Below are 111,673 nucleotides of genomic sequence, written 5' to 3'. Positions count from 1 at the left end.
AGTCTTACGGGTTTTGGGTATGACATAATTCCTGCTCTAGGAAAACCTCGTATGGACATTTTGCCGAGACATCTCCTTATTGTTTGACCAGAAGAGTGTAAGTGCTTCTTTTAGGTACAGTTGTCTCATATCCAGCACCGTCTTGTATTGGAACAGCTGTTGGAGGGCGCCGGAACATTATTATCAATTATAATTTCTGTGAAATTATGAGCGGCTTGAAAATGGATGCCGCACAACTCCCCAACCAGCTATTCCATAGGTTGCCGTGGATTGAAACAGAGCAAAGTACACACGTCTGAGAGTGTCAATATCCAGAATGCCTCTAAGAGAGCAGAATAGATGGCACAGCTTTCTCAACCTAGAGTTTAGTGACTGGACCTGAGCCTCCCATCGCAAATTCGTATCAATGATAACACCAAGGTATTTTATGGAATCTACCCGTTGTAGAAGTTGGTGTGTTTTATCACAGTAAATTCCAAGATTAAGCGTATTGCTTGGTAGTGAACTATTATTTATACGAAATGCCAGATATTTAGTTTTATCGATATTTAGTGTAAGAAGATTATCATCGAACCATTGTTTGACAGTGTTTATACCAAAGTTTGCTTCCTGAAGACAGAGTTCCAGTCACTAGCCTCAAACAACAAAATAATTTCTCAGCATTAAAATTACTTTAATTTTATTGTTGACAACATGCTAAGAAGGTAAATTTTATATGATGTATTCTACTAACAAAATGCTTTTGATTGATAAAAAAGATACCTACTAAGTACATAATTGATAAAACCTTTTTATTTTTCATCAATTTAGGTTAGGTTAGCAAAAGCAATAAACTTAATTCGACTAATGTTTGATTAAGTTGATAAAATTATAATAATTGAATCACCATCTCACTATCTGATTAATTAAATTCCGATTAGATTACCATATTGCTATTCTGTTACATCGGTTAAAAAATTGTAAGCTTTGTAAATATAATATTTTTTACTAAATTAAAAATGTATTATTTTATATCCTCGTTGAAAAAAAAAATTAATTTAGAAAACTTGGAAATCTTAAAAATTATAAAAGCGATTGAAAATAAGAGAAAAATAATAAATAACCAAAAAACAATATTTCCTTTAGCCCACACCTGTTTATTTTTAAAAATCGCATCCAACTTACATTACGCTTTTTATCCTTACAAGACAAAAATACTTGATTTGTTAGCTCCGTATGTAGTATTTTAGTAAACATGGATAAAATAAAATAGGATAGGATTCATTAGTTAGGTATACCTTGATAAAGAAGCTTGTATAGTTTTGAAACCGGTCGGTAGAAAGAAAAGTGGTTTTAAAGGGTACAGAAAACAGTTTATATTTATGTTTAAAGCATTAACTTTGTCGTCAAACATTTTCACAAACCCTCACGAACAAAAAGGAAGAAAAACATATTGTGGATATGTAAAACTCAAAAAATATTCTGACCTTATCTCTGTCTTTAAAAAAATATCAAGTTACACGTTTTAATTCTTCATTATAATACGATTGCTTTCTTATAGAGCCTTATTTCAAATTATTTTTGAATGAATACGATTTTTCGGCACAATTTTCTGTACGTCTAAATTTTTATAGACAAAAGCTGAATCCATTCTTCCCAAGCGAGCTATTAATCTCAACATTTACAGTGTACACCGCAAGACAAAAAAAATTACGAGTTTACCTGCTACCGCGCCCCTTGACTTTACTGAACCCTTTTTCTAAGAAATCCTTTATCGATACCTCTTTCTTTTGTTTAATAAATTAAGGACACTATGTGTCACCTTTCTACAATATTTACATTTTAAAATGTCTCAACAGTCTTGTTTTACCCGCGTTTGAGTGAACATAACACAACAATCATGGAAAGTGCAAAGCAAATGTCGATTGCGATAAAATCCAAAATAATCACATTGTCGCAAGAAAACATATCTAATTGTGAAATATCTCGTCGAGTTGGGTATTCAGAAGGTGCAGTGAGGTTTTTATTAAAAAAAATCCAAGAAACTGGATCCATAGAACGGAAAAAAGGAAGCGGACGGGGCGCGTGACATCTGCCCGAGATGATAGCTTAATAAAAAAAATTGTTATGCGCGATCGATTTTTAACGGCACCTGAAATACACGCAGAGGTGCAGTCTACCAGCACATCAACATTTTCAGTAAAAACAGTGTCCAGGCGGCTGTTGGAGCATGGTTTCCAAGCACGGAGTCCCGCAAAGAAACCATTACTCACGGACAAAATGAAGAAGGCTAGACTGGATTGGGCGAAAGAGCACCAGAATTGGACCTTGGAGGATTGGCAAAATGTTGTTTTCTCTGATGAATCAAAATTCAACCTTTTTGGTCCAGACGGCAGAAAGATAGTTCGACGAAAACGTGGGGAAAGATATCATCCGTCGTGCGTCACTCGAACCGTTAAACATTCACCCTACGTGATGATTTGGGGGTGCATGACAGCATACGGTTTAGGACCTCTAAATTTTGTACAGGGTACGATGAATGCCATTCAGTACAAAAAAGTGTTAAAAAAACATATTATTCCAACAATCGAGGACATTACGCAGTATACCGCGGACCCAATTTTTCAGGACGATTCTGCGCCGTGCCATAGAGCCCGCACTGTGAGTACAAATATATATATTTTTAAATGCATTTTGTGACCACATGATAAATAATTTATTGTTTTTTTATAGATCAATGAATTCAAGGAGAAAATTGGCTTAAAATCGTTGACGTGGCCCGGGAATAGCCCTGATTTGAACCCGATAGAAAATTTATGGGCGATTATGAAAAAAAAAGTCGGGAAAAAAAAATCAAAAAACATTGAGGAATTAAAAAAAAACTTAATTCAAGTTTGGGAAGAAGAAATAACATCAGAAATTTTAGATTCGCTTTACGCTTCTCTAAATAATAGAATTTTACATGTTATAAAAAATAAAGGTGAATTCACTAAGTACTAAATATTTTTAAATGTTATAAATATGTTTAAATGTAAAATACTTTAATTTAAAATAAAGCGATAAGAACCTACTTCTTAAATATGAATTAAAAAATAACATGTCTTTTATTATTCCATCACAAACACTCGACCATAAATGAACCGTTATGGGTCTCTAAGGTTCGGGTAATCTGATACCTGATATATAATGGCAATTTCTAAGTACAATTCATGAGTAAGATTTTTTATTTTAACCTTGAAATAACGAGTAGTCATCACATATGTCAAACAATATAAAAAAAACTAATTAAATATCAAGAATAATTCATTATATGTCAATTTTAGTTTTTTTTGAGAACTCGTAAATTTATTTGTCTTGCGGTGTATATTACCTGTCATGGGTGGTTTAAAGGATCACTTCACATTTCTGCCCACGTTTGAATATCCATATCTCTCGAATTCTTTTATATGTTGCCTTTTGTGAAGTAAAAGAGCTGAAACCTTTAAGTTTGATTCGTCTGGCTGAATTATTGAGCCCAAAGTTTATTCAATGTTATTCGTTGAATCGCACAGATGATATAAAATATTAAAAAAAATATAACACATTCAAGAGAATACAACATCTGAATATAAAATTTATAACTTCTTTCGTAAATAACTCCTTAACTAAAGAAAAATATAAGCAGTAGTATTTTTAACGTTAATGTGTTTAAATTTTAAAAGGATGTTATATCTTTTACTTGATCGAAGACAGTGTTGTTAAAAACTGAATTAAAATGTATTTTGTTTTGATTTTGTTTGTTATTTTATTTGCCGACAGGTAAAACATTATTATATATAATAAATTTTATACCATCTTTGTACTATGTTTTATGTTTTTTTTTATCTTAAGCATTTTAAATATTAAAAATAAACTAAGATAAGTGTTGCTTTTTCGCTTTCTGTGATCAGCTTGACAAAAAATGAGAAGAAATGACATCGAAAGAATAAAATGACAAGTAATAAGGAAATATCATATGCTACGAATACCGATAAAAATATATTAAATGGATTTAGAATAACTAATTGTAATTTTAAAATCTATATGGATATTGTGGAAAAATGTTTTTATACATAAATGTAAAAAAGAAATTCACTATAAATACGTTCGTAGAAAAACGCGACGTGTTTGGCCTTGGTTATTATGACGTCAAGATTCGTGGTAATGTTCTAAACAAAATTTAATGGCCAATAACAAATAAACATGAATCGTAACGTATTAGGAGCGTGGCCAAAGGAATGGCCGTTTTCGCGGGAATTCAAAATTACAAATTAAAAAATATCTTTAATGCAACTAATAATTAGCAAAATTGTTTTTTTTTACAGGACAGTATTTCATAGACCTTTATTACTTTAAAAATGTCTAAAAAAAGATAAATTTCCCCATTATTTCATTCGCATTTAAATAAAATTTCCCCCCTATTAAATAATTTAAATATAGTGTATTAAAAAATAATAATACGACGTTTTACAAAGGATTTTTGCAGTTATTAAAATAATTAAAATTACGATTAACAAACTACAACAGGTAGAGAGAAAATTTAAAAGAAGATAATATGGAAGTCTGGGCATATACAGGGCTTCTGACCTGTTATTGGCTGGTTTAAGTGGCCACTTTACAAACTCAGAAAAAAACTTAATTTTTTGTCTATGTTAGTGTATAATTTTTTTCTTCAATTCTTTGAACATGAGTGGACACTGTTAATATTATGAAAAAGGATTGTATTTATTTCTAAATTAGAACTTGATGAGGCCCAGAAACTGGTAGGATAAAAAACAGATAAGTGATTAAAAACAAAGTGTTGTAATATTATTTTTAACTATAAATAATAATCCATAAGTTTCTGCACTGGCATTTCTTGTTGGAGATGCATTTTAAATATAATAATCTATCATAGAAATTAATCTGTTTTTCTTTTTCGCTTTATTTCGTTTCAGTGTTAAAGCTGACACAAACGCAACATTGAGGAAATTTCCCGATGGTTTTCTATTTGGAGCTGCTACGGCCTCTTATCAAACTGAAGGTGGCTGGGATGCTGATGGTAATAAAAAACAAAAGACAATGACTTTTTAAAAAATGGAAACTCAAAGGAGTAAACTTATGGGTTTTTGGGCTGGCGACAAACTTTAGTACTCTGAGAAATTAGATTTATCTACTAAAGATGATTGATATGTTCCACCCTTGCTTCGAGTTTACCAGTCGAGCTGATGTTAATGTTGCCTAATATGCTAACGTGTAAAGTACCAAGCGACTAGTGAAAACGTCAAAAACATGAAACCTGCTACGGTTTAGTTACAACAGGCCGCTGACCACTGCAAATCGCGGCAAAACGTTAGAGATAAAATGGCGACACGAGTAGAAGTAAACACAAGATGAGAATGACTGAAGTGAGGTAATTCTTGTTTGCGTCAACTCCGGTTGCTCCTTACCGCTCTCGTTTACCCCAGATCTAGCCACAGAGAGTAAAAGAGAGACAGCAATGTTAATTACCTGATCCACTGCTATTTCTAGGTAAAAAGGATTAACAAACAACCCAATGTCCGAAAAAAATCCGCAGAAAACATTCATGATTATACTTAAAATATCCATATCTTAGCTTTCTTACATTTTTTTGTTACTTAACACTCTTTCTATCATAATTATCCTTAGGAATGATAAAAAATGCAATAATTTATTTTTAATCAAATGACTATCTTAGGAATTTTCCATCTCAGTATCTTTAAAGGTTGATTTCAGCGAATAATAACCTGTTAGGTTATACTTTTTTGTATTAATATAAAAGCTGAGAGTCTAGAGCAGTTGTCAAAGTTATTTTAAAACAAAGAAATTGCCTTTTTAGATTTTTAATTTAAAGTTGAAAATTCAAGTCTGACTCGCTTGAACGTAAATTGTAATTTTAGGTCAAAATTTTTGTAGGCTCTATTAATGTTACGAAGCTGATTGTTTTATGCGTAAAATCATAATTTAAATTAAATAAGATGAACCTTTCACAAATCAAAAAAATAATAATTATAACCGATCCGGTCTTAAATTTTCAAAAACCAATTTAAAAAATCATAACTCGAAAACTATGCAATATCGCGGAACATACATGGGGGTGATTCGAATACCCCTCAACACGAGGCACCTACATTTTTCCTTTGGGCGTCACTTCTCCGGTCACCCTGCATAAGTCCAGGGAGAATACGGCGAAAAATAACGTACAAAAAGAAATTCTCGTCCACTTCCAAATAGGCCAGGGTTGGAGGACATCAACCAACCCTCGTATAAGTATGTTTATATTTGTATACGTAAATAGTTTAAAAAAAAATAGTTACATATATTGATTTCTACATGTTTTACGCATTCTTCAGATAAAACAGGCTCTCGACAATATTCTTGGCGTTAAACATTGAGTTCAATATTAAAATCCAATTATTTCAGATAAAGGGGAGAACATTTGGGATTACTTGACTCACAACCAACCACACCTAATAAGAGATGAAAGTTCAGGAGATGAAGCCTGTGATTCATATCATCTTTACAAAAGAGACGTAGAAATGTTGAAAGAACTTGGAGTAGACTTTTATAGATTTTCTATCTCCTGGTCTAGAATTCTACCCACAGGATTCACTGATAAAATCAGCAAAGATGGAATAAAATTTTACAACAATCTGATAAATGAGTTAATACAAAATGGTATATTACCATATGCCACAATTTACCACTGGGACCTTCCACAAAAACTGCAAGAACTTGGTGGTTGGGCTAATCCGCAAATAATAGATGCATACGTGAATTATGCAGAAGTGCTATTCAAAGCTTTTGGAGATAGGGTGAAGCTGTGGCTAACATTCAATGAACACAAAGAGATCTGCGTAGGAGGCTATGATGGTAGTTTTGCGCCTGCCTTGAACAACTCAGGAATAGGAGACTATTTGTGTAATCATAATGTCATAAAATCTCATGCCAAAGCATACCACTTGTATGATGAGAAATACAGAACTCTGCAAAATGGTAAATACAGTTGTGATAATATTTTTAGTTGATTGCAATGTTTTTAGAATCCTGAGGTGAAATTGGTATGTTTTTATTTAGGAAGAATATCCATGACTCTAAGCACAAGCTGGAATGAACCTGCAACCAATAAAACAGAAGACGTAGAAGCAGCCGAAAGAGCTCGTCTGTTTGAGGTATTTAATTAAATTCTATGAAATAATTAACAAAAGGGCAAATTGTCTTTATTTAGAAAAAAACGATACAATGAAAGTCACAAGCCACAACTCTTGAGTATGAGGTAGGCATATTCAGTCACATTTATGCATTGAGTTTTCCACTGACACCGAAAAAAAATACTGCAAAATATGATTTATTAATTTTTACGTCAATTTTAAAAATTCCGTTTCCCAAGGTTAGTAGTGATAACGAGTCAATTTATATTAAAAACATAACCAAAATTAAAAACGAAAAAAGATAAAATTTCAATGTATTTGTCTTTCAGACAGCACTGTTCGGTGATCCAATTTTTGCGCCTTCTGGTGACTATCCCAAGGAAATCAAAGAACGAATTTCACAACGTAGTAAAGAGCAAGGATACGCCAGCTCGAGATTACCATCATTTACTCCTGATGAGGTTGAGTACATTAAAGGCACATACGATTTTATAGGTTTAAATCACTACACGACACACTTGATCAAAAAAGCTGAAGCCATAATGTTCTCAGTGCCATCGTATCTGGATGACAGAAATGTTAATAGATATCAAGATGCATCGTGGGAGTCTGGGATTTCTTCGTGGCTAAAGGTTTGGCATATTTTCAGGTTTTACTTTTTTTTTTCAGGAATATTATTTACCAATCGTGTTTTAATCCCCTTTTTACTATCGTCTTTTTGATGACTTTTTGAGCCACTCATGTATATCGTCAGGTTCACGCAAAAGTTAAGAATTTGTCATTTAGAAAAAAAACATTTGAATACTTATGTCGTGTTCGTATTTATTTACCAATATTAACTGTATAAACCTTCTTTTTCTAAAGGCTGATAAAATGTTGATGTATTCATTGACTTATAAAACATATAGCAGGTTATAAACACAGTTAAATATTTATACGAACTCCATGATTTTGATATAAATCCTTCAGAAATCTTAAACTCTTGAACCGTTTATTATTTATTTTTTTATGTTACAAGTTTGTTTTCCTTCTAAGGTTGTTCCTTGGGGAATAAGAAAGGTGTTAAATTGGCTCAAGGATCGTTACAATAATCCGGATATTATCATCTTTGAGAACGGCTTCTCAGATTCTGGAAGACTGAATGATTCCGATAGAGTTCAGTATTACAGAAGTTACTTGGAAGCAGTCCAGGAGGCCATATTTGATGATGACTGTAACGTGACGGGATACACGGCCTGGAGTCTCATGGATAACTTTGAATGGTTTCAGGGATACACGTAAGTCATATAGATGAAAATATATTTTAAGTAATCTATAAATATAATCAAAAGGACCATCATTCCATTTTTGCTCCTTAGTTCGAGCATATTTTGGTGTCCGCAAAGAGCCTTCAGACGACATGAACTGCTGATGAACAGTTAGCAGCAAACGTCCAGGACGTTGAGAACCTGTTACCTTGTAAAGTTAACAAGCATGGTTAACGCTCTCAGGAGGCACCCGTAGTATATGGCCCAGCCAACCATGTCGCCTCCGCTTGATGACAGCTGTCACTAGGGTGTGCTGCGTCCTTTCTTCGATTCCTTCATTTCCCACACAGTCAAACCACCGCACATCCAAGATTCCTTTAAGACGCCTAAACTCAGTATTTTACTGTTTTGGGAACCAGTAAAGTAGGTACCACGGCTCGTATTCGTAGAGGAGAAAAAGTGTTATGCGGGCGTCATATTAGGGGTGTTTGATTTTTACTGAGTAAATATCATATCTCCAGACAGTCTTCATACTTTTGAATGCAACGCCTGCTATTTGTAGCCGCACTTCCAGTTCTATTTGAAAGCTGACATTTTCCGTGACATACTTCGACAGTCAGAGGATTTTGGGTATCAAGGCACGGAAAGTCACACAGTACATGGGTTTTAGAAATACCGATTTTTGATCAACAATGACTTTAAGAACCCCAATCTTTAATTATTATAACTGCATCATCGGTAGCAGAGTTTTTGATAGAAGGAGATCGATATTCCTCGATCTCGCAGAGTTGACTTCCTTGGGATAAAGCCCATAAGGATTATAATAATAATTTTAAAAGATCACTTCAAGAATAATAATATAACTGACTTATACAACATAACAACAACATAACAGCATAAATAACAAAAACAGAAAAAGTTAGCGCTTATCCACTTTCCAACAACAAACTGAAAATATTGGTAGGTACCTTCCTGAGAAAATCAAAACAAACATTTTTTTCTGTACACAAGAAACTAAACAAACTTTAGAAAAAAAGACTCTTTACATTGATTAGTCTAGGTGTTTCAAAGAATCATTTGTGAAAAGTGGTTGCCCTTATACCACAAAAACTCAACCACGCGTCAGATACGTTTGGAGCATTTCAGAAAAAGATTCCACCAACAAGGTTAAATGGATTTGACTCCCCAATGTATGGTTTCTTCAAGGCAAAGAAAATGTCATCCACATATTATTCAACGACTACCTGAACATGATATTTTTCCTTTTTCCTCTCATAATTTACTATCCAAACAATTTCCTCTTTCTACTTACGTCTTATGTGCAAATCCTTCTTATTTCTCCTAAAACTCATAATCACAAATTTCTCTCGAAGTTTTAAATCAAATACCTACACTCAAAATACATCGTTTCTCAAAATATCCTTCACTTATCTGTGATGTACATCAAACCATAACATGCTGTTAGAAAAACAATAAAATAATGTTCCGACACTCACTTAAAAAATGATCATTGCCTACAAATTTAAGTTCAGTAACATAAGGAAATTTAGTACAGAATGCTTTTATTTATCTTTTCCAAAAATAAAATAAATACTGGCTTTCTTGTGATTTCCCCGAATATTAAAATTTTATAGGGCCATTTTCAACGAGTTGTAAATAACTCACCATAAGAAAATGGCAACCAAGTTGAGGTAGAGTAGGATTCGAACCTTGGACCTCTGATTTTTTAATCCGCAACACTTGTCACTGAACCACAAGCCGATTAATTTTTTCAAATATTTTGTTTTGTTTACGAAGTAGCGAATAAATAAAAATCAATAATAATTGAGTGTGATTTAAGCATATTTATTTTTTAATAAAAAGTTATTTGTTTCAGTGAACATTTTGGAATATATCACGTCGACTTTAAAAGCGCCAATAAAACAAGGACTCCTAAAGGATCTGCAGTTATGTATAAAGAACTCTTAAGGACTAAGGTCATAGATTGGAGCTTTGATCCTGGAGTTGAAGATGGCTCAGGCGCATTATTATCATCAATGATTGTAATGTCTTTGGAAGTAATTATTTTGTTCATTATGAGTTAAAAAAACCTATTTAAAATTGTTTTTGAAAAGGTTTTCGGGACCTCTGATCCAGACACAACTCCGGGACTACAATATAACCCACCCGGCTGATGTATTAGAATTGTTTTGTTTTATTTAAAAGGGGTAGGTACTTTATTTAATTGATTTTAAAAAAATCTTCGAGACTCCCACAGATAAAATCTTTTGTGATAATTTAATGGCTTCTTTCTATATTATTTTAGCGTATTATTTATCTTGACACAACATCATGGAGTCGGGACTTGTGTCAATAAATAAGAATAAAATAAATAGCGTCACGACACCTTTCGATAAAACGGGTAAACACTTAATCTATATTTCCGTACGCGAGTACATTATACAATTACTTTGTTTACTAATTCATCCAAAGAGGGCGTTACTATTAAATTATTGATTTTTTTTAATCACATTCATATTTTATTTTTTTTACACCAATTGATGTATAAGGCACTAAAATAGTTATAAAAAGTTAGCGCAAATAAAAAAAATCGGACTTTTTAATACAAGTTTCGAGGCAGGGCCCACAACAGATATTATGCGTATATAATAATAATCTTTACTAAATGTTATTAAATATTTGTAAATAAATACTTACCATCAGATGTAACCGATCGCCTTCTTACTAAAATGCAAAATAATAATAATTGTTATTATTTTTATTATCATTATTTTTATACATAAATATATACTATTTACATTAGTAATAATTTTAAATAATAGTGCATTTAATTTTTTAAATATCTTTATCGTTTAGTGTAATTTAAAATTATTTTCTTAGTTTTTTTTTATCTGTTTCATAGTATTTCTAATACCAGATTATCATTTTTTATCAATAATTCTAAAACTGGTAATATTTTTTAAAAAAAAGTTTATCTTTTTTAGACTTTCTTAATTTTTTATTTATAATATTGTTGTATATGCTCTGTATTACTTATAATTATACTTACATGTATGTTTATTTAACTGTATTTGTAACTAAAATGTAAAAGGCACTAAGTGCCGTTTATTTCAATAAAATAAAATAAGTCCCTGATTTTGATGTACCTACATGGAAATCAAGAAATGGAAAAACAGGACCGCTTTGTCTTATTTCCTATTTCGTTATGTAAATTCGTTCGTTTCTCATACATCCATATCACCATAACATACTCAAAATCGCATTTCCCTCTCACTCCCGCTCAAATAATACGAATGAACTTACTAAACGAAGTAGTTATAGAAAAAGGGCTCTGGGACGCGATTACAATCGGAAGTTAAGGACGTCATACCTTCACCATGACGGTATAGTTGAAGATAAATTCCCCCGAGCGATCACGAAGATACACTACTGATCCTCTATCTATAAGTTTTGGGTAGGTACATCGATATGTACCAAGTAGCAGCGTACGCCACGGTACACGTATCAACGTACTATAGTAACATACCTTCATTATGACGTCATAGTTGAAGATAAATTTTCCTAAACGATCATAAAGATACACTTCCGACCCTTTATCTTAAAATTTTGAGGTAGATACATCGGAATGTACCGAGGGCTCAAGCACCCCATAGTACACATATCTACGCATTAAACGTGACAAAATATACATTTTACCGAGCAATTTGTACTTTAACTACGATTTATTTAAATTTCTAAATGTTCTGAGGTGGCAACTTTTTTTCTTACAAGCTTATTTTGAATACGAAGGAGAAATAAGTAAATTATGAAGGCAAAATCAATTCTGACATAGCTGTCAATTTTTAAGTCGAGCGGCTAGATGCTGCTATTTTTAACATACAGTAACATCTAGTCGTTCAGTTTGACCATGACCATTGAGATTTGGTAAAATATTTTGCCATTATGAATAATAATTACAATAACTATTTTTTTTCCTATCTTCTTTAAGGCACGTCTCGACATATCGATAAAGCCGGCTTTGTAAGATGCATAAACGGAAAGTTAACCATAACGTCTTAAAAATTGATAAATGTTGTACAAATATCATAATTTTTTAATGGGTTTTTGAAGTGCATGTTTTTTTATCACAAAAGCCTATTTAAAATACGAAAGTAAAATACTTTTATTTCAATGCGTTTAACGCGAAGTAAAGTTTCGTCAGCACTCATTGGTTGATTTTTAACATATGACGTCTGAGAAAACGTAATGAAATCACGTATAGACCGGTCGGAAGAGCATACCAAGGTGATAGAGATAGTAGGAATGTTAAGTATACCGTCTCGGTATGTACCGATGAAGATTGCTTTACAATGGGAAGTTAACAGAGTTATCTTATATTATTTATGTTTAAAGTATTAACTTTGTGGTCAAACATTTTAACAAATGTTGGTAAATATTAGTATATAACCACTTACTGACTTTTTCAGTCTAACGATTTCGAGACGTACCCGTCTCTTCGTCAGGACACTCACTACACCAACATGCAAATATTAAAATACACCTCCACCTTCACTATCACCGTAGCATGTATTTACAAAAATTCCAAAAAAACAGTCGCCATTGTAATTGTTTTTTAATTTTTACTTTTTTGTATCAGATACTGCTTATTATTTTGCAAATGCTATATATTGTATTATTTTGTATAGTAAACGCTGATTTTTCACCAATGAACTGTATTTATTTACGAGGAAAACAAAAAACAAACCGACTCGAGCGTTGACTTAGAGATTACACACGCGTTGACTTATGACTGCGATAACTTAAGCATGTTCATTATTGTTGATTATGATCGCTCAAATGCTTGGCATGTTTTTAAGCACGTCGATAGTTATTTGTGATTGAGCTATTGGAGGCTTTAGCATGTCATGCCTTTATTTAGTTTTGTTCGTATCCCAAAAGACTCTCAGTCGTATGCTATAAAAGTAGTATTTTGTTCTTATTTTCACCATATAAAAACACTGTATCTTGTGCTAATTAATCCGAGGCAGTTTTTATGTTTTAACGCTGCGATTTCTTTAACTAGAAAACTACTTTGACGATTAATTAAGTGGGTATGTTAAATACACCCTCTAACATTCCTATAAAACACACCTTTCCTGCAATTTATATTCAATTAACTTTGTAAATAAATAAAACTGTATTACTATTGTCATAAATTATTTCTGTCTGTGTGAACATTTATTTCCCAATAGGACATTACACTCTACCGGAAGTACGGGCGTAGCGCCTTATTGAGATGTTATTTTGATGCAAACACAACCTTTGTGTGCAGTTGTCCTTGTCGGAGGTTATAGAAACGTTCTACAACCTTCATTTTCATCTAACACTGATATAATACCTACTGTGCTTACAGCATGTAATCAATATTTAAATTAATGTTATTCAACTTCCCCGCTCAAAAAAGTTTTGCATCTCTGTTGTAATACGTTTAATAAGGTAATTTATATTGCCAGCTGTAATATTTACTAAGACTCGGATATACTCAAAATTTATTGCTTGAACAACCTGGTTAAATTAAAAAATACGTTATATGTATTTTGAGGCGTTCCTTAGTCGAGTAGAACCTATTTTCTGAGGAACACGGTGGTATATTGCAATACTAAAATTCCTCCCTTACATTTAAATTTATTGCAACAGAGAGGAAAAACATTTTTAAGAAGGGAATATGATAGTCTTCGCATTTACAGGGCCTATGACCGATCAATTGCTGGCTTGAGTGGTCACATTACACACTCTGAAATTTACTTTATTGCCTCTGTCTTTCCAATCAATGTTAAGCAAACGTTAGTCCAGAGCTTACTTCTACCACTCCTTGATTATGCAGATGAATGTTACCTAGATGCTAATTCTGAACTGCTTGATAAGTTGGAATGTTTTTTTTTTTTTTAAATCTTTAAATGGGAGTTGCTTTATTATTTATTAGTTATAATATACAAGGTTTTTATTTTAAAAGTAAATTTTTCTGCAATTAAATTTCTTTAAATTTATATAAACTGTTGGGAGCAGGAGTAATATTCTACTGTAGGCTAATCAGGAACTTCTCACCATGACCCGTAATCATCTGTTCTCTTGAAATCATAGGCATGGAAAATGGCAGGGAAAACCATTTTGGTTATACTTTCGGTAGTCTCACTCAAATAAAGATCGTTCCAGAGTTGAAGGGTCCTGATTTTTATTTTCCTTTTGGCAAAGCTGAATGGGAAATTGGCAAAATCAAGAGCTGTCTTCTGAATTGGAATGAATTAAAAAATGAAAAAATATACGGGAATTGCATTATTTTTACCTTGTTTATGATACAAAAGGTTTATATTTCAAAAAGAGGATTTTTCTGCTATTATATTACATTATTTTAGCTAAACTGTTGGAATCAGGAAGGATATTCTAATGTGGGCCAATAAAGTACTTCTCAGCATTTGCTTATGTGGAGAGGAAATCACTTAAAACTCTTCAGGAGAAGCCGGCCTGTTGACAGTTGTCAACCGGCCTTACGTTCCACTAGAAGAGTGTTCGGCATTTTGTTCCCTACTTGAAGTGGAATGATTGGAGAATGTTCGTATTTGTTATATCTTTAATCTTTGCAAATTTGGCCTCATAGTCGAATGCCGCATAGAACTACTTTGGCTCAGTATCTTGTATACAAGAAACATTTACATTCTATCACTTCTTCGTAATATTTTGAATATTCACACTTAAGCTAGGGTTTCCTAGAAGAGCGGTGACCGTATTTTAACGGCCGTAGTGAACGGTGATGCAGTGGACAGCCGTCGTAACGTCGACTATAGAGTGGTTTCCTAGGGAAACGGTGTTAAATGGTGTTGATAACACCGTTTTTCAAAACGAAGAGGAAAAGGAAACCACTCTATAGTCGACGTTACGACGGCTGTCCACTGCATCACCGTTCACTACGGCCGTTAAAATACGGGCACCGCTGTCCTAGGAAACCCTAGCTTTAGCCTGTTTATTTGAGAGCTAAACGCACCATCAGGTTCCATTAGTGGCCTTCGGACCATCAGGCGCGGATAAAAGTTTGATGATGATAATTTATTAACATATTACAACAGAGACGAAGAACAATTAAGATAAGGTAATATAGAAGTCCAGGCATCTACAGGGCTTATGACCTGTCAATGGCTGGTTTAAGTGGCCACTTTACACACTGTGTAACATTCTGCTTATATTTGAACATCTATATTCTTTCAATTCTTTCATCTGTTGATGTTTGTGAAGTTAAAGAGCTGAAACCTTTATTTATGCGGGTGAGATTCATCATATTGAATTATTTTACCTACATACTAGGCAACGCCTGAAAATATTATTTTTTCAATTTCTATACTTCTTCATGGACCAGGTAATTTATCAACAATATTTTGAGTTTGTCCAAATTTTTGTAGACAAGAACTGGATTCAACTCCCTGGGGAACTGTTTATATTAACATATTACAACAGAGATGAAGAGCATTTAAGAGAAGGTAATATACATCTCTGTTGTAATATGTTAATATAAACAGCTCCCCAGGGAGTTGGATCCAGTCCTTGTCTACAAAAATTTGGACAAACTCAAAATATTGTTGATGATAATTCACTTAACTCTTCCATCTGTAAACTTTCATATTCTCTTCTTAATTTTTTTTTCTCACTCCGATGCAATATATTTTTAGATTTACCCAAATATTCATGGAAATACAACAAAACTTATGGTTTTTAGCCGAGAGAATCATCTAAATGTAAATCTCCAACTTAAAGGTATCAATATTGAGAAAGTGAAACAGTTTAGGTACTTAGGCAGTATCATCACAGAAAAACTAGACCCCGACATTGAGATAAAATGCAGAATAGAAGCAGCCCAATCAGGATTTAACAAAACGAAAAATCTTCTTTGTGACGATAATATAAACCTTAAGCTGAGACAACGAAAGGTCAAATGTTATATATGGTCTGTCTTACTGTACGGTGTAGAGGTGTGGACTCTAAAAGTTAATATTATTAACCGCCTTGAAGCATTTGAAATGTGGATCCACCGTAGAATGTTAAAAATATCTTGGACTGACATGATAACCATTAATGAAGTATTACGTAGAGCCAATACTAATAGAGAACTATTCACCACTGTTAAGCTTCGTAAGATTTCATATTTTGGCCATGTGTTGAGAGGTGATAAATATGCCATACTTCAGCTTGTCATGAAGGGAAAAATCGAGGAACGTAGAGGGGTCAGAAGAAAACAGCTATCCTGGCTTTAAAACATCCGAGCATGGACCAGGATTAGCACTGCGAAGGAGCTGTTTCGCACTGCTCAGGATAGGAAAGCTTTCTCCCAAGTGATCGTCAACGTCGGGGGGACCCGACATGACACGTGAAAAAGAGGAAGTATTATATTTTGGGCGTAATTAAAATATTAACTCACTATTGGAAAAACGGAATTTAGTCGAGGTAGAGTAGGGTTCGAACCTTGGCCCTTTGATTCGCGAATCCTCGCCATTATTTTATATTATAAAAGTCGGTAATGTGAAGGATTCCCGGGGTATTCAACTTTACCGACTGTATGTTTATATTATATATTTAGAAATAGTTGTTATGTTGGGTACCTACCCACTCTTACTATAATTATTTTTATACTGACCTGCTTCGGCGAATGCATGCGCTAACCCAGCGATGGGTAACCTTTTTAGCTCGGCGTGTCACAATTCTGAAAAAAACCTGGCTTGTGCCGTGTTGCATTTAGAAAAATTAATATTTTTTGCAGCCAATGTTTGTAATTGAACTTCTTCTTCTTTCGGTACCTTGTCAGGACCTTCCAACTTTGACGACCACTACAGCAAAAGCATCTTTATCCTGTGCTACACGGACCAGGTCCTCAACCTCATATATTGTGAATCCCAGATAATTTTCCCAGTGATTCCTGGGAAAAAATGACCAGAGTGGTTCCCCGTTGCCTTATTTGGTGGATCTTTGATTGGTTCTGGCGCCAGTAACAAGCCTTTAATCGTCTCATTATACAGTGTGTAAAGTGGCCGCTCAAACCAGCCTAGATAAATAAAAACAGATAAATGCCTAGACTTCCATATTCTCTTCTTTAAAATGTTGACCCTCTCCGTTGCAACAAATTTAGATCTTAACAACTCCCTGAGGAGGAAATCTAGCATGTCTGCAAACATTTGAATAAACTAAAAACTTTTTTCATTTATTGTTAATTTATTTTTAGCCTTAATCATAAACTAGTGTTTCATAATTTTGATTGACAAATAATTCAGTATGTTGTATACGAATTTTCATGGTGTATTCTATTTGATTTTATTATTGTCATTATATGGTTTAAGTGGCCACTTTTCAAATTGTGTAACATTCACCGTTCTGCCTATACAAAAGTAAGCAGATGGGTTGTGGAAACGTTTATACGTTATCTTATGATTAAACCTGCTAATGACAGGTTATAAACCCTGTAAATGCCTCGATTTTTCCTCTCTGTTGCAAAAAAATTAGATCGGAATAACTCCTTAGGTAAACGATGTGTGTCACCCAAAACGATATGGCAAATCACCTCTGACACGCGTGCCATTGGTTTTCTATCACTGCGCTAACCGGTTGGAGGAAAAACCCGGGACTGTACCGGTCGCCTGCGTAAAGCGTTTTGCCTCGCGGCTATGGCGAAACTCCCATACTTAAGTCTAGTTATGTACGGAGGATCTATTTATATTATTTCCTGCAGGTATCATATCAGTTTTCCCTTTACGTGTAGGATTTTAAAACTATGGTGGTTTTACGTCACTGGAAATAAAACGTGAATCATTCTAAAAGTACTCGGCTGGAAAAGGTATTTTCACAAATCTGGGATTGCGTTAAAAACATATTTATTCAGAGTGGATTTTTACAAATCTTATGGTACAACTATCAACGTATTCAAAACAAGTTTTCGTGAAAACAAAAATGAGTACGTGCGAAACGGCTGCAGTTGGCGTCACGTCATTTTGACGTCATGGGTTATGCCTGCCGACTGCGCTTCTAGCAACTATTGCGTTCAAGTATGGCGCGAAAACGTTATACGCGCTGTTTTCCCATAGGGCGCGAAATGTATCGTTTTTGTAGAAAATTTATCTGACGTCGCACAAAAAAATACAGTTCCGTTAGATTCGTATTTTTTTGCTTTTTAAAAAATAACGATACTAAAAAAATGTGAAATATCCCAATTATAGAAGAATTTATTTTCTGTTAACATTTTTATAAAAACATATCTTCAAATTTCAAGGTCAAAGCACCAATGAATGACCGTTTATGGTCCAGTTTGTAGTGAAATCCACATTAAAGGTATAAATTTCCTTATTTAAGCGTACAAAATAAAAGAAAACTTTCCAATAATAAATCTCAACAGAGAAGCAACGCGTTTTTTACAGTCCACAGCTAACATAAGAAGGAATCTTAACGACAACAACAGTCAAATGAATCTCTTTACAACAATAAAGGTTTCAGCTCTCTAACTTCACTAAAATCAACAAATGGAAGAATTTAAGAATATGGATGTTCAAACATAGGCAAAATGGTGAATGTTACACAGTGTGTAAAGTGGCCACTTAAACCAGCCATTGATAGGTCAACATTGATAAGCCCTGTAAATGCCTAGACTTCCATATTCCCTTCTTTAAGGTCCTTTAATCCCTTTTCTAATTTGTTAATCTTAACGAGTCCCGAGGGGGTGAAATCCAGTCTTTTGTCTACAAATATTTGAACAAACTTAAATATTATAATCTTAAGAATTAATATCAAACATTTAATAAAAAAACGGATTTATCATTTATCATTTATTAATTATCCTTTTGACTATGCCATAAACATAATACAAATCTTCTTCTTGGTCGTTTGCTCTTGGCTGAGCAGTCGTGGTTGCATTGGCAGGAAGGAAGCACGTCATTACGATCCACCTCCATCTGCTTCTGTCTTCAGCGCTTCTGGAAGCCTCCTGAAGAGGAACGCCAATCACTTCTGTCGCCTAGCCGGTCCATCCGGCAGGACTTCTACAATATAGAGTTCCCTCTACTCGTCCTTGCACCACTAACCTTTCCATATTGTCTCTTCGTCTCGTAACGTGGCCGAAGTGCCTGGAACACGGGTTTGTACTGTGGAAGAAATCAGAAGAAAAAGAAAAAATCATGTAAATAAATAAACATAAAAGTTGTCATTTTTAAGTGGCAATAATGTTATAATAATAAATTTAAGATTGCTATAATTCAAAATGATTTTGCAATAGCGGATTGTGAAAGGAGCTTTTTCTTTCGCAGTTTTTGTGTAAGAGTGTACGCATATGCCTTCATACAAGTATCATTTGTGTGTGCCAATATTTCTATATTGATTTTGATTCGAAAGGTGAAACACCTTTGCCGTTTGCACAGAGTGTGCTTAACCACTTACGCGGTGATCAAATTAAATTGGATGACTGGAGAGTCAGTATTTGCACGTGACTGAGAAAGATCATCCATTATATTATTGGCTTTGTATTTTACAATACGTTCAATGCGTCTTAATATTTTTTAACGCCTTTTTTATTATACTCCGATTGTATTTGAGGTTCATCATCATCATCATCATATCGAGCCATTAAAGTAAGTAAGCGGCAAATAGCGAATTGTACAGGAGAAGGTTTTTTTAAATTTACGTTCCATTAATATTTTTTTTAATAATTCGGTAAATGAGATTTAGAATAGTTGGTTACTGCCAATACTGAAATGACAGCCAATTTGTTTTAATACTTTCCGCTTTCAAGAAAGTGGCGGTAACGCGGTTTTGCCTATAACTCTGACAGTGGTGCGAGCTAGCGTAATTGCCTACATTGTCGTCGGTTACGTTGTTTTGTTTAGTTTATTTAAAAATAATATGTCAGCATATTTATTTTCATTTTTGAGAGTGGAATGATACGAGTTATACATAGAAAACTATAATTGGCCCATACTTTTGGTTTAATAATAATAATATTAATAATCATAGTTTATTAACAAAAATAACAATTATTTTATCTACTACATACACACTTAGGTAATAGATTTCTCTGGATCATGTCTAGTCTGCCTAACTAGGTATAACCTGTTTTAAGGCAGACATTTTTTTGCTAAAATAAACAATAGCATTACTACCTACTAGTTATTTTACAATACAATTGTACAATATTAATTTATTATTTAATAATGTATTTTGAGTAAATTTTCCAATTTTTTCTCGGCCTAAACCCAGTAACCATTTTTTTACAAATCTATTCAATTGAATCCGGGTCATGGTTTTGCAATGTTCTGGTAACATACGAAATATTTTGGGGCCCAGAAACCTGAAATTTCTTTACCCGAATTCAGAGTTTGTGATAGACCCCATGACCCATCCTCTAGTTTGACTTCTGGTAGTGTGGGAGTGTTCTATTTGGGATTTGGTAGAATAATTTGCTTTCACAAACATTATTATTTTAAAAATATATAGCTGCCTTATATCTTAAATCACAAATTCCTCAAATAACTTGATGCTGGGGTACCTGTGAAATCTTTTTCAAAATTATTTTAACTATTGATTTTTGAGCAGATTCGAGAGGTTTTAATATTGATTTATTAGTGCCTCCACATCTTACTATGCCGTAAGTTACAATTGAGTTACATAAAATATAATATAGTTGTTTGACAACAATATTTTGAGTTTGTCCAAATTTTTGTAGACAAGGACTGGATTCAACTCCCTGGGGAGCTATTTATATTAACATATGACAACAGAGATGAAGAACATTTAAGAGAAAGTAATATAGAAGTCCAGGCATCTACTGGGCTTATGACCTGTCAACGGCTGGTTTGAGTGGCCACTTTACACACTGTGTAACATTCACCATTCTGCCCATATTTGAACATCTATATTGCTTCAATTCTTTCATCTGTTGATGTTTGTGAAGTTAAAGAGCTGAAAACTTTATTTATGCGGGTGAGATTCATCTAATTGAATTATTTCACCCACATACTAGGCAACGCCTAAAATTTTATTTTTTTCAATTTCTATACTTATTCATAGACCAGGTGGATTTATCAACAATATTTTGAGTTTGTCCAAATTTTTGTAGACAAGGACTGGATTCAACTCCCTGGGGAGCTATTTATATTAACATGTTACAACAGAGATGAAGAACATTTAAGAGAAGGTAATATAGAAGTCCAGGCATCTACAGGGCTTATGACCTGTCAACGGCTGTAAATAAAAATTTCAGACGTTGCCTAGTGTGTAGGTAAAATAATTCAATTAGATGAATCTAACCCGCATAAATAAAGGTTTCAGCTCTTTAACTTCACAAACATCAACAGATGAAAGAATTGAAGTAATATAGATGTTCAAATATGGGCAGAATGGTGAATATTACACAGTGTGTAAAGTGGTCACTTAAACCAGCCGTTGACAGGTCATAAGCCCTGTAAATGCCTGGACTTCTATATTACCTTCTCTTTAATGTTCTTAAATGGGAAAGATATGGGAAAGTTTTCTAATTTTATGTGTTATGTGTTCTATATGTTCTGTTCATTTAATAATGTTGTTTTTGTTTTCTTTTAATAAATAAAAATAAATATCCTTAAATGTGGCAGGTGAATTTTATAGAGCTATGATGATTTCAACACTTGTGTAGGTGGCAATAAGGAACACCTTTCCTTTAAAAAACGCAAATCGCCAAAAATACGTTGTTTTGCCGTTTATGGCTCGATATCTCTTTCTGTACAAGTGGTACATAGAGCACCGCACTTGTTAACCAAACGCAGCGAATTTCGATCATCTGTTACATAAGGGTCAGGTACAGGAAAAATGTAAAATGCACTTCCCTAGCCACTTTTATTAAACGACTGAAACATTATTATACACGGTTTTTTAGGGCCCGACAACGAAACTTTAGAGGAACATTTCTCATGGTAAGCTTTGAAAAAATCATGTTAAAAATTTTCCATCAAGTCATTTAAAAAAAAAAAAATTATCTCAAAATGTAGTAAATCCTTAATTTCTCGGACAAGCAGTCTCTCCACAATCCCCTACTCATCTCCTACCCAGCCGATTCCCTTATCCGCGTCTGGTGCGTATCGCTTCGTTGGTCAAACACGTTTTCATCGCATTTTTTTTGTTTCTTTGGAACCCTACCATCCCATCATTATTTTGATTTTTTATTTCTTTTCTTTTTAGATCCTCTTCCTGTCTCCTTCCAAACTTATTACCTTATGTATATTAAAAGTAGTATTTTATTTAATTTATATTATAATATGCAAGTTCTGCCCACTAAAAAACTGACCTTACCTTACTAAAGCTCTAAACACCAAACTTCTGAGTTTTGAGAATAAGAGCTTGGGGAGAATATCAGACATAAGGTGGTTCGATTTCATAACTAATATTGAAATCCGAGAACGGACGCAGCAGTCTCTTACAACGAGCGTCTTGAGGATGCGACGGTGGGCCTGGCTTGGGCACGTGCTGCGGATGGCCCAAGAGAACCTTAACCCAAGTTGCCTCTTCTTTACACCTGCGGGCTCCCACTATCCTGGAAGGGCGTCGCTGACGATTCTTAGGCTCTATTTGGTAGGGCACGGGATTGACGTGGGAGGAGGCAAGAGGGCTGGCTGGCAATAGGGTCTCCTGAAGGTGTCTTATGATGTTCATATGCCCCAATTAGGAGCGGACGTGGAAAAAGAAGAAAAAGAAAAAACGTACTAATTTATTTACATATTTTTGATGACTTTTATTTATCTCCACTGAATATCCTAACACAGGATTTTTATCCGAGAGCAGCCATCGAGTCGAAACCACTCTGAAGAGCCCTGAAAAAAGGAAAGCAATTGGAGAAACATCTGCCTCCTTGTGTAGTGATTGGTACGTTCACCTACCATGCTTGAGATTCCGGGTTTGATTCTCGTAAAGATTGACGTGAAATATTTGTTTTTAAAGGGGGTTTCTTCTCTCAAGTCTTACATTGTCCCTGGAACAGCACCGAAAACGTAAGGCTAATAACCTTATTTATTCCTGTAACAGATGATTGAGATACGCTGCATTTGATTTTTAATTCTTAAAGACTACAAGTTCCTGACGTCACTGCGACCTGTGAAGGTTTATTGTGACGGATTCCCGTGAATCGCCCTCCAAGCCCAGGTCTGTAAAGAGCCTGGCTACTGTGTGAAAGGCGAGTGTTCTTGTTTTGCAAAATCTGCCCTTCCAAACCCAAATCCGTAAAGTATTTGGCTATTAGGTAGGTGGGAGATCCTTAACATATCCATAGAATGTGTTTAAGAGTTTCCTTACCTGTACTACAGAATTTACACCCAGAAGTTTCGAAAAGGTTAATTCTAGCAAGGTGGTTGTTTAATCTGCAGTGCCCAGGGCGGGCTCTAGTGATAACCCTCACTTAATTTAGGCTGAACTTCATTGGTTTGGTTGGTATGCATGATTAAAGTAATGTATTTTTACTCGTGACCGACCGACGCTCAGCCTAAACCTGTGGTCAGGATGTGCCAGATAACGACGGCTGGGTGCATATTTTTTATTTATTTTATAAATTTGTTGCATAAATAAGTATACATATTTAATACCGGGGAATCTATATAAAACTAGTGGATTCAAAAATGAATACGGAGCGTCCTCTGGCTAGGATAGTCTCCATCTAACATGGCTCAGCCTGTTCTAAGATGGAGATTTTTATGTATTAAAGTACAAGTAGTTTTATACTAATATAACAATAACAAAACAAAAAACTTAAACTACTTAATTATAAATGCGTCGCTAATCAAATGTTAGAATGAAATAATCACTCAATTCAAATAAATATAAAGTATACGAGTATACCCGAATAATGCGCTAAGAATACATAATGTTTATTTATTTAATTACTAAGGAAATCACAGTCTTTATATAATTAATACAAGATACAAAAGAACAATTAAAAAAGGTAAGACCAATTACAGATTTCACATCAATTTATTTAGAATTCGGGAGGAGAGGGGAAAAAATAATTAAATAAAAAAAAAAAAATTATACATAAATTTATAAATATTAAATAAAAAGTACATAAAAGGGAGAAGACGTTGTACAGCTCCAACTCTACTTTCCTCCCCTCTCTCTCTTCTTCCATAAACATTTATATTTCTTAGTAAGAATTCACAACCAACAATGCTTCATAAAATGCAGGTAGTAGATGTGCGAGTACATGTGAATAAGTAAACATTAAGAATTGAAATTAAAAATTAAAAATAAAAATTTAAAAGTTTAAATTAGAGGATAAAATTAAAAGTTGAAAGTTAAGCGGCAGATAAATTAAACATGTCTTTAACAGATCTAATAAAAATATAATATTTGCGTTTTGTTATCATTTTGTTACTTAAAAAAAATATGTATAGTAAAATATGTAATAAAAAACAAATATAACGTGATGTATTACAAAATAATATAACCAATATATATTATGTACCAATTATATAAAGTAATACGTTTATTAATCTAAATATATATTTTTCAACAAAATCTTTCCTTACACTATTTGCAGTTATTTTTATTTAAAATTTGATTTACGTATTGATTCCTTCATATTTGACATTAAAAATAAAAAAAAGAAATACGCCTCCACTCGTTTGCGAGTGATTTGGAAAAATCATTAAATATTTGGCTTTAATTATGGCTAGTGACTAGCCATAATTAAAGATCTTTCGTTTTTATGTCTTCATAATTTTTTTATAGTTTATACGCTTGAGTTTTTTTTATATTACATAACAACGAACCAAAAAGCACTATAAATAAACAAACTTTTTCATTAAATTTTTGTCTTTTATTTCATTGTCTATTTTATTTAATTCTGTTTTAATGAACTCGTTAGGTTTAACAATAAAAACGCCTAATTTTGGGCGTTTTGAAGTGACTTTTAACATATTCAAATAAGTTTTGGTTTCGACCGAAACAAGAACAGAAGCTGACATTCGGTTTTGGTTTCGGCAACAAATCTTGTTTTGGTCGGTCACTAGTTTTTACACTAGACTATTTCGTATTTCATGGACTAGCGCCTAAAGCGCAAGACTGATCGTCTACCTTCACGTATAAAAGTAACACCCTATGCACCATTGGTTGCGGAAAGGGAATTATTATGATAATCTATACTTCTTATACTATTTTAGTTAGAAAGTACTAATAGACAGTCTATATTGGTAGCAATAGGGGAGACCGAGGAGGGTTGAAACAGTTCTTACATTACCTGGTATATTTTAGTCTAAAATAGACCGACCTCAATGAACTTTTTATTCTAACGTAGACAATTTTATGCCCTACACAATCTTAATAAAATTACAGAAAAAATAATCGGGGTCAATAAGAAAATCGGCTAAAGCTGAAAAAACTCCCTGCGTTACAACTTTCCTAGTACCGAGGTAAGTTGAAACAGAGATCAAGGTAAGTTGTAACAGTTTGGTATTTGGGAATTATAATTAATTTATTTTACTAAAAACAATACTTCTTTATAAAATATGAACATTTATATGGAAAAATACGCGTTAAACAAATTTAATTGTGAACAACCGTTAGTATGTTCATCAATAAAAATAAATTGGTTAGGTTTTATCATGCAGTATTCATAAATTATAACTAAAGAGTATTTTGTACACATTGATTGGGCATTCTGAAACAAGAACAATTAACGATTCGGTGTTCAAATTTACACCATAAAACATCATAGTTATAAAATATATAAAAGAGGAGAGTTAAAACAAGCTGTTTCAACTCTTCTAGGCCCAAAAAAATCAGGCCTTGTTCAGAATAATGGCTTTTAACCTCTAAACTAGAAGCGAGCTATAAAAAACAATATCACACTTTGAAACTTAAATAGTCAGAGCATATTGGAAGTAATATCACGCCAGCGTTCACGGAATACGGATCAAATAACAGGCTATCAAAATACTGGCTAAAAACTTACTTTTGGTATTTTTTCCGTCCAGATGTCGTGTAAACTATTCCCAGTAGACTGCTGTAAAAAAAAGAAATAAATGCGCAATGTTGTCAGTTTGCTATCGATTACAGATTTCTCGAAATCGCCATTGTTTCAACTCTCCTTGGTCTCCCCTCCATTAACAAAGTAACTGACAAAGGTGCGTGAGTAATAAATTATTAGAGATAATTAATAATTATTTATAGTAATTACTATGTGAAATACCGAAGATGGCTGACATGGTCAACCGTTAATTAAAGTTTAAGTCTGTAATTTAAAGATTTTGTATTTTCCAACTAATCATTTAACGTAAATATAAATATTAAGGCATCATATTTATTTAAGATATATCAATATATCTAAGACAAATTCGCACATTAATTCTCAGTTCTCCAGAATTCACACTCTCGGAAACAAACACGCCGATAACTAAAAAATAAATGTATATGCTATAACTTTATCAAACTTCAAAAACCAATTATTCTTAAATTTTTTTACAATTCGGCTCAATTCGGGACACAAATTAATTAACATTTAGAAAATAACACATATTGAGAACAACAAAGAAACAAAGCAAGTTTAGCACCTTTATAACTAAATATAGCACAACAATATATACGCCTAAAACCTTTTCTTACACAAGCAGAATAAATATATATTAAAAAACGATTTTAAGAATTAAAAAAATTAGTGTATCTACTTAGGGAGATAAGGTCTTTAACATCACATGCCATGCAGATGATGCTGCCATAGTGATGATGAGAACACATCCATCTCAGTTAGTAAACATCTGGATGGCTAAGAAATATCGTATAGTACAATGAACACATGATTATTGGAAACACAATACGGATATACAAAACGTGTATCAGACCAAATCATGGTGTATACAACAGAGGCGAGGATAGATAGAAAGAAAATAAAAAATGCGAAAAACCTAGTAAAAAAACTAAATAGAAAAAGCAAGTAACTGCTCAGAACGTCAGAGATGAAAGTACTAAAGGCAATTGCAGGGAAACCCAAAAGAGACAGAATCTAGAATCAAGAAGTAGACGGATTTTCGATACCCATTGCATAGTAAATGGATTATGGAGAGATTACGTCAATAATTCCATTAATGGACAGCTCCAAAATCCCCTATACCATTGCTCACTAAATCCCGGCCGTTTGCCGTCTGCCCGGAAGACCACCAAGGAGAAGGAAGAACAACTGAAAGTCTCAGGAGTTAAGTAAACAAATAAGTAAGTAAATAAATAAATCTATATACAAATAGGTAAAAAAATAGTAATAAAATAAACAGATAAAAAAAAGTAAAAAATAAATGAATGTTAAAATAAATAATAATAAAAATAAATAACTATTTTTTTAAATAAATAAGCAAAAATTATTATAAATAAATATTTCAAAAAAAAAAAAAAAATATATATTTATACGAAAAAAAAATCAATACAAAAATATAGAAAAAGATGAATAAGTAAATTAATAAATAGATAAATAAAAAGTATACTGCTCAAAAATTCAATTTTGGTCACTTAAAGGGTAGGTAATAAACATGCATATTTTATAATCGATACTAATTAATAATTATTTTAAGTTTCGGATCGGTTTTGGCCAAAACCAGAACAGAAGCCAAAATTCGGTTTCTGCCGAAAATCTTAATTCGGACAGTCACTAGTCATAGTAATAGTATGAAGCCTAACATTTCTAAAGATTTCTCTACATTATTGAAATTAGTAGAAAAACGTGAGTCGAGAGTAATTTCTAGATTTCGGATTGTGCTTGATAAATTGAGGTTAATATTATTAGTTCAAAACATTACTCCTTTTTGCAATATGGAAGAAAGCAATAAAAAAACAAAAACAATCAAATAATAATGATTGATAATTTTATTACACTCGCACTATTAAAAATTAAAAAATAAATATATTTTTGAATATCTTTCAGTAATTTATTCAATTAAAATCTGAAGCATATATAGTAATTGTAGGTATCGTTAGTATTGATATATTAAATTCTTTGATTACAATTTTTATTATTAAATTATAAAATTATGTACGAATTAAATTACAAAAATAAGATACACAATGTTAATTTTGGTACATCGTGTTTTATTAAATAACTTAATTATTTGCAATGTTTATTTTTAATTGTGTGTTTTGTATATCGATGGATGTCACAATCTTTTTGAAAACTAATTTATGTAAATGTACTGATTTTTAGTATACGAAAGTCTCGACTTAAAACGGAATTTTCTATATATGTCGTGACATGAAAATTAAAATAGTTTAATGACGTAATGGTGTATTATGTGTAAAATAAATAAATTAAAATTAAAAATCTCAAAGATTCAACTGCTCCACAAATGTATAGTTTATATGATGTTTTGTTCTTTTATTGCTCGTTTTTTAATGTTAAATAATATGGGTAAAAATAAATGAAATAATTCTTGTACATTTTCACTAGTAAAAGTATTAAAAAAACAAGCATAGTGTGAAGTGTCGTCGGCATCATCATAATCATTACCTTTCCGCACCTAATGGTGCATAGGGCACTGCATTGGTATGCCAATCGCAGCGTATCTTGATATTTTTTTTACATGAGTATAAGGTGATCAGTCTTACGCTTCAGGTACCAGTCTAGGTACTTTGAAATATTCTATTGTGAAAACACCCCTTTAAATAACATTTCATATCAAGCATGTCAGGAATCGAACCCGAGACCTCTTGCATGGTAGACAAATGCGCTGACCATTACACCACGAGGCCTACCTATGTATCGTCGGCACGGGTAACCAAAGTGAGGTCACATTATTTTTATTATTTGTCTTTGTTTATTATGTGGAAAAAAATAATAAATAAATAAAATAAATAACGCCGTTGCCCCATGGGGATAGGCAGAGAAGATAGAGCGCCATTTCACTTTGTCTTTGCATATATATCCCGCTTCCTCTACATTCATACATCTTCTCATGCACGCACGATGATTATTCCAACTCTTCAAGTATTTGTTGGATTTGGTCGTGCCATGTCTTAGTCGGTCTTTCTCGTTTTCAGCGTCCATTAACATTCGAATAGTAAATCCTTTTGACCCTTTTTATGATGTTCATTTTCCTCTTCATGTCCAAATCAACGCAGTGCTCTTTTTTTTATTGTGTCCATAATGCCTGTCCCAGCCTTACATAATGCGCGGATTGTGCACTTATCATACATAGTTTAACCACACATTCGCCTGAGGGATCGCATTTCGAGAGCATTCATTCAATTCCTAAACCAAAATTCGTTTCGCATAGAATACTGGAAATCCTGGAACGTAAAACTTGGGAAGTAACTCTGATCGGATTGCGTTGTTGAACGCGACGTAAAGGTTCGCAACAGTGCCTGTTGAGTCAACGATTATAAGAATCGGGTTGTGGTCCCCGGGGTAGTGTTTTGTACTCACGGATTAGAGGTCCAATGTACCGAAAATGGCCCTAATGTGTGTTAATCAAACATTAAAAAAAGTAAAACAATAGTAAATAAAAAATCACATCAGTTACTACAGACAAAAAATTGCTCAAAACCAAATGAAATGCAGTATTTAAACTTGATAGTGTCAATTTTTTTACGCTACTTTGCTCATCTAATGAGAGAACTAACAAAAATTAGACCGCTCGGATTAAACAACGCCGTGGTGGACATTTGACTGTCATTATTTTTAAAACACCATGGCATCAAGTATTATTTGAGATGACAAAAAAATTCGCTTTATGTTTGTATAAAAATTGTTTTATTTTTTAAGTTCAAAGTTTAATTACTCTTATTAAATGACCCTTTACTTATGTTGAGGAGTGGATGAGGTGTGAAGAATACTTCGTCCTAGAAGGGGGAAAATTTAGTAAGTGGACTGTATTGTTACGGAAGGAAGATGGCGAAACTCCACCAACCTGCTGATGGATGAGTGCTGGAACCCTGGTGAAGCTGGCGGTCAGAAGACGCTAGCACAGCTTATATGGATAGATCTGGTGGTCTAAAATGACGCAGGCATAGCTCGCTTGTGGGAATATTAGTAAAGCACTTCACTCATTAATATTAGATTTTGTGCTGATTTTTAATGTTGTTACCGGCACTCACACGTAGTATTATTGTTACATGGAGTGCGCTAAGAAATGGGAAGGACGGGTAGGTAAGTATAAATTTGGTCCGAACAACTTATCTACCCAGTTGTGTCAATTAATGTTTCCGCGTGCACAATAAAATTTTAGAGTATTTTTTATTATTTTTATTTTATTATCTTACATTTGTGTTATGATAATCTTTTTCACGGTCTGGCAACATAAGGCGGTGACTTCACGCATGCGCGTGGCGAAAGTGGGGCAAAGTGTGGGGCAAAGTGGACGCAGTCCGATGTACTAAAAATTTCATTAGCAATATTGAATTTGATTCTTCTTCTTCTTTTTCGATGGCGCTACAGCCCAAATAGAGCTTTGGCCTTCTTGAACTTTAGCGTCCAAATCCGCCTGTCTTCAGCAGCCATTTTCCAATTTGCAACTTGTAGCCGCTGTGCTGCATCCTTCTTTACTTCATCCTCCGACCCCAGTCTAGGTCTTCCTACCCTTCTTTTACCCCCTGGATGTCCAGTCATGACTTTCTTAATTATTCGCGCACTAGTGCCGATTATGAACGCTATCTTCTTCTGTATATATCGAGACGGTATGGTTAACTTCTGTACTATCTGTATTTTACCTTGGTATGTTATACCTATGTGTCATATCGACATCATATGATCGAAACAAGCCAATGAAATAACCGCAAACAATTAGTCCGCGTTCCTTACGTCATTAACATTTAAAATAGTTTTCATTTTTATTTTAAATTCGCTTCTGTAATAAAAAGTGCTCACTTGAAAGCGATTATAAACTCCAATAAAACCCAATTCAAGCAAAAAATGCTCGCTTAAACATGAATTTTGCATGACTTTTGGAAATCATCTAGACGGTACGCTTAACGATTGTCTGTATGTATCTACCGATCGACTACAAAGCAGCTCCTAAAACGTCTCGATACGTACACTCGTAAAGATAGTAAAACAGATGGAAAAAAAATAATTTTTTTTTAGAGTGGTAACTTTCTGACGCATATAATCTGTGTCTGACGCCTATATACTCTTATCTGATAATAGGAAAGAACCTAGCGACATTACTTTCCCATCTAGGCGTTTGTTTTATTAAAGCAACAGTCATATCGGAATTTAATTCGGTTTCAAAACTTACTTATTTCTCTCTCATATTTTTCATGGGCTTTTAAGAAAAAAAGTGCCAACCTCAAAACGATTAAAAAATTTAATAAATAATAATTAAAGGAAAAAATGCTCGCTGGAATAAAATTTCTGTCATTTTTAATATGTAGATAAAATATCGAGGGGTTCTAGACCCGTCGGTATAAAATAATTTACTTAAATCAAAACTTGATGGTGGGTATCGGTACTATACCTTTGTAGTCGGTTGGGAGACTTTTATCTTTAACTATGACGTCATACTGAAGCTATGTCATTTTAGAGCGTAGATATGTGTACCGTGACGTACGCTTTCCCTTGATTCATATCGATGTACCTACCCAAAACTTGAAGGTGGTGGGTCGGTAGTATGTCTTTATAATCGCTACAGGGAATTTATCTTTAACTATACCGTCAAGGTGAAGGTATGACGTTTTTACCTTCCCATCACAATCGAAGCACAAGCGTTCTTTGTACGTGTGCAGCCCATCTCAACTTGATCAGTTTTATTATTATTATTAATATTATTTATTATTTTATTTTATTCCAGTAAAATGACTATATAGTGCAGAGCCAATTCAACCATATAAACATGAACATAATTATAAATATAATCAAAAATTTAACAATAATCATAAATATGACAATAAACAAATATATAAACATGAAATAAAATTTTATATTTGCAGCACTTATAGTGGTCTTACCATATCGCGCCATCGCTCGAACAACGGTGAATGGATCCACCCTGCAGTGGCTTGGAGAATTTCGTTATTAGAGTTTTTAGGCGTTCCCATAGGCTCCAGGCTCTTTGGCGAAGTAAGGTAGCAAAGGTGTTTATTCGTCCAGCTGTAAACATTTCCGAGGCACTGCAGTACCTAGGCAATCCGAATAATTGTCTGTATGAATTGTTATACGTGACCCTTAATTTATTCCACGCAAGCGAGTATAATTGTTCCATAGTTCCGCTGTATACATGGACGTCAAATACGAAGTAAAGATGATTTTCTTCACTTCGTTACTGCATTGAAAGAAGCGTCTCGCTAGCATAGATGCCCTGACATTGATGGCTTTTATCTGTCTCTCTATGTCCTGATCATCTTTACAATTACCAGTCAGTATGTGCCCTAGATATATGTGCGTTGAGATACGAGATACTCGGGGCTTCATATATGCTGTACAATTCGGCTTTTTTTTATATTCTATGATCTTTTAAATCATATTATTTCACAAAGTAAAATGAATTCCCGTGTCAGTGTGACGTCACTATTATTAATTACTGTTAAGTGACCATCGAACCGACCTAATTGATATACTTTATCACATGCGTGCGTAAGTCGTTCGATGCAGCCATTCCCAATGGAGTTTCCATTACAGGGATTTCCCCGCCACTCGCCAGTGTGACAATACATCTTCGGGCGGAAAGGTCATGTCCCAGTGGACATTTGCATAACCAAAATATTATTCATTTTGATACACAGTATATCATCCTCAAATCTCTATCCGCACCCGATGGCGCAAAGGACACTAAATTGGACCACCAATGCAGCGTACTTTGATCATGTGTTACATGTAGGTAAGAATGACTAGACAGGTGCCACCGTTTTGTAGCAACAATTCACGGACAGTGTAAACTTGTAATGCCGTATTAAACAGACTTCATGAACTCGGCAATAGTTATTTCCACGTATCTGCTATATTTAGTGTAGAGTATTGTTCCTATAAAACAAACCTTTTGAACTTTTTCAAAATGATGAATGGTAATTATATTTATTTATTTATGCATTTCATAATATTTACAATTATCTGTTCACTTTGCCCAGCTGTATGACACAGTACTTATGATTTTCTTGTTATCTTTGTATATATAATTTCTCTGTACGTGTGATGTCACCGAACTCCTCCTAAATGGCTTAATTGATTTACGTGCGGTTTTCAGAGAAATATAGATCTTTTCGTTGTGCGTGTTCGTAGGTTTTAAAATCTTCAATCTTATATGTAAAAAATAAGACACCAGTCTAGGGACTATGAAATATTTATGTGTAAAAACACCTTCTTAAATAAACATTTCATGTCAACTATGTCGGGAATCGATCCCGATACCTCTTGTATGGAAGACAAACCCACTGACCACTACACCACGAGGCTGACATGGATTAAAATAGTAAATGGTTTATTTCAAAAATCATATTTAAAAATTCGTACTCCATTATTTTTATTGCTTTTTAAATTTGTGTTTTACAGTAAATATATAAAAAAATCACTTTTGCATAAAAAAATCTCAAGTAAGCATAAATGAAGAAATATATTTTAAATCTATTTTAATGCGTATTTACTATTTGAAAGAAAAATATTGAGAGGTATATTTGGTGCTGTAAACCAAAATCTATGTATTCCCAGAATCCTGACTCCCTGAGTTTTAACTGCTTTTTCTTTCTTTTTCTTAAATATGTATTTTTATCCCTTTTTTCTTTCCTTGGTTGTTTTTTTTTTTATTATTATTTATTTACAATTTTAAAAAACCCGTTAGGGTTACATTAGAAATTTAATATTGTCTAGTCATTTTATGTCTCGTCTAGTCTAGTTAGTTCAGTCATCATGTGCTTTTTCAGATTGATTTTAAATTTGTCTCCATTAAAAGTTTTCAAGTAGTAAAGTAGGTCGTTGTAGTGTTTAAGTCCATTATGTAGTATTTTTGATTGTCCTGTGTTTGTCTTTGCTTTTTCAATATGATAGTGTTGTTGTTGTCTGGTGTTATATTTGTGTATGTCAGCATTTTTGACTAATATTATGTCGTCGTCTTGTATGTTTCCCAGTGTTATTTTGTGCACAATTTTTAAGGTCTCAATTTTAGTCAAGTAGTTTATGTCAAACTGGTGTGTTTTTTTGTACAGTTCAGTCGTAGAGGTCAGGTAGGGTAGATTGTATGTTAGTTTAAGAATGTTATTTTGTTGTCTTTGTATTCTTGTTATGTCTGTCTTGTTGCCAGTTCCCCAGAAGGCGATCATGTAACTTAATTTACTTTTGACATAGGCTTCGTACATCATAATTTTTTCCTTTCTTGGTATAAAATCTTTAATTTTGTAGAAGAGGCTATGTAGTGATGCCATTACTTTAGTGAGTCCGTCTATGTGTTTTGTCCATTTTAATTGTCTGTCCATTGTGAGTCCTAGGTAAGTCACATGTTCTAGTTCTTTAAGAGTTTCGTTGTTTATTTTTATGTTCATGTTATGGTTCTTCTTTTGTGTTTCGAAATGTATTATATTACATTTCTTAGCATTTAGTGTTAAGAAGTTTTTGTTTGTCCATTCTAATAGTTTTTGCACGTCATTGTTGATGGTTTTAGTCGTTTCAATGTCATTTTTGTTTTCATATAAAATTCCTAAGTCGTCCGTTTATATTGTTTTTTTTTCCCATTATGTCACTGTGTATTATGTCGTTAATGTATATTATATAAAACAATGGTCCTAATATTGATCCCTGAGGTACTCCGAATTGCATTGTTGTTATTTCACTTTTGTGTTCTTCAATTTTCGTAAACTGTTTTCTTCCTTGTAGATAGTTTTTAAATATTTTGAGAGCTTGTCCCTTAACTCCTGTATGTTGTAGTTTATCTAGAAGGGTATCTATGTGGACTGTGTTCTTTCTCTCTCCTTCCAAACACACTATCTGATCCCACATTCCTCATAATTTATCATTTTATTTATTTATACCCCTGTATCTGTAGCCTTACGTGTGAAAAAAATATCGTTTTTGTTTATCTTGGAAATGGGATGTTCGATCACTGATTTTGGTTTATTACCTTTATGAGTCCAATCACCATTGTTGCAAAGTCCAAGAACAGTGGCGCGTGGTAATTACTTTTAACGACAGTGTGGATATCTGCTAAAGATATCCCATCTTTCCTGCATTCTGCTTCAAGATTATGGCGTTGTAAACTGAAAAATGGGCACTGAAATAACAGATGTTAGATACTCTGTGAAGAAATATCATCGCATGGACAATAGTCATCATTCCTTAATTGAAACCTATATAGATAACTTCTCATAGTTACGTGTACGGTAAAAATTTGGGCCGTTTTGAAAGTACTTTGGTGATGACGATGGAAGTTTACTGCATCAGCCAGCGTTGAGAAAAACATGTTAGTGATTTTTCCTAAGGATCCTCTCAACGCTGCTGCGTATTTTGTTTTCTAAATTCTGAGAAAAAAGATGCCGTTTTTCTACAAGTTGCAGCTCTTGCTAGTTCATCTGCTCTCTCATTTCCTACGATACCACCATGTCCTCTTATCCAGCATATTTGAATAATCATCCATCTGATTTTTAGATGCTGGATTTTATTCTGAATATCTACAATTAAAGGATTTACCGACCGAGTATCAATTATAGCTTGAATGCCCAAACGACAATCTGATAATATTTTTGTAATAACCCACCTCTCTGGTGGTTTTTTTAATAACCATTCGAGAGCTTCTCGTATTGCGAATAGTTCAGCTTGAAAAACTGAGCAGAAATTGACAAATTTAAATGTTTTGCCTGGTAATTCTTTATCAACCTTAATAGGAACGAATGCCGCTCCCACTTTGCTGTCGAGCAGGCTACCATCTGTAAAGATTCTTATTTCATTGAGAGCATAAGGAGGTATATATTTGTCAAGTATAAGAACACATTCGAAAATTCTTTCACACAGGTGAGGTAAATCAAAATAGTTTGCAGTTCCTTGATACTTGCGATCATCTGGAATAAAATACAGCTTACCAAATTTCTTGACATACTTTATTGACCTTTATTAATTTATGATTGTAAAAAAATATATATTTCCTTATACATAAAAAGAACGAGATTACATATTTTTTTATTTTTTTTTTTACATTTTTTTTTGCACCACAACAGGCCAGGAGGCCTAATTACAGTGGTGAATTACATCACAGAGCACCCAGGCTTGAGAAAAATCACATTGTTAATTTTTGTGTTCTCACCGGGAATCGAACCCGGAACCTTCCGTGCGTGAGTCAAGCGTCTTGACCACTACACCACGGAGGCCGCCATTACAATGGTTGGTCCATGTCCACAGTTTTAACGTTGATCGTAATCCCAAATAAATAAAAATACATAATACCCATCCGGACGACTGATGAAGCAGTGGTGGATCAAAATTAAGATGGCTGTATGATGTGGAAAGTGGCATGAGAGCAATTGGCCTGACGAACTGAGGAAGAGCCGCAGGGTGAAAGGAGGAGCGGAGAACAGTTTCTAGAGTTGACCATGGCCCACAACGGATTGTAGCGCAACTGATGATTCATAGTATAGTGTAGATTTTTAGGTTATTTTTGTTTTAAATTTTGTATGAAATTATATAATACCTTTCTAGAATATGAACTTCTTATTTTCTCAAACTGATCGGTTTGGGTAAATAGGAAGAAATCGGCATAAGGGAATATGCCTGTCCTTGTGTGTATATGTATATAACAGTGGCGAATGGTGATTTAATTTACAGGTAAGCTATAAAAAAAAAAAGATTTATTCGTTCTTACATAGTAGGTACACAATAAAATGTAAGTGATAAATACCCTAAATTAATATTTTTTCTGTGGTTCTGTGTGATACAACAACTCTCGTCTATGAAATCAACTCAAACAATGCGACGTAAGTTTGTGATATATTATATTGTGTAGCAATATTATCCATTAATTTAACACATTACTTTTATACAAGTTTATTAAAAATAGCACATTTAATTCAGTCAGTATAAGGTATTCTCATTACGATTGATATGTCAACTGGCTAATTTGTTCTAGAAATGAATAATGCCAAAAACGGCCGCGTCGAGCACCACATGTGTTGCGAGTCAAATGTCAAAAGTATCATATCAAAGAAAAATAGTCCTTAAGAAATAATGTTTCAAATACTGTTTTCCGATCTAGAATCTTCAAAGAATTTGTGAAATCAGCACGTTTACTCTAGGAAAAAGATCCCGCCACTGGGTTTAAGATGTTAAAAATAAATTATACTTTATGATAAAATAAATAAAATACTGGTGCTGGGCACGCTTTCTTAATATTTTTATTTACATTTGGAGAAAAATACAAATGGTAGCAATGATTTATAAGAAATAGGAATAATTGTTTGTTTTTCTGTAAATAAAGTAACGGTAAAACATTATTATGAATAGTTAAATATAATGGTAAGCTGCGCATAATCGGTTCTATACACGATTCGCCCTAGGTATATAAAGTGTAAAATAAATAAATGAACAAATTATGAAAATAATTTTTAAAAAAGGTATTTATCAATTATTTCAAAAATAAAATACAATCGAAGAAATTACACATAATTCAAGTTTGACTCAAGGCAACCGAAAGCAATTAGATGTCGTAACCGTAATAAGCCATGATGAGTTATCACGTGAGGTAATATCATACATGGTAAAAATAGTAAAGGCTATTGTTGAAATAAATAAAAATAGGACACAAAATGCCGAACGTCAAAAGTGCGACTTCTCTTAAATGAGTTATTTGCAGTTTCCTCTTTTCTAAGCAAATGTGGAGAAGTTCTTTAAGATGAAACGCGGTGATAGAGAAATTTGATGAAAGGGTATTTTTAAATAGTTTTTCTGTCGCTCTATTGCAAATGCCTTCACGATATTGTGCAAAAAAGACAACTGCCTGTCGTACTAGTTAACTTTCAAAATCAACATAATCCACAAAGAAAATACTGGAGTACGTTTGAATGAAGAAAAGTCAGACCACGTTTCCTTTTCCACGACTATCCCACCAGACCCTCCTTACAAAATCGTCAGAGCAATAAGAAGAACATGGTTTTTCCAGTAAATATAAGCATTGTTCATAATAAGCAAGGCAAAAAATAAGCAAATCCCATTTGAAAAAAAAAATAGTAGTCTAAAATGGTACATGAAAATTTAAATAATTTTATTTGTAAAATTAAGAGATTGGTGGCACTGAAGCACAATTGCGGCTGTGGGGAAAAATGGACAGAATGATGTCCAACTCACATCGTTGAGTTCCACTATGGTATAATAAAACAAATAAACGATTTAAAATGTCATATTTTTGTTTCAAAACCAAGTACATAAGTAAATAGATACGTTTGTAATTAAAATGTTTCTGCTATCTTCAAAGAATACTGACGCTATAATATCTAAGTGTTTCGCTCTACAATCGTGCCAAGGTCCAATACATTTCAATACAAATCTTCAACGTTGACCGTAACCGCGGTATTTTGCAATAAAGGTGAAGTTTACGTAAAAAAAATCTAGCACAGTATGGCAATGTGCGTTACATCTCGTGAGAATATATTATAACTAAGGTACGCTATAATGATATCTATGCACTTGAAAACAATGATTTTATTACAGCAGATTATGTATAGAATGACAACGGACTTCAAAATAATTATACTATCAGACAGTTTATGGCTCACTAGTTCGCCCTCATCTAGAAAATGCTTCTTCAATTTGGCCGCCATTTTGTAGGATTCATATTGACCATACCGAGTCTGTCCAGCGCCGTTTTCTAAGAAAAGTAGCGTGGTTATTATATAAGTAGCGTGTAAGTTGTTATTTATCAAACAAACTACACCCCTCTCAAAAAATAAAAAAAACAATGGAAATGATGGATTTTTATAATATTATCATAATATGAAATGCTTTAAAATGCAAAAGTGTAGATCTAAATTTGTTGCAACAGAGAGAGAAAACGTTTTTGCAAATGAAACATGGAAGTCTAGGCATTTACAGAGCTTATGACCTGTCATTTGCTTCCAAAATAGATTTTTAGGCTTTAAAAATGTTTTGCAATCATTTTGGCGAATTGATCATGTCCAATCAATTCAATCCCAGTCAGTAAATAATTCACTTTCCTCTTTTCTCCATCCAATGATGTGCATATTATGTAAATTTGGATTATCTTCTTTCAGCACAAAGATGCTGAGGCTACCAGATTACAGAGAGCTCCTTCGGGCAGCCTTTCTCGTTTAGCAACGAGCAATTTTCCCAGTATTGGGCACCGCCAAGGAGACTTACGTCCTCAGATGCGGTGTGCGTTAAATGGTGGGCAAGCTGTCATTGGCTGGTTTAAGTGGCCACTTTACACACTGTGCAATATTCACCCCACTGCATATGCTTAAACATCAACGTTCCCTTATCTCTTCCATCTGTTGCCTTTTGTGAAGTATAAAATCTAAAACCTTTATCGTGTAGGTAAGACTCATCCGGCTGTACCAATGCAATTACTAGGCAACGATACCAGTTAGTTTAATCAACAGTTTTGGGTATGTACCATATCCAATACAAATGTTTTTTTAAAAATTATTTTAGTCCAAAAACGCCCTAGCATTCAAAACCATGTTTCGTTCTATTGGTTTAAATAATGTACCATCATGTTTTTGACAACTATTTTAAGTCCACTGTGATTTAGTATTCGGTAATAATCGCAAGCGATAAAACAGGTTGTACATTAGCAAACCTTAACAGTTGTTTTGCGTCCTCTGTTGGTGCAGTAACGGACCGTAACTCGTGTGTTCTTACAAGTTAAAGGCGTCGGGACGCTCTCAAAGGCGTCTCTTCGAAAGACTGAAAAATTACATTATTAGGTTCTGTGATAAAAACAACAAAAATGGATTCAAGGATCCTGGCGATAGGATTTATACTAATCGGAAGGTAGATTTTTTTTCATATAACAGCACACTTACCAATTAAGCATACATGTCTTTCTCTGATTTGTTTTATTTTTTGTTTTAACTTTTTAAACATGTTTTTTTATATGTTATACAATATTTTTATATTACACAAATACTTAACATTCCTACCTCTCTAATTGAGCTACACGTTATTTAAAAAAAAAATTAAATTGAAAACATATTATTCATATTTTTTTATTATCCCTTAGGATTTTTGTAAAAAACTCATTTAGGGACATGCAAATAACAATATTTATTTACAGACGTTCTTATATTTTAAGCTATAACATTATTTACAAAAGCAGAATAGAAAGTATGATACTCTACAAATTAAAAGGGTATCGAAAATATTTTTAAAATATATGAACACAAACATTACACAAGGTATGGAAAATTATTCAAAATGATATATACATAATACAATCTATAAAAAAAAAAAAATATTTAAAAAAAAAATTACATGTATGCATATTTACTTGTTTAGAAAGGGAGTTCGTTTGACAATAAATTTTATTACTGATTTTTAAAAATATATTTATATTTAATTAGAAGAATCGATGAATACAGCATAGAATTTAGGATGGGGATGATTGTATTTTGAAAAGTATAAAAAAACCTTAGGCAGTAAAATTAAATTAATAATCAATATAAATTTTACTTTTGGACCCATTTATGACAGGCAAAACAAGCGTTTATAGATAATAATAAATCTTGTTAATTAAAATTATTTTGTTATAATTTGAACACGTTAATATCTTATTTATAGTTTGTGAAACATAAAAAATCAAATAAAAACATAACGCGTCATATAACGACACAAAGAAAAACTTGAGAACTAACACACCTTCTAACTACTTCATAAAAAATATCAATTGTATAATTAAGTAACATGATTTCAAGGATTATTGTAATCTGGATTTCATATTTCAAGTAAAAGAGTATTTTTTTTACATCCCCTAATTACTTTTGAGTCTATGTTTTTTTTTTAACAAATAACTTTTGTTATTTTTTAAAGACGTCTAAATGTGTCTTGACAAAAAGAGACAAAAACGCGAGGAAAATATTATTATAAAATAAATATTTGAAGCGCTAACTTTGTGCTAATTTATTATAATTAAATTAAAACAAAACAACTTTCATTTTAACCACTAATTTTTGTTTTTTCTACCGACCGGTTTCAAAGCAAGCCAGCTTACAAGCTTCTGAAAAAAGCGCGTTATATAATAAGAAAAAAATAATAAATAACCAAATAAACGATATTTCCACTCTTGTCTTGTTTTAAAGGTCGTATCCATCTCACATTTCAATTCCCATCTTCACAAAAGCAACATGACAAAAATACTTGATTTATTAGCTCCGTATGTTCGATGTATATTTATTTAATAAAATTTAGTACTGACTGTTAAAAAAAATTAGGATAAGATATATTAGTTAAGTATACCTTGATAAAGATGCTTGTGTAGTTTGAAACCGGTCGGTAAAAAAAAAAGTGATTTAAAACAAAGTGGTTTTATAATAATTTTATTTGCGACACCAATTGTCTTCAACTTAACATTGACAAATGTAAAATAATATCTTTCTCGCGACAAAAAACCCTATACAATTCAACTACAAACTAAAAAATACTTCTTCTTCAATGGTTTCGTCAATAAAGGATCTTGGCATTACTTTAGATAGTAAACTCTCCTATCGTGAACACATTGATAATATTGTAAACAAATCTCTCAAACTTCTCGGTTTTATCAATAGAATGACGACGGACTTCAAAAATATTAATACCATCAAAACTCTTTATTGCTCACTAGTTTGACCTCATCTGGAATAGGCTTTTTCTATTTAGTCTCCATTCTACGGGATTTATATTGAGTCTGTCCAACACCGTTTTCTAAAAAAAGTGGCATGGTTGCTCGGATTACAAAGGGGTAATTATTCCTAATTTGAAATAGAGCAATCTCTTAATCTGTCTTCATTGGAGAGACGTAGAACTGAGATGGACCTTGTATGCATTTTCAAAATACTCAATGCTATAAGTGATGTCCCATCTCTGTTGCAATCAATTTCTTTTCATGTCCCCAACCATATCACCAGAAGTCAAAATCTGCTATTTATTAAATTTTCTAAGAGCAACTTTTCTTTTTATGCTCCAATGTCCAGAATGTGTAGATTTGTCAATTCATCACGCGACTTGGAATTCTTTGGGATAGATCTTCCGGCTTTTCGTAGATCTCTTCGCGACTAAACAGTGTGGGATGAAGTTGGATTGGCATGGTTTAGCTCGAAGTCTTATGTCTTTCAATTTTATGAATATAGTGTATACCATTATTGTTTTGCCCTTGTTTGTCTTTGCTACATAGTTTTATGTTCTTTTTATTCAGTTTCTTGTATTTATGTTTCTTCATGTAACTGTTGTAATTGGCTTAGGCCGTATATATAATAAATTGGACAAAATATTATTTTTACATTAGAATTAAGTACAGTCCTTGATTTCATGAGTTCTGATTTCATTTTTTCATTCTTTGTTAGAACAATGAATTCATGCTGAGTTTGTGTGTACGAAAAAAAAACTATTGTTTTATGTTTGTCAAAGTCCTTAGACCTTGACAGGCCCTGGGGCCACGATTATAAAAGGAATTGAATTGAGTTATCTTAACAATCTATAAAACAAAATAAATATAAAAATTTTCTCTACGAAAATGTGTATATTTGATTTTAGGCTAAATAGTACTAAGTAGTAATATAAAAATAAATATGTACTTAAAAAAATAATATTTTTGTAAGTAAATAAATACTGCGTCCTAATTTTTTTTACTACAAAAAAGGGTATTATTGGCAATAGTAAGATGTTCGGTGGCTTTTTTTTATGTTAACAGGATATCAAAATAAGCAAAACAAATATTTATTTATCGTATCGTAAAGTTTTGTAATTTTAAAATACGCAGCAAAATTTTGAAAATACACTACTCGCGACGTCACGAGTACAAGTCAATGAGTATTTCTTACATTTAAAAGTTGCACTCCGTACAATTCTGAAAACAATTTATATTTACCCACTAAACGTCGAAAAACATGGTTTGCCCGAAAATCGTAAATCTGTTGCCGGTGGCAACAACAACATAAAAACGCTATAATTGATTGGTTATTTTGAACACGTGGTCACACAAACTGGTGACGTTGCAAAGTAGGTAATACATTTTTATGATTTTTTTTATACATTTTTGACGAACATTGCCGTTCAATTAAATGCTCCAATTTTTAGCGCGTTCAGTTTTCTGTATGAAAAACAGTATATGTTTCCTTTTTTTGTCTAAACATACTAATTACAGGTTACCAACGAAGATACAGAGAATTTTCATACATATACTCGTATACACATTTTCGTAGACAAATATCTTTGTTAGTTTATGTTGTCTCGATATATGTATATTGATGAAGATAGCGTTTGTAATCGTGGCCCTGACGTCACTGTGACCTGTAAAGATCGATTGTGACGGAATTCCCAGTAGCACTGGACTACTTCATAAGTTATTTGATTTTTAATGTTCTGTTTTAATATTCTGCTCTCATTGATTTACTTATATCTATCGTTTTTCAGCATCCGAGTTTACCTTACCTCTAATTATTAAAACATTTTATCGCGTCCATGAAATACGTTTTTTGTATCCGATTTCCCGTAGCACTGAACTTTCTCATTTGTAATTTGATTTTCAATTGAAAAACGCACATATAATTGGTGCAAATATCGTTATTTAAAAGCACTTACACACTTCTGGTCGAACAATAAGGAGAGATCTCAGCTAAATTTTCGTACAAGGTTTTCCCAGAGCACGAATCATGTCATAACTAAAATCCGTACAATTTTTCCTCAGAAACCTTAATCGCACCGAGGGTGTTTAATATTTTTGGAGAGCGTATTAAGCTCATAAGGACTGTTTTTAAGAGAGAATTTCAGGACTGGATTTTCCTTAGTGGGAGGGATTTGAGTTGGAAACTCCTTGATGATTTTCCGAATCTTTGTGTTTGCTGTTTACCATGTTGATGTGCCATATATATTTAAAAAAAAATATTATTAAGTTGCTGATCCAATTTTATATTTGTGTTATATATTCGTATATCTGTGTCAACTAATTTCTCGTCCAAACTCAACACATTACTTTTTGTTCCATGGAGTTGGGACTTATGTCTCAAAAATGTGTAATAAACTACGTATAAGAAAATAAATAAATAAATCAATAGGAGCCCTCTATCATGGTTAATCGTTTTTCAGTATCCGACTTAACCTAACCTTGAATTATTGAGAATTGTGAAGTAAAGACTGTCGCTTTATCTACTCAGACCGGAAGCATGTATACTAGTTTACTGCAGTATAGATTTTCTGCTTTAATGGGAATTTCATGCCAAACACAAACTAATTAGATTTATCGAAAAGCGGTATTCTTGTTGCGAACATGTATTGTGTATTCCCCAGAGAGATTTATATGTTTTATGTTAAGATTGACCTTATATATTTATTACCTCTGGTTCCCGATCAGGCTTCAACGGAAAGTGTAGATTGTAGATGCAATTTTGAATAGTTTAGGTAACACATCGATCAATCATTGTGATTTGACAGACATAAAATGAACTAAAACCATTAAAAGGACCATTACTCTTGTTAAATGTAAGCTAATGCACAATAATGATTCATTTTTAAACTCAATACCTGTGCAATAGAGAAATAACAGATTTAAAAAAAAAAATTAAAGTAAAAAAGGTCTTTAAAATAATGTCCAGTAAAAAAAAAAATCTAATTATTAATAGCATATTTTTTTTTTAAATTTTGAATTCTCGCGAAAACGGTCATTCCATTGGCCACGCCTCCAATACGTCACGATGCATGTTTTTTTGTTCCTAGTCATTGAAATTTGTTTGGAACATAATCATGAATCTTGACGTCATAACAACTAAGGTCAAACAAGTCGCGGTTTTCTAGCAAAAATATTTAAAAAAAAATATTTTTCACATTTATGTATGCACATTTCTTCACAATATCCATATTGATTTTGAAAATACAATTAATTATTATAAATCCATTTAATATATATTTTTATCGGTATTTGTAGTATGTGATATTTCCCTCTTCTTATATTATTTTGCCGTTTTGTTTCGTTAATTTTTTTAAAAGGCTAGGTTAAACACATTGAATTACAGAATTTTAAAATCGAATCTTACTACTGACGTATAATAAATAGACACTTAACTCATATACTAGCTACATCTGATATATAGTAAATGTTGCGTTGTTTTCATCAATAAAAAAGAGACAGCATGTCACGACGAACACTTGAAATCATTTGTGTAAAAAATGGATGTTTATATTTTCTTTGTTAATATTTATATCCAAGTAACTCTTTGCCATAGATATGACACTAGCTTTACCTAATATTCCATAGAGCACTGCATTGGTACACCAACCAGAGTTTTATTTTTTTCCTTCATTCAAATTCATATATTTCGTTTTACCAAAATAACATTACAAACAACGAAATATTTAAGGCGTTATATTGGGACCAGGAACCCTTGAGCAATGGTTTGAAATTATTAAGGTATAATACTTTCCAATAGCAAGTGTATTTGTCTTTTAAACATAGTTTCACTGATTTGAAAGATGTGAATGTAAGATGATCAGTCTTAGGCTTCAGGTGCCAGTTCAGGAACTATGAAATACTCCAGTGTAAAAACACCCTTTTAAATAAATATATCAACTACACTGAGAATGAATCCCGAGATCTCTTGCATGATAGATAAACGCGCTTACCATATTAGATCACGAAGACGGAAATGTTTCACATACTCAAAATTATTGTTGCCATGAGTATTTGCTTATAATGTTCTTTGTCCATTTTAATAAATAAACTTTACTGATCTCAAAGTTATTGTATTTATACATTTACTGGCTATGCACGCATAGATTAATGATTTTATAAATGACATTATACAATTACGTGATTAGTATATGAAATACTATCTACTTACCATTAATAAAGTACTAAGCGCATTGCCAGAATATGCAGATTTTGTTTTTATCGAGTTGAATTTTAATTGAAATAATTTTGTATACCATTCACCCTAGCACATAATGTCATCAAGTTTAATCATTTATAGTTTGTGCATACAGAGATAGTAAAACATTAAATCACATTGATTGCCTGCCACAGAATAAATTGAAAATAAAGGCCTTGACTAACTTAACTTGGTTTCCTTTTTAAGTTTTTTTCCTGAAATTAGCCAGTAAATACATAAAAATATAATAATCAAAATATTCGAGTTACTGTTTTTTTAAGTGGAAACTCATTGTAATTTATTTTTAAAAAATGTTTTGACTCGAAAAAAACTTATGATAATTTATAATACAAAACCCATAAAATAAAATATCTGATATTAAAATATGTACCTCAGAGGCGGACGGATGCAAATCCAAACGTCAAATGTTTAACAAGAGTCTAAAGAATCTATTTTCTGTACTTTGTCAAATAACCAGTGGATTTAGATCCAATTACAGTATAGAAGATGCAATTTTTAAATTTACTCATCAAATTTATACTGGCCTAGATGCGAATATGAAAACTTTAACAATTTTTTTAGATCTTAAAAAAGCATTTGACACAGTAAATCATAGAAATTTAATAAGTAAATTACGTAAATTTGGTATGAAAAAGGAGTGCTTGTTGTTTTTTTTTATATAAATAGACTGCAATGAATCAGGATCAGAATTAATGTTAGTAATACTAAGACTGTTTTACACGGAGTGCCGCAAGGAATGGTTCTTGGCCCTTTGTTGTTTCTTATATATATTAATAATCTTTGAAATATAGCCTGGTAAATTAGTTTCTTATGCAGATGATACTACCATAATTGCACAAAATGATACCTGGGATAAAACTTTCAAAAAAGCCAATATATGTATAACTAATATCAAGGAGTGGTTAGATCGAAATCTTCTCTCGCTTAGTTGTAATAAAACACTGTTTATTCTATTTTATAACTCAAAATCATCTTCCCCTTCTTCTTTCTTTAATGTAATGTTTCATAATAAATATTTTAATCTTGAAATAGGTAGTAACTGTGAAAAAAATAAGTCTGAAAGGTGCATAAAATACCTGAGAGTAATCATTGACTGTCAACTTAAATGGACTAATAATCTTGAAATGATTGTTAATAAACTGAGATATTTAAGTATTTACACCCAGCTAAATAAAATAAAAATTGTATATTATGTACTCGTACGGTCATCGCTTTCCTATGGAATAATTGGATGGGGGGAGGAGCTTTTAACAACCACATTAAACCATTCGAAGCTGTTCAAAAATTTATCTTAAAAATAATGCTTCACAAAAATTGCACTTTTCCTCCTGTCCAATTGTTCCAAGAAGCTAAACTTTTAAATATGACACCAATATATTATTTTCAATGTTAAAAATATATATTTAAGAACAAAAATGTATTTACAAGTAATTCAAATAGATCAAGTCAAAGAAGGAATCGTGTGTTAGAAATACAACATTGTAAAACGAGGCTCGCATAGAGACATGTATATTTTGTAGGGTCAAATTTTTTAAATTATTTTTTTACTGATAATATTTCATTGATCCCAAACTTTCAAAATTTTCCTTCTATTAAAAAACACGCACTTTCCTGGATTCAAACGAAATATATTAACTCTTATATATTTTGTTACCCTTTAATAATAAGGAATATTTTCATGTTTAAAAAAGAAATAAAAAATCATTTTTTCATTAATATAAAATAAAAAAGTACCTTATTATCTTTTACAGAATATTCTCTTTTCTCTTTCTTATGTTACACAAACATATTATACCGGTCTATTTATTATAAGAGCAAAAATTTATAAACATTTCTTGTATACCCACGAACAGGCCATGCCTTTGTGGGATTTTTTGTTAACTATTTTTACTGTTAATATGTATTTCATTGCCATGTAATTGTCCTTAAAGGTATTTCTAATAATTTATAGCATTAATTTGTATTTTCAGTATTTAAATACATTGGTTCTTGCATTATAAGACTTACGTTTCTTTAAAATCAATGGACATGATCATAAACTGGAATCAAAAATCTAAATGTCATTCCATCAAATTCTGGATTTGCATTCGTTTGCCTCTGAGGTACAGAAACATTTTTTTCTAAAAATACGTATAATACCATTCATATATTTGAATTTAAATTTTAAAGCCTTATTATAGTCAAAACTACTTGAAAATCAAACGGGCTGACGATGTCACGAGAGCGATGAAATCATGAAATAGTTTACGATGAATACTACTACCATTGTTAATTAAATCGGCATTTACTTCGTAACACTTCATCATAAATTATTATTAAAATAAAACTTTGTTATTAGTGTTCCACAATTTTTATTCTTTTACAAGAACACTACTACAGTTTCGGGAGAGCACTCCTCCCATCGACGGGTGATATAAAAAAAAGTTTCACTTTACACACTGTGTAACATTCACTATTATACCTTTATTTGAACATCTATATTCCTTCGATTCTTTCATCTGTTGCTATAACTGTTTTGTAATTATTATATTTTTTTGTTGTGTTCACACTTTATGCGGGTATGCTTATATCTATAAGGCCATTCACCGTCTAATATTCAATAAATAAGAACTTCTGTCGATAACAAAGGCTATGGTTGTAGAACGCACTTTAAAGCCTTGATTTTGTTATATAATGTTGTTATGTTTACCTTCATCAATAAATAATCCATTCTCTGCACCGGGAGCATGCCATAAACAGTCTTCTCATTAACGTAATCGTAAACAGTACTTTCGTTTCGGTTTGTGCGAATATTGAAAGAACGATTGAATCCTACGATTCACAATAAATATACATGTTTGATTTTTTAAAGAAGTATTTAAGTTCTAGAGATTTAACCAAATATTCCAATTTCAACTGCTAAAGGAGAAATAACTTTTGGTAGAGCGCGGTTCAAACTCAATGAGTCCGCGAAAACAATAGATTTTTAAATAAAATAGTCAAAACACATACATTTTAACATATAATTATCTATATTCAATAAAATATTTCAACATAATTCAAATTTCATTTATTTATAAATTTACGATATGATTTTATGTACATTTATTGAGGTACAAGTTTTAACTCCATGGGAATTATATCCTGCGTTGAGTTGAGACGAATAATATACTTATTAATAATAAATAATGCACTCGTAATGTGAAAATAATATACAAAACAAGTACACCTTTAAAAATAATAGATAAAAGATCAATTTTATGTGACAAACAAAGACAAATATGTGGTGTTTGATTTATACAATACTTGCAAGTTATAACGTTCATATCGTCGCCATACAGGCTAAAGTCACTAACCCTGAAAATGACAGTTTTTAATTAAATATGCCATTGGAAGCCTAAAATTGTATTCCATATGAGGCAAACGTCACCAAGGTAACTTAGAAAAAAGTTGCGTAAATCAGAAAAAAATAATTAACTATTTGATTTTATATCATTAGATATTAAAGCTTGTTCAAAAGGTTTTCTTCATTTAAAAAAAAATATTTAACCACAACATTATAATGAATATTTTGAATATTTCCTTCCTTTTACTGACTCTTATTGCTTGCATTGTTCATGATTTTAAACAAGTAAAAGTCATTTATACAAATTTTACCCACCTTGCTTCTTAAAAACCTTCTAGATGTTTCTTATTGTATCAGAAGGAAAAGGTTATAAATAGAATTAGTTAAAATGACACGAATGAATTATGCTGTGTGCACAAAACCTCCAAACCTCTTAAATTAAGAGTGTCATTGTACTTCAGCAACATGGTTTTACATCTGATAGATCTATCCCAATTAACCTCCTTGTTTATGAAAATTATATTAGTGAATCATTTGGTAGGAAATAACAAATCGACTTAGTATTCACTGAATTTTGTAAAGCCTTTGACAAGGTCTGTTATAAATGACTGTTAACTCTTAAAAGACTGTGGTAAATAATCCCTTTACCGCGCGGTGATGTAACATCGTGTTACCACTAGTAAAAGACGGAATATTCTGAAGTTCAGACATTTGAAAAAAATGAAAAACATGGAAACACACTGTTTAATAATTCGTTTTCTATAACTTATGCGAATAAACATATAATTTAGCCCCTTTATAGCAAATAAATTAAAAATCACAAAAACGCCGCTCATGTTACGCGCATCCGCCCCCTATCATTGTTATTAATCAACTGAAGGCTAAATCCGTTTTAGACGACACCCGCCGCAGAACAGCGTCTCTGTTTTTCCTGTTTTGATTTATATCTTCGCGCTCTCTCTTGTATAAGGTATATGTATAGATGTGTTGCTGAATTAGCGGACATTCTTTCTTCGCGTAGCAAGGATAAATATTTTTTTGAATAAACATTTAGCATAGTTATACAAATTTTACTTTCCAAGTCGGGTGTGAAAATGTCCATTTAAAGATTACAAAAAATACGAATTCATCACTCAAAAAAATAAGAGAGATATATCTAGTCTTGTGTCCTATGTCGACTTGTGTGACATTACAGCCACACAAGAGTTAACTAAATTATGTAAAATAGGGTAAAGAGGTAAATATCTAAGCTGGTTAACTAGCTACTTCAACGATAGGCAGTTAATCATTAGAGTAAACACTTTTTTCTCTTATTTTTTAAGGGCTACCAGTGGTGTACCTCGAGGTTCTCATTTAGGTCCGGTGCTTTTATCAACGATATCACAAAAAAATGGCATCATGTTTTCACTATTTGCATATGACCTTAAAATCTATAAAGAGATAAAAACTTCTGCAGATTGTCTTCCTGTTCAAAAAAACCTTAATTCTCTGGATGAGTGATGCAAATAAAATAAAATATAATTGAACTTTAACAATTGTTAGATCATTTGTTTCCATCGAATATAAAACCGAAAATTTTCAATTATAATATTGACGGCGATAATCTCTCTACAGTATTAGTAATAAACGATCTCGATATTGTTTGATCAAAAAGTGTTTTTTGTACATCATATCATGAAATTAGGCATAAAAAATGTTGGGCTTTATTTTAAAAAACACAAAAAATTTCAAGTCCATACGATCATTAAAAAAACTGAACTGTTCCCTTGTAAGTAATTTAGGAACTTAGATTTTAATGTATTAATATGGTTACCTTGCTATAATGTTCACGTTGTCAATCTTTTTAAAGTTCGAGATTAGCGAAAATAGAATAAACTGCTTTTCTTCCGTACTTTTATTTGCTTTTTATATACATATCTTGGTATTTTTATGTTTTTTCATTACGTATTTTTGTATTATTTACTTTAGTTCTCACTGTTATTTGGCATATTATTTATTATTCTCATTTCTTACTATAGTATACAAACAGTTTTAAGAAACCATATCTCAATTATCATTTCAATTGTGTTTTTTTTTTCTATTGATTTCAATGATACTTTTATGTTGTACATTTGATTACGTATGCATCTAAATTCGTATAATTTATATTTAAATCTGATTATTTTTTTACATTGTCTTCTTTGGAATGTTATTATTTATTACTTATACGTTCTATTGCATCACATATAATTATAATTTACTTAAATTAATTTTACTATGTACTTTTAATTGTTGATTATTGTGGCTTGACACAAGAACATCCTAAAAAGCCTTAATCAATGCATTAATATTTAAACGAGTGTAATTTTGAATGAATAAATAAATAAATAAATTAGTACAGAAAAAGTTCATCATGAATTCAATTCAAACTACAAATTTAACATTCTAATACATAATGTGAATTATGATAATATATTAGCACTGCTCAACCTAATGACACTTTCTGAAAAAAAAACTGCTAGTGATCTCATTGTACTGAATAAAATAGTAAATTCTCTTTCTGACGTCCCAAAAATACTTGAATTGATACATTTTAGAGTACCTGCTGTCAACACTAGAAGTAATTTATTGTTTGATTGCTCCAGTACTTCTTCCAACCAACATAATTAATTGATACCGAGACTGCATAAGTTAGGTAACACTTTTGAAACGGTTGCAAACATTCTGTCCAATACTTTGTTTTTTTACAAGCCCACAACATTTCATTTATTTGTATGTGCTCGTCAAACTATTATTGATAATTCAATTCCAAAAAAATACTTGTTTTTTTTACCCCATACTTGTTTTCATTTGCTATAATATCCAATTGTTCTTAAGTATTGGCAAATACGCATTGAATACATTTTTCTTATTTCCTATTTTTTCGCGATATGTTTACGTGATTATACATTTTACTCACATATTTCTTTCTTGCTTAACGTAACTTTAACTGTGTTTGCTTATCAGCATTTATTATATCAACTTATATCTTTGTATTTTTTGTTTCTATGCAAACAGTTTTTTTTTGTTTACCTTAATTATTATTATTTTTATTTTACTTAGTATTTTTTTCTAATTTCACATATTTTTTATGTGTATTTGGTGTTTTATTTTTAAGCATGTTAGCACGCATTTTATTATTTTTGGTTAATGCCACTTGGACGTTAATGAACAAAATAAATAAATAAAAATGAAAAAATTACGAAAATTCGATTTTCCCTTGCTCTCCAAACTTCCAAGTTGCGATTTCTAAAAATGATGTTTTTTGGGTTACTGACTGAGTTACCTGAACGGCAACGATGTTTATTTTATGTTTTTTTTACATGAAAAGAAAACGATTAATTATGTAACGCTTTTTAAAAACGCTTTTAACTATCAGCCTTTAAGAAATTTAAATAAATATTAATGGGTTATTGATTCCTCTAATCTTAAAGCTTTGTAGTGGATTACTCAGGCGATTGATAATATCAGTAATTATTGTGTTTACAAAAACAAATTGTGCTTTGTAGTAGTTATTTTTAATATTGAAGTTAATTATTTTACCTTGCTCTGTGCTAAATACGGTACTTCTCACGTAAAAAAAACACTTATTTACGAGTTATGCAGTTTAGACAAATGCAGTTATCATATTAACTAACACATGTTTTTTTATTTAATAATCTGTTATTAAGTGACATGAATATAAGGTAGATATTATAAAGCTTAAATACACATCATTTTTTTTTCTTCAACTTGTAAAAGCAACAGTTCTACACATTTATAGTTAACTAGCGGACCCGACAGAAGTTGTTCTGCCCGAACGTTGGCAAAGACTTTTTGTTGATAAGTAGGTACCTAGATACTTGTTTATGATTAAATTCCAAATTAAAAATTGTTTAAATCCAAATATTATATTCAAGTAGGTACCTTGATACTTGTTTATGGTTGAATTCCAAAACATAAGATAAATATTTTTTCAAATATGGCATTCTTTTTGCAAACGTCAAACTCCGGTCTTCTCTTCAACAGAGGGGTGTACTTATGTAGGAATACGTTTTTTTTAAATGTATTGAATTGAATATTATTTTAGTATTACCAAAAATCCAGTATAAGAAATAAGTGCGTAGAAGTTATTAGGAATTGAAAAGGGAATCTGATTGAGATCCACAAAAAACAAATGCCGTTTGTAAACATTCAAAAACATATTTTTTAAAAAACAATATAGACGTTTTTCTATTTTTTTGTAAATGCATTCTCCACAAATGCAACCCTGGTAATCGATGAATAAAACATTTATGCTCTTAACATTTTTTTACATATCGGATTAAAGATTTTAATACCTACGAACACGCACAGCGCAAAGATCTATGTTTCTCTGAAAACCGCACTTAAATCGGTTAAGCCGTTTAGAAGGAGTTCAGTAACATCACACGTATAGAGGAATTATATATATATATATATGTATATTAAGAAATGTTACATCACCACTCTTTTAAAACGAGAAAAGGACAATCGAGACTTATAAACCATGGACTGAAATTATACAATAAACTACCAGACAAAACTAAACAAAAGACTCAGACAACCTTTACAAAAGATGTTAAAAATATTATTATTAATAGTAGAATGTGAATTTTAAAAGTGAAAATATTTTGTTAAATGTATGTAACCCGTAAGGGTTTATCAATGAAATTTAAATTTAAAAAATAAAAAAAAATAATAATGCACGGCCCTTAAAGAGTTAAAAAAGGGGTATAAGTACCAACATAATAATAATTTTTGTTGTTTTTTTCATTTGTTTTTGGTCAGGCAGTAAGTCTACCATTTTAATATGTATACCTTTGTTTTTCTTTTTTTATTTATCACATTGTATTTATTTATTATATATACGGCCTAAGCCAATTACTTATATTATGGTTAGTATAATTTTTTTATTATTTTTATTAAATTGCATGCTTTAATGAAAATAAAATGTTAAACCTAAAATTAATAAAATACGTGAAAAAAAAATCAAACCTAGAGCCTAGAGCCTGGACGTGATTCACGGTAGCCCAATTAGGCATTTACACAACGAATCACGAGGCGGACATTTATTTTTCAATAGCTTAGGCACAGTTAATTAAATCTTCGCTAAGCGTCACTTAAGTGAGTAGTGAGTCCCATACACAAAGACAGTCCGACAAAGTGAAAGCAAGTGACCGCCAGCGTGAGCTCTATTCAGCGATCTGCGCGACCTTCGACGGGTCTGATAACTAGTGACGCCAATTACTGCTATTTTTTAAATATTTTTTTAGCATGCGATGTTTGTAAGATAAGCTATTAGCATGTGAAAATCTTTTTTATTTACTTCAAAATATACAAAAACCTTTGCGGATTATTATTTAATTGTACAATTTGGTAATAGGTAAATAACATTTTTTTTTTAATTTTTAAAGTAATAAAGGTCAATAAAATACTGTGCAGTGAAAACAAAATTTTTTGCTCATTATTATTAGTAGCATAAATAGTACTTTAACATTTGTAATTTTGGATTTCCGCAAAAACGGTCATTCCATTAGCAATTAATCTATTTATTTGTATATACGCCCAATGGGCATTTTTATGGACACATTTATGCATAGAAAATTATTATTAAAAAAGTAGAAAGACTCAATGGTATATAGTAAACTTTGTGGGAGTGGAAGCGGGAGAGAGGCTTTTATAAATGAATTTGATTCAGTGATCGTTTGAAAGAAGACAACTTGTGTTCAAAGAAATCAAGACTGGTATGTTTGTTGGCAGACCGAAGAATTCTGGGCATAGGGGAATGAAAACCATAGTTAGTTCTATGGTTATCGGTATGAAAGAGTAAGTTTTGACTGAGTTTTCTAGTTGGAATATTTAATTTTATTGAGCTCAGTAGTTTAGGCGCATTAGCCATGCCCTTAATACGTCACGATTCATGTTTATTTCTTCCCGCCATTCAAATTTTTAAAACTTTGTCACGAACCTTGACGTCACACTGTCAAGGCCAAACATGTTGCGTTTTTCTAGTGACGTATTTTTTTAAAGTTCTTTTTTAAATTTATGTATTAAGACCATAATATCCATATTGATTTTGAAAACACAATTGATTATTCTAAATACATTTTATATTGGAAATCGTAGTATGTGATATTCTCTACTATACAATTATTGTCCAAGGCTCGAGTAAATAGTCGTTGTTTTATGAAAATGTACAAAAAAAATATCAGCAAAAAACTAAGTTGCAGTCAATTTCTTATAAGTCCCCAATAATGTCCCTTCTTGTTAGATACATCTATGTTTATGAATTTAGCATGAATTTACAGTGCTAATGCTTATTATTGTGCCTACATCCTGCTAATAACCATTACTAGGTAGGTAGGTAGATCTTTTCGGACTGACAACGGAAATAATAAAACCTTGTATTATTTTCGTGAATTGCAACAAGATTTATTCCGTGTGTCTGAAATACTTATTGGCAATTAAAATGATATTGCAAAGGCATATAAATGTTTTAATTTTGCAACAAACTTATTTATTCATTTGTTTTTTTAAGTTTGTACACAACAGCTCACCAGCCAATTAAGAATTAAAAAATAAACATGTCCTGACCACTGAATTGATAAATATATCTGTGGTTCTGGGCCCTTATTGCAATGGGAAGTTAACATTTATCATAAATTTTATCTACAAAGTAAAATTAAGTTTTCTGTATGAAAAGCACAATATTTTCTTCTAAACATGTTCAATTATAGGTTACCGATGAAGATACTTTATAATGAATGTTCATGCAAATTGACTTATTTTCGTACACAAATATCGGTTTTTCTTTATAGACAGTCGAAGATTACTCTGTTAACAGTCCATTGGAATAGAGGCCCAGACGTATAAATATTTAATCCATAAAAACAATAAAATACAAAAACAACTAATCTAAAAGAGTCTACAACAAGTAATCCTAGCTTAGTAAAAAAATCACCTGTCTTGGTAGGCTGCTCAACAGACCAATCATCCTCTACACAGGCATAAAAAAGGTGTATTTATTATAATATTTAATAATACCTGGAACGACACCTGAAGCGTAAGACTACTGTCATTCTGCCTTCATGTAACAAACATATTAAGGGACAATGCAGTACCCTATGCACCATCAGATGCGGAAAATAAATTGTGATTTTCTTCTTCGCGGTCTCAATACTGGGGATTAGTTTGCAGCAAAGTCCTATACCTCGATTATGAACGCTATATTCATCTGTATATATCGAGAAGGTATAGTTAACTTCTATACTATATGTATCTTACATCGGTATGTTCTACCTACTTGCTATATCGACATCATATGATCGAAATAAGCGAATGAATGATCGCTTAGAGTTAGTGTGCGTTCCTTACGTCATTAACATTTAAAATAGTTCTCATTTATATTTTAAATAGGCTTCTTTGATAGAAAGTGCCCACTTCAAAGCGATTATAAACTTGTTTCTTATTTTCTTACACAGTTATTTATAACCATAAAAAAATTCCCCTAAAATTTAAATATATGGATAATTATCCAAAAAATACATATACCAAAACATTTAAATAAAAATAAACAAAAAAATAATTGTATTTAATCAAATAATAAAATTGTGACGCCAATTAACAAAATAACCATTGTTGTGTGTTGTCGGTTTCCAGTAGCCTTATTTTTCAACGTTTAGTGTATTTTGTCGCTACGGGGATCTACTTTTGAATGTCAGGAGAAATCACGGACAACCTCTTGTGACGTTACGGGTGGAATAAATACAAAATTACAAAACTTTAAAAAATCAGAACGATGACAATACGTTACTTAAAAATAATTTTTAAAAAATCCGCTGAGTTTGAGTCTATTATAAATAAATAAAAAAAAACAAGGCCTCCTCATTATCTTATTTCTAAAATCCCGAATTCCTTAAATAATAATTTAACGTTGAAGTGAACGCTGAACGCCTGAAGGGCTTTATAAAATGATTTAAATTTTCGATTTTCGAGCTGATTCGAAAGGTTTCAGTCTTGATTTGTTAGTGGCACAACACTTAATATAATAATTGTAAGTAATCTTCTTATTTTTTTCTCCCTGTTCCTAAATCCCGGTTCATCCAGGTTCTGGCCTTCTTATATGCAAGCGCCAGGATCCTCAGTTCTGGGTTATCACAAAAAGGGCTAGTAGGAACATTCTGTGCCGCCAATTTCATATCAATAGTAGACCACCACGTTGCTGGGGTCTGCCTATATCTCTAGTTATGGCTGGGATGTTGAGCGCTATTCTTGACCTGACCATACCATTTCAGCTTTCCTTCAGTTTTCCAACTATCGGTGCCACTTTGAACAATCCTTTGTCTATGTGTGTTACGCCACCTGTCCAGAGAAACATTATAATTTCAGTTGTATGCGCCTATTGTTCATGCTTTTTTGATATTGTCCAGCATTCTGCACAGTACGAAATTGCAGGTCTTCAATGGCAACCTTTTAACAATTGTAACTAATAACGTCAAGAATTAACAAATCTTTTTTGTAAACAAGTAAACGCGGATAAAACAGCACAATAATTAAAATGCGGCATTAACTTGTATCTTTATAACGCCAACATGGCGTCGTAGACAATTAACATACAAAAATCAACATCATAATGTTGTAGAATGTATGTTAATTACATTCTTAATTTTATATTAATTATACGTAAAGGTAGAAATAGCACACTTGTGATAAATAAATGATACATAAGTGCAATAAAACGTATCTGGATAGTGACAAATGCCTATGTAACTTTATAAACAATGTAAAAAATATAAGATATCTAGAAATCGAAATCGATTGTACCTTGGACTGGACAATTCACATAGATAATGTTTAAGCAAAAGTTAAAAAAACTTTTTCATATATTTAATACCGCAATTAACGTTCTTGACAAAAAACTTTAAATCAAATATACTTCTCAATGTGTCAAACCATTATAACGTACGGAATAATTGCATAGGGTGGAGCCGGCAAAAGTGCTATGCGTACCTTGGAAATAGCACAAAAGTATGCACTCAAGGCTCTACTCGGGATCCCTATCAGAACACCCACAACGAAGGTGTTTGAACGAGTGGGTGTTCTAGACGTCAGGCGACTGTACGCTAGGGCACTTCTCGTTCACACACAAAAATGATGGGAGTAAATATAATACAACTATGAAACAAGATAAAAAAATAGACAACTATTCCTGTCACCTAAAATGACAAAATCATTTGGTCAAAGGAGTCACATGTACCTTTCTCATGTGACTCCTTAGTCCTTTGTCTCTTTTCTTTTTTTATAAATTTTGGGAAACCTCTTGATTTAAAATTAAACACAAATAAACGGAAATTCAAATTATTTGTTTAAAAATTGCTTCTGAATATGGGTCCCGAAAACTGCTTTGAGATGATCACCCCACTAAAACAGTAGTCTATTTGAACTCGGAATTATTGTTGCATGTCTGCTATTTATAATTTATGATTATATCCATGTGTCATTTATTATATTATATTTATTTATCAAACACTAGAACTAAATGCCTCGACACGGGTTATACCCAGTGATGTGTTCATATATAAAAGAAAAAAGAAAAAGTTTCATGTGAAATAAATAAGATCCGTCGATTTGTAAATATCAAATACTTCACACTGCAGAAATTATTTCGAACACATTTGTTAGTAATCGTTGTATTAGATATATTGGCCTAACCCTTTTTTTTCTAATGGGTCGAAAATCCTCTTCACTTTCCAAATTTTAATCTTGATTTTCGAAAGTAGTTTTATTTTGTTATTCTTCCAAAACCGGTGCAACGTAAATTTTTAAAATCGTTAATATTTAGAATCGGATCCATTACTTTCATAATCAACTATTCTGATCGTCTAGAGTACTTTCATATTAATATTTAACGAGCAATATTTCAATTTCTTGCACAAATTAATATCTAACTATGTAGATGCCCATGATATCTTGCTCAGATAAACCTTAATGTACCTCGCCGTAACTTGCGTACCAATCCTGTCTTTGCTGTGGGAAATTATAAAACTATCATCGGATTATTTTCCCCTCTGCCAAGAATCCTCAGGACAGTGCACGAAATCTCACTAAACGGTACTGTCGATGTGTTCTTACAGCAAGGGCAGGCATTTAAGAAGCAAGCGGTGTTGTCTCTCCTGACTCGCGATGTCACACTTGCTATTTCCGCCTTGATTATTCTATATACATACATACCTTTTTTTAGTTATACATTTTGTTAATTTAAGTGGATTTTAAGAATGTTTAGATTATGTATTTTTCATTAATGCCAATCTATTAGGGCTTACTTAAGCCTTATGATTGGCTTTAAAAAAATCTTTTTATATGGAGCAAGAGATGAACTTTTCAAGTCATTTATACTAAACCGCTTTATGAGAATACTGCGTTATTAGGGGTTGACTGTATTTGTTTGAAATTTTGGAATATTTTCGTCGGAAACGTGAAATTTGATATGATTCAAAAATTATTTTATGTGAATCTTAAATTTTTCAGTAAATTAAAATTAACTACAGACAATTGGATGTTACTTTGTTAAATTCCCATAGTAATATGGCTTTAACCATACCTTGGTTACACAACACTGCTCAAAGTATTTTCAGTCACTTTATCAACATTGCTATGTTTTTGGGATTTGTATTCCTGGTCGTTTTCGGCCCCATATAAATTATTTTCAAACGACAACTCTCGTGCTAAGCACCCGGATAATAAGGTTTTAAAGATTAAAATCAAACATTTGTATCAATACAAGTAACTTTAAAAATAGTTTAAAACACAATTTATCATATTGTTTACACAATTATAATGAAATATAAATTATACAATCAACTATTACGAACGATAGTTATTGGAGTAATATTATAATTATATTTACAGATAGTCGATACAACAACAATAATCCTTGGATATTAGATATCTGAATTGCATATTCAATGTTACAATATCACTTAACATTATTGGAAGAAAACGGCAATAACCCATTGTACAAGACACATTTGAGTTCAATTTTTGGCAGTATTTTTTGTCAGAAGCAGACGAGTGTTTTAACGGCATAGCTAATCTCAGTAAAAATCCTAAAAAAGGAAATCGAGTCAATATAAGTCCGCCTCGTGGTGTAGTGGTTGGCGCGCTCGCCTAGTATGTTCGGGGTCCTGGGATCGATTCCTGGCAGGGCGAAAGTGAAGTATTGGTTTTTTTTTATATTGCCATACAGTTTGATAGGTTGCAAAGGTACTTTGTTCCCTATATTACAGTGTGCAATATTTTAACAAATATAATGAATTCTCTTGAAATATCTTAAATGTGTCAAAACTAATAGGCTCTTTTAATGTTTTTTTTATTATTACTTTTAAATAAGCATCAAATAACATCGGTAGCAGTATTATTATTTTTTTCCATGCGACGTCGGATATACATACATATTTATAATTTCAGCAATTTCAGGGGGCTTTTTTTCAATTTATTTATTTATTAATATACTATTAAAGTAAGCTATTCTATTATTTTATTTTTATATATCGTGTTATCAGCGCTTTGATTTTTTGAAGTTTTATATTTCTGAAATAATTCCGCGTGTAACGTCAGAGGTTCTCTTTCGCTTATTATCGATCGGTTCTGCCCAGTCTGCCAGTACAGTTGAATGCTCCAATTTTTACCACGCGAAAAAAACCTTTATTTTATCCAATTTCCAGTAGAGCTGGTTCCTTATGGTTTAAAATACACGCATTTTTAATTACCTTAAAATGAGATGCTTCGCGCCCCACGGATCGAATAGCACTTATTACGTTACTGCGCACCCGGCAGGCTTGACGTATGACGTCAAAGTGACGTGACGCCAACTGCAAGCCATTTTGCATGAACTCGTTTTAAAACGAAAAAATTATAAATAAAAGCTTGGTTTTTATGTATAGAATAGTAACAATTTGCCATAAATATTTTTTTTTGCAACTCGATACGATTTTTACCCGATTTGTGAAAATAACCTTTTTTGCGTAGGTAGTGCATTAAATAAAATAAAATATGTGACGACACAATTCGAACTAGGACCAAAATCTCGTAGTTTAAAAATTAAATATGTGTTTATATTTATTTACTTACACCTTTTATCAAAAATACAATTTTACGTTCACTTTGCCCAGCTAACAAGGGTACATACCCCGTTCCAAGCTAGGTAATTACATTCTTATAAATGATAAATATGTATTACCAAATTTTGTTTTTTACTTAGTTATACATATGCAATAATAATTAACAATGTTTTGAGTATGTCCAAATGTTTATACATAGGTTGAAAGATAGAAGAGTTGACGAAATGTGAATGTTTACACATAGGCAGAATAGTGAATGTTACACAGTGTGTAAAGTGGTGACTTAAACCAGCCAATGACAGTTCATAAGCCTTGTAAACGTTTAGAATTCCATATTCGCATCTCAAAAAACATTTATCTGTCTGTTGCCACAGATTTGTTGTATTAATTCATTTTTAAAACTTCACTTTCTGTGGCTGTGGCTGTTTAAAAATATTTTTTTCATTTAAGATGCAGGTTCTCGTATATTTTTTATAATAATTATTTGTTAACACATTACAACAGAGATGGAAAACATTTAAGAAATGTTAATATAGAAGTCTAGGCATCTACAGGGCATATGACCTGTCATTGGCAGGTTTAAGTGGCCACTTTACACATTGTGTAACATTCACCATTCTGCCCATTTTTGAACGTCAATTTTTCTTCAGTTTATTCATCTGTTGATATTTGTGAAGTTAAAGAGCTGATTACTATTTGTTATAGTCATTTCGACTATGTGATAAACAAGATTAGTCAAATATCATATTTAATTTTTCCTTTATTCAATATAGATATATTTTTAATATTTAAATACATAAATGAGAACACAATCAAAAGAGAAACAACGTTCAAAATACGCCACACAAAAGTATGCTTTAGTGTAGAGAAAATATGGATCTATAGAATTAAAAAAAACAGTTGAATGTACAAGAGGTTGCAGAGAGCGGGTGTAAATAATGGATACGTCTATGGTCAGGGTTCGCTCTGGTAGAACGGCAACGAAAATCGTCTATGGTCCCGCGCTCCTTGGGTCAATAAATAAATCTATTTTTGTTTTTCCAGTGCTCTGTGCCACGAAAAGTTGAGACGGTTCCCTGATAACTTCCAGTTTGGAGTTGCTACAGCTGCATATCAGGTCGAAGGGGGGTGGAATGCTGCCGGTAAGTTTTATGAATATTCTAATAAATTACATAGGGCCACATTTAAGGTAGTCTATAAAAATATCTCCGAATCATTTAAATTTTGTCAGAAAATAATTAATATTCTATGTTTCGAATTATAACCGAAAATGAAATAATACGTTTAATGAAATTAAAAAATATTGTTCTAAAACACTAATTTAGAGGTAAATGTTGTTTATCTTTCATTCAAACGTGGAACGTCTTTATAAAAAAGACCAACACATCTTTTAAATTTTTGAATTCACGATTCAAATATTTTGACTTAATCCTTTATTTCACTATCCTTTTTTCAAATTTGAGGTTATGTATAAGCAAATGCCCCGGATCACCAAGTTGAACATAATACTGGAAGAAATTATGCAAAAAATTAACCTTTTACATTATTCGTGTGTGATGTCGATGGCCCCAATAGGCCTGAAATAATAATTATTTTGATAATAGAATTTAAAAGAATGGGACCATTAATACAACTGTGCAAATAATGTAATACAATATCTGTCTCAATTATTTGTTAGTTTTTTGACAATTATCAAGACGGTATGCTGAACGATCGTCTGTATTTATCAATTGAGCGATTACAAGGCCAAATCTCGATACGTAAACTGAGAAAGATATAAAAAATATAATAACTAAATAATTTTTTTACAGTAGTAACATTTTACGGCTAGATGATCTTGTATGTTAATAAGGCTGCATCTAGCTAGTCTAGCGACTGCATCTAGCCGCTCGTTTTCAAAACTGACAGTCATGTCGAAATTTAATTCGACTTCAAAATTTACTTATTTTTATCTCACATTTTTAACAGGCTTATAAGTACCAACCTCAGAACGATATTTTTTTAATAAATCGTAAAAAAATGAAAAATTGCCAGATGGAACAAAATTTTTGTCACTTTTATTGCGTAGGTAAACGTATTGAGGGGTTCTAGATCCGTCGGTACAAACCGATTTACTTACATAAAAACTTGATGGCGGGGGGATCCGTAGTGTATTTTCGTAATCGGTCCCGAGAATTTATCTTCAACTATACCGTCATGGTGAAGGTATGGCGTCCTTATTTTCCAACATAATCGAGGCCCAGGACCCTATCACCGTAGATTCGGCTCCTTTTGTGATATAAAGTAACACATACACTACACATATATGTGTAAAGATGTTTTATCATCTGCACTGCAGACTACACATTTAATAAAATATAAATTTTCGAAACTCTTTTTTTTTCGTGAATAATTTTTCCAACTTTGAATGTTTTCTGCCCGTATAAAATTTTATTTTGTAACAAATAAGAAAAAAACCATAGCTTATTATATTTATCTAAAAAAATTATGAAAAAATCTTACGTGAAAAATTTATGCGCATATTAACGAATGTTACATAATTTAAAATAACTTATATTATGCAACACCGTTTTAATAAAAATCAGTAGGATCAAGTAATCTAATGACGTTATTTATGAATAAATAGAGCTGTGTTGGACGGACGCAAAGCGTTTATAATTTGCAAACTTGCGATCTTTCTTCCCATTGTGACTTTGTTAAAATACGTACGTAAGTAGATTAATCGAAACTAAAATACCTTTAAATGATAGGTTTCTATGACCTTCGTATTCGAATTTCGAAATAATTTGTAGGCCATGAAAAGTACAATAAATATATTTACGTCATAAAACTTTGTACACCAATACATTATAAAACGGTGAAATTCTATGTCCCTCATTATTCTGGTCATGGGGGTCTAACAAATATAGAAACAATTTTTCCCATAAGCAATAAGTGATATTCAGTTAATGTGTTTCTAAATCATAAAAACTGATCAAATATTTTCCATGCCTCCAAAAATCTATGTAGGGTAAACCAGGGTATTGTCGGCAACCCCCCGGTAATTGGCACTCTCTTATTCAAACTCAAAAAAGATGGTTAGTAATTTTAGTATTGAATACGCAGTACTTAAATTTAATAAGTTTAATTATATTCTTGAATCCTGGCCACAATTTATTGCTGTTATTATGTTGGTATTCCTATTTAAAACTATCTGTTGATGTGCTCAAGAGTTTCTTAAGATTTTTTTAGGATAGAGCTGTGTTGAACTTTAATTTTCAGCAAGGTTAGTACAAAACTTAACTATATTATGTTCACCAGTGATTAAATACATGTTCATTAAGCTAGTTTTGTATCAAATGCGATTATTTGATAAAAAAAATGATTTTTTAATGGGTACGAAGAAAAAAATTACAAAATCAGACTGTGCCAATAACTAACATGTTGTAGTGTTATTCGTTAATATTTGAATTATTTGCACATACCAATCAGTATTTTACATGCATTATTGATATTTTGTTTGTTTATTATTTGCGACAAATAAAGTAAATTATTTTAGCATTTAGTACAAAAAGGATTGGCTAATATATAAAAAGAAATAATCCGAAGATTTTATATATATAGAGCGTTGCTATCTTCATCTGATTCAAATTGAGTTAAACTTTGTCTTTTTGTAATAATATTAAATCCATTCAATAATTATAAAAAATACCACGTGTTTTATTTTTTTTCACGGAAATTTCAAAGGCGCCAATAACTGACAAAATTGCTGTGCCAATTGATAACTAGAGGTGTCAATAAATAGCTGAAATAGTATATTTTTAATCATATTTATATATATTTAAAAATTGAAAGATCCTGTGAATACCTTAAAGTGCCAAACATTGGTGGTTTTATCCCATGTGTTCCGAACTAAAAAATTTGGTAAAGGGTGTTTACGTACTTTTTTACAAATTTAAAAATGAGCACCAAAAGAAAACAAAATGGTATAAACTATATGCCAATCAAAGGAAAATTTATTGTTTTACAACACGTTGTGTTTGTTTTACGTTACGTATATTATTTTATTTGATTACAAGCCTTCAAAATTAAATGTCAAGTAGACCAAACGGAGTATTTTTCACACCTCTTTCTATTATAATATTTATTCAATATTTGTGTAGTGTACGGTGAAGATTCTATGAACTTTTGACTTATTTGTAAAATAATGAAAGAGAATACATTATTGAATAATTCTTTAATATATTTTTGTGGCGTCCTCCTGTTGTCATTTGATAAAAAATGTACACATTTTTTGTTTACACCCAATACAATAACTGACTCCGAATATTAAAAATGAATACGCATCAATTGATGCTAGAAAATCTTGAAACGTAGAGGTAATTATTGATAATATAGTCAATTTTAAAAAGTTACTTCTTAAACCTTAGATACGAGTAGTTATAGCTACTTCCATAAGCCAGTATTGATCTAAAGCTAGTATTACACTGGTCAGAAAATGGTACACGATCTGGCGCAAGATCTTGTGCGTTTCTTGTTCAATAATTCTAGTGCCAAATCTTGGGCCGATTTATGTGCTGTTTTACACCTGGAAGTTTCTGGAATTGAAAATTGCTCGTACGCACGCGCAGTTCGTAAATATTTTCAGTGTCATGACAGACAGGCAGTTTCACATTTGACAAAACTAGCTATCTTGCGACAATGCAACTGCTGACACAAACAATACTTACTATTTTGCAATCAACAAGCAACGTCAACTTTCTGTGAATCTTTTTGAAAATTAGTAGTTTCGGAAATGAAGCCAAGCGTGAAGTGAAACAAATAAGACCGAGGATAAATTAAGTGACACGAGTAACAACAAATACGCGTTGACCGTTGAAGTTGACAGTTAACAGTATCACAGGTCCGCGCACATTAGTAATGCGCGCGAAGATCTTGGTTCAATAATTTTTTTTTTTTGTAAAAAAGACGTGTTCTAATTTTTCATTATCTGACCGCAGATTTCACCCAATTTGTATATTACACGACACGACCAAATTAAGAAGTTTGGTGGTTTTGGAAACAATTTAATAATAAACTATTAGACTAAGCATAGTTTTTTTCAAATATTTTTAAACATCGTATTATCATCGCTATGATTTTTTTAAGTTTTGTGATTTTTATATAACTCTGCGAGTGACATTACAAACTATCTTCAGTGAGTTCTGCTGATTGGTGGGTTGGCTTCCCGTTAACCAAAAATCTATCACAACACAATCATTGGTTAAGTTGAAAGAACAAGTAACGTCGTTCAAAGTAGTTCGTTTTGATCATTTTTTTATTACATTTTCTGCTGTATTTTTTACGACGTGCAAGATAACATATTTTATATCTGATTTCCCGTATCGACGAATTTCCTTATTTCACTAGGTCAAATCTTGAATAAGGTTTTGTACCATTTTCTAACCCATGTAATACGAAATTTAATTGTAAAAATACAAACATCCATTATGTTACGCGATAATTATTGTGACTTATAGAAATTTGAGACACTAAACGAGCAATTGATTTGTTACTCACTTCACGGGATATAATAAATTGATTTATGATGCATGTATACATATGAAACAATATGTCATAATATGACATGAATAAAAAATAAGTACCCGAGCACCGATTACCTATAAATATTCCTTTTCTAAATAAGTACAACAGTGTTTTCAATAAACACTGTTAGAATAAGATTATTAGGTAGCTGGACCCTCAAACATCAAGGTAACGAAGCAGCTGATGAAACGGCAAGGCTGGAAGCTAATACAGCCGTAATAGGCCCTGGTCCCTACTGTGAGTTGTCCTATTGTTTTCCTCGTAATAAGTTTAGGTCAAGAGCATTATGCTTTGGAAGCAGAGTATATGCTCCGACCAAAAGTACCTGGTCAGCACCACGCGAAGGAACTGATAAAGGGGTACTCGCAAAAGTTTGATTTCGACCTAAAAAAGCTCAGCTGAAATCGTTTGAGGATTATTACTAGAGCCCACCCAGGGCACTGTAAATTGAACAAACACATTTCTAGAATGAACCTTTCTGAAACTTCTAGAAGTAGGTTTTGCAGTCCAGATGAGGGAACTCTTAACCATATTCTATGTGAATGTAATGCTTTATATCATAAAAGAGTCGCATACTCAGAAGGACTTCAAGTCAAACCTGAAGATGTGAAAGAGCTCGCTCCCTGCCTTATAGTCCAATAATTTATTGATCTGGGCATGGAGGGGGAGGTTTAACAAAATGAGAACTCTCGCTTTCCACAGGTTCTTTCAATACCTAGGCTTGGAAGGCGCGAGCTAATTCGCGGGAACCTATCACAATAGATCTTCACAGGTTGCAGTGACATCAAGAGCTTATGCAGCACTGACTCCCACTGCTAAAAAAAATAAAATAATAATGATCTCAAAATGTCAAAAAAATATTTAAAACGATTTTACTGACTATATAAACCATAGATAACTGATCGCGCTACTCGCCAAATAGCAGATGGACGCTCAAATTTATCTTGTTTTACTGGTTCGCAGATTTGGTGTTGCTATGCTTTATCTTTATTTACTTTGCCACTGAACCCCAATACAAATGAATGCAATTACCTACCTTGTACTGGGATTCTTCCAACCTTAATATTCGAACTACTATCTCATGGCAAGTTCTATCAGATCCTGTTGTCAGATCGGCAATTGGAGGTTCTTAATTACTGATTCATACGACAACACGACACAGTGAATTAGAATTACTTATTGAAAGCTAAAATAACTTGTTAGCGATCGCGCTGAGAATATCAAAATCACATGTACATTCGGTGACAGTTCAATTGTTACTCGGCCGGAGAGAAAAAGATTGTACCCACAGTAGGATGATTACAACATTCCCACTAGGGCTCAGTATGTAGCAATAAATTTTACACAGCAATCTAGTAAATGTTTAATATACAATAAACATAGTACATGTGGCGCAACCAGTAACACCAATAAGAAAGTTCGGGAAATTAGATATGAAAAATGATTTTTACACGCGGTAAAAATTAGAGCATTTAATTATACGGCGAAGTTTCTCGAAAATGTATGGTTAGATTAATAATAATGATTTTTATAAACTGTTTGTTTCATAAACTATAAACGATCTAAAAATATATGTAATAAACTGTAAATAAATAAACACGTATATTTTTTATCTACTTTGCTACGACTGCGAGTAATTCTTCTTATTATTTCAATTATGTCTCTTGGACATACACCAAGTAGTTGTCTTTCCATTAATCGTTGCGTGCATTTTAGTTTCTGGCTACTTTTCTGTGTCACAGATATAGTTTCTAGTTCGTATGTCGTTATTGGCAATATATACGATTCATAGAATTGTCTTTCAACCTTATGTTATACTCGTATATTCCAACTTTACTAAAAGAGAAATATCACATACTACAAATACTTATAAAAACACGTTTAATAAAAAAATAATTTGATCAAAATTATTTATTGACAATTCTTGATGGAATTTCATTGTTATGATGTAATAACTTATATTAACATATAAGTTAGTGCTAATTAAAAATACTTGGTACACTTTCACTTATTTGTTTGACCAATTGGCGCTTTCACTTTCATATTTTTTTCAAAATCAATAAGAAATGTTTTCTTCTTTTTTAAACACGTCTTTAAAAAATACGACAAATTCGGTCTTGACAATTGTGACGTCAATATTCGTGACAATGTTCTATTTAAATTTAAATAGTCACAAACAAAGTTCAAAATTTATAAATTAAGAATATTTTCAAAGTTCCGAATCTAAACGTATTAGGGGCGTGGCCAATGCAATGAACCGTTTTCGCGGGAATTTAAAAATATTTTTTTATGCTACTAGTAAGTAAAAAATATTTTTTTTTACTCGAACCTATTTCGACGTTAGTCGGCTAACGCTAAAATTTTACGTCGCGGGCTCGATTCCCGCCAGTTGCAAAAAAAAATCCATGAATGGTTTTTTTCTCAATCGGTCTGGGTGTCGTGGTGTATTTTTCATTACCTGCTTCCATATCCCCTCTATCCCACCTGCTAACAAGCCTCCGAATAGAGACTTACCGGGTTATTCCTTCAATAATAATCTCCCCAATGAACTCAAAACTATTTAAAAAAATATATTAATAAATAAATTTAAAGTCAATCCAAAGAAACTTTTTGAACACGAGTAAAAACTGCATTATTTATGTATTTTTGCACTGCAACAGGCCAGGAGGCCCAATTGCAGTGGTGAATTACATCACAGAACACCAACGCTTGAGAAAAATCACATTTCAATTTTTGTGTTCTCACCGGGAATCGAACCCGGAATCTTTTGTGTGTGAGTCAAGCGTCTTGACCACTACACCACGGAGGCCGCCATAAAATTAAATTAAAAATTAAATTTAAATTAGTGTGAATGTATTGTTGTTTTATGTTTTTCTTTATAAATCCTATGTTTTTATTTTGTTTCTCATGTACTCGTATATTTAAAATTATTTAAACTCTTATAAATAAACAACTACAACAATGTAAGTCACTCTCCAAGCACAAGAGTTAGTCTCTTTTTTTGGAGAGTTACAGTGATAACATTTACTAGATGTATAAAGTTGATCTGTATAGAATTTCAAAAAAACATATGGCTTTTATGAAATTTATTAATTAAAAAAATAATTTAAAAAAAAACAAAAAAAGACATTAATTTAAAATTGTAAAAAAGTGGTATATTACCCTTTAACTACGTACCTATACAAGAGTTTAAGATAAACGATGAAAATTACTATTTAATCTAATTAAAAAATTAAGGGTACGATAAACGAAAGAAATACGATTTCAGTTGATTTTTTTTGTACGAGTACTCGTATTGTCACCAATTTATTTTCGTAGCAGGCAGGTTTCATTGCCACTTAAGATTTATTTACATTTTATCGATAAGCAACGAAATTAAAGTAAGGTTTTGTGTCTTATCTTGTAAAACGAATACACGACATTTCTTTGTTGAGATTTGCGTGCCGTTGTCTGATGTCTGCCGAATCTATCCTTGAGCTTGCTTATTATTTTATAACAAGAGAAACTGACTGACTTGACCAAGAATGAAGTCAGGCGGACAGGTGAGATTAAAGAAACACAAGGTGATGTGAACCATTCATATCATTGTGCACAAAACATCTAATCATAAGAACTAAACATGAACCCAATAGATTCACAACAAACAGAACAGAGGCAAGATATCTGTTATTGCAATATGTAATATAATACATATATTATTGTTTTCACGCTTTTGAATATTGTCTGAGGCCATTGTATTATTTGTTTAATATGAAACAGTCTAGCAATACCTATCAATCGTAGCATTAAAAAACGTTTTCATAATTTCCGCACTCAGTGTGGTGTATAGGGCACTGAATTGGTAAACTTAACGCAGCGTATTCTTGCTGAGCTGAAATTCTACTTCTGAAATTGGTTCAGCCGGATGAATTTCACCCACATGTTAGAGGTTTCAGCTCAATTATTTCACAAAAGTCAACAGGTGGAAGAGTTGAGGAAATGTGGGTGTTTAAATAAAGGCAGAATGGTGAATTTTACACAGTGTGTAAACTGGCCACTAAACCACCTAATGACAGGTTATAAGCCCTGTAAATGCCTAGACTTCCATTTTCCCTTCTCAAAAATGTTTTTCCTCTGTTGCAACAAATTAAGTCTGTATAAGACTTTTTCTTTTGTAAAATGTCCATCATCTCTGTTGTAATAAATTAATTATATTAATTCCCAAGGGGTTTGAATCCAATTTTGAACAAAGTTGGAGTATTAGAAAAAGGAAAGGAGCACGGGAATGGATCTACCTTTGATGAGGATGAGGATGTTCTTAAATATTGGTACATATCGTGTGTAACTTTATTTACAGAAAAACAAACAAATAATTACTATTTCTTATTAATCATTGCCACTTGCCACCATTTGTATTTTTCTCCAAATATAAATAAAAAATATTAATAAAGCGCGCCTAGCGCCAGCATTGAGCTAAGGAACTAGCCGATTAATCTAGCTTATTTCTTCGTACAAATAAGTGTACTATATTTTGAACATCTTAAACCCAGTGTCGGGGTTTTTTTTTCCAAGGGTAAACATGCAGATTACACAAATTCTTTGAAGAATTTTTATTTGGAAAACAGTACTTCAAACATTATTTCTTGAGGACTATTTTTCTTTGAATTGGTACTTTTGACATATGACTCGCAACACACGTAGCGCTCGACGCGGCTGTTTTTGGCATTATTCATTTTTAGAATAAATTGACCAGTTGACATTTCAACCGTAATGAGAATATCTAATACTGATTTAATTCATTGTGCTAATTTTTAAAAACTTTTGTAAAAGTAATGTGTTAAATAAATGGATAAGATAGCTACACAATATAATATATCACTAAGTTACGTCGTTTGAGTTGATTTCATAAATGAGAGTGGTTGCATCACACAGAACCACAGAAAAAAATAGCAATTTATAGTAACATTACATGCAAGATTTTTAGGTGATCAATTCATTAATTGACTGTCCAGATTTGCTGGAGTTGGTGTGTTTCCGTGTACCTGGTCGACATACCCGCCACAGATCTCCTTTTTGTTCTGCAAGTTCTAGAACCAACTATCACATGCACTCGTCTATCCCTAGGCTCCATAGATATGGCAATCAATATGAGGACAAGGCTGATATATTTGGTTCTGGACTTAATAGTTATAAAATGAGTCTGATTTCTTTTTTTCTCTCGCAATATTATTCTTAAACTTTTCTTTATATTTAAAAATGTTTTTCCTTTTTTTGTTTTTTCATATTTATGTATTTATTTCGTTAATATTTTTGGTTGCTTATGTGTTTTTACCTACTTGTTACTATTGTTATAGTTATGCAATTTTATAATTTTTTGTTATGTTTTTAAATATGTATTTTTTTTTTTTATATTTATGTTCAATATATGTTAAAGGCAATTTATGCCGTTTATGTAAAATAAATAAATAAATACATTATTGACCTACTATGCAGGACATGTAGGTACAAACTAATGATTTTTTTTATAGCTTACCTGTAAATAAAATCACCGTTTGCTACTGGTAGGTGGAATTAGGATGGGTTATGGGAAAGATGGGAAACAAAGGTAATTGGCTAGGAATAATATTGCTGTTTGTTTTATACTAAACACGCATCATTTTGTTTCTCTTGTTACTTGATAGCATTCAATAATATTCTCCGGCAGCTGGAACTGAGAATCTCAATACTGAAATACAAGTTACAAGTTACAAGTTGATAGTAGCAGTAAGGTAAAATACAGATTGTGGGAACCAGTTACCCAAGGTCTTGGTGCTCAAATAATATGTTATTAAATAATAATTACAATTGGTGTGATGGTCGATACTGGTTTTGCAGAATATACGTAACATTCCGTCTGCAGCATAGCGTCATTAGAATATCTTAAGGAAGTTGAAGATAACACACCGATGTAATGTTTATTGGTCAAATAATTACTCAAACATATGAGCAAAGTAAAAAAACAGACGGAAATTAACAATGTTTTTTTATTTATTTATTTATTATCATTATATTACATACACAAAATTATAATTTATGTAAAGTTGCTTTGACTGTCTAACTAGGGCTATTTACCCCGTTCTAAAACAGTCAAAAAAATATAAAAAACAGTAATCAATTTATAGAAACAGTTATAAAGATACAGGACAAAGTGAAAAACAAAGTAAAAAATGGAGTAAAAACATGGTAAAAAATGTAGTAAAAACATAGTAAAATTGTAGTAAAAACATAGTAAAATTGTAGTAAAAACAAAGTAAAAATGTAGTAAAAACAAAGTAAAAAATGTGGTAAAAAAAACGTAGTTTAATGTAGTAAAAACGTTTATCACCAATATTTTGAATTTGTCCAAATTTTTGTAGACAAGGACTGGATTAAACTCCCTGGGGAGCCTAGTGCGTTGCGGCGTTGCGGCTAGGGCGTTGCCTAGTGTCTAGGTGAAATAATTCAATTAAATGAATCTCACCCGCATAAATAAAGGTTTCAGCTCTTTAACTTCACAAACATCAACATATGAAAGAATTGAAGGAATAAAGGTGTTCAAATATGGGCTGAATGGTGAATGTTACACAGTGTGTAAAGTGGCCACTTAAACCAGCCATTGACAGGTCATAAGCCCTTTAGATGCCTAGACTTCTTTATTACCTTCTCTTAAATGTTCTTCATCTCTGTCGTAATATGTTAATGTTTTTTTAGTTTTTCCAAATTTTCTGGATTTAACCCCGTAGGGAGCTGTTAATATAAACATACTACAAAAGTGATGAAGAACATTTTAGAGAAGGGAATATGGAAGTCCAGGTACCGCAGGGCTTATGACCTGCCATTAGCTGGTTTAAATTGCCACTTTACACACTGTGTAACATTCGCCATTCTGCCTATATTTTCACATATACATTCCTTTCATTCTTTCAAATTTCATTCTTCGTCCAAATTTGGACCAACTCAAAACATTGTTGATAAATCCACCCGATCCAAGAAGAATTATAAAAATTTTTAAAAAAAAGGAAGAATGGTGAATCACAGTGTGTTAAGTGGCCACTTAAACTAACACATGACAGGTTATAAGCCCTGTGAATGTCTGGACTTCTATAGCCCCCTTTCTGAAATGATCTTCATCTCTGTTGTAATATGTTAGATGGAAAATAGAATAAAAGGTGCTTTAACAGATTAAAGAACTTTTTTGAGATCACAAGTATCGTAAAATTCATCATTTTGCCTATATTTCAATATCATTTCACATAAATAAATACAAATTAATATATATTAAATATCTCAGAATATCTTAAACGTAAAAAAAGAAGGGATTTTACAAGTCAAATGTATTAAATCAAACACTTTGTTATAAATTTGTTGCAAAAGAAAAGGAAAACATGTTTGAGAAGTTAATATGGATGTCTAGGCATTTACAGGGCGTATGATCTGTTATTAGCGGGTTTAAATAGCTTTTATACACTATGCAACATTTACCATTCTGCCTATGTTTTAAAAGCTGTGAAGTAAAAGAGCTGAAACCTTTATCATGTGGGTTTGAATCATTTGGCTGAACCATTTTACTTACTAGACTACCCCTGAAAACAATTGTTCAATTTTTATACTTCTTCTTATACCAGTTGGTTTAATCTACAATATTTAAAGTATGTTTAAATGTTTGTAGACAGGCTGAATTTCCTCCCTAGGGAGTTTTTCGGATCTAAATTTGTTGCAGCAGTGAAAAAAAATATTTTTCAATGAAAATATGGATGGAAAGAAGAAAACGGGAAGAAATCCAGCGTGTCTACAAACATTTGGCCATACTTAAAACATTTTTAAATAAACACTTTATTTTAAAACGACTTGAGTTTGTTTTGAAGAACTACTAGTTTCGGAAAGTGCAGATCCTTCTATCTACAGGTGTTATTTTAACACCAGCATAATTCTACGACAATTGCAAGTATGGACCAAAATGGAACCTCCAGGACTCCAGGAGGTTATCAGGATCAACTACAAGGGGTTATTTTTAGTGACCCACTGAGTCTTCGGTTTCAGTTATTTTCGGTCAATAAAACGAGTTTCGGCATCGGTTTCGGTGTCAGGCAAAAATCGTCCGAAACTTTGGCTAAGCCGAAACTTTTATTTATTATTATAACTGAGACGACATATGTACATATTTATTTGCTTGTTTGCTTAGATTTATTTTTTAACTAGAAAATTTAATAATGTCATTGAAAAAAAATCTTTTAATTATTTAAATATTGCTTTTAAAAAAATAATCCACAATACACTGTTATTTATGTTGTTTTTATTTTGTTAAAGGCCTGTGAGCCACCGTAAATGTAAAATAATAAAAAAATAAATACGTTCAATAAGATTCTTTTTAAAGCATCCGTACGCATCGGACAGGCGTCTGATTCTCTCCACCACCAATTTTTAATAAAAATAATTTCAAGTAATACATTTTTTTTTCCGAAGTATCCCAAATATTAATTTTTTTACACCTTTTATCACCATTTTATGTTCACTTTGCCCAGCTTACAAGGGTACATACCCTGTTCCAAGCTAGGCGAGTTTGCTTTTCATACATAAAAATAAAATATGCTTTTCATGCCTCAAAAATAGCATAATTAGAGATATTAAATTGTTGTCCATTCAAATAATTAGTAATCACTGTTATAATATTTCTATTTTCAAAGAAAAAAAGCCTTTAATACGGTGCATGTTGAGACCATGATGGATAAATGAAACGATATTGGAGTAAACTTTCAAGAATAAAAACTACTAAAATCATACTTAGCAAATCGGATTACTGCACATATGTAAATGCAAAAATTAGCCAAATACAAACAATCTATTTTGGAGTACCGCAAGGATTTATTTTGGATCCACTTTTATATATTTTATATATTAATTACTTATCACTGTACAATTTTAAAGGAAGCATTATTATGTATGCCGATGAAATTGGACTATTCTATAAAAATCAAACAGACGTATTAACAAACAATGTCAAAAAACGAAAACCTAATTACGTTGACTAAATGATGTAAAAAATGCAATATTATCCATTTTGAATCTAGAAAAATACATAAAAATAGATGCTTCATAAATGATGAAGGACAAACTGAAATTGAACATGTTAAATAAATACTTGGGACTAACAATTGACATGGAAAATTCGTATCAACAATTTAATTATCAAAATGACTACATTATCGTGTCTTTTTTTAAAAATCAAAATCTTTGTTCCTAAAACGGAATAAAGTTCTTATGTATCGTAATTCTAATCCGTAAGGGTTCATAAATATTTTTTTTTTAAATATAATAAAAAAAACTTTATTGATTTGTTGACTATAGTTGGTAGTTATAACATCTTTCATATTAATAGTTTTCTAATTTCTTTATTCGAAAGAATTAGTAAAATCAGGCAGGCGCCGTAGCTCAGTTAATTAAACGGCCAACTGTGAAACTGGCGTCTCGGGTTAGATTCCCGCCAGTTGCAAGAAAAAAATTATGTTTCTCAATTAGTCCGGGTGTTGTGGTGTAATATGATATCCTTTCTTTCCCACCTGCTGACAAGTCTCTAGAATAGAGGCTTAGCGGGTTATTCCCTTAAAAAAATAATCAAACCAACTTAAACAATATTAAATAACGATTTGGTCATAGTAGTGATGTGTCGCACGTTGCGCGTCATAGGAAATACCTTTAAATTACAAATATTGTGGCACTTCTTATTAATCTATTAAAATCAATTCAAAGTTCGTCATCAACAACAAAAAACCCAAAAACCTAAGTAATAAACAACAAAACAAACATCTAACTTCTAATGATTGTATTTACTTAAATTTATTTAGATAAATAAGCACTTATGAAAATAAGAATTGACTTTGTCGTTTACTGCTGGATAAAACTGCTCAACAAATAATTACGTTGAATGAATTGGGTGTTAGTTTACTAAGCATTTTAATTCATGTAATTATTTCTGCTTCAAATCACACCTAAATTATTCATGTACATAATAGCAGCGGTGTTTGTCTATTTCGGTCTATTATAACAACGACCACAAAAAATCCATTAATATTTCTGCCGCATTCATTTTAATTTTAATCTGTAATTAAGACTTATGTATATTACCTTCCAACAGATGTTGAAAAAACCTTAGAAGAGGCACCTTCGGTACAAGAATTTAATACAAAAAACCTTATTGCAAACCAGTTCCCCCGTTTTTGCTAACTCGAAGTAGACGGATGTTGTTTTTATTTATATAATTAAATAATGTGAAAAATCGATCTTCAAATATCACGTTTTCATATTTTTTAGTTCTTGGCACGTTTAACTATCGCCATATTGCTTTTTAATTGTTTATATTTTATTTGGATAAGAATTAATGTTAAATAATTATATCAGTATTAACAGTATAAAACAAATTAATTTGATTAAGGAATACTCTAGATGTGATAAGGATCACCATATCTTGTTAAAATGTTTTATTACAATATCGGACAACGGCATCAAATAATGGACACAGAGTACCAAATTGGTAAATTAAATGCGGTGTGTCTTGTTCATTCATTGCAATACGTTCAAAAAAACATGCAATTCTTTTTTAAAACATTTTGAATTGAAGCAATATTCGTCTTATGTTATAACTTCCTTTTGTGGGCCTTATAGTTTGTTTTTCAAGAGGGATCACCCTCCTGCGAGGTCGATTTCAGGCTGACGATCCATCTCTTTACTTAGGGGTTGGTTGTGTAATGCAATTCCATTCTCCTCACATGTGCACACCACCAACCAACGGATAAGAATCCATTACCTCCTCCACTAAACGACATCTTCGATCTCGCAGAGTTTCCTTAACTTTAAGTACCTTACACTGTCTCGGAGACTATTGCCACTCTTGTCAGATATGCTCATGATATTTTTTTCTCAAATTCGAATTTTTGGGTTTGGTTTGTAGCTAACACGTGTAGTTTCATTTTTATTATTTATGGTCGTCTGCGGTTCTTTTTATCTGAGAGTACGAATTTGTGGAGTTCACGAAATTAAAAAAAAGTGCTATCAACCGTTAATCGTTCGTGGCGATAACTTTTTAACTTCGATAATAAAATTATAAGAATAAAAACAATGATTTTATTTTTACTAAGAATTTTTGGGGGTTCTATCATTATATGAATATATATATAAATTTCAATGTTAAAAATAACAGTCGGTTGTGTGCTTTATAAACCTATTTTTAAATGACGGTCACCGGTAAGTAGTTTAATCGGAATTCAGGTTTTAGTTGTAATTCCTATGTGCTCTTTACGAATAATAAAAAGGAAAATATATATATTTTTAAATTAAATAAATATTTATAAAGAAAAACAAACAAACGAATTTCAAGAGCCTAATAAAAGGAGTTTCCCCGGAGCAAAGCCTATTTTTTGTAGATATGCAGCACGATCAACAATCTCTGTAATCAGAAGCCGACAATATTTACGAACGCAAGCACAAAGAGTACGCGTCGAAAGACGCGTCGTTTGACAGGCGTACTTCATAAAACACGCCACAGAATGCAATCATTATTATACGAGGCGTGACGCGTGACACACAGGCGTATGTTTGGTTGGGGTTTGAGGCTATTTTGCTGGCGGTATTAGAACAATACAAACGGTACGTGAGTTAGGCCTTAATCACATTCATGTATTGAATAATTTTAGGGATGTGCCGGTTTGCGACAACGTAAATGGCTTTACTTATAAATCTGGCATAAAGTTATATAGACACGATTTTTCATGGCCAGACCGGAAAACCTCAAAGGAATATTTCTCATAGTGTGATTTTTAAAAAAACATCAAAATCAAAAATTTTCCAAAAAGTCATTTAAAAATTGTTTTTGTTTTAAATGTAATCTCAAAATGTGGTAAATAACTAATTACTCGGACAAGCAGTCCCTTCACAAACCCCTACCCCTCTCCTACCCAACCGTTTCCCCTGTACGCTTCTAGTGCGTATCGCTTCGTTGGCGTTGGTCAAATACGTTTTTATCGCAATTTTTTTATCGGAAAAGGGTAGGGGTGTACGGAAGGGATGCTACTTCAAGAAAATAAAGATTCACTCCATTTTGAGATCATAATTTTTTTATTTTTTTTTTTGCAAAATGACTTTTTGGAAAATTTTTAAAAGGATTTTTTTTTAAAGCTTACCATCAGGAACGTTAGTCTGAGGTTTCACGGTCTGGCCTTGAAAAACCGTGTATACATAATATGTATTTGTAGTTGTAAATATGATATTCTCGTTTGTATTCTTCCACCATACCTTATACCGAGGCGTAACTTTATACTAACTTTATGAGTAAGGTCCAAAGGATAAAATAATTATTGAATAATTTTGGTAAACTCAACACATGCTTAAGGTTTTATGATATACTTCGTCTGTTCATTTGTAAGCGAAGGATATTTAAACGATAATAATTATTTTACAAAATATATAGCAGTTCGTGTTGTTACGAAACATAAATACAACCATATTGATTAGTAGAATAATGGTATTCTGGTTGTTATTTCTAAAATAGGAATTTTCCAGCCATTATTTTGTGTAAAGTATATAATAATAGCGAAGTGTATAAATACTAGATTTATCTAGGATAACTCTTGGCAACGAAACCGGTTAATTGTCGGGTATTTGTGCAATTTGTGTCACATGAGCTGTTTTCGCCCATTGCTCTTTTTAAACTTTTAATTAATTTCTCGATTTGTTCTCCTGCTTTTTTACTTTAACATAAGTAAAAGTTGATTATTTATTTAAAATGAAACATTTTGTAATTTTAACCACATGAGATAATTGCTTTAATTTTCTAAATCTGTCTATAAAAATCAAGAAGAGTAAAATAGATTTTAGTATTTACCGTAAACCTACACACACGAACAATGTAATTCCTGCAAATTATTTACACCCCGTTGCACATAAAATGACCAGTTTTCACTCTTTGTTAAACATATTAATTCATATTTCCCTTAGTAAAACCAATTATAATCACAATTAAATATAATAAAAGAAATAGCTCATAACAATGAATATGATTGCGAATTAATAAAAAAAAAAATTGAAGAATAAAAATCAAAATAAATTCATCGAAAAATACTTGTATTCTGCAAATAAAAATATAATTACTGAAAATAAATCCTGGAAGAAAATTCTGTTCACTGGATCAATATCTTTAAATATTAGTAAATTCTTACTCCCCAATATCCGCTTATTTCCAACCCACGTTTTACACAAACCATAATTTAGGGAAAATACTTCAACAGCAACAACAACAAACCATCACGCCATTTTCCCGTAGGGGTAGGCAGAGAGGTTAGAACGCCATATCACTCTATCTTGGCATACAGACTTCGCTTCCATTCATACATCTTCTCATGCACGCACGCCGATTATTCCTACTTTTGACATGTCCATCTTCAAGTATTTGATAGAATTGGTCATGCCATGTCTTTCTCGATCTTCCTCGTTATCTGCATCCATCAACATTCGCATAGTAGATCCTTTTAGCCGTTCTTTCGCTGTCCAATCGTTCTACATGTCCAAACCAACGCAGCACCCCTTTCTTGATTCTGTCGATAATGCATGTCTCAGCCTTACACACTTTACGGATCTCGACATTTGTGCACCTATCATACATCGTTTTACCACACAATCGCCCGAGGGATCGCATTTTGACAGCATTCAACCTACTTTCATCATCATTTTTCCAATTCCATACTTCGCTCCCATACATTAGAGTTGGCACTAGAACTCCGTTGTGAATTGCTAGTTTAGCCTCCCGTGATAAACATTTGTTTTCCAAAAAAGATTTCAGTGCACCGTTTACCCTGTTTCCGGCACTTACCCTCCTTTCAATAACCTTCTCAGTCTCTCCATCCCTAGTAAACATACTTCCCAGATACAAAAATTCTTCTACCTGATTCAGAATATCTCCGTTCACACTCATCTCGCATTTAGTTATGTTTTCATCCCTCTCAAAAACCATCACTTTCGATTTATCAACATTCATAAGCAAATCGCTTTTCTTGCATACATTGTAGACTTTTGTTACCAAAAATTGCAGGTCTTCTTTGCTGCTAGCAAGAAGATTTGATAATTCCAAATCGAAAATAGATCTTTTAGAAAATAGCTGTGTGTATAAAATTACGTGTGGGGATTGTAACAGTAAACATATCGGCTAAACTGCGAGAAATTAAAAATTACAATTAACGAACACCACCGTGGACATTACTATATTATGGATACAAACTATTCGTTCCATTGCTATAACATTAAACTTTTACATTCTGTCACAAATAAAAGTACAACAATAAATAACTTGGAAAATATTGAAATACAAAAAAAAATTCTGAGAAAACATTAATTAATAATATTATATTCCAAAGTTCTTTACCCTTGCTATCAATATTCCCCATAATTAGGAAAACCCACCCCCTCCAACACACATTGCCTTGCCCCTTTCACCCGACCCTATCAGTACCTAAGTTATCTGTGTATATATTTTAGTTTAATTTATATTTACACCTGATGATGGGTAATTCAGAATACCTGAAACTAGTTGTGTTATAATATATTAAACTTTTATGTGGTAAAAATTACAAATTGTTTCATTTTAAATAAATTCAAAATGTTTTTCCACAAAGTAAATGCTGAAACAATAAATAATATAAAGTTAATAATTATTATGAATCGCTATTGTCGGCCTCGTGGTGTAATGGTCAGCGCGTTTGCCTACCATGCAAGAGGTCTCGGGTTCAATTCCCGACATAGTTGATATAAAATGTTAATTTAAAAGGGTGTTTTTACACCAACAATATTTTATAGTCCTTGGACCGGTACCAGGAGCGTGAGACTGATCATCTTTTCTTCATGTAACAAAAATGATCAAGTTACGCTGCGATTCGTGTGCCAATGCAGTGCCCTATGCACTATTAGGTGCAGAAAGGGAATGATGAATCGCTTCATTATAGCGATATTTTTGTAATAAAATATATAACTCAAAGGCCTTACTCATAATGTTAAAAAAATGATTCAACTTCTAGATATCATGACAATTGATCAAAGAATCAAATTCAATGTTGCCAATGAAATAAACAAAATTATTAAAGGAATAGCTCCGAGATAATTTCAAAATAAATAATGAGTTCTTTCATAACTATGCAACAAGAGGATCTAAAAATATAAGACTGGAAAAGAAATCAAAAGCAATGTCCCAGAACTGCCTTATGTACAAGGGAATAAAACTATTTGAAGAAATGCCAGAAAGCATAAAAAAAGAAATTAATGTAAATATATTTAAAATTAAATGTAAAAAGTATATATGTGAAAAATATTAGGTAGTATATAGTGTAAATAGTGAATATAATTAATGAAAATGTACATATGAAACAGTTAATATTATAAATTAGGATACTAAGTGTATAATAGTGATAAATAATGTTAGAATAAGTATAGATGTAAATATTGCGTTGTAAATATATATTAGACTATGTTACATAGAACTAAATAAATAAATAAATATATAATAAATAAGCTTGGCATAAAGTTACGTTAAGGCATAGTGATGTAATACGGATGGAAATACCATCCTTTTTTTAGTGGTAAAATAAGAAAGGAATTCCGGTTCTTATTTTACCACTATGCCTAGACGTAACTTTATACCAAGTTTTTAAGTAAGGCCCGAATAGTTTAAGTTTGTGAGTGAAAATTCTTGGTAGAAATTTATTGTAATTTATCCACAAATTAAAAAAAAAACAATCATCGGTTTAAGTGCTTTCGGGACATTCTCGACGATTTTTGGTTATTACAAAATTTGTGTAATTAAGTAGATATATCTCGTCTTTTTTTTTTTTTTTTTTTTCTTTTTTTTTCTTTTTTTATATATTTGGACCCCTGTATTTAGTAGCCTTACGTGTCATGTACAAGGCTAAGGTACTCGGAAAAAAAAAGTTTTTGTTTGTCTTGGAAATGGGATGTTCGATCACTGATTTTGGTTTATTACCTTTATGAGTCCAATCACCATTGTTGCAAAGTTCAAGAACAATGGCGCGTGATAACTACTTTTTACTACAGTGTGGATATCTGTTAAGGATATTCCATCTTTCCTGCATTCTGCTTCAAGATTATGGCGTTGCAAACTGAAAAATGGGCACTGAAATAACAGATGTTCTATACTCTGTGAAGAAATATCATCGCATGGACAATAGTCATCATTCCTTAATTTAAACCTATATAGATAACTTCTCATAGCTCCGTGTCCGGTAAAAATTTGGGTCGTTTCGAAAGTACTTTGGTGATGATGACGGAAGTTTGCTGCATCAGCCAGCGTTGGGAAAAAGATTTTAGTGATTTTACCTGCAGAAGAAGCGCGGTAATGATCCTCCCAACGCTGCTGCGTATTTTGTTTTATACAGCGTTTAGCAAAGCTAAGGGGAAATTCTGAGAAGAAAGGTGCCGTTCTTTTACAAGTTGCGGCTCTTGCTCGTTCATCCGCTCTCTCATTTCCTACGATACCAGCATGTCCTCTTATCCAGCATATTTGAATGGTTATCCCTCTTATTTTTAGATGCTTAATTTTACTCTGAATATCTACAATGAATGGATTTACCGACCGAGTATCTGTTATAGCTTGAACGCCCGAACGCCCGAACGACAATCTGATAATATTTTTGCAATAACCCATCTCACTCGTCTTTTATTTGTATGATAAAATATCTCTAGGATTAAAATCTTTTTAAAATTGATTCAAATTAAGATGAAAAGTAATTTTAATAATAGGTTGTACAGTTAACAAAATTTTCCAGTTGAAATGGAGTTGAAATAGCAATTATTATTAAAACCCATTTCTTGTTTATTGACCAAGTGGGCTGCAAAAAACTGCGTTTATCTTTTGATTTACAGCATAGCGTGAACATACATATATTTTGTATTTATATCCATTGATAGGAATTAATGAGTCGTGACTAGTTACAAATAATAAATCTCAAGAACCCAAAGAAAAAAAAAGTAGGTAATGGTTCTAAAATTGGCCAGAAACACACCTAATAATACTTCGTTTCTTGAGCGACTTGGGAATTCCACTGACAGCTTTTTGCACCAGGAAGAAATAAACAAAATGGACGAAAAGGAATGTTGTTTCATAAAAAAAAACAATGGATGCAGAATCCGTATGAAGGGCACGTACTTACTTACCTTAAGATTGAAGGTCTTCCAGAAATGGCCGCTACACTTTCAAACTTCTCGTGCAATATTCCACGAAGTTCGACAGATATGTCTCGAAAGAGATGAATGACCTTTTAGGGAATATATTAGTCTTGGCCATAGGTCGTAAATGAGGTAGTTCAATGATTTTTTTAATTATTTGTTACACAAATATTAAACTAAGCCAAAAATGAAAAAATAAATGTATCGTATTATCAGCGCTATGATTTTTTCATTTGTCGTGTTTCTGAAATTACTCCGCGTAACGTCTCAAGTTCTTTTCCGCTTCTTCTCGGTCAGTTCTTCCGGTTGCCTGTTCACTGTTCACCCTAGTCTATAATGAAATTTACAAAATAAGGAGTAATAAATGTGTACTATTTAAATATATTAAGGCGCTGCCGGTTCGAGGAATTCTGAGGATCTGTATCATTTTGGAACAAGGAAAAAGTGATACATCCAAAAATATATTAGAACGTGGTTATTATACAAGATTCACACAAAATGAGGGTTTAGTGATTCCAATGACAAGCAGTGTAGCAATGAACTTCCTTATTCAACATTCTACCATCTTTCGTGTTTAAGAAATTTTTAACAAGAATTCCAATAGTCTAAATTTATTTAACACTCCCATACATAACTGCACAGAAAAGAACCGACAAATTTGATTCTCCCCTAACAATGCTCCTGAAACACTACCTCCTTGTTTCCTCGTTATTTTTATTATTAAATAGATATTGTATAATATGTAAGAGTATATATACATAAGTAAATATATAAGTATTCTCAGGAGTTAAAAAAAACTCATTTGGGACCGTACATAAAAATATAAAAAAATGTGACAATACATATACGATTACATAGTTAAATACACTTCAAAATAGTAAAAAAATATAATATAAGAAACACATAACACAGTACTTTACACTCTCTATATAAATTACATTAATAAATATCACTATCAAAAATATTTGAGTAATATTTTTTAATTGCGACATTTTTGGATTTGCTATTCATCATTCACTTTTCGTTTTTTAGCTCATCGGGCATTATATTTTTTTCTTTTAGTTTGTTACCAAAACTGTTGTTTTAATGACTAATTATTTTATTTTTTATATAGTTAGAATCGTTTGTCGCTTTATGTTGTTAAATTTCAGTGAATGTCTAGAATGGCAGACTTTTTTATTCTCATTTTTTTCTCTATATTTATTTTGACCTGTACATCTGTTCTGAAAAAAAATAAAATATAAATAAGTATTTTTTTTTTTAATTGTTGTGTCAAAACACAATATACATTTAACCTGCCGATCGGTTTCAGAACATGACTGTACTTTTGTCAAGGTTTAAAAAAAACTACACCAAATATTTTAATTCTTACCAATAACAAGTATTTACTCGTAACTAAAATGAATTTTTAGTGTTAGTTATTTTTAAGACTCGTCAAAGTAACAGTCGTGTTCTGAAACCGATTGGAAGATTAAATATATGTAATGATTTTATCCAAAGAAAATATTAGTAATACTATGGTAAATCACAAAGTCGGTGGTTCAAATATTGATTTCATTAAAAAATGAAGAAATTTTTTTTTTCGTCTAATTTTGTGAATATTTTTGGTGTAAAATTAAAAATCAAATTCCGCTGGAGCAGGAGTCGAATATGGAACATTTTTCATTTGAGTCTACAACAATATCGAACAACAACGTGAAAAAAATATGACCGACATACGATGCATTTAATATGGCAATTCAGCGCCCTATCAGCACACCATCAGAGGTGATATTCCAAACGCTCTCGCGGCCGCAGAAAAAGCTTTTACTCGTATCTGGCACATAAACTCCGGTAACTCAAAATATTATGAAATTGGGTTATTCCATGTCGAAATCAAATTTTAATTAAATTGCATGGTGAATAGCGTTAACTCCCTATTTTTTTTTATTACAAAGATAATTTATTTATTTTTTAATGTAACTACGCTTCAAATAAGAGGTTAAGAACAGTAGCAAAACATACAGTTCTTCCAAAGACATGTATATTTTTGTAATGCTAATCAATCATTATATTTTAGAAAACAAATTGACTTAAAAGCCCCTCATTAAAAAATGCAAGATGTTTTAATTTGTCGACTCTATTTTGTAGAACTCCACATTATAATTTTAATATTGAAATCAAACACTTAGTATACTTAAAATCTAAATTTGTAGCAACAGAAGGAATGAGAAGGGAATGTGGAAGTCTCGGCATTTACAGAGCTTATAACCTATCGTTGGCTGGTTTAAGTGGCCACTTTACACAATGTGTAACATTCACATTTCCTCAACTCTTCCATCTGTGACTTCTGTAAAGTAAAGGAGCTGAAACCATTTTCATGTGGGTGAGATTAATCCGGCTGAAACAAGGTTAAATGGCTTCCTAGGGAGGAAGTCCAACCTGTCTGCAAACATTTAAAAACATTATTGAATCAACTTAAAGCCCTTTATTTTATTTTGAAACCTTACTAGGGCGTTTTCAAACGAATTCAACATTCGTCAGTGTTTATGAAAATTTTCAGATGCTGAAAAATCACTCATTTGTTGGATATTCAAGAAACTGTAGATTATTATAATAACATGATATTCAGAGAGAAATACCCCTTTTCAGCATATCTTGTAAATGGATGAAATAATTAAACACAAATAAATAGGCTATAAAAATCAATATTATTTTCTTATCAAATTAGTAAGCTAATCAAACCTATAATACGTTTCAACCACATCCTAATTGTGGTCAGTTTGAAAGGAAACTGCTGCTTGTTGTAAATCCTTTACTTAATCTCCAACTCATTTCCTGATGAGTAATAGGTAAAATGCTTGTGGTTACCTTCAACAATAATTATTATGAGATAAAAATGTGGCTAGATTTATATACGGCGATAGTAAAAATCGATGGTATCCGCATTCATTTGGTCTATTCTGATTATTTTATTTATATTTTGATCATTATTACATAACGTAAAATGAAAATAATTATGTGTTATATACTGTAACTGTATTTGTATACTAGTTTGTATACTTTGGATTAAAATGAGTGCACCCACCTCTTTCCCGAAACGGTTTAAAAAGACTTTTCCTTTAGTTTCGCGTATTCATTATCAATTTGAAAAAAAAGGTAATTAGGCTAAAATTCAATATTTCTTTAAAATCAAACCGCGTAAATAACAAAACAAGGAGACTTTAAATTTATTATACCCCTCACTGCAAAGTTATCAATTTGCAATCAATCAAATACACATGGTCAGTACAATCAATCACCTTTTTTTAATTTTCCAGTATGACAGTGAAGGAATACAGTGTAAGTTCCAAATTGAGACCGCGGCCGCATGCTCCAGATCTCGCTTCGGAAAGAAAGAAGAACGTAGTAATACAAACAAATCAAACAACGACACTAAACCCAAATACACAAAAGAAACATTAGAAGAATTTTCCTGATACAACATGCACTCAAACAACAGAAGAAAAACAATACGTTAACCAATGCACATAAGTACATCAAATTATCAAGACACTACTGGCAAAGTCCTAACACCGATTCTAACATGACCCCATTGAACTCAGGCGAAATTACCTCTCGTCATGACATTGATCCCTCGCAAAAATCCTAATTGTCCTAATATCAACAGTACAAACAATTCGCAAAGACCTTAATCGTCCTAACAACCTCTCAGACCTTCGAGCTGACGAAACGGGTGCTAGAACATGGTCAGCGCGCGGTTCTCTTGAGTAAGTCTACTGTTTAGATTTGTAATTTACCACCTCCCTTCTATGGGACAAGAAAAACACATATATACTTGGGTTTGGTTTGAAGCAAAAACCCCCATCTCATTCTATTGTCCATGGGTTTGGTTTGAAGCAAAAACCCCCTTTTTATTATATTGTCCTTGGGTTTGGTTTGAAGCAAACACCCACATCTCATTAGTTTGTCCTTATGTTTGGTTTGAAGCAAAAACCCCCATCTCATTATATTGTCCTTGGGTTTAGTTTGAAGCAAACACCCCCATCTCATTCTATTGTCCGTTGATTAGTGGCTTAATTCCTCACTTTAACGAGGTATTCTAGTCAGTGCCGAGTTTTATATTACATTATTTTATTCAGGAGTGTTTTCGATTCGATGATTATACTTAGGTGAAAATCCTGAAAAAAGAAATAGGTTATTATTAAATTCTGGAGATCAGTTTGCCTCGTTCTGCACCAGTTAGTGCATTTGCCTACCTTTCCTAGGGTCTCAGGGTCGATCCCGGCGGCGAATGTGAGATGAAATATCAATTTATTAATTTGGTCATTTTTCGTAGCGTAATGAACATCTTGTCCTCTTTTAAACGCGAATAACAGCACAGAACACTCGGGCTTGAGAAAAATCCCTTTTTGTGTTCTGACCGGGAATCGAACCCGGAACCTTCCATGCGTCAGTCAAGCGTCTTGATTAGTACGCCACAAAGATCGTTTACTTTAAAAAAAATGAGAATCAATGCAATTCCCTATGCACAATTGAGTGCTATAGCTATCTATTAAGATAAGAGATGAGCGTTTCGGTTTTTTAAAAGGTGTATTAGTAACAGTTACCGTTTCACAAATTAAACTATTAGGTGCGGTTTTTAACGGTTTCTACATAATATTTTTAAGTAGTGTGGGCAAAAAACTGGTATAAGCAACTGTTGAAACAATTTCGCGAAAAAAATAAATAAACTGTTACTAGTAACGGAAAACTAGTCAGGATATGTGAAACTGTTTTTAAAATAACATTTTAGAGTAGTGTGGGTTCCAAAATATCATAGTCATACATTATCATTATTTTTCCTATTATTTTATTCTTCTATGTAATGCAGTTCCTGTCATAGCATTTTTTGGATACAATAATTCCTTTATAAATATGTTTTCTTTGAGTAGACGCCAATATTATAAAACTTGCCAAGTCTGCATAAATAATTTACGAGTATTAAACGCTGCCTATTTGACTCACATATTATGTGATGTCACTAATATGGCAGAAAACTATTGTATTTAAATATATTGTTATCTTGCTTTTTAATCCACAAAATAAAACCCATTATTTTTCCATAGGTCGATTTGATTTATTTACTTCGAGTTTTTTTTTAAATTGAATAGGTTGACGTCATTAGTTTAAAAACAATAATCACTACATCCACCACAAAGGTGTTCATATTAATTACGTAGATTAAATGGTAAGGAATTCCCCAAATACTGTTTATATCCTGTGGTTAGAATATTATATTGCGGTAACTGTCCGCATATTAGTATTGTAGTATTGTGGTTTCTTTATTTATTTATTTATTTATTCATTCAAAATTACAAAATTAAATATTTATGCCCGTGTCAAGCCACAATAAATAACAATAAAAATACATAGTAAAATTAATTAGATCAAATTATAATGACAGAATCACAATCTAGAAAAAAAGGTAAAAGTAATAAATAATCAAATTCCAAAGAATACAATGCAAAAAAGATAATCCGAAATAATTTTTAAAATATAAGTTATACAAATTAAGAATCACACATAATCAAATATACAAAATAGTGGTATCATTAAAATCAACAAAATAATAGTAAAATATGGTAGTTTTAAAAAAATATATAAAAAAATACAAAATAAGAACATCATTTAAATCAACGGAAAAAGAATATATAAATATATAAAAGCATAATTGAAATGATAATTGAGTTATGTTTTCTAGAAATTCACTCAATTATAGTAAGAAATATAAGGAATAGGAGCAATAAATCATATGTCAAATAATAGTACGTACTAAATTAAATTATACAAAAATACATAATAAGAAAAACATAAAAATTATCAATATATATAAAAAGCAAATAAAAGTAAAGAGTATGGAAGGAAAGCAGATTTGTAAATTTTAGCTATTTTCGTACTTTAAAAATTGACAACCTCGTCCCTATCGATGTGTAGCAACCAATTGCAAACATTTTTCTTAAATACATTAAAATAAAATTTATATTATAAAGTAAGGAGGTCCGGAATAGGCCACCAAAGAAAAGGACGACGAAAGGTTGTTTGAAGGCCTTTTTTAACGGAATGTTTAACCCATCACGTAATTCAGACTGTAAAAGTACGATAGAATAATAGAAAGCAGATACAATCGTTTGAGTTTGTCCAGATGTTTGTAGACAAAAGACTGGATTAGACCACCTAGGGAGTCATTAAGATTTAAACATTGCAACAGAGATGGCGAACATTTTAGAGAAGGGAATATGGAAGTCTCAGCATTTACAGGGCTTATGACATGTCGTTGGCTGGTTTAAGTGGCCACTTAACACACTGTGTAACATTCACATTTCCTCAAATCTTCCACCTGTGACTTTGTACAATATTACAAATAAATACAATTTTTCACATTAATCAAATACATATATTTACATTAACGTTTCCCATTACGTAAAAGAAATAAACAATTCTTGTGTACATAATGGGGAGTGACGTCTTTCAATAGTTTATTCTATTTTAATTCATAATATTTTTAGGATAATATAAATAAATTACAAAAAATATATAAACGATGTTTTCAATTAGTGTTACATAAAGAAGAATTAAAGATGTAATTTTTCACTTTTTTCTTAAATATATTGTATTCCTGACTGTACATTTTATTATCTTTGTTCATTTCATTAAATAAAAATATTCCTCTGTAAGTATAATGATGTTGTGCAGCTGAAACTTTTATTTAATTAATTTTGACAGATGGAAGAATGAAAGAAATATGAATGTTCGAACATAGGCAAAATGCTGAATGTTACACAGTGTGCAAAGTGGCCATTTGAACCAGCCAACGATAGATCACAAGCCCTGTATTTGCCTAGGCTTCCATATTACCTTTTCTAAAATGTTCTCCATCTCTGTTGTAATTTGTAATAAAAGCAGTTAGCTATTAAACTACTGATATATACAGAAAAACAGATCCAGATAAATAATATAGTCATTTTTACGATCACACTGGGAATTGATCCTTAAAACTCCTTACGTGATGCGAGCATTTTAAACACCACACCACTGGGCCACCTGTTCAATAAATTAAGACGAATCGCAGTCTGACTTTCCTTCATACAAACATATTTTCGTATTTTCTTCCTGGATTATGACTTTGAGAAGTGATTTTTTATACACAATATACATATTTACCATAGGTGTCCCAATCGCTTTGCTTTTTTTATTTATTGTTTTTTTATGGGAACTAGGACTATCCAAAAACACATCAAAGCGCTCAGTTTTATCTGTCGTCTTCGGACAAATTAAATAGTTAAATAATTTCGATAAACCGAAAAGATACCGTCACAGAAAATTTTATTCACTCTGACAATTAAAAAAAAAAAAAAAACAACTAAATAGGTTCGGTTTAAGGGTGTGGAAAACGAGAAAGCGAAACGTTGATTTCAGTTAGGCATGAATCCGACGTGCATTTGTCTTTTGCGCACTCGCACAATAAAGTTGCATTTTTGTCGCATAAAATCGAATACGTGCAAATATAATCGCCAGCTTCATTTTAATAACATGTTTAAGCATCCACTTTCTTTCTGAATGAATGCTTTATGCATATTTATAATAAATAACGCAATACTGAATAATATTTACATTCTTGACATTTTGTTCACAGATGACCTTTTTGGTATACGAAAAATGTAAATTTGACAAATAATAAAAGCCGATATGACATTCGACAGTACGGATTTTATAGGATGGCAAATAAAGTTTATTACTCTGCTTAATGATGCTGTAATTAATTCGAGATTAACATATGTAATGAGATAAGATCTTTATAGTATTATGTTTAAACAAATACGTCTCTTTATTGGGGATGCCTAGATAAAGAAATTAATTTAAAGATATTTTTAATTTTTTTTATTGGATTAAAAAGAAATATTTGCGTTCTTATGATTTACTCAAATATTTAATTTTGAGGGCCATTTTCAACGAGTTATAAATAACTCACTATTAGAAAATGGAATCAAGTTGGGGTAGAGTGGGATTCGAACCACAGACCTTTGGTCCGTGAGTCCGAGACACTAGCCACAGGACCACAACCCGATGATAAATATTTATATAAAAAATAAATATTTATTTATTTTTCACATATTAATTACAGAAATTTAGCATGAATTATTTATACAACAAATTAATTAAGTAGTAAAAGTAAACAAATATTTTATTTTTTTGCTAGTGGTTAATCTTAACTGCCTAACTAGGGATAGCTTCCCCGCTCTAAGGCAGTAAATTATGTTTATGATAAAATCATAAACAAACTTATCAATGAAACTTCTTGGTTTAGTTTTACTTTTTATTATTTTGACCAACGAGCGCTTTCAAATCAAAGTATTGTGCTAACTTTATCTGTTAAAATTGTGCTAACTTTATCTGTTAAAATGTGTATTTTCCACTCTGTTGTATTTCGCCATGTGTTATTTTCTGTTATTTTCCCACCTTTTAAATAATGAAAACTTAATCTCAATTTCGGTCCAAAAACTCCCAAAAATGAACTGTTTAGCAAACTAGTTGTAAATATTTATGTTTTCTGTCCCCTGTTAAAATAATTATTTGATCTTATCTCCAAAATATGTTAAGAATAATATAAAAACAGTAAACGTTGTAAACAATTCACCAGTCTTGAAGATGCCTACTTAGGCGAAAGCCCTCGTTGGTAAAAATAAACAAAAAGTAAAACTAAACCAAGAAGTTTCATTGATAAGTTTATTTATAATTTTATCATGTTCAATAACAATAAAGTTTTATCAAGAAATATCAACAAAAAACATCAATATTATTAAATTATGTATTTTAAAAGAATATTAAAAGTAATTACAGTTTTATTATTTTGTGTGCTCTTTCAGTCTTAAAAGTAAATAATAAATATATAGTGAAAACATAAATAATACCATAATCTCTATATCCTAAGTCCCAAGTCATTACTAGTAAAACTAGAAATCAGCTTACGTCCTTCTACATCGGTCAAAAATTTCTCTGACTCCCTCCGACCATTACAGATAAAAAATGCAGTCAACACCTTCCTTAGCCTGGGCAATCTCCCCACATTTCCATGAATCTAGGATAAGGTTATATAGAGTTATAAAAAAGAAAAATGTGTCAACGACGATCAAGTAAATATTTTTTTTTTTAAATGATTTAGTCTTACAGGTTTTTTTTATAGGTTTTAAAAAGTTACATTGATGAATTATTAATAAAGATTTTCAGTCATTAGTCTCAAACTGTCCATAAGATGACAAATTATTTAACTTTATTGATTAGTTAAACAAGCGGATGTGTACTTATTTATTTCATTTATGAATGTTAATCATTTTAAAGATTTTTTTTTCACATTGAACATTTTCTTTTTTATTTTCTATACGAACACCTCACTGGGCATAACCCGCGTCGAGGCATTCATTTTCATTATTTTTAAATTCTGTTACAGTAGTTAGTATGTATAATAATATATGCGCGTACATACACATCCATAAATCTATGCATAAATGTACACATACATTTATAAATAATTGGTAAAATCAATAAAAATCATTTCAAAAAATTATAAAAGAAGTACTGTGCAGATATTGAGCCGAGAAGCATGCCACAGTCGCGGGCTATTTGGCTCCTCTTCACCGGCTAGCTGCCGGTCCTCCGACATTCGCACAAATACCTATATACATAAACGACAATGTTTTAAAAATATGACAATCAAAACACTGTATGGATTCGCATATATGTATAATGTATACAGTGTGTAAATCACCTGAACCAGATCTAATCTCTCTAACGTATTTTCCCTTTTATAATCTGCCTCCGTGTATTTTGTAAAATATGATTTATTTCAATTTTAGAAGGGTTTTCTAAAATAAAAAATAACATTTACAATAACTATTTATTTCTTTTGTTACAGACAAGGGGATCAGCATTTGGGATCACATAACCCACAATGACCCGATAGCCGTCTACGACCACACAACTGGAGACGTTGCTTGCGACTCCTACCATCTGTGGAAAAGAGACATAGAGATGCTATTAGAATTGGGCGTTGACTTCTACAGATTCTCAATTGCCTGGACCAGACTCCTCCCCACTGGATTTAGCGACAAAGTCAGTGACGATGGACTCAGATACTACAACGATATCATCGATACCCTCCTGGCACATAATATCACCCCTATCGTGACTCTGTACCATTGGGATCTGCCACAGAGGCTGCAGGACCTTGGAGGATGGCCAAATCCTCTTATGGTGGATTATTTCGAGGACTACGCTCGTATTGCCTTCAGCGCATTCGGAGACAGAGTTAAGAACTGGATCACAATCAACGAACCAACGAATATCTGCCTGAACGGCTATGGACAAACGTGGATTGAAGGAGGTCTTGCTCCAGGCATCAATCACCATGGGATTGGGGAATACTTGTGTGCCCATACTGTGCTGAAAGCCCACGCAAGAGTTTACCGGCTGTATAATGATACATTCAAGTATGAACAAAGAGGTATGTTTATTGGAAGATAATTATTTTAAATGGGCTTTCATGTGATGTTTTTTTTTTATATCTGTACCCGTGAAATCAACATTATTGGTATATTTCAAAGTTTGTTTAACGCTTCGTTGAAATTTCAATAGGAGTAACTAAATACGTTAGGTAAGTGATTCCTTCCCGTGCCTAAAGGGGGAATCTAGTATCCCACAGATGGCATATTTGTTCAATGCCCTTTTTTTAATCATCATCATCTTACCCCATAATGTTAAGAATGTATGAAAAACATTAAATTATTTTTTGGCTGAATTCTGCCAAAAATAATTTACATTTGTCTCTGATTTCCCCCGCGCAAACAGCAAGCAATACAATTAATTTACTCTGTAGTTTAGTGATCTTCGATACTCTGGTAAGTTGGCACGTGCGCTTAATCACCCCGCTAACTGGTGACGTGACAAATCAGTGTTATTCAAAACGTAGCAGCGAGAGGAGCGCGCTTCTATTTACTCTCCCGATAGTATTTTATGATAAAATGTATGATAGATTGAGGATATAAGGAACAAAAAATTTCACCCGATAAAAAAAGAACCCTTTTCTTGGACCATAACCACATATCTCCAGTACTCTTTCGAGGGCGTTCTACGCCCGACGTCTTTGTTTCGTAACATTAAACAGTGATTATTACATCTAGCCTGTTTCTCTGTTTACGGCTGGTGTGGGGACTCCTCAACATACCAACACTAAGCAAACCCCCACATACTATTTTTTTTTTTTAAAGTTTAATGTGTCAAGAATGAAAAATCCTTTATCGTTATAACCGTGATTTGATTATTGACAAGTTACAAGGGAATGACAAGAAAAATGTTTTGAATTTTTCTACGAAACTGGCATTTAGCCATGGGATTTCTTAAACCCCATCTCATCACTGCCGTATTATATTTTCACCTCACTAATGGCGGGTTAATCGAATGAACGAAACAATTAAGTAATCGAATAAGTGAATGAACTGTAATAAAAACAACTGCATGTTAAATAACTGTATGTTTCAAGTTTATTTATTTCTTCTTTTTTAGGGAGAGTTGGCATCAGCTTAACAGCCCCTTGGGTCGAAGCGGAAACAGAATCCGACAAAGATAAACATGCGTCCCATACAATTATGCAGTTCTTGGTAATTATGCATTCTTTTAACTAGCCGTATGATTTTTAATTGTTATCATTGTCCATCAATTACTTTACTACAAATAATAGTTCACTTCTTGTGACCTTGATCCTTGCAAAAAGATGCACATTGCACGGACTATGGCCGTTTTCACATCGGCACGATTTAATAACGCAGGGTGGATTAATTTTTTTTACGATAAACAAAGATTCATAATAAAAATAATTTGACCTCACTGGGGTTACCCGTGCCGAGGACATTTAATAATTTACTTTTTTTAAAAATATTTTTACATGTGAGAATAAACAATGAAGACACTGATAATTAACAACATGTTCATACAGATTTAAACACTACGTATTTAATTTCATATTTAATTCGTGAACGCCTATATATCTATATATACGAAGAATATTATTTATATTATAAAATGCAAAATAAAATAACAAAAATATTACATAAACTATACATTTACGGAGCAGATGATTCAATATTGGTTTGGGCGAATGAGACAATCCATTTAACTTCTACTATTCATGTAACAAAAATGATCAAGATACGCTGCGATTGGTGTATCAATGCAGTGCCCTATGCACCATTAGATGCGGAAAGATAATGATGATGATTATTTATTTAATAGCTAATAATTTAATCGTTCCGTGTGGATTGGGAAGATACATATGAAAAGAGCCTATCAGTACACTGAAATTACAGTATGTTAATTATTTGCGACATACATACAGATGCCAGCCAGCTTGTAATTTTTTTTCTGAAACCAAAGAATAATTAAATAAACTTAACTTGTAATTACGTTTTTTTCAGCTTGGGTGGTTCGCTAACCCTATCTTTACTAAAAAGGGAGACTATCCTGAAATTATGAAGGAGATGATTGCTAAGAGGAGCAAGGAGCAGAACTACAGCTTCTCCCGTCTTCCTGAGTTCACCCAAGAGGAGATAGAGTACATCAGGGGAACATACGACTACTTCGGTCTCAACCATTACACTTCGTTTATCACCAGATACACGGAGGAGAGGCCGAACAAGCCAATCCCGTCGCTTGAAGATGATTATGGTTTCCCGAGGTTCCAGAACCAGTCGTGGCCTGCTTCAGCGTTTGAGTGGCTGAAGGTAAAATTATTATGATACGTAGTAAATATTTATACTTTGGAAATAATATAATAGAATACAATGCAATTTGTCGCTCCGATGCTTAGAGTAATAACACGCTACTGATTAGAGTCGTCTATATGGAGAAAAAAAAAATGATTATAAACTACGAAGTTAGCTATATATTACAGCAATACAACAGGTTGTAGGTACTCGGGTCGAGGATTGCAAGCAAAAACCGAAACCGTCCGTTTCCCGTCTGTTGTTAAACGAAAAACTTAACTCAAAACCAAGCCAAGTATTAGGCAAGCTTTTGTTCTATGCAATAGAGCTAAAAACTTCTCTAGTAAATTATTCATCTGAGCTCAGATGGTTTTGTGAAGTGAAACGAATTAAAGATGAAAGCATGGCATCATTTATTTATTTATTTATTATTTTACTAATAAAAGTTTGTTTACCTAAGTAAACAAACAGTATGTACACATATATTGCCAATTTTTTATTGTATATTAGTGTAAGAAACTCATGCACACACCAAAAATATTGTTTACACTTAATAATATAATTTAAATTATGTTCAATTTAATAAATGTAAACGAAACGAAATGGAAAAATATGTAAATATATGATGAATGCTGATAGAGTTTAAAGAAAACATCTCAAACACTTGACACGATTAGGTAATTCAAAATCTAAAATCCTGTTACGAGAAAATTTTCAAATTGAAGGGCATGCTTGACAAAATTGGAAAGTGGAAGGAACATTAATAAAAGCGTGTGTTATTTTTGTTTTATCATCGAAGTAGAAGCAGAGTGAAATATTATCACTATTTACTTTAGTAATTTACGTTTTCATCAAGTCCTATTAATTGCAAATTGACAAATACACAGAATAGTATAGGGATTTTTTCATTTCGTTTTAGGCATACCCCATTGGATTGAGAAAGCAGCTGACTATGATCAAGAATGACTACGGCAACCCTGAGATCCTCATTACGGAGAATGGAATCTCCACAGTCAGAGGTCTGAGGGACATGGTCAGAGTAAACTACATGAACTCATACCTGGAAGCTGTTCATCAGGCTGTTACTGAAGATGGAGTAAATGTCACAGCGTATACTGCCTGGAGTCTCATGGACAACATGGAATGGACTGACGGATACACGTAAGTCAATTTAAGTAAATGAGACATAAAATCTAGTATCTAATAAACTATGATTCAAGCAGAATAAAAATGAATAAACAAATAGATAAATGAATAAATAAAGATACAGATTAATGAATAAATAATAGTGGAATAAAACTATAAACGTATTTTTATTATTATAATTAAAACGCAGTTCCATCAAGATATGTCAGTTGAAAAACCCAACCCAGTAAACAGAATAAATCAATTACTGAGCTATTTTTAACAAATGGTAAATAACCGTTGTAGAAAAGTGAGAGCAAGATGTGAGAACGTAGTTCTTTCAGATGGCCGTGATTACTTATTATTTATTCGTGATAATTTCAATAAATGATAAATCCGCTAAACTCTTCACGGTGATTATTTTTAGGAATGACAATTTTTGTTTTTGACGTAAACAAAACAGTGCATGAAAATGAAATACTTGTTTCAATAATTATTCAAATTCAAATTAATTTATATTACCAAAATAACATCACAAATAAACAAAATATATAAACCGTGATATAGGAAAAAACCATATCAAACTAGAAACCTTTGAGCAATGGTTCGACATTATTGATGTACAATACTCTCCAATAGCGTAGAGTGTTTTCCTCTTAAACGTAATTTTACTAATGTGAAAGATGACGATCTCCAAATTGATAGTTTTCAACGGCGTGACTGCTCTTCCAATCGGCATAACCAGAGGCAGGTTAGTTCTAGAAGCCGGGAGGTAAAATAGTCCGTGCTGACGCTGTCGGGGATGACCATCAGTAATTATGGTTGCTTATCAAAATATATAGTTGTTTAATCCTCGTGCGTTGTCAAAAAATTCATTATTTTCGGAATTTCGGAAAATCCGTCTGGTCACAGATGCGTCTGACAAAATTATGCAAGTGCTATTGAGAGGACCATAAAGACTAATCGATGTATTTTTCCAGGCAACGCTTTGGGCTTTACGAGACCGATTTCGATGATCCCAACAGAACAAGAGTCCCCAAGATGTCTGCCCTAGTGTTCAAAGAGATCGTCAGGACACACGTTCTGGATCCTCTTTACCTGCCTCTAGTGCCAGAGAAACCTGCCGGCCCATGGGTCGGCCTTATTCCAGTCATCTCTATTTTGGTCGTCGCTATCTTCCTCATCAGTTTCATCATCGTTTTGAAGAAGATTGGAAAAGAACGTATCCTGAACGCTGTACGATCTGTTCGACCATCCAAGGATGCGTGTTAGTGATAACTTTGGGACCAATTAGTGCATGAGTCGCCTGACAATTGACTTTTTACAAGTTAGATTGATTTTGTGTTCTGACAAACTCCTGAGACTTGTGATGGAGGAATTTATTAATACAACTACACCGTTAACTGGTTATTTGACTAAACAAAATTACCACATCAAACAATCACTAGTTTTTTTATATTTGCAAAGATGAAAGAAGGCAATATATTAGTTTGAAAAATGGGTTTCTTGACGTAGACTCATCGTCAATGCGTTTATAAAATGAAATGATTAATTAGATGCTAAATGTTTTCTATGTGATTTCTCATTTTCAAAGTAGGACATTGTTTTAAGTTGACTTCACAATTTTCCAGCTGGTGTTTAAATCAAGTTTGTCGATTTCTAAGCAATACGGCGTAATACATTAGGTTTTGTACATTAGAAAACCATCTCAAACGTAAAAAACAGTTTGTAACATTATTTCTTGATTTTAAAGATTAGCTGATTTTAGGCTCACGTGAAAACTTCAAAACTCATTATAACTTGAATATTATTTTGTATGTGATCAAACAACATGATTTTTATGTTGTTAATTTTATCCCAGGACAGATTTATTGTGATATGTTTTAGAAAGTAAGTCCATACATATACTTTTTAGTCATATTTTAGATTAACCGAACATAAACAAATAATTACTCTTTGGTAAACAATTTAATTCATTAGTTTTTAGCAAATCGTCGACATCTTAAGAAAAGCCAGTTTACTTTTTACAACGATTAATAGATTATTAATTCGGGTACTTGAAGACCCTGAACTCACAAGGAAATAAACATTCTAGTTGAAAATATCTGGTTATTAAACAATTTTAAGTTCTTATAGCAATCAAAACAATTTTTCGGGTTTAAAGTTTTAAAGGTTAAAACATTATTTTATTGAATTATGTTATGCGAACTGCCGCACGTTTGAGGGTTTTTTTTAAATACCCGCTGTGTTGTGTCACAAGGTTTTTGTTGGTTTGTTCTATAGTCAATTAATAATGACTTGACCGAAATACTTATAAATTAAAGTACAATATAAATTTCTTATTCCCAAAAATAATTTCCGATCTCTGTTCCATATATTTTAAAAATCAATGATAGTATTATTTCCATTAAAACCGGCAGTGTTGATAAGCTTTTAGTCTAAGATATTTGCTTTTAAAGTATTTCAAGAATAATTTTAAAATTATTTTTGTTACAATTGTGAAAATCGACACATTTTGTACATATTGCTTCTTACAGAAGCGTTACACCTAACGGCAATATTTTTTAATTATGATAAAAATCGAATTTATAAATAAGTACACAATATAATCTCTAATAGTAAAAAAGTGCTTTAACATTTAATTTTACAAATAAACGTGTATACATAGTTTAGACTTTACATTTTTATATTTAGTAGTAATAAATTTTATTTGTGATTTATTGACGTAAAAATTTTGGAAATCCCTTATGTTTTCTGTCCGAAGAAATTATTTATTAAGCAAATGCATTTGTAAAAAAGTATTACAAAAATTATCTTATAAATTGTGTTGTTTAGGATTTTAAATTGTATTTTTGTATTAATAAAAAAGTATTTATAAAAATGTGTTGTTTTTATTTTTATTTATTGAATGCATTTTTGTGTCCCAAATAGTTTTTTTTGTTTTACAGTCATCATTATTAAAGCTTCTATTATTAATTTAATTCACCACTTACCTGCATGCAAATTAATACTGTGATGATTTAGATTTGTTTTATATATATTTTTTTATACCTCGCCTTTGATTATCCGAAATAAATTAATGCAGTGATTGAAACATACAATTCTGTATATTTAACCGAATACAGTAGTCCGTTTATCCAATCTCCTGCTATCCGGATTGCCAAATATCAGGATCGTCAAGAAACAAAAAATAAGAAAGATGTTACTATAACAAATTAAACGAGCGCTTTCTGTCTGTTTTAGTACGTTTTTATGTGATGACGTCTAGCACTCATTAATCCAGATAGTTGAAGTTTTACTGTATTGCTTTTTATGGACATAAAATACATATTTAAAGGCAATACAAAATATCAAAAATAATTTTTCACAATTTGGGAATGAGCTCTATACGAGTATTATTACATGGATCATCACGTCAATTTCACAATCCCTAGACGGGCGCCCAAAGCGTAAAACTGATCATTTTGTTTTTGGTCCATTGCAAATTAATAATCGCCGACACGCTGCTATTGGAGTACCGGTCCAGTGCCAAATGCATAATAATTTTTGTTAAAACATATGTTTTTAAGAATGGGATTACCTTTGGTGATGATTGTTACATAGCGTGTAAAGTTTTTCTTTAAACCAGATTTTTTTAATGCTTTATTGAGTTGGTTTATAACACCTTAAGGGGAAACGCGGTGGGTGAGAATTGGTATTTACACATTGTTTTCCTGTCAAACTCGCGCAAATGCCTCCAGGTCAGACTGAACTGATTATGCTTATCTAAAATCGAAAAAACCGACGTTTCGTTGTCCTGTTTTCCGCACCGCAAGAATAAACCGATTTTATTGTTTTTTTAAGAATGAGTATCAAAATGAAATTGATCGAAGTCATTAAAAATAGTTAACATATTTGTATACCGTACGTCTGAAGACGCAGATACAACTAGGCGCTTTTAAGGGTTTCTGGATGATCTTAGTTCCCATAATAAACTATTTTAAAAAAAACTAAATAATAAGAACACGCCAGAGGTTAATATAGATATTGTAGATAGATGCTGTAGAGGCGTGTAAAAAAATTACTGTTCTAATGCCATATTCTACGGGGGAAATACGGGAATACGTAAAAAGAAAAGTCAGACTGCGTTCTCTCATAAGAATGAATGTAAACTTTTAATTTTTAATAATATTACGTAACATGGAAATATCGTTTTTTTTTTAGATTTTAAAGTAATAAAGGTCCATAAAATACTGCCCAGTAAAAAAAACAATTTTTGCTAATTATTAGTATCATAAAAAATGCTTTTAAATTTGTAATTTTGAATTCCCGCAAAAACGGTGATTCCATTGGCCACGCTCCTAATACGTCACGAGTCATGTTTATTTGTTCCTGCCAACGAAATTTGTGTAGAATAATTTCACGAATCTTTACGTCACAAAAACCGAGGCCAAACACGTCGTGATTTTATACGAACGTATTTTTATTTTAATTTTTTTTTACATTTAAGATTTTGAAAAAACAGTTAATTATTTTAAATCCATTTCATACATCGGTTTTTCATTTTATCGGTATTCGTGGTATGTGATATTTTCCTATTATGAATATTTTCCAAGAACACATTTTTTCAAATTGATTTGAAACATTTAAGGCTTCCTTCATTTTTATTTCTTCAGATAACAATAATTCATTCTACTTTTTATTCGATAAGTTTAGGTACGTTGTTTTTCTCCTTATAATATAATTATTTTATACAAATGTCAGAAGACAAAGCCTAAATTGTTAGACCTCCAAATTCCTATTTGAATATCTATTCTGCCAAAAATATTAATGCGTGAATTAAAAAAAAATTAAGTGCTGACATCTATGGTCTATCTTAAAAACTTTAACTGATAACATAAGAATTGCGATAAATTATTGTAAAAACACCTGTAAATTACGCATATAGGTGGCGCTACTGAGGAACTCCAGCCTTACGGGAAATTGGGTACAAAAAGGTTTTCTTTTTTTTTCTTCGGTAAAAATTGGAGCATTAAATTACGAGGCAAAGTTTTTTGAAAATGTACGAAAACAATATTAAAAAATATTTCAGTAAAAATGAACTACTTCGAATGACGTCACAAGTTAATATGGAGTCTACGAATGGAAGATTTCCGGTTTACTTACCGTCAACGGACCAACCGGCAGAACTGACCTAGAAGAAACGGAATAGAACTTGAGACGTCACACGAGGAGTAATTGCAGAAAAACAAGACTAAAAATCATAGCGCTGATTATACGAAAAAATAAAATTTTATTATTAAAAAATATATACGAGTGCATGAAAATAGCATTTTTATATTAATAAACTTATCTGTGTTCATATAATATTTTCTTCACTAACTTTGTATATTTTGTGGAAATCTGTTATTGGTTCTGAGATTATACACTCTGTTTGTTTACTATAATATGTATGTAGAACTGTTGGTTTTCGAAATAAAATACAATATAAAAATAAAATAAAATTCTATTAACGAATAAAAAAAATAATAAAAAAAACCTCTGAGCTTCTTCATTGTTTCATAGATGTATCAACAATGATTTAAGTTTGACCAAATTTGTGTAGACAAGAACTGGATTGAACCCCCTAGAGAGCTGTCAATATTAACATAATACAATCGAGATTGAGAACGTTTGAGCGAAAGAGAAGGTAATAAATAAGTCTAGGCATCTACAGTTCTTTTGACCTGTCATTGACTGGTTTAAGTTGCCACTTTGCAACAATCACCATTATGCCAATGTTTAAACATCCACATTTCCTCAACTCTTCCATCTGTTGACGTTTGTGAAGTAAAAGACCTGAAACCTATATCATGCGGGTGAGGTTCATCCGGCTGAACCAATTCATCTACTAGGCAACGCAACGCTTGAAATCGATTTCTCAATTTTCATACTTCTTCTTTTACCAGTTAGTTAATTCAACAATGTTTTGAGTATCTCCAAATGTTTGCAGACATACTCAAAAAATTGTTGAGGTTTTCATCTATCATTTAGAATAATAAAAATCCTTACATTTTGTTAATAATATTTATAAAAATAATATCGCGTTCAATCAAGGAACGCTCTAAGTAGTTTGATTATTTTGATTTTATTTTCATTTTTGATTCATCTGATTAAATTATTTCACTCTATTATTTGATACTAGGCAACGCCTGAAAACATTTTCAATTTTTATACTTCTTCTTGGACCAGGTAGATTCATGAACAATATATTAATTTTCAAATTTTTGTCGACAGAAACTGGATTCTACCCCCTAGGGAGTCGTACTTCACCAACATCAACAGATGGAATAATTAAAGGAATATAGGTGATGAGATATAGGCAGAATGGTGAATGTTTCACAGTGTGTAAAGTGGCTACTTAAACCAGCTTATAACTTAATGCTTAGACATCTATATTCCCTTTTCTCCATCTCTTTTGTACTATGTTAATTTACACCTTTTATCTTAGAATCAAAATAATACGAAGGCTATTTTAAATAAAATGGTTTACATACAACATTCAGCAGTTGGTATAATAATGTTACATTTGATAATTATTAACAATTTTCTTTCCTGGACTATATTCGTTACCACGAAAAAGTTATATCGTTTTTATGTAAGTATTTAACACAACTTTTTGGGATTGTTATTCTCAATATTAAAATGGTGTGTATTATAATATGTGTAGGGTTTATAGTCCATAATCGATGACACACGTGTTAAAACGTTTCACCTGAAATAGTGTGATGGCCGAAGAAAGCAATGTCTCTACTCTAACAGTATTGCACAAAAATCTGGAGCAGCGTTCTGCAGTACATTCGCATCGTCTTTACAGTGAAAAAATGAACTACAAAGGAACGTGGTCTATAAAGAGACCACAGGATAGCCCAACAAGTTCACTTCAGCTAGTTAGACCAGCTCGACGAATCACTCAATTCCAGCATGTAGTTCAAGTGCAGTCTCTTATTCGCCATGTAATAAATACGCATTCAAACATCATCATCGTGTCTTCTGTCAATCTCTAACTGGGGTAGAAGCTTCAACCCTCTCAACTACCAAAATCCTACAAATGTAATTATTTATTTTAATTTACCTACTATATTTTTTCACTGTATAAATAATGGCACGGGCACAATGTCTCTTACTTTAACAATAGCTTTTAATAGGCTGTGACGTAAAATTAATTAAATTTAATATTTATTTTCGCATTTGCGAAAACTTGAAAATTGCGCATCGCTTAAGGGAACACGTGCCAAGGAGAAAATAAAAATAGAATTCGTGCAATTTTAATATTTTATTTCTGTAATAAATTTATGAAAAAATTATTTTATATCGTAAAATTTTCGTTTAAGTCATAAACCCGAATGCCACGACACGTTTAACTGTGTTTTCATGACATCAATTTATTACCAATAATCTTTTGAGTATGTCCAAATGTTTGTACACAGGCTGGATTTCTTTCCTAGATTTTAATTTTAATTTTTAATTGTTTTATTTTGTTTATTCAGAAGAACAACAGCAATACAAACAAATATACACAACATTATAAAAAATCATAAAACACAACCAAATCAGTTTTCCGCATAAATACAATTATAAAAATCTAGTTCAGTTAGATATTAATACATGTAGAAGTGCATGTGTGGGAGTTTTTGTGTGTGAGGATGCGTGGGTAAGTGAGTGGAGTGTGGTTTAGGTAGTTATGTGAATATGTGTGTGAGTGTATATGGGTGTGAGGGTGGGTTTATAGACACGGTGAATGTGTGTTTGATATGAGTGAATAGAAACATCTTAAATTTATAATGTAAAAATGTTTTTTTTATAAAGAAACATATTTTTTTTCAAATAATAGTTTTGTAATTCTTATTTTAAAAGTGGGTTAACTGCAGTTATGCTGTTGTATAAGGATATTCAATACATTATAATTATGCGCCAAGCGCATTAGAGGAAAGTTCTGTGCATAGTTGGTGCAAACTGTAGGTACATGGAAAAGAGATAGATTTGTGTGACGGGTGCGGTAGCCAGGTACATTAAGGGCCAACTCAGAAACTAGAACAATACTATCAAGAAGCCCATTAAGAATGTCATGTAAAATCCCCATATCTAATACCAAACGACGATCCTATATATAAATTTATTCAATTTACAGGGCTTTACATTTACATTTACATGGCTTTTGACCAGTCATATGCTGGTTTAAGTGGCCACTTTACACACGTGTTACATTTACAATTCTGTGTATGTTAAAACATCCACATTTCCTCAACTCTTCCATCTGTTGAGTTTTTTGAAGAGCTGAAACCGTTATAATGTGGTCGAGATTATTACGGTTAAACCAATTCACTTTCTAGGCAACGCCTGAAAACAATTTTACTATTTTTATACTTCTTATTACTAGTTAGTTTAATCGTTGTTTTTAGTATGTTAAAATATTTGCAGATATACTGGATTTCCTTCGTAGGGAATTATTTAGTAGAGTTGTAACAGTAAGGCATGATAATCGTCTAACGCTTCAGTCGAATATCGCAAAATATATTTGTGTAAAATAAAACATAAATATTTTTGAGCATTTTATTACAATAAAAATGGTTCTTTTAAACAATTATGTTCTTACATTTAATGTTCGTATAAAAAACCTTACATTTAGTTTATAATATATGTAAAAATAATATCGCGTTCAATCAAGGAACGCTTAAAGTGGTTGGATTATTTTAATTTTATTTTCCAATCATTATTTTATTTCTTATAAATAAGATAATGATTCGATGGCTAAAGCTAGCAGACGAGAATTATTAAATCATACATGTTACAAATGAATTAAAGAAAGTAAAATAGAGATTATCTAGAAATCAGTTGAATAAATTATAACATAAATATAGTACATAATGTAAAATAATTAATGGTACGCCACTTTATAAATAAAATAAAAAAAATTAACTTGAATATAGAACACCAATGTCGGGCGCACAGTTACTGCGCATTATGTTAATAATTATAACGGACTGACGGTAAGGTGTATCATCATTCCCTTTCCGCACATAATGATGCATAGGGCACTGCATCGGTAAACTAATCGCAGTGTATCTTGATCATTTTTTGTTGTAACAGAAAAATGATCAAGATAATATAAATCTTAATAATATAGCATGTACATTAATCATAATTGAGGGAAAAATCAATGGTTAAGGGCAAGGCTATGCATTTAATAGGTAATGGGGAATTTAGGTATTTATATTTGAATTTCTGAAAAAATATAACAAAGTAATGTAGTTAAAAAAAATATTGTTCGTAAGATTATTTTTATTTTCTACTTAAGTACCTTGAATTATTTAACTATATAAGGTTATTCAATACATCTAATCTTCACATTCGTTTGAAAATGCCCTAACAAGGCGAAACAATTGTCACGAAATTTTTGTTTTTATATTTTTCATATTTGTAAAAATAAAATAAAATGTTCTGTGGACTCAAATCAGTGTTTGGTTTCTAATATTTTATGTTTAAATATGGAGTTCTATTTGTAGAACTTTATTTTGATAAACACCAAACCAATAAATACAATTCATAATTTATGTTTGCTAAATTAATTTCATTTTCAAGCGACGTTTAGACATATTGTTGACAATCAAATTAATTTGAAGATTACACATATTACAGATCCATTTTATTATGATTTTCTAGAACATTGTTAAATTCAAATTTAAGATTTATTTCTGGAACTCTAAAATTGATGAGTGATAGAAGCTTTGAATAGAATTAACAAGATGAGATATCATATTTTTAATACTTAACATATTGGCGTTCGTTGATTTGATACGCAGATATGACATTGCAAAGTGAAACCCCTATGTAGAAAGGGCCTTTTTTTACATTTGCCTTTTTGGGACCCTTAAAATTAATCTGCTGAAAATCATTAAAAACTAACTATATTAAATGTCTTATCAATGAAATATATTACGAGTGTAAACATCACACAGCGATTATTCAAGATTTTACCATGAACTCTGTGAGGCCAGCCTCGACAAAAACAAAACCTCCACATTATAAAATAGTAAGAAATTTTTAAACTGTATATTTGTGGATTACTTTATTTGTATTAATATAAATAATAAACAAATAAAAAAAACATTTGAAGGAATTCTAGCTGGTAAAACACGACAAATAGAGATCTCAGTTCCTTCATCTAAATGTGGATGTTTAAATATGAATGGTGAACGAGTAAAAGTGTTCGCTTAAATAAGCCATTAACAGGTCAGAAGTTCTGTAAATAACTACTTCATAATTATTTTCCAAAAAAGGTTCTGCATCTCGGTTAAATTAATCGTAATAAACTCTGTAGAGAGTTAAATAGAGTATTTTTTGCCTATTATAACTTCGATAGATTCAAAATGTTCTTACAATAGGTACTTACAGTTCTGTATGCGAGAGGTAAACTACGGTAACTTAAAATATGATGAAATTGAGTTATTACTATACCAAAACCAAATTTATCGTCCTCTATTACGAGGTAAATAGCAGTAAATTCATTAAACAACTGTTTACTCCCACTATATTAAATAAAAATGTTTTTTTCAACAGAAAAAAAAATCAGTATTTATTCAAAATACATTAATACTTATGTTTACTAAACGTCATAAAATAGATTTTGTCATTTCCTGAAAACAAAATACTTTGGTATTTTAGTTAAAATTTTGCAAGACAATGAACTCGTAAAAATAAAATCCTTTACATAGTTTATATTACATACATATACAGGCATCCTTTTAACATTGTATCATTTAAAAAAACATTAAACCGTATGTAATTAATAAATAACAGGATTTTTTTATTAGAGTGTTTTTTTTGTATCCCACAGAAAAAATCAATTGGGTTTACTGCTGTTTTTCGCATACAATATTTGATTTCTTGCCACAAAGCTATTTAGTGGTAAACATACATATGTATCTCTATTTTGAGCATTGAAAAAAAATAAAAACTAAAAAAGAAAAAATAACGTATCTCAATGCATTCTTTTTTCTTTTTTAGTTGTTTAATGTTCTTAAACAAAAAATTATTATTTAAAGCCGCTTATAAAAAAGAATCAGATGTGTAAACTATAAAAATCACTAATTTGTCTCTCCTGTAAAGTTGTGTTTTCGGACTTACTTTACCACTCGCATTCAGAGTTATTTTGAACTATTTTTTGGGTAATGAAGATATAGATTCTTGTTTTTATAGAACTCATGTAGGTTATATATATATTTATATATTTGATGGAGTCATAACTTCTTCTATTTAAAATACTGTTATTTTACATTTTTTTTTATTTAATCACCAGGATCCATTAACCCACTAATTGCATAATAGTAATACGATTTAATAACTTTAATTATGACAGTAAAAATATAACTTCGGGATATACAATACATACATAATTTTAATACCTTCGTAATACCTTTTTAAAAGTATTTTTAATACCTGGAGGAGTACATTTGAAAAACGCTGAATCGGGTTTAAATGGTTAATCTTAACATAAGCTTATAATTAATAAACAAAAACTAAAAAAAAAAAAAAAATTGAGGCAAGTAAGATCTTCATTGTGCATAAGGCATGATATTCTTTGCAGAAAACAAAATATTAAAAATTATCTTAACTTATCTTGGAAAAATAAGCCTATTCCCGCATAAAATAAAACCTAATTATATTAAAATTTAAAAAACAGCACATTAAGAGCTGTATGAACTTATTCTATAAAAATACTGTCATAATGAAAAAATGGTGCGTGTGTGATAATAATTGGAATTTCATTTAGCTTAATAATAGAACAGTATTTAAATGTGCACTTACTAATTAAATCAGTTTGAATTGGGTTTCGTCAGTGCAGAAAAATAAGCAAAATACGACAAAATGGCCGTATTTTGTGTAAGGCCTATCTTAAGGTTTGCCAAGAAAATTGTTTGTAATCTTTGGCTATCACAGATTGAACAATATTGCTTGATATAAAAGAGAGCTAACTTAATTAGAATCATACAATATTTCATGATTTGATAAGAGGATGTGAAAATTAAAGGCAAGTTGAGTACGAGAAGAATGGTGGACAGATTGTTTGAAGCTGCCACCTTATTCAAAATATTACAAAACTTGATGTAAGGAACCTTAAGAGCAAACTCCTCAAATGTACAAGTCAACCCCTCTTACGTATAATATAAGACATGATATGAGACATTAAAGAGGATGTGAAGATTAAAGATGCACAGAGTACGAGTAGAATGATGGCATTAATGATTGAATCTGCGACCTTATTACAAAACTTGATGCAAGTAACATAATGAGCAAACTCCTCAAATGTAGAAATATACAAGATGAGCAAGCGTTTAAAACGATTCATTTGTCACCAAAATTATGTTTCGCAAAGGCTGAACCTCAGAGTAATAACCGGATATAGTCGCCCAAACAGAAATAAACCATTCTATGAACATTGAACACGAAGTTAGCTACATATTACAGTGAATACAATGGGCCGTAGATACTTGGGTTGAGAATTGCGAGCGCTAAGCGAAACCGCCCATTACACGTTTGTTGTTAAACTAAAAATTAAACCAAAAATTTGTAACGCTTATGTTCTACGCAATAGAGCTTAAGGGCTTCTCTAGAGAATTATTACTCTGACGGCTGAACCATATTGAAGTATTTGGCTAGTGACAGAAAGTAAGAGCTTGTCCAGAAGGGGCGAACTCACCGCGAAACGTTTCCCGCGAATTCATTCGCGCGTTAGCGAAACACTAGGCGCCAATACACCGCGTCCACAAGCATCGAATTAAAAATACGCGCGTAAATCGCGTGCACTTCGCCAGACTCTCGACTCGCGCTCGATTCGCGATTACGTATTACGCACAAGACAATCGCGGCGAATTTGCCCTTTCTGGACAGCTCTAAGGTAAGAGCAAAATAAAATATAATACTAAAGAAAAAATCTAATCGAAGACTTAAAATTACAGACGTAGGTTTAAGTTTAATAATAGACGCCGATATTTGTCAAATATTTATGATTTTCATCGATCAGAGTCGTCCTGAAAATGTTTTAGCTCTGTTGAGCTAAAACATTAGTTGTTTACTAAAAACCTTGTTTGTTTTATAGTAATTAATATAAACCATACCGACCAAATTCACCAGA

The 111,673-nt window shown here is 31.8% G+C and overlaps 2 protein-coding genes across 2 annotated transcripts; both read left to right on the top strand.

Moving 5' to 3' along the window:
- Positions 1–3,629: 3,629 nt before the first annotated feature.
- On the top strand, positions 3,630–11,299 carry LOC148276834 (myrosinase 1-like). The gene is made up of 7 exons (XM_088233692.1): positions 3,630–3,777; positions 4,935–5,038; positions 6,421–6,993; positions 7,075–7,169; positions 7,478–7,780; positions 8,184–8,425; positions 10,272–11,299. The coding sequence occupies exons 1-7, from the start codon at positions 3,734–3,736 to the stop codon at positions 10,477–10,479; spliced, it is 1,569 nt and encodes a 522-aa protein (XP_088089818.1). The 5' UTR covers positions 3,630–3,733; the 3' UTR covers positions 10,480–11,299.
- Positions 11,300–40,126: 28,827 nt separating this feature from the next.
- On the top strand, positions 40,127–101,401 carry LOC148276833 (myrosinase 1-like). The gene is made up of 7 exons (XM_088233693.1): positions 40,127–40,301; positions 62,888–62,985; positions 94,554–95,141; positions 96,200–96,294; positions 97,108–97,413; positions 98,315–98,556; positions 99,501–101,401. Exons 1-7 carry the CDS (start codon positions 40,258–40,260, stop codon positions 99,790–99,792), a joined length of 1,665 nt encoding a protein of 554 aa, XP_088089819.1. The 5' UTR covers positions 40,127–40,257; the 3' UTR covers positions 99,793–101,401.
- The last annotated feature ends 10,272 nt before the right edge of the window (positions 101,402–111,673 follow it).

The sequence above is a fragment of the Micrasema longulum genome, unplaced genomic scaffold (assembly GCF_059751315.1).
Source record: "Micrasema longulum isolate JH-2025_06_02 unplaced genomic scaffold, ASM5975131v1 h1tg001139l, whole genome shotgun sequence".
In the NCBI taxonomy this organism is placed as follows: domain Eukaryota; kingdom Metazoa; phylum Arthropoda; class Insecta; order Trichoptera; family Brachycentridae; genus Micrasema; species Micrasema longulum.
Note: the sequence above shows the minus strand (reverse complement) of the source record. Positions and strands in the feature narration are given on the sequence as shown.

Excerpts from the sequence above, each read along its gene's own strand:
- LOC148276834 (XM_088233692.1), top strand. The coding sequence starts at position 3,734 with ATGTATTTTGTTTTGATTTTGTTTGTTATTTTATTTGCCGACAG. Across the intron at positions 3,778-4,934 it reads GTTATTTTATTTGCCGACAG|TGTTAAAGCTGACACAAACG; the intron begins GTAAAACATTAT and ends ATTTCGTTTCAG. Across the intron at positions 7,170-7,477 it reads AAAGAGCTCGTCTGTTTGAG|ACAGCACTGTTCGGTGATCC; the intron begins GTATTTAATTAA and ends TTTGTCTTTCAG.
- LOC148276833 (XM_088233693.1), top strand. The coding sequence starts at position 40,258 with ATGGATTCAAGGATCCTGGCGATAGGATTTATACTAATCGGAAG. Across the intron at positions 97,414-98,314 it reads CAGCGTTTGAGTGGCTGAAG|GCATACCCCATTGGATTGAG; the intron begins GTAAAATTATTA and ends ATTTCGTTTTAG. Across the intron at positions 98,557-99,500 it reads GAATGGACTGACGGATACAC|GCAACGCTTTGGGCTTTACG; the intron begins GTAAGTCAATTT and ends GTATTTTTCCAG.